General features: G+C 42.0%; 3 protein-coding genes across 5 annotated transcripts; 1 reads left to right on the top strand and 2 right to left on the bottom strand.

Annotated features, from left to right (window-relative positions):
- Positions 1–9,473: 9,473 nt before the first annotated feature.
- glrbb (glycine receptor, beta b) lies at positions 9,474–48,510 on the bottom strand. The gene is made up of 10 exons (XM_080415377.1): positions 48,464–48,510; positions 39,738–39,871; positions 37,353–37,459; positions 34,410–34,477; positions 28,490–28,716; positions 26,290–26,372; positions 25,884–26,024; positions 24,836–24,988; positions 11,723–12,036; positions 9,474–9,787 (listed from the first exon to the last, which is right to left on the bottom strand). Exons 2-10 carry the CDS (start codon positions 39,845–39,847, stop codon positions 9,494–9,496), a joined length of 1,497 nt encoding a protein of 498 aa, XP_080271503.1. The 5' UTR covers positions 39,848–39,871; positions 48,464–48,510; the 3' UTR covers positions 9,474–9,493.
- Positions 17,578–21,207, bottom strand: LOC308075472 (GTPase IMAP family member 7-like). Its single transcript, XM_080415378.1, has 4 exons — positions 20,924–21,207; positions 20,135–20,223; positions 19,118–19,154; positions 17,578–18,487 (listed from the first exon to the last, which is right to left on the bottom strand). The coding sequence occupies exons 3-4, from the start codon at positions 19,137–19,139 to the stop codon at positions 17,712–17,714; spliced, it is 798 nt and encodes a 265-aa protein (XP_080271504.1). The 5' UTR covers positions 19,140–19,154; positions 20,135–20,223; positions 20,924–21,207; the 3' UTR covers positions 17,578–17,711.
- Positions 48,511–57,442: 8,932 nt separating the features above from the next.
- On the top strand, positions 57,443–112,863 carry pdgfc (platelet derived growth factor c). Of its 3 annotated transcripts, XM_080417029.1 has the most exons (7): positions 57,443–57,837; positions 57,945–58,259; positions 90,125–90,317; positions 97,657–97,837; positions 109,514–109,721; positions 110,072–110,292; positions 111,098–112,863. In XM_080417029.1, the coding sequence occupies exons 2-7, from the start codon at positions 58,151–58,153 to the stop codon at positions 111,209–111,211; spliced, it is 1,026 nt and encodes a 341-aa protein (XP_080273155.1). In that variant the 5' UTR covers positions 57,443–57,837; positions 57,945–58,150; the 3' UTR covers positions 111,212–112,863. The 3 variants fall into 3 exon arrangements, with proteins under 3 accessions (XP_080273155.1, XP_080273156.1, XP_080273154.1); XM_080417030.1 differs by having other exon boundaries at positions 57,443–58,259; positions 110,075–110,292; XM_080417028.1 differs by having other exon boundaries at positions 57,443–58,259.
- The last annotated feature ends 31,316 nt before the right edge of the window (positions 112,864–144,179 follow it).

Here is a 144,179-nt window from a genome sequence, read left to right as displayed (position 1 = left end):
CGAGGAGCATGTGGTTGTGGAGTTATCGATCGGAAACTGTATTTTAACACAGCATTATAAACGGGTTTATAAGAAGAGCACAATATTGCTGCGTTCAGGGTAAATGTGTTTATATATCAAAGTAATATTTAGTAACCAAAAAATGCTGATTTTGGTCTGGTTTACAGTTTAATTGGATGATGGCTGTGCGTCACAGATGGTCAAAGGGAGTCAAATTGACACCCATGAGGTGACAGATGATGAATCAATCATCAATCAATCAATCAATAAATCAATGGAGGTGTTCTGGTTAAAACGTAGAGATCATGTTTCAGTAGGCTGTGACATATGCTATCAACTATGTCAGTAGCCTTTGATCGATTGATTGATGTACTTTATTTAGTAAGAACAACAGTACATGGAAGTACAAATTCACAATACAAGGTCTACTAAACTGGAAGACTCATTAAGCACTGAGCTTGGACTCATTAAGCACTGACCCTAGTCTACCATCATGTCATGTGATACAGATAGGCTATCAAGATGTCTTTAAAATAATAATAATAAATAAACCAGCGTACAACTATTTTAGCACAGCACTATATGCCTATTGTAATTAGCCAGTAGCCTACTAATAATACAATCTGCACAATTTGGAGCATGTTTTAAAGCAATGAAACAATAGTTAGTTCTGCCATAGCCTAATTGGCTATGATTCGCCATGCAACACCTTGCAACCATTACCCCCAATGGCAGTTGCTAAGAGTTGCATTGGTGCGTTGACCTTAAAACTGTTTTGTTGCAAGGAGTTGCATTGGTGCGGTTTGGCGAGTTATGGGATTTCATAGTATAGATTGGGGTCCCAGAGATAGCAAATGGTATCAAATGGGGGTCCGTGGCCTATTGCTTATTAAACTGGGGGACCGGGGTCCTTAAAATTAAAAGGTTTGAGACCCACTGGTTTAAACCCTTGTTCCAGCTTGCATAGCAATGCAAAAAAGCGTTTGTATTACTCTAGATTTGGAGTGAAGAGCTCAATTTATGCTCCAATGGGTAAGATTGGTGTCGCTTGCTGACAAGGCAACAAGCACTTGACTTGTTGTCGGCAAGGGCAAGACACATATAGTGCGGCAGAGCATAATCAACCGACACATTTCAGACCCCGGGGGTATAGGGACACATGCTGCATGCATCACATGGACAGAGCAGAGCGAATAGCACATTTCAGCACCATGGACAGCACTAATGTTACATTGTCAGCAGTACAGGCTAATCTCTCCACAGATTGTCTTTGTTTAACAGAATGGTTTCCCAAATTGCATTGTCTGTGAAAATAGCTACAGACAACAACAACACTTAGGTAACATGTCAGTGAATATACCACACTCTAACTCAGCGGTCCCCACATGATTTTGCAGGGGTCCCCAGATGACAGTGAAGTGACAATTAAAGGACTTTAAGACCGTTTTAATACCTAAAAAAGAAAGACAAATGAAAAAGACCATTACTGCATCAAAAGTAATCAAAATTGATTGGTATTAGGTTGCAGACTCCCATTTGAAAATATTTTGTGCCAGCCCCCTTAAAAAATAGCAGATCTACAAGCTCACAATGTGTCATGTTGTGGGATTGTAAAAATAAGTTCTTACATTATTATATATTATTGTCAGAGCAAACTCTTTGACCTTGTCTAGGTTGAAGTGGTGTGTGCACCTGCTGCTGCCAGACTGATGTTATTAGATGTTAATGATCCTTTTAATGATCCTTTTAATTATCCTATCCCATCCCACACTGTGCTAAACTACACTCCTCAAACCAAGAGAACATTTACCTGTCAGCAGTGGTGGACAGTAAGTAATTTACTTTGAGTACTGCACTTAAAGTACATTGTTGGAACATGTTTTCTTTGCAATCACATGACTTTCACTACGCTAGGTTTCAAATAAACATATCGTACTTTTGACTCCACTACATTTCTAGGAAGGGACTCTTGTGACCCAAACATACAAAAATATATTATGAATTGACCACCATTTCAAATATAGTGAAAATAGCCGATCTACAAGCTCACAACGCGTCGCGGTGCAACACTTTGTGAGCTTGAGATATGCTATTGTAATAATCTAAATCTGCAAAGTAAATAGTAACTAAAATAGTTATAGAAATAGAGTAGCGTAGAGTAGATAGAGAATAGAGTAGAATTACTCGAAAAATTGAAGTACTCAAGTAAAGTAAAAGTACCTCCCATGTGGACTGTGATAGTATTGAAATGATGTGTGCAGGGGGATGGGGCCCGTTTTCACAGTGTTCAGATTTAAGGAGAGATCAAGGGATGCATATTCTATGAGGTGCCTGTATTCCAGCCCACCTGGCCATTGGCAGCATCCCCACTGAATCACTGCTGGCACCTCTGATGGCACTCTCCCCAGGAAAATAGTCCCGGCCCTCCGGTTAACTGCTGGGCCATCACGCACACACGCACACACGCACACACGCACACACGCACACGCACACGCACACGCACACACACACGCACACGCACACGCACACGCACACGCACACGCACACGCACACACACACACACACACACACACACACACACACACACACACACACACACACACCTGGGCAGAGGAGTGATTCTGACCTAGAAAATCATACAAAAAAGAGGGCCATCTAATACTGGCACCAGAAGAAATTGAGAAAGAAGAGAGAGAGAGAGAGAAAGAGAAGAGAGTAAGACAGAAAGAGAAAGAAATAGAGGGAGAGACAAAGAGACAGATGGTCAGAGAGACAAAGCAAGTGGATGTGGTTGGTTTGGTCTGGCTCCATGGGGAAATATAAGTCAGCTAAGTGATTCAGCCGCTAAATGACTTTTTCCACTTGGCTGTTGTTTTGTTGTGCTGTTCTCTTCGATCTGCCTTTTGAAACCAGCTTATCCTCCCTGGAGAAACAAGAGACCAGCCTACATGTCCTGTCACAAATGAAAAGGAGATTTGATAAATGCGCAACCGAGCGTGGTAAATAATAAAAGATCAGTCCAGGAGCAAAGCAAAGGAGAAGAGAAGATATATCAATATATTTTTACATGTTGATAAAAATGTCTTGATATTTCGTTTTTGTCCTGGTTTTCTTTTTGTTTTAAACACTGTGTTCCATAAATGATACAAATAATGTATGATTTGATGATATGCATAATCATAATATGATAATATTATCATGATAATGAAGATGATAAACTCAATGATCAAACAGTATTTTAAACACAAGGTTGTAGGTTCTCCACCAGTGTCTACTGATGTTCAAATGACATCAGCAATATATGCTAATATGTTCCACTCTAGGCCTGTAACCAAAATATGACACAGACTGGCACCGAGGAAATCTGAGAAATCAGCGAAAATACAGATTTTCTGCCCTATTTTGAGGAGGCGCGGGTGGTGTCATGATCCCACGGCACAGTGGAAATTGATTAGAGTGTAAAATAAAAGACGCAGTAGAGGCTAATGGTCATGTGTCACCAGGAAGCGGTGGGAACAATTAGTAGAGAAATATTCAACAAGGCCCATTAAAGGGTCCATTTGGTCAATTTGCAGCACAGAGGATTTCCTTCACAACCATCTAGGTTAAGCACATAATAGAACTGTTTCACTGAGTCTAACAAGCAGGGAACATTGCCAAGGTCAGAGAGAGAGAGAGAGAAACAGCTCAGTCTGTCTGATAATTAAACATTAATCATCATTGATGCACCATATGAACTGCTTGAATTTAACCTACAAGTATCCAACCAAAGACTGTGGTTTAAATGGTCAGCTCCCATTGGCCAAAATAGAAGACTGCACGGTAGTTGTACTGGGCAGCTCCCATTGGTCAAAATAGAAGACTGTAGTTGTACTGTCTGTCTGTCTGTCTGTCTGTCTGTCTGTCTGTCTGTCTGTCTGTCTGTCTGTCTGTCTGTCTGTCTGTCTGTCTGTCTGTCTGTCTGTCTGTCTGTCTGTCTGTCTGTCTCATTCCATCTCTCCATCCATCTCTAGTGGAGTGGACGGTGTACATTTCTACAGCTTCTATAACTCTACATTGTGTGTTACATTCTCCCGTTCACACACACACACACACACACACACACACACACACACACACACACACACACACACACACACACACACACACACACACACACACACACACACACACACACACACACACACACACACACACACACACACACACACACACACACAGTGTCTTACTCAAGCTAGCGGAAATGGGTGGGGATGGTGCCGGGAACCTGAGCCACTGAGTAGAGTCTGCATTGTCACGGTGACTCAACAATTTGGTCTATTCCTGAGCCCCCTTTGTCACACCAACTAAAATAAACTCCTCCCTTTGAACTGGTCTTCCGCACCACCGTCAGACAAAGCGTGGAAATGTCCACTTTCAACCCTGGTGAAAGTGGTCTCCTTTGCAACAAACAAACACATACATAGTAAATGCAGATACATATATGCCATATGAACATACATATTTCAGCATTCAAGTCACCTTATTTCAACATAATATTTGAGCGTTCTTAATTAACAGGTTCACCACAAACTGTTTCACAGATGGTGTACAGGGGATTAAATATGAAATAAACACCATGCTATTATGAAGTCAAGTGCGGTAGACCTACAGTAGTGGTACTGACCTGCTGGCAGCCTCCTGCTGACAAATCCTGTTGGATTAGAAACCTGACTGGCTGACATAGGTTACTGAGCTGGCAAACAGTGGGATGCAACACACACACACACACACACACACACACACACACACACACACACACACACACACACACACCCACACCCACACCCACACACACACACACACACACACACACACACACACACACACACACACACACACACCTGCTGAGAAGTGACAGTCCTGCCTCGGCGATCAAAGCAATCATGAGAAGGGTTCCTGTTGTTCTGACCAGGATGTCCTTATGAAGGACCAATTTCCCTATTTGTACTAAAGAATATGCTAGGTGGTTTCCATTTTAAACCCAGAAGAAGACTGATTATTATCTCCACCAGGCTGGACAGCCGAAGGCCAGGGGGTTATGTTTTCGCCCCTGCCCATCCGTGTGTCTGTGTGTGTGTGAGTGTGCGTGTGTGTGCGTGTGTGTGTGTGTGTGTGTGTGTGTGTGTGTGTGTGTGTGTGTGTGTGTGTGTGTGTGTGTGTGTGTGTGTGTGTGTGTGTGTGTGTGTGTGTGTGTGTGTGTGTGTCCATCTGTCTGTGAACAGCTAATCTCCGGCACCACTGGACCAATTGCCATGCATGCAACTTTGCATGCACACTCCCTGTAGGCCAAGGATGACCCGCTACCCCAAAACCTTTTCTTGGCTCATGAGTCATGCCGCAACTCCCCATTATGCCACAGACAGCCCATAATGGCATTATCAAAACATGAGTTTTGCTACTACTCCTACAGATTTGGTCCAAACCTCATACAAATCGGTACACCATATCTCTGTAGTTATGTGAGCAGTTGATATTCCATTCTGATTGGCAGCAATTGGCTTTTAAAGTTTGCAAGAGGGGCCCGTTTGCACAAAATGCCACAAATAATGAACACAACATCAAATCTGTGTGAAACTTAGCACGCACACCCCCAGTAGGCCAAGGAAGAACCACCACCCCAAAGTGTTCAAATAGGCCTCATGGTGGCGCTATAAGAGGTGGTTTCACGTTTTGGCCTAAATAATTCTTGTTTTCATTTTCATTTCATTGAAATTTTGCTCTTGCTTTTGTACTCTTTATAATAATCATGTGTAATGTCTAATGTCTTCCATGTGAGCATCTCACCAAGTCAAATTCCTTCTATGTGGAATACCAGTAGGGTGAGTAGAGTAGGCTTACAGTGACTGTGATTCTAACAGCCTTGACCTGTAGAGGGCAATAAAGAGCACAAACTCTTCATTCAGTATTGAAGATGAGAAGTTAGGATGGATCCATAGGTGCTGGGGCCTCACAGGGGCCCTCAAATAATTATGACACATTTATACATTCTATTGTTTGATGCATTTTAAGTGGGGGCCCCTTATACATGTTTTTGTCATGTGGGTTGAACACATGACTACACACAGGCACACACACACGCACACACACACACACACACACACACACACACACACACACACACACACACACACACACACACACACACACACACACACACACACACACACACATAGCGGAGGGAACCAATGATCAGGTAGTGATTCAGTGTCTTACTCAAGCCAGGAGAAAGAGAGAAAGAGAGAGAGAGAGAGAGAGAGAGAGAGAGAGGGGGGGGGTCGTGTCGTGTCGTGTCGTGTGTGTGTGTGTGTGTGTGTGTGTGCGTGTGCGTGTGCGCGCGCGCGCGTGCGTTTGTGGGTGGGTGCGTGCGTGCGCGTGTGTATGTGAGTGTGTACTGATGGATCTAGCGAAACAGTTGCTGCTGATGACCGTCTGAGACAATAATAGTCTGAGCAAACATCCCCAAACAAGCCCTTATCTCAGCGGTGACATTTGTGTTGTCCTTTAAGCCTTCATCAGACGGGCCGGCTTTCGGCTCTGCTCTGCTCCACCGCGCCCAGTTCAATGTCATGACATCAGGTGGCCATCTATCTCGCCTCATTACGCCACAGACGGCTTTCATGAGAAGTCTCGCAATGGTAGTCAGAGGGCGTATTGCCCCTGTATGTTTGCTATGAATAATTGATATTGGTTTTGGTGGATTAGAGCGGGTCAGACGCTCTGCGGAAGAAACAGCTGTGCTGACGCTTAATATGTGCGTCTCAGCAGGAGATCAATGGGTTTCTTCTCTCTAATTAGTAACTCTCAGGAGGATAGGCTACCTACCTGTATACAGATCGCACAGATTGCTGGGGTGCTGCTGGGAGCACAACACACACTCTAAACCAGGGGTCTTCAACAGGGGGTCCGGGATCCCTAGGGGGTCATCAGAGTTACTACAGGTGGGCGGCCAAATATTTTACATTAACCACTTGAACCCTAGTATCCCTATTCTGAGAAGAACTTTGGCCAGAAATAGCAGATCAACAAGCTCACAACGCCTCTATTTTCGTCGAAGAGATTGGTGTAGACTAAGTGGCTACAGAGTGAAAGGTCAAGTTCACTAAGTATTGACGGTTTAAGTGGTTAAATGTCTGAAAATACACATTAACAGGAATTTTCAGTGCTCCATAGTGATTGGAGGGTAGAGAGGCAGTGGAGATTGAAGGAAAAGTCCAGAGTTCTCTCTAACGCTCTGCCGGCGTGCTGCTCTGCTCATAGACAATGCCCCCCAAATGCCCTGACTGCCCCCCCAAAAAAATTTTTTTTTTTTGTGAAAGCTACATTTATGTCATGATATGAAATGTGAGCTTACCATAATCAAAATAATCCTTAATCATATTCCATCATGTATCATTGCACAATTCAAATAATCCTCTGCCCTGATTTTTCCATGGGCAGTGTTGCCAGATATTGCGAGAGAAAGAAGCCTAGGAAAACAAGCCCAAAAGACCATAGGAAGCAGTATTACACAAACAGCCGGAAAAAACGTTAAATAAAACGTAAAAAAATTCCGAGGAAGCCGCCCCCCCAGCATTTATTAATGCCCCCCCAGTTAATATTTCTGTATCCGGGCCAGGGGTCCTGAGAGGCTTCCCACCCTGGAGAATAGACTTTCAGCACCACAAAACAGCCTTTGTTTTGGTGAGTAGCGAAATTGTTTTGTTTATTTTTTACTAAAGACGGAGACCTCGCACGGCAGTGGAATATTCGGTCTATGAGCAGAGCAGCGCGCCTGGCAGAGCGTTAGAGAGAACTCACTAACGCTCTGGACCAGGGCAACGCAGCACCTTTTTGCCATTCCTCACAGACACCACATGATGAATCCTTAGCCTGAGAGTGCCTGGCTGTTAGAGTGTTTCTTGTTAAGCAGACTGTATCATAAACTGTTTTGTGTGCAAAATAAAGACAAGGGAAGCTCAGGGTATGGATGTGCTGCCATTTATTTTAATTCCCCCCTTTTTTAATCTGATTATGTTCAGATAGGGTAGATACGTTTTTTTGTTTGGTCTGGCATAGTCTTTCTTTTTCAGGTGGGGTTGTGTTTTTGTTTGTTGTTTAGGCTTTGGCCTCCCCAAAGACTTGTGCTTTCCCTTTTTTTGTTACTTTAACAGTCAGTTGCTGTAACCGTAAGTTTGATGTTAGTAATAAATTTACTTTTTTCTTAATCTTTAGATATGTTACTCTTTTTCTATCCTCTTTACTGCATAATATCTTAACACAATGATTCAAATGAGCCATATACTTTGTTGACTGGGGTCCTCCAGAGGTCTGTACTGGGCCCCCTCCTTATTTCCCCCTCTACACCAAATCTCTTCACTGAAACTAGCAGATCTACAAGCTCGTTGTGAGCTTGTAGATGGGCTGTTTTCGGTGAACTGTTTAACTATTAAGACATTCCCAGAATAGGGATACTAGGGTTCATGTGGTTAATACATCTGGTTTCTCTGTAGGCCTATCCTATGTGTTATAAAATAGGTTATTATACAAAATACAAACTGTATTCAATTTGGTTTTATATAAAATAGGTTATTTAAAAAAAAAGCAACACTGTTGATAACCTTCACTGAATAAGAACTCTTCCGACACATTAAGGTTTTTATAACTTTAATAGTTTCCGTGTAAATTTCACAAAATACATGGCCACGCAGTAGTGACCCTTTTATACAAGATATGAGTGGGTTGGACTGGGGATGACGGGATTGAGTGAAAGCTCGTTACCAAACGTTACAATTAACGGCATTAACGAGTGGCAGTGTCACATTAACCATCAGAACAGTTTACAAGGTGTTTCACAGATCCACACAGAGTCTCTGCAAATGCAAATCATAGCAAAACTCTAATAAATAACATTTATATTTATATATAATATATTCATATACATGCAATTTTCAACATGCAAGGAACTCACAATCATATACATCGTACTGAAGGCTAAATAAAAGTTGCAACCTATAGCGAGTTCCCAGGGAATGGCCAGGGGGTATACAGTACTTATTTACAGTGCTCTTTCATAGATCTCTGCAGTAATATTATTTTAAATAAATTATCTATCTTTTTGATTGTGGATTTATTTATAGACCCTTCATCACAAGAATTAATCTTGTGATGCTGTGCCTTTCTCTCTAGTGCCAATATCAATAAAACCAGGGTTTCACTCCAAAACACCATGAATCAATTTTTTACAAAGATAGAAAAACTCTTAGGATACTCTTTGTTCAATATTTAAAAAAATAGAACTGGGTAGGTAGTACAACTATAATGGCACTGGTTGATAAGCATATCGCCTCTGAGCAGCACTGACGTCAACACGGTGGATATCTCTATCATTTTGGAGTGAAGCCCTTAAAATAAAAAGTGAGCAGTAAGGAGCTTGTATAGCGAGGTAGAGGAGGGAGGAGGTGAGGGAGGCCGTTCACAGGTACACGGACCAGTAAACGACGTTGAAGAAGAGGAAGGTGAAGGGGAACAGTGCGCGGGCGTACAGGTCAACGCGTTTGGCGGCAGAGGGGATGACCGGTTTCGGGGGAGGCGGTTTCTTCTGCTTGGTGTGGGACTTGCCGTGACCGGCGCCGAGGTCAATGGGTTTGCCGTAGCAGTCAAAGTTTGACATCTCAAAGTCCCGCGGTAGAGAGCCCACGATGCTGAAGTCGTTGGTACGGAGGTCCGACTTGGACGTGCACACCTTTTTACAACGAGTCTCCCCAACCTGCGGGAGCAGAGAGAAGCGGTAGTTACAGTATATAAAAAAGCCAGAGGTGGAAATGTTTTACTTAAGTAAAAGTACTGCAATGTAGAAATATTCTGTTACAAGTAAAAGTCCGGAATAAAATATTTACTTGAGTAAAAGTACAAAAGTATTGGTATCAAGATGTACTTAAAGTACCAAAAGTAGAAAGTACTCATTATGCAGAATGTCCCATTTCATATGTTTTCAAAAAAATATATAAAATGTATAAAAAAGTGATCTACAAGCTCACAATGCAACGCAATGTGAGCTTGTAGATCGGCTATTTTCAAATGGCCGAAATGTATATAGGGCTGTAGTGGTTACCAAATGTTTTGTAATAATAATCAAATTCTACTAAGTAACTAGCAACTAAAGTTTTCAAATAATTGTAGTGGAGTAAAAGTACAATATTTTAGTAAAGTACTGAAAATTGGAAATACGCCACTAAAGTAAAAAATACCTAAATATTGTACAGTACTTGAGTAAATGTACTTAATTACTTTCCACCGCTGAAAAAAAGCACTGTTTTATATCAGACATCCCAGATGATAAGAAACAAACACCCTACTTCACATGTGCAGACTGTAGCTTTAAATGTGACATACAGTATTCCTCTTTCCAGCAAATGGAAGCCACAGTATCATACATAGCAACAGAGCCAACAGACTCACATTCCTCTCTCTCTCTCTCCTTCTCTCACAACAGATGGCTGAGATCAGCTTTTCTGACCAAGAGCCAGAGAGCGGGGCATCAAGTCCACAGAAAGGCTACTGTCTGTTTCTCCTACACTCTCTCCCTCTCAGTTTTCCTACTGTCTGTTTCTCCTACACTCTCTCCCTCTCAGCTTTCCTACTGTCTGTCTCTCCTACACTGTCTCCCTCTCAGCTTTCCTACTGTCTGTCTCTCCTACACTGTCTCCCTCTCAGCTTTCCTACTGTCTGTCTCTCCTACACTGTCTCCCTCTCAGCTTTCCTTATGTTTGTCTCTCCTACACTGTCTCCCTCTCAGCTTTCCTACTGTGTGTCTCTCCTACACTGTCTCCCTCTCAGCTTTCCTACTGTCTGTCTCTCCTATACTGTCTCCCTCTCAGCTTTCCTACTGTCTGTCTCTCCTACACTGTCTCCCTCTCAGCTTTCCTACTGTCTGTCTCTCCTACACTGTCTCCCTCTCAGCTTTCCTACTGTGTGTCTCTCCTACACTGTCTCCCTCTCAGCTTTCCTATACTGTCTGTCTCTCCTACACTGTCTCCCTCTCAGCTTTCCTACTGTCTGTCTCTCCTACACTGTCTCCCTCTCAGCTTTCCTAATGTTTGTCTCTCCAGTACAGAGTACTGTTGTGCAGGGTACTGATATGACTGTACTGACGTGCAAGGTACCAGTGGTGGAAGAAGTACTGAAATGTTTTACTTAAGTAAAAGTATCACATACCACAATGTAGAAATACTCTGTTACAAGTAAAAGTCTGGTGTTAAAAATTTACATGAGTAAGAGTACAAAAGTATTGACATCAAAATGTACTTAAAGTACCAAAAGTAAAAGTACTCATTACGCAGAAAGTCCCATATCACAAGTTTGTCATGTATACGGTAAAAAAAACAGCAGTTCCACAAGCTTGTAGATTGGCTATTTTCAAATAGCCAAAGTGTATATAGGGCTGAAGGGGTTAATGTATGTTTTGTAATAACATTCAAAATCCTCAAAGTAACTAGTAACTAAAGTTTTCAAATAATTGTAGTGAAGTAAAAAGTACAATATTTGTCTCGGAGATGTAGTGGAGTAGAAGTAAAAGTATTGAATACTGGAAATACTCCGGTAAAGTAAAAACACCTACTTACAGTAAGTACACCACTGCAGGGCACTGATATGCATTGTAATTTGTATTGATACGTGGGATACTGACATGCAGGGTACTGACGTGCACGGTGCTGATGTGCAGGGTGCTGACGTGCAGCGGCGTCGCCTGGGTGCCGTTGACCGCGTTGTTCTTCGCGTTGGCCGGCGGTGTCTTCCCCTCCGCCTTGTCCTTGGCCGCCATCTTGGCCTTCTCCTCCTCTATGCGTTTGGGGCTGTTGAGCATCACCTGGACCACGGCGTACTCCACCAGCGAGGCGAAGCCAAACAGCAGGCAGGCGATCAGCCAGATGTCGATGGCCTTCACGTAGGACACTTTGGGCAACTCGGAGGCCAGAGACGTGCACTCGGAGGACAGAGACAACACCGACAGGATGCCTGGACACAGAGGGAGGGACGGAGGGAGGGAGAGAGAAAGCATGAGAGAGAGAGAAGGAGTCACCTTATAAAGTTAGAATTTTATTGGCTGAAGATCATGTTGCGCTCTAAAACAGCGGTTCTCAACCAGTGGTCCTTGAGGAAGTTCCAGGTGGTCCCCAGCTAAATTGGTAACCAAATGGACCCTTATTAGATCTTTAACTCTTGAGAATGTAAAATGAAACCAAATGGACCCTTACGTACATCAAGCAGTTAAGTGTCTAGAAACATTATTGTTGTCTGTTTAAAAAAAAAGTGTCTATGGAGTACACAGTAGAATTTGGTTTTATTTTATGTTAAATGATGTAAAATGATTGTTAAACATCTGCATTACTTAATCAAAGAATTGTTATTTTGATCAACGTTGGCCTGCTATCTCTCCTATGGTACCAACATCAATACAGCATGGAATTGCGGACAAAATCTTGTCCAACGACAACGACATATTCTAAATCTTGGGTCTGAGAGTCTAAATCTCATCAAACGGTGCTCCGTGGCTCGAATGCAGAATAAATAATGGACCTTGATATGAAAAGGGTTGAAAACCACTGCATTAGAAGGAATACAACAGGCCTTTCAAATGACGTATCCGTCCGTGATGTTCTGCGGGGCTGTAAATGAGCTGCTTTTCTCAGAGCTTATTGAAGGGCAGGTTAATTATAAACAGTCTGTTTTTTTTTTCTGAATGTAGAAGCCCCTCTGTTTTTGCATAACAAAGGAAGAGGAGGCAGAACAGAGCGCTTCGCCTCCCTGGTTCATGTTGATTGTAGTGTGAACTGAAAGATCCAGTTCATTCCCCCTCCACCCGCCAGTCTAACCCAAACTCATGGTGATGTTTAATGCCATGCTTGACATCTGTGAAGGACTGTTTATTGTCTAGTCATTGACTTATGTACTGTAATTTGTTATTGCCCTAACTAGGGGTGTGCCGATATATCGTCCCGCGATATATCGCGATACGTTTTCGTGACGATATGTATAGTTTTTGGGGGAAAAATATCTTTTTTTTTTTTTTTTTTACAATAATAATAATCAGGCATGCAAACAGCCCCGAGGTGAAAAGGGTGACAACATGTTTTTTTTCGGGTCAGGTGTCACACTATTGCCCTATATGGATTAAAAACGGCTATTGTAGCTGAAAAGCTACAAGTTTGCATGTCTGAATAATGCAAAAACAGAATTATTTGTTTGCATTTGCTTTTTTATATATATTATTTGCTTTATATATATTTTCATAATAAAAAAGTGCGTATCGTATCGTATCGAAATCGTATCGAAGTTGTGAGCCCAATATCGTATCGTATCGTTTGGCACGATCGGCACACCCCTAGCCCTAACTAATTCCTATACAGTATGTCCTACATACTGGCAATAAAGTGAGTTTCCATTTGCTGGAAAGAGGAATAGTTCTGAGTTTACACTGTACATGAGTCAAATTTCTTGTACAGTACACGCATCTGGTTATGACAATAAAGGTCTTACTGATTCTGACTCTGAAGGATAATGACTTGATAACTCTTGTGTACACAGAAAGGCCTACAACTACCAATACACACATACATACACACACAGGTACACACTTATATCCTTGTGGGGACCGCGAAAGCAATTCTTTGCTAAAAATGCAATTTTTACTTGTTTGTGTGCCATTTGTAACGCTAACTCTAACATTAACCCCAGTCCTAACCCTAACCCCTAAATGCCTGATCCTAACCCTGGCCCCAACCAGAATCTTGATTGGGGCCAATATTTCTAAGCCATGAAAATGACCCTTTCCCTCAAGGGGGCCTGAAAAATGTACCGACAAGGACAATTTTGAAAATGATTGCTATCCTTGTGTGGATTTGTGGTCCCAACATGGATCGTAATAGTAAAACGAATAAACACACACACGCGCGCACACACGTGCGCACACACACACACACACACACACACACACACACACACACACACACACACACACACACACACACACACACACACACACACACACACACACACACACACACACACACACACACTCCAGCATGACACACAGTGGTCCCAGCTCATTGGGCGGTGACTGACCTGAAATGACTCCACTGTGAGAACGGAGAACGGAGCTCTCAGGACCAGATGGAGGGATGATGATGATGATGATGATGAAGAGAGGGGGAGATAAACAACTGGAGGAGTGGATCGAAGGAGGAGGGTGGTGAGTTGAGAGGTGGAGGAGTGGAATGAGACAACAGTGGATGAATCTGAGCTGTAAGGTCCAGAGGTGTCTTTTAACACCATGATGGTGTTAAAAGATGTGGTTAGCACAGGGCTACTCAACTTAAGATGTCTCAGGGGCCACTCAGCAAAATACCAAAAGTCCAAGGGGCCGCCATAAAAATGACGGTCCTATTTTGGATTTTTCGATTTTGTAACACACAAGAAAATGTACATTTTGACATCATATTCTTTTCACTGTACCAGTTTATTTTGTGTGTATGTCCAGTGGCATCAGTTCAGCAAAAGCTAAGGTATGGCAAGGTTAGGGTTGCCAACTCCCAGAGATTGAAATAAGGGACACCTATCCTGGGCGCGCGGCAATGCCGCGCGGCCGGAAAAATGTGGGGGTCAAACCCCCCAAAAACCCGAAATGCATAGAAAACTATGCATTATACCTGTAACAATTGACGCACCTGTATGTATGTCTGTCTGTTTGTTTTTGAAAAATGTTTTAGCAACCCATATATTTGAACGGAAATGTATATTTTTATCCTGTGCTTACAAATTTAAAAAAACAATCTTCTTTTTTTTTTGACCATGAGGGGGCCGCCAAGACACTGCGTTCGGGCCGCATGCGGCCCGCGGGCCGCGGGTTGAGTAGCACTGGGTTAGCAGATCAACTGGTCTGGACTGGGACATTATCCCTACAGTTAGAGGAAGTAAAGCAGGGTCTTCAACGTGTTATAGGCCAAGGACCTGAGAGAGAGCTGAGAGAGAGATGAAGCAGGGACCCCCACTACATATTGTCTTCATGTTAAATGTGCATTTTCAGAGTTTTAACCACTTGAACCCTCAATACTTGACCGTTGGCTCTGTACTTGGTCAGCTCTTTTTTCCCTCCATGCCAAACCTCTTTGCCGAAAATAGCTTGTAGATCTGCTATTTTTGGCTAATGTTCCCCTCAGAATAGGGATGCTAGGGTTGAAGTGGTGAGTGTAAAAAAAAAAGGTCCCCATCACACAAAGATTTGCCGGCCCCCCTGTAGTGACCCCTAGGGGTCCCGGACCCCCCGTTGAAGACCCCTGAAGTAAAGGAACCATTGGGATGTTTTCCTACAACCAGTTCAACAGTATAAATACAGACGGATGAGTAATTGGGTGTTTCCTGTTCAGGAGAAATGAGAAATGTCTTCTAAATGTCAATGCTCGGCTTTGGCCCGTCTGCAGTGAATGGCGTTCAAATTGAAAAAAAAAAAACTTTTAATAAAATCTGACATTTCCAACATGGAGAACTGATTATCCGGTTGTTGTGGAGAGGACACGATTATACTGTATAATATTTCAGAAACTGCCTGCGAAGTATAGTCTACCATCCAGAGTGTTAACTAACAGAGCAGAGACTCTGTCTGAGGTGAATCTTGTCTCTATCGTCGCATTTCACCAGTCTCCCTTTCAGCCCAAACCTCCAGAGCTTCTGTCGGTCACCCACTTAGGACGAGACAGGTCTTAATGCCCGGTTTTAATGGGTTAAGAGGAACTCAGTTCTCTCTATTCTACATGTCGGTCTGTCGGTATGTATATTGTGGAGTATCACTCTGGGCCCGAACCTCTCAACTCGCCCACCAGGGGGGGAGGCTTGGGCCGAGACATCAGCACCATGGACAGCAGCTCGTAGCCCTGGGTCAGCTGATCGATGTAAATTGCATCGCGATGCACATGTTAAATCAGTGGGAGGGACATAGTTACACCTGGGAGGGCCGATTGGACCACCTGGTGTCCAAACAAGCTACATAAACTGACTGTATCAGAACTCGCTCTCTCCTTGGGGGGGGGGGGGGGGGGGGGGGGGGGATGATGTCGGGCGGGAGCTACACATTCCCCATTGAAATGCCAGGTTGAGACTAAAAATGTCTCTAGTTTGCAGAGACAGCCGCAGGCTCTCTCCTGTGTACTGACATCTTCTCTGTGTTTTTTCCATAGGCAATGTAGCTTGAGAGTAAAACTGGAAATACCCTGATCCGGGACCCCTGCCCACCTTCGTTAAGCTTTCCCCTCAATAGACTGTCGTGACTTGCACCTTAAACATGACTCAGTGTGCCAGTCTGCCAGTCTGTAATCTACACACACACACACACACACACACACACACACACACACACACACACACACACACACACACACACACACACACACACACACACATAGTATGAAGTCATAGTCTGTAATCTAAAACAGTATGGAATGATGGTCTGTAATCTACGGCAATATAGAATGCTAGTCTGTAATCCAAAACACTATAGAACTAGAAAAAGTGCAGGTCTCCGCCAGATCTGGTAGGTTAGGTTATTGTGGCCTCCTGGTAGCGCTATAATAGGCCAATGTGAAAAGGGTGCCATTTGTGTTTAGTGCCTCAATTAGGATGGAATATGGAAAATTGGAAAGATCCGTGTTGATTACAATAGATACTGTGTACCGATTTGCGTGATGTTTGGACAAAATTTGTAGGAGTAATATCATTTGTTTTGTGCAAAAATCGGCCTCCTGGTGGCGCTATAACAGGCCAATTCGAAAAAGGTTGCAATTTGGCATCCAGGGAGTGTGTTTGCTCAGTTTTGCAGAGAACGGGCCTGTTCACAGACACATTTTGTAGTCATTTTCCAAATAAAAATCTAAATGAATTGTTGAAAAAACAATGTATTGAACTTAAAATCTTGCCTATAATTTGACCAATTGATCATTGAAAAGTTACCGTCACATCTGTGTCTAAATTAAATTAACTTTTTTTTTTCCACATTTGCTTTTGTGGCAAAATGTGTTGACATAGGTGCGTGAAGGACGTGTCCCCACTATCTTGAAAATAACTTGAATTGTCCCCTCCATTACACCCTCTGAAATCGAATTTATCACCTGTGTTGTATACAGTATAATTTACTAATCTGCAGTGAGTCAACCCCACGTGAGTCAAAGTATAGATACTCCTGGTCAAATATTACTCAACAACAAGTGAAAGTTTGTTGCTCTGTCAAATTTGCACTTGAGTTTAAAGTACTTACCTTTAAAAATGCTTAGGTATGCAAAAGTACAAATTACAAAGTAAATTTTCCTTTTTCAATATTACAAGACACAAAGTACAGCTGTAGTGGTCAAACCTTTCTTTTTATTTCATTTTATTACACAATAACAAGTTTTTCGAAACACGGTCTTCTCTCCTAAGCCTGACAAATAAAATCTGCTAATTCCCCCCCCCCCTTTTTTTTAAGAATAGAAAAGAAAAAAGAATCAATGAGCCACAACAAGACATGCAACATGTTATATTATCCTATACTAGCCACTCTATAAATGGATGTTAACAGTGGTGTGGATTTCTTGACTTGAATATATATCACAGAAGCTTTGTCATTCATTGGATAGTGCATCTTTGTATCCCAACTACAGTTTTCACTACAAAAAACAACAACAATTCGGGCCCAAAATGGATTTGTGTTTTGTACGGAAGGAGCTTTCAGCTTCAATTCTCTCCTGTCTTAAATATTCTTCAAGTCTCTTCTTTTCATCCTCTTCAATAATCCTTTGCTGCTCTATCTCTGCTTCTTGGAACATCTCAGTGGTGTAGTGGCTTCCTACATTAACCTCCACCATCGACTCGATTTTGGCCAGCAGCTCAGTGACCTGTGAGGGATCCTTGGTTTCGTTGTTGAAGACATGATAGCGACCGCCATATTTGCTGATTACTGCTTGTAGTTTTGGACTCTTTTTCACAAAGTCTTCAACTGGATGACCATTGAGCAGGTCACCACCAGTGAGGAGAATCATGGTGTATTTGTTCGACATGTCACCAAATGCCACCTGAATCATTTCTACAGATGTCTGATCCTCTTCTGTAAATCTTCCCAGTTTGATCACAATCAGGAACACATGGGGACCAGGAGCAGCAAAACAAATACACTGTTTGATATCATTCATATCTTTATCATCTCTAAATCTGGTGTCAAAGATGTCAAAGGTGTCAAAGAATCCTGGTGTGTCAACAACAGAGATGTTTCTACCATCCACTAGACCTCTGGCCTTCTGACAGTCCATTGTCAGAGATACGGATTCAAATGCAAATTCGGATTTAAATGCCTCACAACCCAGGATGGTGTTTCCAGTGGCACTCTTTCCTGCTCCGGACTTTCCAACCATCACGATACGAACTTCTTTATTGTTCGTCTTGAGAGCTGGTGGATTAAAATGATATGGTTATGGATGATACGTATACAGAGCAGTGTCTATCAACCTTTTTTGTGCCAAGGCACACCTGGCATAGCCAAAAAATCCCAGGGCACACCTAGATATACGGTATATATAGAAAAAAAAGCAAATGCAAACAAATATTTCTGTTTTTGCATTATTCAGACATGCAAACTTGTAGCTTTTCAGCTTCCACTAGCCGTTTTTAATCCAAATAGGGCAATAGTGTGACACCTGACCCGAAAAAAACAGCATGTTGTCACCCTTTTCACCTCGGGGCTGTTTGCATGCCTGATTATTATTATTGTTTAAAATATTTTTTTTTCAAAATTATATTTTTTCAAACCCTCTTCAAACGGCGCGGCACACACACCGGACCAAAATTGGGACGTTTGCCAGGGTTGATATACACTGTATTAGAGGTTTCCTAAAAAACATTGTCTAATATATTGTATTATATCAGAGGGTGTGTGCGTGTGTGTGTGTGTGTGTGTGTGTGTGTGTGTGTGTGTGTGTGTGTGTGTGTGTGTGTGTGTGTGTGTGTGTGTGTGTGTGTGTGTGTGTGTGTGTGTGTGTGTGTGTGTGTGTGTGTGTGTGAGAGAGAGCACATACTGTACCTTTTGAACTCATGTCTGCCATGATGTTTGTGTTACTCTGTGTGTGTGTGTGTGTGTGTGTGTGTGTGTGTGAGAGAGAGAGAGAGAGAGAGAGAGAGAGAGAGAGAGAGAGAGAGAGAGAGAGAGAGAGAGAGAGTGAGAGAGAGAGAGAGAGAGAGAGAGAGAGAGAGAGAGAGAGAGAGAGAGAGGTATCATTATAACAGATCTGCATACAGATGATGTTAAACACAATGTATAGCAACCGTTTTTCATCACACAATCAAATGAGTTGTAATAGTCTCTATACTGTAAGCAGGGGAGTTGTACTCTAAGAGAAAGCAGGTTTACATTATCAACACAATGTCAAACCATCAAATAAAACATCATTAACAGAGCGGCCTCTTCACCCATGTCCTAATAATGATTTGTCTTATTTAGCTCATGGGCAATTGTATTTATGTGGTGCACGATTTGACAACTATTGCAAGACATGCAGTGGTGGAAAAAGTACTCAAATGTTTTACTTAAGTAAAAGTATCAATACGGCAATACTGTGTTATAAGTAAAAGTCCGGAATTCAAAATTTACTTGAGTAAAACTACAAAAGTATTAGGTAACACAATGTACATAAAGTACCAAAAGTAAAAGTACTAAAATGTTGGAAAATAGCAGATATAGAAGCTCACAACGCGTCGCGATGCAACACGTTGAGCTTGTAGATCGGCTATTTTCAAATAGCCTAGGTATAAAATGGGGCTAAAGTGGTTAATATATGTTTTATAATGTAGTAATGTATATCTGCAAAGTCACTAGTGAAATAATAATCGTAGTGGAGTAAAAGTACAATATTTGCCCCTGAGATGTAGTGGAGTAGAAGTAAAAGTATAGACAACTGGAAATACTCCAGTAAAGTAAAAGTACCTCAGAATTGTACTTAAGTACAGTACTTGAGTAAATGTACTTAGTTACTTTACACCACTGAGGACAAGTATTGATAAAATGGGTATACGTATACTTGACTGAGATTTCCTCACTCACCTGTAGACAAGAAAAGGAGACCTGATGATGAGACTATCCTCCTGATAGTTTTGGTGGTTCTTTAACTGTGTTTTGAATGCAGGGAGAACCTATCAGTGGATATAAGTGTAATAAGTAAGTAAGTTAGTGAGTAATATTAACTAGTCTCACTTTTAGGTTTCACTGAGGCAGCACCACCTGCTTGGCAGTGGTGGAAGAAGTACTCAGATATTTTACTTAAGTAAAAATAGCAATACCAGAATACAAACATACTCTGTTACAAGTAAAAGGCCTGTGTTCAAAATGTTACTTGAGTAAAAGTACAAAAGTATTGGCATCAGAATATACTTAAAGTACCAAAAGTAAAAGTACTAAAAATGTTTGAAAATAGGCGATCTACAAGCTCACAACGCGTCGCATCGCACCTTTGGTGCATATATTTAATGTTTCTTTACTTTACCTAAAACACCCAATGACCATTAGAGTGACATATAATCACACTATAAGGCATTATAACAATGTATTAGTATAATGCATTGTGAAATTATTATAATGGATTATAGCTATGACAATTATAATACACTATTATCCTGGCCAAAAGAAACAAGTCTGTAAGTGACAAGTAATTATAAAGTGTTATGATATTTGAAATTCTAAGTCTACATGACATTTTTTATAATGTGTTATGATTATTGTTATAAAGCATTATGAGTATTTATGAGTCCTCTTACAATGTTATGAGCAGATTATAATATATTATATCATTTTGTACTGTTTAAGGCATTATATACATGGGTCTCAGTGTCTTACCTGGTTTCAATGTTGAAATCCTGATCTGGAGAGACAGAGGAAGTATAAAGACAGGCTATGAAGCTTCATCAACAGAAACCAGCTCACTGACACATCTCTGGTGTCTCCCTGTCATTTCATATATTTCAGTCTGCAATTCCTTCAATGAGACAGACATCTCTATTGTTTACATGAAGTGAGTGAATCACCTGATTAAGCTCAGTTCAATCTGCGCCACAGAGAGAAGGAAGATAACAGCACAATCAACTATTGACGTAATCAAGGTCCAGTGCTTGTTTAGCATCAGTGTTCAACAAAAGACTACTGCATATATTACTCAGCGGTGGAAAGTAACTAAGTACATGTACTTAAGTACTGTACTTAAGTATCAATACTGCGATGTAGAAATACTCTGTTACAAGTAAAAGTCTGGAATTCAAAATGTACTTGAGTAAAAGTCCCAAAGTATTGTTATCAAAATGTACTTAAAATACCAAAAGTAAAAGTACTCATTATACAGAATGTCCCATTTCACAAGTTTTCAAATGTATAGAAGTCTTTTGAAAATAGCAGAATCTACAAGCTTACAATGCGTCGCATCGCAACACATTGTGAGCTTGTAGATCGGCTATTTTCAAACGCCAAAATTTATATAGGGCTGAAGTGGTTAATGTATGTTTTGTAATAATAATCCAAATCTACAAAGTAATTAGTAACTAAAGTTTTTAAATAATTGTAGTGGAGTAAAAGTACAATATTTGCCTCTGAGATGTAGTGGAGTAGAAGTAAAAGTGCGTAATACGTAACAAGAAAGAATGACATACTGTAGATGTCATGGTGGACAGAGAGTTGGCAGTGGCTGGATATTTGTAGGATGCGGGTTTGTGAGGGTGTGTGATTTCTGCTATGTAGGTGATTGATGTGTTTGGCATTGGTAGTTATAACATAGTATATTATGCATATGTTATATATTATATATACATTTATTATATTGTCGCTGTCCAGCAGGAACCAGCGAACTCCATTTTCAGCGCTATTGAACACCCTTTACGCCTGTGTAAAAAAAATGGACTAATGAATGAACTAATGAAAAGTATTAAAACGTGCCTCTGACAAAAACTCCCTAATTCCTCAAACTGTTTGTCAAAACCATGCAACTCCCCCCCTCTCCTCTTATTGTAATTAAATGTTAGATTATAATTTTAAATATTATAATAATATGTATTATAATGTATATGATATATTATAATATAAAAAATATTGTATTGATGTAATCTATTATATTATTATATATTTTAAAATATTATTATAATGTCATATGTTGTATTATTGTATATATGATATAACATCAATTAGATCATATTCATACTAGAAAATGTGCTCCTCGGAGCACAAGTCTCCGCCAGCAGACCCGTGCTATTTTAATCAAATGAAATCACTTACCCTATCTTTAACCATAGTTTTCTGGGAATGTTCTTCTTTTCCTTTCGATGTTCTTTACAGACTCTTGTACTTTTTCTTCCAGAGATTGTAGCAATCTTTGCTGTGTCATGTTGTCAGCATTTGTGGCTCGTCTTCGTTTTTTGTCATTTAGGGATTCTTTGTCTCTGTTTAGTGTTCTTTGTCTCTGTTTCTTAGCTTTGGCCTTCTGCGCCTTTGCTTCTTCATCAGGTTTCAGACGATGATTTGCTGCTTCTTCAGTTTGCGTAATGGGAGTTAGTTTCATTGTGTGATCTCAGCTGTGATCTCTGTTTGTACTGGATAGTACTGTTCCTGTCTAAGCTATTTATATATTTATATTACATATTGTGATGTCACGTGAAACTTGACCAATGTTAGGTGTTCTCAGAGGGACACACACACACGCACGGACGGGTGATTTGTACTGAAAGGTACTGTTCCAATCAAGACTGATTGATCCTGTCTTACCTCACTTCAGAAAACATAAATAGCTTTTTGAAGTGACACACCTATTTATAGGATTTTATTTCGTCATGCGTCTCGCTAGCCAATCAAAAGCATTGGTGACAACATATTGTCACGTGTCACGTGAAGCTTGACCAATGTTAGCTTGGCTAGGGGGGGGGGACACACAGCGGGACAGAACGAAAACATACTCTCCACCTCTGGCGGAGACAATGATGGTCTGTAGTCTACAGCTGTATAGAATGATAGTCTGTAATCTACAACAGTATCGAATGATAGTCTGTAATCTACAGTGGTACAGAATGATAGTCTGTAATCTAAAACTGTACAGAATGATAGTCTGTAGTCTACAGCTGTATAGAATCATAGTCTGTAAACTAAAGCTGTACAGAATGATATAGCACACATGAAACAACATCAGACATGGCACCACGCTCGTGTGTCCCCCATGTTGTCATAGTGATGGATGATGTCACTGAGGTGGTGATTGGGTCCATGATGTCAGTGACCCTTGGAGAAATACAAGTCTTGTGAAACGACATCTATGTTTGCTACAGCAAAGACCTTTATCTCTGCGTAACTGTGATGGAAAGTCCACACTCTCACACAGACCCCTCTAAACATCCAATCAGGTTTCTGTGGAGGTGCCCAGGCACATTCCACTGAATAAATGTTGAACTTTTGGTCACCAAGAGAAGTAAAAAAAAAACATAAAAATAAGGTTTGGTGTTTTCTCAAAGGGAATTTCTACCAAAGGCCACCGGTGCAAACGGCATAAAGTAGGAGCCAGTTCCCACCAGGCCCTGAGATTTGATAAATGTCAGTGGAATTTGAAGGGATGGATTACGTAATGAGAATCGATGTGATTCAGGACCAAAGGATCCCTGACTCGATTCATAACCTCTAAGGCTGTCAAATAAATAATTGAGCCCTGAATAGTCGTCGACTTTGAGGGGAGTATTCGATTAGTGGGTGTGGCTAACGCTCAATGTTTTATAATATCAATTCAACCAAAGCAGTATGCACTGACGGTCTTTGATACACTGCTCCGCGCAGCCTATGTTGAATCTAAAACACTCCTGTCAGACTGTTGCATGACACAGACAGTGAGGCACAAAGAGTCCAGCTCCAGCTTGCCTCCCAGTGCAACGAATCTGCCAGCTGGAATTGCCGAACCAAGGAAGTGACCTATCCTTCCTCTCCTTCTTTATTTGTTTGGAGATGAGTTCAATCAGGGGATTGGAGGCACCTGGCTAGTCCCCGTCCTATCTTGAGCCATCTGCTGTAGTCTAAAGCCAAGCAGAACTAAAAGGCTGATTTCAAGGTATGTTGTTGAAGACATGCTTCATATATTTACTAGTTTTCATCGTAGTGAGCTACAATAGATGATGCATGATGATGCCGATATAATGCATTATAAAAGTAACAAGTTACTTTTATAATGCATTATAGTGAAGTGCAGTAGGAACAGACAGGAAGCGGGGAGAGAGAGATGGGGAGTGACACGCAGCAAAGGCTGTCGGGATTAGGACTCGAACCCGCGACGTGCTGTGTGTGTGCGTGTCTAGTAAAGTAACTAAATTACCTTTTGAGAGCAGTAACTAATAACTATGACTAGTTACTAATTCAAATGAACCTGCCCAACACTGGCGAGGAAGATAAGGTTGAAAATGGGTGAAGTGGTCCTTTATTTCCTTGCGTGTGCTTCTATTATTTGTTATGGTCCCAGATACAGTCGACAACATTTGGTAAATGTCAGTGGCAGTTAAAGGACTGAACCAATAAATAATTATAATAACTCATTCCTAAAGTGAGTAAGTGAGAAATGAGGTAACGGCAACAACATGCCTGCTCTCATCCAGGTATCCACACAAATCCTGAGTGTTGATTTAACTCTTGTTAACATCTGTACACATCTGATGCATTCATGCTGCATGCGAACACTGCTCACCCTTGTTACAGTAAACAGGACAGGACATAAATCTTAAGAACCAAACAGATCCATACCCAGTGGTACCCGGGCAGCGCTGGCATCGGGGTTGATCCAGAATGACAGCCAGGACAGAACCACGATGAGGAGGGTGGGCGCGTACACACCCATCATGTAGAAGCCCACCTGTCTCCTCAGGGTGAAGATCACCTCCACACAGGTATAGTATCCTGCAGACACAGAATGGGTGTAGTTAAACACAGAAACAAGATAGGAGACGCACGCGCACGCACACGCACACGCACACGCACACACACACACACACACACGCACACGCACACACACACACACACACACACACACACACACACACACACACAGAGTTTAAGTGCTCGTGAACTGAAGGCCAGTGCTCCATTAGCAGTAGTTGGACAAATAGTGCCAGGAAAAGTACACAATATGAGGTGTGCATGGTCTCTCCATCATCCTCTGTGGCGGTGCGTTTGGAGGGTCCTATGGGAGCTAATGTTTAACTAGCCCAAGGTGGCTGTGGCTGAACTCAGTGCAGCGTTATAAGGGATGTCTGTGTGGCAGAGCGGGCTCCAATCAGCCATCGCACAAAGGTGATCTTTGTGTCGGGATGGGTTTCTATGGCAACCCGTTAAAAGGCTGCCCCGATGCCAGCTGTGCCCCACCAACCATCTCACACACACACACACACACACACACACACACACACACACACACACACACACACATTCCTAGAGGCGGGCACGCTGAGATCACACAAGCTCTGTTGTTCATAAATTTAGGTACAACAGGTACTGAACTAGGGCTGCAATCATCGATTATTTTGTCAGTGATTATTCTATCGATAACCTTTTTGATTTGTTTACATTTTCATATATCAAGGAATTGAGACGCAGAAATTATATATTTTTATTTTCAACTAATCGTTTGTAACATTTATAACACGCCATAGGAGAGAGGGACGCGGCATATAGGAGAGACAGACAGTGGGAAAACTGGTACGTAGATGGAGTAGCAGTGACAAACAGTAGGAAAGCTGAGAGGGTAGGAGAGACAGTAGAACTCCCGCAGGATGTTTTTCTCTGAGGATCTCACCTGTTCCAGCGTAGAATTTGGTGCAGTTCCCATAATCAATGTCCTCTTGTTTGATGTCAAACTGGGGCAGAGCGATCTGTTCCATTTGCACCGGGTCTCCAACCTGCCACATAAACTGCAGGTCGTCCGTGGTATATCCAACTGACACACACACACACACACACACACACACACACACACACACACACACACACACACACACACACACACACACACACACACACACACACACACACACACACACACACACACACACACACACACACACACACACACACACACCACACACACACACACACACACACACACAGAATTGTATTTAAAAAAAACTAACTGTAAGCTGTATTTCCTGCTTATTAATATGTGGGCCATGCTGTGACTGGATGTGTTTACTGATGACACTCACAGCTTTCCAACTGCATCTTGCAGCGCTGTGTATCCATGGGGAACAGAGCGAGGTCCAGAGGACAGGACAGAGTGACAGACAACCTGGAGAGAGACAAGATAAGACCAAAGTGTGTTCATGAATGGTAATGGCTAAACAGAGAGAGAGAGAGAGAGAGGGACAGAGAATGCAACAAAAAAAAACTTTGAAAAGAACAGCAAAATTGCTGCCTTCAATCCAAGCTAGAATGACTCACAATACAAATAATGAGTTGCCATAGTTTTTTCCCACACACAAAACTCTCTTCCTATTTATATTTTCAGCATTTCCCCTCACTAGGAGCACTGTGCACCTGCATGCAAACCCCTCCTACTCTGTGCTGTCAGACATTCATTCTTCATGCTGGGCTTTGTAGGTGAGTGAAGTTCTCTACATAACAATTGTGAAGTCATTTCAAACCCAGTCACATGTTTGAGGAAGATTCTAACCTTAAAAAGGAGTATCTTTCACCCCCAAAATAACTTTCTTTAATCAGTTACTCACCCCATGAAGCCTTAAATACATAAATGCAACAAAAATACTTGATGAATTGAAGTTAATGGTGGTGGGTAACAGTCTCCCTCTAATGATGTGTCTTCTAGTAGTGATGACTGCAACATTTAGCATAGTGCACAGCAGCAGCTTCCTGTTGAGTAAGGGAGGAACAGCTGGTACATGCTGTTATTAATATTATCTATTATATTGCAGTATGTTTTCTGTTGTTTTTATCAGTGTCTGCTGGCTTCCTTGTTTACCAGTGGCGGAAAAACAGCAAAAACATTGGCAGGAAATCCAATTTAAAATCTGCTTTTTGTTTCAAATCCGCAGAGCAATCTGGATAATGACACGGCTTCCAGTTCTCGCAGAGGCATGGAGACGTTCGACAGCAAATCTCTATTTGTAAGGACATTACCTGCCAATGTAAACCCTGTTATGGCAGAAAGATCTCTGCCTGATGTAGGTCTGAGGACTCTAATAGATGTTTCAAGTGCAAGTATAGAATTTGAAGGTGTCTCTTCAGTATGCTGTCATCTTCATCTTCTAACAGCAGTGTGTAAGGACATTGCCTTCCAATGCAAACCATACAGCAGCAAAAATCACTGTGACAGTTCTGATAAGTGCAAATTGAAAGAAATGGTCAACGATGAGCCATGGAGCTATGGAAAAATCGTTCAGGAGGCGAATTACCGCGGCAGAGTAACTTTTTCCATAACTGCTCGGAATTGATTAGTGAGGGGCCGTAGCTTAGTGGGCAGAGATGCCGTCGGGTAATCGGAAGGTTCGCCTCCCAGCCCTGGTCTGTGTGTTGAATTGTCCGTACTGCCAGTGTGGAAAAAGTACTACATTTTTTTTACTTACTGCAATGTAGAAGCACTCCGTTACAAGTAAAAGTTCGGAATTAAAAATGTACTTGAGTAAAAGTACAAAAGTATTGGTATCAAAATGTACTTCAAGTACCAGAAGTAGAAAGTACTACAGGATGTCCCATTTCACAAGTTTTCAAATATATAAAATGTCTAAAAATCGTTTGAAAATAGCAGATCTACAAGCTCACAATGCGTCGCACGCACTTGTAGATCGGCTGAAATGGCCGAAATGTATACAGCACTTGAGTAAATGTACTTAGTTACTTTACACCACTGCATACTGCAACCCCCCGAGCACTAAAACCATGTGTCAGGCACTACTGTATATCAGCTGAATTTCCCCCACAGGACAATTAAGGATAGGTCAAGGGGTCACTAAAATAATTACGATTCATCTTCCCGGGAGCAATAATGTGCTCAGCAAGTTTCATGGCAATTGGACCATTCGATTTTCAGATAACTTTGGCCTAATGGTGGTGCTAGAGGAAAGACCATTGGGTCAACAACAGCATGAAGGTGCACAGCAAATTACATGACTCTAGTTGTGTGCAGGTGGAAATCCTGGCCTAATGGTGGCACTAGCAGAAATGAAAGTAGGAGACAAGTCACCATGAAGGTGCACAGAAAATTCAATGGCAATCCAGCCAGGCCGACCAACATCCTTAAGGCCCAAATTCACATTGAATATGAATTTTAAATGTGTGTCTTTAGCTAGCTAGTGGCGGTGATCTATACCGCCACTAGCTAGCTAAAGACACGCGCACGCACACACACACACACACACACACACACACACACACACACACCTGTCTCACCTCATACTGACGAGGACGTCTCCGTTGCGAAAGATGAACAGTAGGATGTTTTCCTGCGTGACATCGTGAAAGTTGGCACTCTTCTCGTTGGCGAAAAAGAGATCTGGCTTCCAGAGACATTTGAACATGGAGGGGTCAACCGTGAGCGAGTCAGACTTGTAGTCCAGCGGCAGCCTCAGCCTGGGGTCGTTCCAGCGCTGTCGTAGGAAGATGTTGACCCTGTAGTCCTGTCAGGTTGGACCAGACAAGAAACAAGAAGAAATCAGTTGAAGATTAGCATGGATGTGCTACAGTATAGCTGTTGTATTCACTGGTTTTGGACAGTAGGTTTTATGGTTTATGTTCTTACTGGGAATTGCCCCTCATGTGGCTTAAGACAGTGGTTGGTTCTCAAACATTTTCATGTCAAGCACCCCCACATGAAAAGATTTTGTGCCAGGTACCCCATAAGATAAGATTTGTCAACATTTTTTCAATATTTTTCAAAAATAGAAGACCTACAGGCTCATAAGATATTGTGATATTACTTGTAGATCAGCTATTTTTCATTAGCCGAAAAATTCAATAAACTGTTCCTTATTTTGCTGGGGCCCCCCTCAAAGACCCCTCTGGGCTACTTTGAGAACAAGTGGTCTGATATGAATGTATGACCGAAAAGAAGATACAAAATACTTTGTATCTTTGACAATAAAATACTTAATATTGAGGACAGGCAGCTTTTGGAGTGGAGGATAAGGATTGTTATGCCATTTAAAAGTCCTGTCTTCTTATACCAACAAAGGTAAAGGGAAAATAAGTCAAAGCTGAACCGTGGCTCTTGCTGACAGCTGTTGATGCAGATGGGAGCATAAAAAAGCTTGTAAAGATGTCCAATATATTGCATAAGGTTTTAACATCCCTACAGAGATTCTGCAGCAGCAGACAAATGCTCCTGATGTTTGTATTTTCGAATGGAATGACAGGCGGGTGAATGTTATGGAAGTTAAATAGATAAAGTCTCATTATAATGCTAGAGCAGCTTTGGGGCTGCTGCTGGTGGGAATAGATCACTCAGCAAGGCTTTAGGCCATTTTGTCGTGCATGTTTTGATGGGATGCGCCAGGCTGTTCTGGGACCAGGTGTTTGGGCTGTTAATGTGCCTGCCTGCCTGCCTGCCTGCCTGCCTGCCTGCCTGCCTGCCTGCCTGCCTGCCTGCCTGCCTGCCTGCCTGCCTGCCTGCCTGCCTGCCTGCCTGCCTGCCTGCCTGAGTGCATGCGTGTGAGTGTGTTTGAGTTTACTGTGTGTCTGTGGATGTGTGTGTGTGTATGTGTGTTTGAAGCGGGTGTTTTCAAAAACTGTCTGATGAGACTATTGTTCCACTGAATCAATGGAATAGGTGCTGACTCAGACCAGAGAAGGTGTGTGTGCATGTGTGCATGTGTGTGTGTGTGTGTGTGTGTGTGTGTGTGTGTGTGTGTGTGTGTGTGTGTGTGTGTGTGTGTGTGTGTGTGTGTGTGTGTGTGTGTGTGTGTGTGTGTGTGTGTGTGCACGCGCACGCGTGTGTGTGTGTGTGTGTGTGTGTGTGTGTGTGTGTGTGTGTGTGTGTGTGTGTGTGTGTGTGTGTGTGTGTGTGTGTGTGGGCGTGTGTGTACTGACAGCATGTTAAGCAGAGGAATGGACTTGAGCATTCTGTCCCCAGTATCAAAACTAATCATGGAGAAGCAGCCTTCAGTTCAGACTAATAATATAATTAGTCTGGAATCTCTGTATGGAACCTGCATTTCCAAGGGGTGGTTAATAAAAATAGGCGCCTCTGTTGATAAACCCGCCCCATATTTGCATACTGGGCCCTGATTGGTGCCCCACAACTTCGGGGGCAGCTAAATCCAATCACAACCGAGCGTGGCCAGACTTATCTTTTTTTTTGCACTGGCAGATTCGTCTGGTTTCCAGGCTTACTACCGTTCAGGTACCACATATCTTGCTGCTGCCTTTTACTGACATTTTTGATTAATTTATTGTGCTGCACTGTTTATTCTCATATTTGCTTCTGTTTTATTTTAGCTTATTCTTATGTTCTATTCTCTCAACTCTTTTATAACTGTTTTTATCCTTCGGAGCCATGAAATGGATATGAACTGTTACTGCTGTACGCTGAACAGAAACAGATATAGAAAGGCAGAATTTGAACATGTTTTCTATCAGCAATAAAGTGTAGGCTAATCATGGAAATAAACTGCATCTAATTTTCTCTCCCACTCTCTCTCCTTACCACTCTCATCTCCGCACAAAGCAGCAAAGAAGCAAAGTAGTGGCAACTTTTCAACTGTTTTCTAAATGTCTCCGCTAGGAGACGGAGGTGATTTGTGTGTGTATTATGTGCAGTGTTGGGACTAAGGCATTACAAAGTAACGCGTTAATGCAACACAACTACCTTTTGTGGTAACTAGTAGTGTAACTAGTTGCTTTTTCAAGTGATGCCGTTACAGTTACTGAAATTTAAACAGGCTCATTACTCATCACTTTGTGAAAATAGACGACGACTTCATAGGATGAAAGGGTTATTATGATGTCACTTCTACTCTCACATTGTAATCCCTGTATCCTACAGATGTCTATAAAAATGTATCGATCGGTTGAAACAACCTGGCCTTTTTGCCAGCCTGCACCGAATTTAACATGTATGCGTGTTTAACATGGCGTGTTTCTGATCAGGGACGCCTCCATGTCGTTGAGCCATCTGCTCCAGTCTAAAACCAGGCAGAACTAAAAGGTCTGATCTCAAGGTATGTTGTACTTGACGACATGCTTCCTATATTTACTAGTTTTCATCATAGTGAGCTAGCCTGGGATCCAGACTGCTTCACTACGGATTTTGTTTCTCACTCGCTATACAGTCTGGAAAGCCTCCTATCTCCGTGCACAAACGAGTTAAAACGACTTGCGGCTTCTGATTGGTCTGTAATTCACGTAGAATGGCACCGAGTGCAGCCTGAATGCAGCCGACAAAACACGAACGGCAGCCATCTTTTCTGTCCGCTATTTTCTCCGCTGTTTTTTCACTTCAAAAAGCTCTCAAACTTCTATTTTGAGGCACGGAATTTACTTATAAGATATCGTTTGGATAGAATTTAGTTGTTTAACTTCATATATGTGGTCAATTAATCATGACAGAGCCTATTTAAAAATGAAAATTTAGAGAACCGGTAGGGGCGGGCATGTATCCGAATAAGGCAACCCATTTTGGGCATGGCCGTCTCAAAAGTCCCGTTGCGTCACATTAGTCTGGTGAACTGCTGATTGGCTGAAGGGGAAAAACGATAATTGGCTGAAGGGGTTGTCAGTCAACGGTATTACTCCCGCCCAACTCCAGCCCACAGCCAATATTGCAGAATGGGCGATCAGGCCAGACTCACTCCTGAAATCAAATGGAAATGAGATTTCCGGAGGGAGGTTTACCAGGCTAGAATCAGGCTGGATCCCAGGCTAATAGTGAGCTACAATGCATGAAAGTTCAGAGTTGTTGTATTAATATTGAAGTGCTTTACTGAGCACAAAAATGATTTACCTTTTTTTGTACCGTGGCTGTCAATAAGTATAATAAATAAAATGGTCAATCATTTAAAATTAGTCTTTAGTTTTTTTAATCATTTAAAAAAAAATCATTTAATCATTCTCATATGGATACGAACACCACCTTGCAATGACCACCTCTCCATTGTAAAGCACTTTTAAGCTAAGGCGGTGCTCTTTTCTCTCTCTCTACAGTTCGACAGCCCATCCATTTCTCAAAACCAGACAATGAAATATACCTTCTCCTTGGCTAGCTATCAAACTGCCATTACGGCAGTCGATTGGCGGGGAGATTTAACGCAGTGAGCGAGCGCTCGCGGTAATCAAACGGCGGCTATTAAACACAGCTTAGATTTAATTCACAGCGCAACGTCAAATTGGTCATCTTTCTGTGCGGCCACGCTCGATAAAGTGCAGTTAGTGACGCGCTAACGGCGGCGGAGCAGGATTGTGCTCAGGCTGTCTGAGGTGTAAATGACCGGCCTGGCTGTTCTGAGATCAGACATCCTGCTGGGTGATGAATTGAAGTGGCAAGGTGGCCAGCTGTCTCTCTATCACTCGTTCCCCCCTCTTTCACACTCTCTCTGTCGCTCGTCAGAGTGAGCGAGTAGAGAGAGGAGGATCTAATCTGAGGCGGTTCATCTTTTTCTATCACCCCCCCCCCTCTCTCTCACTCTCTCTCCATCTCTCTCTCCCTCTCTTTCCCTAGGGAGGAGTTTGTTCCTCTCTTTCATACAGTACATACACATGCACATGCATGCGCACGCACAAACACACGCACACACGCGCACACACACACACACACACACACACACACACACACACACACAGCCCTTTGTCACTTTGTCTCTCTCTCAACCTCCCCTCCTGCTGTCTTCATCTCTCTGTTCTCACACCCTTTCATCCCCCCCTCCATAGACACACACACAAACACACACACACACACACACGCGCGCGCACTCCTATCTTCGTCCCGCTAATTCTGCTTTTCTTTCTCATTAAATAATTATGTTGTTTGTATTGTCATTATTGCTCCACATCTCTCTGGGCAGTCCTGGAGTTAAGTGGACCGCCTGCTGGTATCAGGGATCTACAGCATGGCATGTCTGCTAATCTCAGGTCAGAGAACAGCAGACATCCAGCATCCTCCAGGATCAGGATCTTTGTTGTTGTAAAGCAGCTGCTCTGACTTATTGATCTTCCAAATTGATCTCTTCTATAATGACCACCTTTGTTTTGGATTTGTACGCTAGTTGAACTCCAGCTCCCCCAAACCCCATAGAATATGCATAATAATATATATATGAGAGAGAGAGAGAGAGAGAGAGAGAGAGAGAGAGAGAGAGAGAGAGAGAGAGAGAGAGAGAGAGAGAGAGAGAGAGAGAGAGAGAGATTAACCCATTCAATCCGGGAACGCAACGCATACTGTGTCATTTTAGATATTTTTAGCTATAACCATTATTTTATACTTTGGGCTATTCAGAAATAGATCTACAAGCTCATTGCCGCGCTACGAGCTTGTAGATCTGCTTTTATCTATTTTTTAATTATCGTGAAAATGTGTGCAAAATAAATCTTTCAATATATATGTTTTTTAAAGCGAACATTTTTCACTTAAATCTTTGCTTCTGGGGATTCTACAAATGTCTTCTACATCCTTGAACAGTTGAAAAAAACATATGTTGCTATAATGTCAGTGCATGGTTCTCAAACTTTTTCATGTCAAGGACCACCCAAAATGATATGTATTTGACCGTATTTGACCCCCCCCCATCTCAGAAGCAAAGATTTTAGTTAAAAGTGCATATATATTCAAAGATTTGCACACATTTTCACTATTTATTTTTCAAAAATAGCAGATCTACAAGCTCATAGCGTGGCACTCGGTGCCGCGCTACGAGCTTGTATATCTGCTATTTTTTTATAGCCAAAGAAATCTAAAGTGACACAGATGCGTTCCTGGATTGAATGGGTTAAACAAAATGAGCTTTAGAAAAAAGCAAAACAGTACAGCCTTGGTATAGCTCATTAGCAAGTTTCCAGAACGTTCTCCTTAACGTTCCCATAAGTGAGCCACGGTCGACCCAGTTCTGTCCTTGGGTCTAATCTATTCATTAGCATTCAAACAGCGGCATCTTTATCAGCAATTAGGCCATCTGATAAATGGGGCTTGAAGACCTCCAGTCTTCACATTAATTCACCACTAAATAGTCTCATACTAATACTGAGCGCTAATAACTAGATTACTGCACAAACTCTGCATGAGCGAGTTTTGTCATCGCGCAAACCTCAAACCTTTGGCTGATTAAATTAGTTGAATAAGGGATCATATCAGTACTGAACTAAGTGACATAGGCTGGTGTCTTACCATCGTTGTCTCCTGGATGGAGCCAAAGCTGTTGATAAAAATATTCACTCTGTCTTCTACTGGGATTCCTGGAAAGAAGAAAATAGTATAAGAAAGAGGTTGAACAACCTTAATGGAGCAATTTTGTGCAATATTCTAAAGATTATCATATTAAAATATATCTATATTTGATATTTGAAAAAGTATCAAATTTAATGCAAGTTTAATGCACGCACAGGGAATGACAGTCAAATGTTGAAGTTAGTGTATTCGTGAGAAAGAGGACTAAACAATACGCTACCAATCAAAATAATAAATGAACACCAGTTTAACCATGCTGGCTTGTTTAGATTAGATCAGATTAGGGCTGTCAACTGAACTGAGAAATTACAGTCAAATTTCAGTTCTTAACAATTGGCTGACTCTTGATTATATTCAATTATTATTATTATTATTATTATTATTAGTATTATTATTATTGTTGGCCAATCAGGGAAGCAGATGCATACTATAGAGCGTCGCAGTTCCCGCCCACTTCCTGTTTTTTTTGGTGCCGGAAGAAAAAACTCAATGCATTTTTCCATTGACATTTCCAAAAATATTTATATCTATTAATTTAAGCCTCGAATCAAGCCATCACGAGATGACATGAATCATGACCATAAAACGTTTTTTTCTGTGATTTTTTTTTTATTTTATATTTAATTATATGATATACTATATTTAATAAATACCCTTTGTTTTGCCGTTTTCAACAAAAAAAAAATCACAGAATCAAACGTTTATGGTCATGATTCATGTCATGTCATGATGGCTTGATTCGAGGCTTAAATTAATAGATATAAATATTTTTGGAAATGTCAATGGAAAAATGCATTGAGTTTTTTCTTCCGGCACCAAAAAAAACAGGAAGTGGGCGGGAACTGCGACGCTCTATCTACAATGGGTATTGCATAAACGGATGGGGCATGCATTCTCAATTTACACCGTTCCCAACTTGCACCGTTCCCAAATTGCGTCTTGTGGGAGACGCCCGGCCAGAGCGAATATATAAATACAATAAGCTTCTTAACTTTAAATATATTCAAAGGATATACTATACACCTGAAAGAATCAGTCATAAAAAAGAGTAATTTCCACTCTGCCCTGAATGTAAAATTGAGATAGGTGATTTGATACACATGACCTGGGTGTGCCCAAAACTGGCATCTTGGTGATTGGAAATATAGAGTATTATAGTATAGTATAGTAAATATAGAGTATATAGGAGATTCTTTGTATGGATCTCCATCCATAGCTCTGCTGGGAGATTTCAGTGGTTTGACTTTTACCTCATCAAGAGTTATTTTTGTTCTCTTGTCTGTCTTTTGCCTTTTGTATTGTTTCTATTATTTTTCTGTATCTCACATTGGTCACTCAGATATATAATGTATCAATCCTTAGTTGTCTATAAATAAACGTGGTGGACTGTAGACGCTACTAGCTGATCATCGACTCTAAATGCAAACGGAAAAGGTCAATACAAATAATTGCACAGAAAAATATATATATATTTATTGTGTCCCGGCCTAAACCTAAAGTGGGTTGGGTCGGAACCCAATGAAAGTGATACCGAGAACCATACGACTAACTTTAATGACTGATTCCTGATAACCCATAAGTTACAAAGCACAATCACCATCCATGCAGCACCCCTGGTGTTGCTTTAAAACGTTATCCTGTAAAAGCAGCTCATAGTTTAATGGGCCCCGGGCTCTAGTGATGTCCAAGGAACATCTTTGGATGTAATTTGGGAGATTACAACTGTGATGTTAATGCATGGCAGTGGCTTTCATCTTACCCTGATATGAAGAGCAGATGTTTGGCTGCTGGTACCTAGCAGGGCAGTCAGCCACAAGCTGGTTCTACACAAAACCACATCAAACACCAAATCTTGGACTGGAACCCAGTCTGCTTCCAGAGGATGGAGAAAGTCACAGGGTCTACCTTGCGCTGCTATGACCATCAGACAGGCTTAGTGCCCTGTGTCGAAGGTCTGTTTTAGCTGTAGTCTAGCTGTGCTAAACAGATCCACGTGGGAAACACTGTCACAGCTAGCTACCACTGTTAGGATACTGGAATGTTTAACTTCCTGTTTATTTACTTAAATAATTTTATTGTAATAACATATTATCTTAAATCAATTCCTGTTATATAGATAATATACAATATACAATTCTACATGTGGTTGCCTTTTACCTGTGCTAGATCACATTAACCATTTGTGGCACCCTATTGTTTTAATTGATTTTTACAGATCTACAATGTGCACAATTTGGTGCTCCAATTAACGTCTTGCACTTATTCTGTGATGCTTTTTGTTCTCATATGCAGCAGTTAATAACTGTATCCAACTTTGAAACTCGGGTGGTCCAAATAATGTCCGTCATTTTGCGGGATTTAATTTCAGTCAAGGTAACTATGGGCAGCTAAAGCGCAACGATATTAGGCACATCGGTGTGCACGGCCTCCCCACATTATAACTAATAACTTGTTCTTCAAGTGGGCAAAAGACAGCAGAACTTTTACTGTACCGGTGGTGAGTAGGCCAACCGACCCAATTCCAAGTGTGTAAATAAATGTCGTTCATGAATAGTACTATTTCCCGATTGAAAGAAACGTTTCACAGTTTAAAAAGAGCGTTTAAAAAGAGCGTCAAAAAGTTATTCATGTCCAATAATATGCGTCTCCCCTGACTGGCAAAATAGTGCCACCTACTGCTGATTTCATGAACCATAATAATTGCATAATATTAGTGGATGGAAACTTGCAGAAATTTGTTTTTTCCGGCTTTTCCATAATTTTCAACAGATTAATTTTAATGGAAACCCATCTAGTGAAATATTTATGAATTGATCTGAATTGAATTGACACAGTGACAGAAACAAGAGGCACAGACAGAGGCAGGCGAACAGAGAGACTTGCCTTTGAAGTTGGGTCTGATTCTGGGGTCATAGGTGAGCAGTAACTTATTCAATATGTTACTGGTTGTATTGGCAGGAACGCGAGCCAAATCCTCTGTGGACATCTGTCTGCAGAGAAAGAAACAGAGAGAGAACGTGAGAAAGGAAGATGGAGAGAAAGAAAGAAATATACAGAAAGGGAAAGAGAAAGGAGAGAAAGGGAAAGAGAGTTGAGGAAGAAAGAAAGAAAGACAGAACAGTAGACGTCATTACATTGGCCAGTCACATTCCTGGCAGGTCCCAGAGAAACAGATGTACAGAACCTCCACTTCTCCGCTGTATACTGTGATTAAACTCTTAACCTGAGAGCTGATTGAGTTAGCTCTGAGTCAAGACCACCCTGCCAGTGTTAGCATGCGGAGCATTCACAGATGACACTTATAGATGTTCACAATATCATCATTGAGCTTAACCACTTAGAGCCTCTATTCTTAGTGTATACTGTACTCTTTTTTTAGAGATGTAGATTTTTGACGAATGTTCTACAATAGCAGGGATGCTGGGGTTCAATTGGTAAGGAGTTCCCATAATAGGATAGAAAGAGCACCTCTGAGAGATCTGCCAGCCAGGACAGTTTACCTTGAAGTTTATTCAGGTCTCCTATATAGACAATAATGACAGCTATGGTCGCTGTCACAAACAAAACGGACAAAGAGAACAACACATGATCAAAAGAAACAAACACACACACACACACACACACACACACACACACACACACACACACACACACACACACACACACACACACACACACACACACACACACACACACACACACACACACACACACACACACAAATGTCTAATCTCCAATCAAAAAGCACTAAATGAAACCTGATTAAATTCAACCTGAAACCAACAAACCAACCATTCCTCCAGTCAGAACCACTACACAACACTCCTGCTGAACCAGATAAAAACATTAAACAGCAAAGACTTTCCACTGAACACTAAAGCAACAGCTTCTGTTTTGTGACAGGCTGACTGGTGAAATAATAACAGCATACAGCAGAGAGATAAAGAGAGAGAACAAGAGAGGGGGGGTGTAGGGGGGGGGGCACAGGATTTGGCAGGGAAGACAGGAAAATGGAAGGGCTCTATGTGGGTGGCAGTGAATTCCCCCTCCCAGAGCACTTTTACATTACATACTGTAAACCTACCATGCACCCAGGATGACTTAAGTGCCCAGCAGGAACTCTGTGTGTGTGTGTGTGTGTGTGTGTGTGTGTGTGTGTGTGTGTGTGTGTGTGTGTGTGTGTGTGTGTGTGTGTGTGTGTGTGTGTGTGTGTGTGTGTGTGTGTGTGCGTGTGCGCGTGTGCGTGTGCGTGTGCGCGCGTGCGCGTGCGTGTGCGTGTGTGTGTGGAGTGTGTGTGGCGTATGCGTATGTTTTGCGGTTTCCCTGATCAAAGTGAAAGCCATAACGTTCAGCTAAACCTATTTTTCTTCTTCTTTCAACTGAACATTCTGACAAGCCCTGTAGCTAAACTGGAACCAACTGGTTTTAGTGAATCCTCTCAGACACAGTTTAGTGCCTGATATAGACCATCCATGCGGCTTTGCATTTGCCAGCACTACATGAAAAGGCTTCCCCTGCAGATTGGAAAAGCCTCATTGTCGAGACATTTGTTCCCTTCTAAGGTGTTTAAGTTGCAGGAAGTTAAAAAACAGCATGTCTAATCAGGTTGAGATGAGAGGGAGGATTACAAATGTTGTTGGCGGACCTGATGGACAACTTCAATGTGACCAGCTCTTATCAAATAAGTCACATACAGTATCACTCAAAACTAAGATAATACAAAATAATACGAAGCTATAAACGTCTGTTTCGTCTGCAGCACATAACAGCGCCGCCGTCCGACCTTCCTAGCCCGTGTTATTAAAAAGAAAATTGCCAAAACTCAAACATCGAAAGTGGCCGTTTTCAAGATATTTTGGCCATTATCTTTGGAACGGAAGGTCCAATCTGCGCAGTTCAAAGCTTCTTAGATGTGTGACTTTGAGGACATTAAGCACATAATGCCTCTTTTGGGGGTTTTCAGGTTTTCAGGCCTAATATTATGGTAATTGTTCGGGCGGGCCCTGTTCGGGCCGGCCCAGTTAGGGCCAGGCCTTAATTTTCAGGCCCCCCTGTTGGGTCCTGCTATTTCCTGTTATGTCATGCTACAGTATGTCCTGTTATATCCTGCTATGTCTTGTTATGTACTGCTATGTTGTGTTGTGTTGTGTTATGTACTCTTATGTCCTCTTATGTGCTGCTATTGTATTCCTTGTTATGTACTGTATGTCTGCTATGTCATGTTATGTTCTGTCTTAGGGATAGGGCTGTCAGAGGTCCAGTACTTACGAGGGACAGAAAACAATTTTTCCGCCTTTCACTTTTTTCACTTTGGCGGTGACTCCCTCTAAGCAGCCCAACAAGATCAGGAGAAGGATGGATAGATTCCTCAAGGTCATCTTCACACATGTTGAGACGTTTTCCTGTGGAAGAAAAGGACAAAATAAAAATGAATGTATTGCATTCGTTTGAATAATCGTAAATTAGTCTGGATAAGGGTGTCAGCTAATACTACAGAATAAATCTATAATTGAGCCTAGTGGGAACTGCTGAATAAGCAGCAGGACATTAGATGGATGGATGACTGGATGCATGGACAGACGGACGGACGGATGGGTGGATGGACAGAAGGATGGTGAATTGATGGATGGATGGTACATTTAGATGTGGTTGTTGCTGTTCAGGTTCAGCAATCAATCATGTAGGCTTAAGCCAGGCATCATGGGATTGAGGTTGACTCAGACTTGCCATGCTACTCATCAGCACTACTACAGTGACTAGAGGTGCTCCGATTGATCGGCGACCGATTTAAATCTGCCGATTTTCACTCCAAATAGGAACAGTTTTGACATATAATCATTTTGGAAATATTACAATTGTCCCCTTGCGCAGAAGATCGGTATCGGCCGATCGCGAGAGAAAACAATCGGTGATCGGGATCGGTCCCCAAAAACCTGATCGGAGCAACCCTCAGTCGACCTATAAAGGTCAGGTGGACCAAAAGATTAGACCAGAAAATACACCTCAAACCAGTATAGTGCCTCTGGAACCAGGTGTCTCTGCTGGGACAGCCAGTAAAGAGACTTTCTTTAGAGGTACTGTATGTGTAAATCCATATCTCTGTACATCATTTGACTGGGGCAAAGATTGTTGTGGTGCTGGGAAATCCATCTGTGCCTGAACCGCAAGTACTATAAAACAGGACTTAATACACACCTACGAATGTGTGTTTACCATAAATCTCTCTGTTGGCTGATTCAAGGCTGGGCTAATGGTAACACAGCCATGAGTGCGGTATACACACTTTCTACTCACAGGCTTTGTGTTCGCAGGGTTCCTTGATGGCGGTCATTAATCAGACAGCAGTAGTAGTAGTGTAGTATCTGCCTTGATTCATTCCTCTGAGGGAAGAGGTGCCCTTTACCTCCGCTGGGATGGGGAGACCTACAGGCTGGTGTCTCTGCTGGCAGACTAGATATTAACTCCAGCCGTTTACTGTCTAGACAGTCTCTCTCTCTCTCTCAAATTTCAATTGGCATATGGAAACTATGATTACATTGCCAAAGCAAGTGTGAAATAAAAAACAATCAAAACTGAAGCTTAGCGCACAATACAGGATAATCGGGGAGATTTGGGGTTGGAAACGTCGTTTTCCCCATGGCTGGGGAAGAAGCGGCCTGTAATTGGGGTGAGACGGGGGGAGGGAGTGCTCGTTTTGCTTCACTGGATACTCGGACAGTGCGTTTGTCGACGCGCATGGCCGTCGGCGGCTTGCCTCGGGCACTCGCTCGCCTCATGACTCGCTCAGGGGCATCTCACGAATCTCGAGGCCACACTGTCGGCACACATGCCTTGCTGTCGAGTGCTTTAAGGACGTTGAAGTAGCAAAAACCAGCGCTCCTCTTCCCCAGCCCTCCTGGAGAAAACGACATGGCTCCCTGTTCGAGGCTGATCGGAGGCGATTATCTTATCAGATTGTCCTGTAGTGTGAGGGGTCCTAAGATCAAATCTTATATGTCCCATTCTGCCTACAGTTGATCAGGTCGCCCCGAAAAATTTCTAATATGTTTGATATTAATCTAGATCAGGGGTCCTCATGGGGTCCTCAGAGTTACTACAGGGGGACCGCCAAATCTTTGTGTGATAGGAACTTCTTTTTTTACACTAACCACTTGAACCCTAGCATCCGTATTCTGAGGGGAACATTAACTGAAAATAGCAAATCTACCAGCAGACACCGCCTCGCGCTGCGAAGCGTTGTGAGCTTGCAGATCTGCAATTTTTTTAATGTAGTGGGGGTCCCTGCTTCATCTCTTTCTCATTTAAGGGGTCCTTGGCCTGAAAACGGTGAAGACCCCTGATCTAGATGATTATGTAACTATTGTCCGAGCGAGCCGGCAGGCTGTGGCGTGCGTGAGTCACGGCTGAAAGAGACAGACAAGCCTACAAGGAGACAGGAGTGAATGAGAGGACTTCTGACATGGTGACCAGTCCAAACAGCCCCGCGGTTGCACAGCTAAGGCTTGGCAAGAACACCACTCACTGTCTTCCCAGACATATCACAAGTTCACAACCGTTCGTCGGTTGAAATGAAATCATGTGAGGTGCTGCTTTACTCCAGTCCAGAAGGCACGATCATCTTAAACACTTCAACCCCGGCATCCATATTCTGGGGGGAATCGCAGATCTGCAAGTTCACAACTCATCACAATGGAACGTGTTGTGAGCTTGTAGATCTGCTAATTTTGGCCAGAGATTTTTAGTGTAAAAAGTACATGCCAACTCAGGTCCAGTTTTCAAGTCTAAAGGGTCACATGGTTAAAACAAATCCTGTAATGTGTGATGCATAGATAACATGCATATGATAAGATTATCTTTGTAGTCTCTCTCTCTCTCTCTCTCTCTCTCTCTCTCTCTCTCTCTCTCTCTCTCTCTCTCTCTCTCTCTCTCTCTCTCTTCACATTATTCTGCTCTCATTGTAATGTAAACAATGCACACTTGAGCGGGCGCACACACACACACACACACACACACACACACACACACACACACACACACACACACACACACACACACACACACACACACACACACACACACACACACACACACCCATAGATCAGATAGTCAGCCCCACAGCTGGAATAGAAGTGAAATATCGAACTTGGCACCCGACCAACTGTCTTCACAAACCGTTTCTTATCTGACTTACAATACTCCTGGGCCCACACACACACACACACACACACACACACACACACACACACACACACACACACACCATCTTCCACTCCACTGACTCTCTCTCTCTCTCTCTCTCTCTCTCTCTCTCTCTCTCTCTCTCTCTCTCTCTCTCTCTCTCTCTCTCTCTCTCTCTCTCCCCCCCTTGGATGCAGGCAACAGCTGGGAGTCATGTTACTGCAGAGGTTAACAGTGACGTGTCACTACATAAAGAGATAGTATCTCATACTGAAAATAATACCAGATAGGGGAATTAAACTAAGCTTATTATGGATTATTGGCAGGTTTTGATGGCAGATTTCAAGACGTCCCTTTATGTTTACTGTGCTTTAATGAAACACAGTGAAACCGTTTTAAACACAGAGCTCCCAGAAGACGACCTTTCTTTCTTGACAGTGCCGAGGAGTCAGCCTCACTGTTGGCAATGTTACACGGAGGACACGGCTCCTCATAGTGTGACAGAGATTCTGGCTGCCATGGTGATAACGTATTGCCCATGGGCACAAAGCCAACAAGCAACACTGCTTTGTGGCCTTAAAGTATACTAACCCAGACTCCACTTCCACTGAACTCAGTCCAGTGTATTGCTGCTGTCGAGCAGAAACCTTGTATCTCCTTATTTCAACGTTTAATGTTTTTTCGTTAATTAATGACCTACTTCATTGTAGAAAATGTGTCACACAAAAGTAGTGAAAATAGCAGCTCTATACAAGCTCACAACGCGTCACATCGCGACGCGTTGTGAGCTTTTTTCACTATGATGATAAAAACTGAACGGTTTTGGACATACAAGGTTTCCAACCGACAGCAACGATATGAGAAGACGTCACTGCTGGATGTACATACATCTTCATGTCTTGTTTTGCTTCCCTCTGGTTGCTGATACAGGACTAAAGTACTCCCTTTGCCAAACAAACTCGGGACAATTTCTTCTCACAAGGACAATAAACTAAACCAAATGATGCCCCTGGTGCGAAATATAGCAGTATCAAAATGACAACAGTGCCCTCATAAATATTAAAATGTCTCTTAAATCAGGGGAGGGGGATAAAACTTGCCTACGGTATTTTGGATTTTATGGTGTAATTATTTGAGATTTTCTAGTTCAGGGCAGGTTAATAGCGTGCCATGAAACTATACGCTTCATTAGGGCTCCAGTTAAAATTAATTAAATGAGTAAAAACGATTTTCATAAAACGCCCTAGATTTTATACAGACTGGCCGGATCTGAGACCCACAAATCGGACAAAGTCCCATACAGTACAATTCAAAACAACAAGCAGGCCAGAGTTGCTGTTGTTGTTTTCATACAAATACCATTGAATCAAAACGTCGTTGTTTTCTTTTTGTCAATGCTAATCAATAACAACACACTGGGGCCTGGTCCTATATACATGAAGCAACTGATTAGAACCAGAGGCCCTGATAGAATGTGTTGAGCTATATCATAAGGGCTGCCGCTGCAGCCATGCAAATACAAACAACACAAATGAGCCTATTTAAGGCTCTTGGCCATGCTGGCTTGTGGCTTGTGGACATTTTTGTAAAAATTAAATTTTTGCCACGGACATACAAAATGAGTGGACAATAATTATCAGAAACACAAAGAGCTAGCCCTGAATGACTATAACAGGTCTATAACTCTGAGAGTGTACAAATGGAACCAAATGGACCCTCACAGGTCCATTTGGTTCCATTTGTACACTCTCAGAGTCATGGGGGTCCTTGCAAATAAAACATTTGAGAACAACTAGTACTAGTAGTATGACACTAGACTAGTACAGTGTCATGAAGAAAACCTGGCGACTTGACATTCAGTAATTGGGTCTTAAAATAAGAACATTATAATGGTGTGTTAAAAAAAAATCCAACATTTGCCACGGACAAGGCCAAGTCTATTGCCACAGACAAATGTGTATATGGACACCCCCTGATTGATGACCCCCTGATTTATGTGCCTAGCCCTAGCCGACCTGATCTACAAGCTGTGGACCTGGCCATATATATATATAGGCCTCCTTGGCTTAGAGAGTATGCACCACTACAGTGTATATTTACAGTATGGCTATTATATAATAATCAGTCCCACTCCAGTCCCAACCTGAGAGATGACTCTCTAGTCTCTATCTATCTTTTAACTATGGTGAGCCTGCACGACTAAAGAATTTCACTTGTAATGTGATGTGACAATAAAAGATTGATTCTGATTCTGGACCTGTGGCTGCAGAGGCAGCATCAGGTCCTGTTTGTTTGAACATCAGGGAGGTGAGAGAGCCAGATGTTGACATTCTTTTAGCCTGAAGACGCACAACATCAGGGAGGCTGAAGGTGAACAGAAGACACACAGCAGCAGCGACCACCATGATTCTAGATAGAGCCGTGATGATGACAACATGAACGCTTTCGCTTTCACAGGGACACACAACACCGAACGGACGTAAACATGCACAAAGTCCGTGTTTTTTCCAAGGGGAAAAACAGAACCGCATCACATCAATCACTTACCATTTGCTTTGTGTAAACTGCTTATTTTCCTTACAGAAAACTACAGGGATAAATCAAATCTGACAGCGGCTGAATGAATTATCGCTAGTCGTTATAAATAAATGCCTTCACGACCGGTCGCTGTTTCTCCTCTTTTCCATTCTTTATAATTCTCTCCCTCCGTGTAACGTTAGAAGGTTGCATTAATCAGAAGTTACATGTCGGCAAATTGCCAATTTTTCCTATTTCTTTCCTATATTTGGGGGTATTTTCAGTGGTGAGTATTATTGTGTGTTATTTATATGTCTGCTGTCTTCTGTGTGTCGGGATGGATGTTCAAGATGGAGGATCTGGGCTCGCATCCATGCACCTGTCATACAACATACGTGCACAGTAGCGCCGCTGCTGGCCGCTGATGGAAGCAGTCACAACATCCAGTGGTGGAAAGTAACCAGTGGTGGAAAAAGTACTCACATTGTTTTACTTAAGTAAAAGTATCAATACTGCAATGTAGAAATACTCTTACAAGTAAAAGTCTGGAATTCAACTTAAAAAGTACAAGAGTATTGGTATCAAAATGCACTTAAATTACCAAAAGTAGAAAGTACTCATTATGCACAATATCCAGTTTCACAAGTTTTCAAATGTATAACAATTGTTTGAAAATAGCAGATCTACAAGCTCACAATGCATGCATCGCGACACATTGTGAGCTTGTAGATCTGCTATTTTCAAATGGCCAAAATCTGCGAAATGTATGTAATAATAATAAAAATCTACACTATTTACTATTGCTATGCCTCTGAGATGTAGTGGAGTAGAAGTAAAAGTACTGAAAATTGGAAATACACCAGTCAAGTAAAAATTGTAAATGTACTTACTTTACACAACTGAAAGTAACCAAGTACATGTACTCAAGTATAGGCTACTCAAGTACTGTACTTGTACAGTCACATCCAGTGGTGGAAAAAGTACTACATGTTTTACTTAAGTAAAAGTATCAATACCATCATGTAGAAATACTCTGTTGCAAGTCTGGTATTAAAATGCTCACTTGAGTAAAAGTACAAAAGTATTGGCATTGGAAATGTACTTAAAGTACCAAAAGTAAAAGTGCTCATTATGCAGAACGTTTCACAAGTTATCATTATGTCTAAAATATATTAAAAAATCATTTGAAAATAGCCAAAGTTTAACTAGGGCTGAAGTGGTTAATGTATGTTTTGCAATGATAATCAAAATGGACAAAGTAATTAGTAACTAAAGTTTTCAAATAATTGTAGTGGAGTAAAAGTATAATATTTGTCTCTGAGATGTAGTGGAGTAGAAGTATAAAGTATCGAAAATTGGAAATACTCCAGTGAAGTAAAAGTACTTCAAAATTGGACTTAAGTGCAGTACTTGAGTACATGTACTCAGTTACTTTCCACCACTGGTCACATCAGCATCAGCAGTAGTGCGTGGAGCAGATAAGATAACAAGACATTATTATGTAATGCCATAATGCTATAGATTGCACGTCAAAGGGAGAGAAACCGGCCCACTATTTATGGATGACAGTCTATAATATGAAGACATTTATGAGTCATAACACACATGAATTACGTGTGTTGGGTTTGAATTGTGAAGGCTGTAGAGGCTATATATAATGACTACAGTCACATTAAAGACTCCACGCGCACTCACGCACACGCACACGCACAAGCACACACAGACACACAAGTGTCACACACTAAGCGTTTCTCTCTCAGACTGATTGCTTTGCCCTGTTAAATTGTGGAAGTGGGAGGCGCTCACACACACACACACGCACACGCACACGCACACGCACACGCGCGCACACACACACACACACACACACACACACACACACACACACACACACACACACCTCTCTCTCTCTCTCTCTCGCTCTCTCTCTCTCTCTCTCTCTCTCTCTCTCTCTCTCTCTCTCTCTCTTTACATAATAATATGACAACCGAACCAAATCATATTCCTTGTTATTTATGGGTCAGTGTAGCCTATACTCAACCTGTATTTAATCTGAGATTCTGTAGGGTATAAACGAGACAGTTTGGGGGCTGGATTTGACCTCAGAGCTTTGCAGTAAAAGTTTTGGACAAAATCCCAGCTCTGCCACATCATGCCATCTGTCCCTCTGTACACCGTGCTCTGTTTCTCCACTAAGTGACTAAGAAACAGAAAAACAAAACAAATCTAAAAATAAAAAAATAATAATTAATAGGAGGACTGAGTGAGTCATAGCCCACATTGTCTTTATATGGTCTGTCTTGAGCCTAATTTATACTTCTTCGCCCGACTGTCGCTTGCCGATTTAAATTTGTAATCATGTTTTTTGTTGAGTTGCGGTGTTGTTTGATAATTGATTTTCAACTTAAAAATGTATCACAACAGTTGTAAAACTAGTAGGCTATACATTAAGCTACATTAAGTGTCCTGAAAGACAGGGCTGTCTTTCATGTTACACTGCAGAATTTAGGCTATTGCACTAGTGACCAAACAAGCAGCAGAATAAAGCAGAAAGATCTGAAGTTTATGCAACTAAAATACTGTCTCCTTCATCTACATTAAAATATTGTAATATATCTGCTCTTCAGAAAATAACCTCCATACAATGGAATCATGAACAATGTCAGATATTCAAACACATCTGATGAAATATACCAACTGAGTTCATATCCTGGATCATGACCTATATATAGTTACTGTGTTTAATGTGAAACAGATTTATTTTTTAAATTAATATTTTGATAAAAAATATTAATATTTACCCACGATAAATGTCTGATATGACCACAGCTTAGCCTGGAAACCAGACAAATCTGCCAATTATATTAGTCTGACCATACCAGGCTAACTACAACCTGAAGTCGTTCACATCAAGATCAGTTTTTTAGAAGCCACAATTTAAGACTAAAGCTTAATTTACACTCTATTACACGTGTCGCTTTTGGACAAGAACTGTTTGTCAAGCTACTGTAATCTTGAAAATAAGTACCTTGGTACAACGGAATGGGCCTATCGACGTCTACTGCGTCCAGATTGAAATAGCAGCTGCCCACCTTGCATTGGCACTGGAAGGACAGGTGCAACAGGCATTGATGAGCCTCAGGGCACAGGAAGTATACAGTTCTTACTTGGACTCTGGAGCAATGATTTGGCTTGTGTGCCTTCAAGGATTGTCAACCAGACCGCGAATAAAAAGGAGAGCTTAGGAGCCTATGCCACAAAGCTGAAAAAAAGTTATCCAATTAAGGCAACTATCTCACCTTCCGGCGTCAACAGTTGGCGCTGCAAGCCTTTGTCCAAGGACTCCATCACAATCATCTTCTGCATGTCCAGCCCACAGACATTTCATGCCCTGAAAGAAGCAGATGTGTAGAGCCCATGCTATGTGTTACCAGCATGGCATCGACTGCCCCTGCCATACAGCATATCAGACAAGCAGAGTCAGGTGATGATGACGTGGACAGCAAAGAGCCAGTGCAGCGGGTGTCTCCAGTCTCTCCTAGACAATCACAAGAAAGTGCCAGAAAGACAGAGGAAAGACAAAACGCCTGCACCAACACTATTATTACAGCCCATCAGAGGAGACTCATACCATAGACATGGGAAAGCTCTTTCAGCAGAGAAGCAAGTACTGCTCTCCCACACAAAGCTATCAGCTAGGGACCTACTGGAAGACATCTTTCTTGCCCATGTCAACTGGTTCAGCACAAAATCAACACCGGGGCGGCTCACCAGTCCTAAGTCTCTACCCCATCACATCATTGCTATACATCATGGTGATGGATTATTTCACTAAGAGGCCAGAGGTGTGGTCCCAGAGCACAATTACCATGGCAGAGAAGCTGGTCACAATGATACTCTGTCTGTGCAGGGAGGAGCTACACAGAGACCAGGGTTGCAACTTCATGCCCCGGGTGTTAGAGGAGGTCTGTCGGCGGCTCGCAGTAAAGAAGACTAGGACGAGGACCACTCTCCTACACCCCCATTAACCACACCATGGCTACCCAGCTCATCATCCCCTCTGACTGCCAGCAGAAAGAACATAGGACCTCCACATACCCCTGGTCCTGTGGTCATACTGGACCGCAGTTCAAGAGTACCCCAGCGACGGGAGAGAGCAATACAAACCCATGTGGACCTCGTGTTTGGGCCACAGCCTGAGCTGGAACCCTAAGTGGTAGACTGCATGATTACTTCATGCAGCTGAGAGAGAGACTGCAAAGGGCAAGTTAACTGACAGGAATTCATTTAAGTTGGGGCTCACCAGAAATGGGCCTATGATTTGTGATGCTGAACGAGGTGTAGGCTATCTCTCAGCATTCTGGGACTTTGTGTTGAGTGCGTGGGTCGCTGAGGACAGCAAGGCCCCTGAGCTGGAGGCAGTGTAGTGTCCCATGGGTGTGCATTGGACACGAGAGGGACTTCCCAGCATGCCTCGGGGTGCACACACTTTGTGTATTGTTTTATTGTTGTGTTATTCTGTAAATGTTTGCTATGGGAATGCATGGGGGGGGGGGGGGGTATGTTTATTGTACTTGGGTTATGTACAGCAGCCATTTATTTTATGTGTGTAATTGTGGGTGACCGTGGTACAGACACAGGGTAACTGCTGTGAGCACCCTCTCCCATTTCCCTGTCAAGTTGGTTTTGGGTGTTTGGTGAGCCATTTGCCACAATAAAGAAGTATTCCTATGAAAAGTCGTTGTCATGACAACTCCTTTGGAACAGAAACCCACCGGTCATTACAGTATTAAAGAGAACACTTTGTACCACACGCGCATAAGCAGGGGGTCCATATTTACTCTGTCAAAAAAAGAAGACAGACTCTGTTCAAGAACACACTGCACTGTGATTTATCCCAGGAATCTGATCCATATCTCACTCCTTCACAGTGAAATCCTTAGTTTTAATTTAACTCCAAGGAGTGTACAAATGGAACCAAATGGACCCGGTCCATTTTGATCCATTTGTGCAGTCTTCAGAGTTAAATCAACACTAAGGATTTCACTGTGCTGCCTCACATCAGACAACGTGGGCAGCCACTCACGTTAATCCCCACAATATAATTTAGACTGACATGGCATGTCATTTGCATAATATACAAATGAATCTGCTCAACATGCACAAAGATTAATGATTTATAACCCTGTGCATGACGGCTGGAATCACAATGAATGAAGCCTCAAAACGACGGCACACAAGGAGCCTTTGTGTTGTCTATAGCAACTCTGATCTGTACCTGGCGAGGAGCCAGGTGTGTGATGGACAACCTTCCGCCATTCCAGAAACCTGTCAGGTTTGGTCTGAGCTGATCTGCTTGTGGTGTTATGCCTGGCATCCGCTGCACATTTCTGCTATCGGTGAAGGGAAAGAACCCTGCAATGACACGTTTCCCTGCTTGAATGAAAATAAAGCCCCCAATGGGGGTTTGAAGAACCACTTTACTCTACTGATGTTTACCACCGGTATTTAACTTTTTTTCAGAGGGGAATTTCAGGGCAGTCCCTGAGTTGGATGAAGACAGGCTGCACAGAAAAGCGGCTTTAGGGATTGGGCAGAGATATGATAAATAGCCTGGGCGGACAGGAGTAGCCTACTCACCACCACTCCTGGTGGAAAACTGCCAACGTGAAGGACACCCTGATGCGTACAGACCTGTAAACAGATACAGATATATACTGTATGTAGGACAGACAATAATGGTCTTCAGCTAATGATGAATTCAGTCAGTACTATCAGTAACTGTAATATACAATCTGTCTCCACTGAATATATGCCTGAATAATATACAGCTATTGCCTATGAATGGATACTATGCACAGACCATCAGCAGTGAATATGAGAAGTGTCAACTGGCCTACAACAGTGACAGTATCCGGATAATATTATGTACAGATATGTTCAATATAAGAATATTTACAGTGTTTGTTTGATTGATTGAATGGCGTTTTTAATGACAAAAATGCATACACGAATGAACTGTTAATATGATGAAACACTTTCATGAGCTTATTTCCATCGACCATGAAATAGTTAATAACAACAGTTACCCTTAACAGGCATCTGTCATGCTTACAATCAGAACTCCAAAAAAAATTGAACTATTTCCTCAAAAGGCATTATGGAACGTGTAGAGTAACAGAGTAAAGTGCTCCCTGGTCCAGAGTGTCTCTTCACAGCAGCCATTGACAGTTTAACAAACTGAGGTGTTGGGTTTCTCTGGCTGCTGACTTCTGCTTTTAGTTATTGATCTCATTCTCCTCTCTTCACTGTGCTCCTCACATCTCCACTGTTAGTAGGCAGTTTCTTTCTTTTTATTCTTGTTTAGACTGCACAGTGCAGAGCACTGTTTCTCAATCTTTTTTTCAATTTCAAGGACCCCCGGTTTGATACTCATTAGTGCATATATAGGCCCCTTTTTGATAAGATTTTTCTGTTTTATCTCTGGGACCCCAATCTACACTGTAAAATCCTGTGTGCAAATAGTTATGGGTCCTTTTGAACAGTACAGACCCATAAGGGTTCATTTATTTCCCATCAGTCATTTTGCTGGGGACCCCCTGGAAGCCCCACAAGGACACCTGGGTGTCCCCGGACCCCACACTGAGAACCAGGGGTGTAGAGCAGTGTTTCTCAACCTGTGGGCCGGGACCCCCAGAGCAGTCCCCAGATGACAGTGAAGTGACAATTTAAGGACTTTTAAGACCTTTTCAATACCTCAAAAAGAAAGAAAATAAAAAGACCATTACTGCATCGAAGATAATCAATAAACTATACTATAAAAACTGGTCAAACATTTGCCAAATTGTCAAATAATATAATTTTGATAATAGCCGATCTACAAGCTCACAACGCCTGGCAAAGCGAGGCGTTGTGAGGTTGTAGATCTGCTATTTTCACAATATTTATCTGTGGAACCGAAAAATGAATGCCTCAACTTTTACATTCCAAGTGCTTATCAGGGTGGGGGGGGGGGGGGTCCCCAGTTCAAATATGATTCTTTTGGGGGGTCACAGCCTGAAAAGGTTGACCACTGGTGTAGAGACAGGAACTTGATTGAGGGCAGAGAGGGTCAAAGACATGCGTTGCAACCCAGGTCTCCCGACAGAATCAAACCCTCATGGGGTCATGTGGTTGACACACCGTCCGGTCATCCACGGGCATGCCCCACGTCTCCACTATAAACAGAAATCAATACACATGTGTGTGCAAATGTACACCATTCTGTAAACACCCTGGAATGGCAGTGTGTTGCTGCAGGAAAATAATACCCTGACTCACACATACTGTATCCATACCACAGCACATGTATACCATACATACAACCACCCAACCACACACCTACACACATGTGTGCTGTACATGTATGGTATAGGCACACACACACAGGATTATATATATGGTATATGGATTAACCACTTAAACTCTATAAACTAAATTGATCGAAGTCCCCCAGGGCTCTACCCTAGGTCTGCTAGTATTTCCCTCTAGAAGTGAATCTATTACAAATAGCCGATCTTCAAGCTCACAACGCGTCACATGTTGTGAGCTTGTAGGTCTGCTATTTTTGATGAATTTTCGCCCCCAGAATAGGGATGCTAGGGTTCATGTGGTTTTGAAGTCTGGTTTGAATCCTGGGTAAATTGTCGGCCATACCAGCCCTGACAAAAATGGATAGTCATTTTGTATTTTAAAACAAAATGACAGACGCCAGAGGGTTAATGAGTCTGTTCTCACAACGGAGATGGCCTCTTCCTTCCATGCCAGCAGCAACAACCCCAACCAACATTATGATAAAATACTTTGTTCCAAAGCTGTTATGGTGACCAGTTCTCATTGTGCCCGCACTATGGTCTGCTTTCTGGTCTGGCATGAAGAGTTATGGTTTTCTGGAAGAAAAAAAAATTAAAACCAAAATTGAGACATCCATCATTTGAAATAAAAAGTCATTACTAACAGTATCCTAAAACAAGATGATTGTGGCATGAGACATAAACTCACTGTGGATTTGTGTTGGAGTTCTTATATGAATACAGACATGATATAATGATGATATAATTTTTGTTTTGCCCAAAATGGCTTCTGGGGTGTTTGCACACCAAGTTGAGTAGAATGATAGAATCTCATTTTATAACCACATACAGTATCCCATCATTATTATTCAAGGTAAACTATAATCTGTAGCAGCCAGGTGTATTTGTGGTTCTTTAGAAACCCCTCAGCCCTCAACACTTGGCTCTTGACTGACTAGACTGTATATCTAAAGATGATTCGTTACGGGGTGAGAATTAAGTCATGTGATTCCATGGGACACTGGCTAACAGGAGCCCTCGAAATGCTGTGGTAGGCTATATAGACTTTATAGTCTTGAATAATAATTGGGCTACAGTGTGAAACTATTTGCATGTTGGCATTATTCCTCTGACTTTGAGCCAGTTTCTATGACAACAACTCACACCTGGCACTGTACGTTTGGTATTTCTCATTCAGATATTCATGATTAGTATGATTTTCATTCCAGTTTGATGGGTATTTTAATTGTGGAAATCTAATTATATTTGGTCTGATCTAATCTCTGATCCTCTAGAAAGGTAGGTGGCATGGAAACATGTTAACTGGAAGGTAATGATTGATGTCCCTTATTGCGTCATGAAATGGGTTTTCATGAAACAGATGATATCAAAGGTTTTCTCTATGATTTGTTGGAGCTGTGTTTGATGCTGAGAACTGCCCAGTGTTCTGTTAAATTTACGCTCTGTCATATGACAGTGTCGCGTGCCAACAGATCTCAACACAGCCGTATGACGAAGCATAAATCAGGCTTTAGCCAGCCCGAAGCAACAAATCCATATGAACTAAACCAATGGGTCATGTTGACCCAGAGGCCTTCATCAGAACTAGTACCAACCAGAGTTGAGAACCATTGTATTGGACCAATACTAAACAGTAGTTTCATGGGGCACCACCAGGGGGCTCCAGTCTCAAAGCCAAACTTTGTCATTACAAGAAGGTCAATGGGGCAATTAGCCGCTGTGAGGCATTGACAGATCAGCTCTGAGGATAAACCCACTGGCTGTTCTACCTGGGGTTGTTACTTATGTATAACAATAAGATAAGTCTTAGTCTTTAGTCTTTCTAATGATAAATTAGCTCTGGTTGAATTATCCATTCATCTCATGTTGGTGTATTGTTTTAATTAAGGAAAATGCACAAGTTTTGCAAGAGACATAACTCAAATACAGACATACTCTTGTACCAGTGTCTGCAATGATAAGCACTCAGATGTAGTGATGTCTTTGATCCTTGTTCTCCTTACAATTGTTTAAATGTGATGTCGCTGATCTTGGATGTTGCTGATGTAGGATCTGATACTTTGATGATTGTAATATTGCTTATCTAAGAGCAGAACATTATTCTGCTGATGAACAAATAAATCACACCCGGATGGATTGTATTAGTTTATCGTGTCTGAAATGCTAAATGTAAATGTTCTGAAATCTCAGAGGAGAAAGTCTAATTTAGTTCAGAACTTCTTTGATCGGCAAGGAAGACGGTGAACTTATACAGGAGCACACAGCCATGTGTTCTGCCACAGGATGTGTGTTACATTATAAATGAAGTCATCTACAGAGCCCAGTCGCCCCTTTCTTCACAAGGTGCAATAATCAACTGTGATGTCAATACAGCAAACATGTCCGCTCACTCCTGTTTCACAGCAATTCATCTGGGATCAAGCCGGATCGTTTCCCAGACACTGTGATGAATGCGTGTTGTAATACAGGCAGACATTTGTTTGTTTGACACTGTGTGTGTCCACAAAAAGGCATGCAGGTCTAATGGGATTTTAGCCGGAGAAACGGCGACTGTGAATTTTCTATTGTATACATTTCCATCTGAAGCTGCTCAATGCCCAGAAAGAGAGTCATCTCTCCCTGCTGGCTGACTGACTGACTGACTGACTGACTGACTGACTGACTGACTGACTGACTGAATTACTGAATAACTGGTTGATTTACTGGCTAACCTAATGACTGACTGACTGACTGACTGAAGGCTGGATTGGCTGACTGACTGACGGATGGATTGGCTGACTGACTGATGGAGGGATTGGCTGGCTGGCTGGCTGGCTGGCTGGCTGGCTGGCTGGCTGGCTGGCTGGCTGGCTGGCTGGCTGGCTGACTGATTGGCTGGCTGGTTGGCTGGCTGGCATGTCGGTATGTTATCCGTGACCTAAAAGGTCTGCGTTGTTTCTAATTTCCTCTGTTTATTATATGTCGTTGTATCAGTCTGTGTGTTTCACTGGACCACCGTGGAAGCAGCAATCAAACGTGGACAACGAGACAAAATACCCAGCTTTAACAGACAAAACCTCCAGGGGTGAACGAGTGTGTGTGAGTAAGAGAGAGACAGTGAGAGAGAAGGATGGAGAAAAAGGAAGAGGGTGAGGGAGGGAGGGAGTGAGAGAGAGAGAGAGAGAGAGACAGAGAGAGAGAGAAAGGGAGGGAGTGAGAGAGAGGGGGGGGAGAGAGAGAGAGAGAGAGAGAGAGAGAGAGAGAGAGAGGGCGAGGGAGAGATTCCACTGTGTGAAGTGCTGACATCTGCTGCAGGCCTTTGCAGGGCTGGAATGTGATACCCTCCTTTACACAAAGGGCCCTGGCCCTCGCTGCAGACACAAGAGTACCTCTATACCCCCTCACTGCTGGGGCAGCGGCACACATGGAACAACTGTATCACTGCCTGCCATGCCTTCCTTCTCCCATGCAGTCATTAACTTTGATTAAAAACATAAAGCCCCGCTCTCTCATTCTCATACCTCTGTGCGGCAGGCATCTCTGGTCTCAGAGTCTCTCTCTCTCTCTCTCTCTCTCTCTCTCTCTCTCTCTCTCTCTGCAGTGATGTGAGATCAGGGGGGTGGGGGGTAAATTGCTCGGCCATTGCATCATGTGTCTGGCTCAATGGATTCAATATGTGTGCAGCGCTCCTTTGATTGTTGTGTCTGTGAGATGTTGTAGACTTACCATGCAAGTATGTGTGTGTGTGTGTGTGTGTGTGTGTGTGTGTGTGTGTGTGTGTGTGTGTGTGTGTGTGTGTGTGTGTGTGTGTGGTTGTGTGGTGTAGGGTGGGGTGGGGTATACACCAGTGGATTTCCCCAACAATAGGAGGAGGAAGACCCACATGAAAGACTAAGACTTGCAGAAGAGGTAGTACAACGTGGTGTCCTCCTGGGAGGGAGGGCCGTGGGAGGGGGCGGGGGGCTTAATTGAGAACAGGAGGGTTTTTGTTCCAGCCAATGTCTCTGCTTTGATAATAACAAATTGAAAAGCTGTTGAACGTTTCCTTGCTGAGAGACACTGAAGTGCAACAGAAACAAACACTTTATGTCCCAATATGAGCTGTCCATTTCTATTCCCCATCTCTCTGTGAATAAGGGGAAACGAATAGGTGTGTGTGTGTGTGTGTGTGTGTGTGTGTGTGTGTGTGTGTGTGTGTGTGTGTGTGTGTGTGTTGTGTGTGTGTGTAACGTGCATAAATACACACAAATACATCTAAACTAACTATATTAAACATATCGTTAGCCTCATAGCATAATTGTCTAAGTCACATTTTGAAGATTTTCAGAAAAGAAGAAATATATATTTTGACTTAGGCAAAACAAAAAACACTCATGTTTATCTGCCTTCATTTATATTTGCATAACACTACTCTCCTAACACTGCTGATTCATTCTGCAGAATCAGAATGCTTGTTACATTCAAAATCATTTCTGCCTAAAGTCAAAAAGTTAGCCTCATAGCATGGCCTAAGTCATTTTTTGACCATAACAAGTATTCTGAAGAAGGCAGCAGTGTTAGGAGAGAGTTATGCAGAAATGTCAATTTGACCAAAAATATATTGTTAATTATGCTATGAGGCTATAACGATATAGCATGTGTACTATATGCACTATCATGTTTTTTGTGGATGCACTATCTATGCATATAAGAAAACAAATCTTTGTGTGTGTGTGTGTGTGTGTGTGTGTGTGTGTGTGTGTGTGTGTGTGCGTGTGTGCGTGTGTGTGTGTGTGTGTGTGTGTGTGTGTGTGTGTGTGTGTGCGTGCGTGCGCGCGTGCATGCGTGTTCCCCACAGGAGCAGGAGGAGGACACAGCAGTGGAACGGTTAATAACTTCTCTGGGAGTTTTCCCTGCGCCGGTACGAAGTTTGACTTTATGTCCAGCACCTGTTGGAGCAGTCAGTCAGTCAGTTTCTCACACAGACAGCTTACAGCTCAGACAACAGGAGGACTTATTATATCTGGTGCACTGCAGCACATTATTTCTCCCTATCGTGTTTCTGCTTTTATTAAGGTTCTATTAAGGTTTCAATGTACAGTCTGAACTGAAGTTCTGCAGGGATTTGTGTCTCAGACGAAGGATTCGAGGACGCGCTTATAATATACCGTGGACGCATACTTTTTAGCCAAAGTGCGCGCGCGCGCGCGTGCGTGTGTGTGTGTTCAGATGATTTCGTATCACACACATAGTGGGTATGACTGCACTTCACGGGACAAGTTTGCGATTTAAACGCGGATTGGTTGCGTAAAAAAAACTCCCACCAACTGTTTTGAACGTGACTTCTCCAATCAAGCCAACAGGTGCGCATCTGGAGTCCTGCTTCTCAGAGCGTAAAGTGAACACAAGTTTTCTGGGGGACTCGGAAGACACTAATTGAAACATTTTTCCCTTTTCTTTTTTGACAAAGGACTAAAGGCTTCTGGTGTTAAGATTATGTGGGTTCTACTTTACGTTTACCGCCTACAAATGTGTCCAAACGAGCAGCCTCGGAGTCTTCTGACCGGCGGCGTGTGCGCTTGGTGATCCCCCATCTGATCCATCCCTGTCTCTGCAGCCCTGTGTGATCTAGTGTGATCTCCACTAAATCCACTGTGTGATCTGCACTGAATCCAAATGATCCTGCCGCTATTACTCCTCGTTGCGTCGCTTCTTCTCCAACAGTATGAGGCGGAATCGAGTCACATGAGCAAGTTTCACCTTCCGAGTATAAAGGAGCAGAACGGTGAGTTCAAGATGGTTTTCATTAATTATGAGCCAAAGATGCAGGGGGGGGGGAGCAAACTTTATAGAAGCCTAAAGAATGTATCAGTGTATGTCTATACTGTAGCTCACTGTTTCCCAAACAGTGGGTCGAGACCCATTTGTGGGTCGTGGACACATTTTTATGGGTCACTTAAAAATAAATAAAAAATCCCCCTAAATTTTTTTTTTATTAATTAAAAAAGAAAATGATTTTCCTCAGACTGCTTGTAGATCTGCTATTTTCACTAGTTTGGGTACAAACATCTAATTTCTCTTTTGGGTCTTGAGCTAAAACGTTTGGGAACCAATGCTGTAGCTCAAATAGCCTTAAAACAATACAAAGGGACAAAAACTATTAGAACAATAGAACTGAGGACACAGGACAGATCAAACTAAAACAAGTGATCATCATCTAATCTGTCACATCTGCTTATTCCTCCAGAGGCATAGAGACCCTCTACTCTAAATAATAAAAGCACATCTTGCTTGAGTTATAAACAGGGGAATGAATGGAGGCGTTTTATTCTGCTCAAACAGCATTATCCAGACTAGGAAGTGGAAATTACCTTTTTTTTTTCCTTGTTTTTTTTGGTACCTTTCATGTGTACCCTATATATGTTTTAAGGGGGGGAAACCCTCTGAAATTTCAGGTCTCCCAAGAGGAGAAGTTTCCTCACTCGTCATAAAAAGGTTCCATTCATACAGCATGGCGCTCCCAGTAGGGCCATGTCATTTGCATTACCCTCTGAACTGCTATCGAATTGTTTTAAAAAGTCCCTTTAAGGTCAGTGTTCAGTGACAAAGTGTCTGTTGCTGGAAAGATGACATTGTGTCTCCAACATAACTAGCAAGTAATTCATAATTACACCCTTAAACGGTTCCTTGCCATCAAGGGCAATTTTGCAATGAGACTGTTTGTTTATCTAAGCCGCGTGTGTTCGTGAGCGCCTGCGCGTATGGTTTTTATAGCGTGTGTGTGTGTGTGTGTGTGCTGCGCGTGTGTGGCACAAGTTGTACAATACATTATGTGTGCGACATTGTTTACATGAATAAGCAGAGCAGCATTATATCTGTGGCTGTGCACATTAAAGTCTAGAGACTGTAGTCTGTAATTCAGGGTGCATCAATGTTTTTTTTTGTTGAAATTTGTATTATTAATAATAATAACTCTAAAGAATATAGCTATGACCAGCAGAAGATATGGTTTTAACTACAGCTGCAAAGACCAAGAGCCAGCTGTTGATATTCTATCATTTCATGTTGTATATTATTAACATAATATGAACAGTGACCTCTCACCTCTGACACCATTGAGTTGGGAACTCTGTTCTAACTGACCTGGTATGATTGAAAAACATCTTCATTGTTAAACCCAAATGTCCACAAGAATCTGCAGTTCCTGTCCTGATGGCCTTTAACAAGACCTCTGAGACTCAAGGTGTATGCATGTTAACCCAAGACCTGAGGCTGATTCTGTAAATGTCTTCTAAATCCTAACAGTTTTCTGGAGAACGTATGTTGCTATATCAGTGGTGCTCAAACTTTTTCATGTCAAGAACCACCAAAAGTATATGTATTTGGCCGCCAAACCCCATCTCCAAATATTTTGTTCCAGGGTCCCCCAGAAGCAAAGATTTGAGTTAAAAAATATTTGTTTAAAAAAATATAGATAACAAGCTCAAGCTTGTATATCTCCTTTTTTTTAAATAGCCAAAGTATAAAAGAATAGTTAAAGTGGTTAAAATCAAACAAATATTCCCATCTGAGGCACCGCTTGGACTACAGTGTTCCTCTTTAAGTCGTAATACACATAATACACATGTAGAGTGCAACCTACTGTACATACACAGTATTGCAAATACATAGAAGCAAAGAACTTCACCTTGATGATGGCTCTGGTGGCTGGTGCACAGACATTCGACAACTTTAACAGAGTCAAATCCTCAGTGTTAATTTAACACATCTATGTTAGTGGAGTGTAAAATGGATCCAAAATGGGTCAATTTGGGTCACTTTTTACACTGAGTTAAGCAGTGTATGGACAGTAGACTATACAAAGCACTCAGAAGATTGTACATACACATACACAATTGTTGCTTTGGGGCAGAAACCGGCTTGTATCTCCATATTTCTTCATAATATTAATGCCCTACTTCGTCACACATGAGTGTCACACAAAAGTAGTGAAAATAGCTATATCGCTATAGCGATCTACAAGCTCACTTGTAGATCGGCTATTTTTACTATTAAATATATATTTTTTATAATAAAAAAGTAAAAGTTTTGGACATAGTATGGTGTCCACCCAACAGCGACGATAATACTCTTCTGTACATTGAGGTGAGTATTGCGTAGGCTCCGGCCGTGTGTCTGGCTCTGTGAGGAGACATGCAGCACTGACTTCACCCCAGGAACCACAGAGGAACCGGACGACTTCACAGCTTCCCTTCTGGAAGTCCAGCTTCAGTGAGGAAGCAAAGCAACATGAGCAGTGAGCCAGGCTGGGATGGAAGGGATGGAGGTGGGGTGGGTTGAAGTTCAGTCAAAGTGCCAGGGGCGCAATTTGGGGTCCCAGAGGATGGCAGCTGCCACCACCTGGCGTTCACATTTAACCCCGAATTGAGTTATTTTAATGCATATTTTACCTCAGATGTTTTGCAGATTAATCTGATTTCAGATCGGTGCTGCACTGCTGAATGCATCTCAATCTCAATCCATGTCCGGCCATCTACATGTGACATGTAGGCAAACAAAATGAAACAAAAAGAAAATAGCAGATCTACAGGCTCATAACATGACATGTTGAACTTGTAGATATGTTATTTTTTTGCTACTTTCGAAATAGGGCTTAAGTGATGACAATTTTATTTATTTTCTGAGATGACACCTCTGCAGAGAGCTCTTTAAAGTGGCCATACATACTGTACGTGCGATGAGAGCAACTGAGCTAGCAGCCGTGGTGGTCGGCTGTAACCTTCTAGTTGTGTCTCACACTCAAATGCTGATGCCCTTAGATGATGGGGGAGAAGGGGAGAGAGAGCTGTCTGGCAGGCACGCTCGCTTAGCAGTGGTTGCTTGGAGAGTTATGGTCCCTGGTTGTATTAAACTTGGCAGGAGGTGTCTGATGACTCTATAGAGCTGGCTGTGTGTGTGTGGGTGTATGGGGACTTGTCCGCTGCTGTTCCGTGTGTGTGTGTGAGAGAGAGTGTGGGTGGGGGGGAGACTTGTCTGCTGCTGTGCCCTGTGTGTGATGCGTCTCTCACAATCCTCTGATGTTGTAAGTGATCTTGGAGGACCATGCCACATACATGCAAACATTTTACAACGCTTTAATTGCTGTGAAACCCAGTACGCATGCAGGAGACGCAGTGATTTGATTTGCTCAGGTCCAGATCTGCCAGATCCGTCGACGTCATGTGTTTGATGTGAGCTTAACGTAGCAGTGCTTCCATCATCAGTGTATTTAATCAGTGTAATCAATACGCCCTGCACAGTGACAGTCCTCAGACATACGAGATTACAGGTAAATTAGCACACTTGATCTAGTTGCTTCTCATACATTAGTCTCTAGGCATGCTTGTGTCACTGCACTGGGATAACACAAGCTGCAATGTTTAGTGTCCTTTTCCATTAGGCTGTGAGTCACAATAACACCCAATCTACCACTGAATACAACTTTGTTCCACAATCAAACAGAGCATCTCACAGGGCAACACTTTAAATCACTTCTGAGTGAGAGGAGATTGCCCTGATTCTCTCTGCCATAGAAGGTCATGTTCTCAGCAGCGCCTTGGCCCACCCAACCAGCCCGGGCCTCCAGGCTCTATTAAAGCTATCTGTCTGTAGATATTTGCAGAAGATACAGATTACCTGTGGATATTCCCACGCAGCAGCCGTGCAGGAAGGCATGGAACGCAGTGAACCTGCCAGTGATCACAGAACGCCGTTCAGACAAGGATTAGGAGATTAGGGGAGAGAGGATAGAGTTGATGGGGCTCACAGGCCATCAGGGAGATGTGCAGTTATTCATGCACACTGTACAGTACATACATGGAGGTATGGATGTACTGAGCTGAACTGTGCATTCATGAGGTGACGTGCGGAAAAAGATAATATTGTCAGCTTAAACCGTTGCAGCTGGGTGGACACTGGAGCCTGTGGGAGCTCTCTAATGTACACTCATGCATGTACAGTAAATCACACATTCACATGACACGTGACCGTCAGGGCACACTTCAGTCATTCACATAATGCATAACTGTAAAACATCAGTTATTATATCAAACTACTATTTTCCTTCAAGCTATGCACTGTACTGACTAACTACATAATATATACTGTGCTGTGTGTGTGTGTGTGTGTGTGTGTATGTGTGTGTATATATATATATATACAGTACACACACACACACACACACACACACACACACACACACACACACACACACACACACACACACACACACACACACACTCTTTCCCCACCTGAAGGTCCAGTGGCCCACATCCTTCCACTGTTGGAAACTGTCAACATGCTTTCATGTTTTACTCTGCTGAGGAATCATCGTCTCCACTTCTGGTCCAGTTTATTACTCAGTCTCTCCTGCCCGATGGTTTATGCCTCTGCCAGCCCCTGCAGTTGGCAGCCGCCAGGCCAGCCAGCTGGCATTCACATCACCACTTATGTTGTGTTAAGTGGTTTCCATAGTAGTTAACTTTATGTTTTTTAATTTGAATTTACGTTGCGACCGTAAAACCGGTGGAACCCAAAACCAGCAGGGTTTTGGAATCTGGATTCATTCTTTAATATGGCTCCGATACCCTCCCCACCCTGGCCCACTAGCGCCTGGTTCCTGGGAAAGACTGATCCCAGTGTAGGAGACATTGCACTATGATGGATGTGTTTGAAAATGAATACGGCACAACTGCAGTTGATCAGTGTAAGCAGGCAGGGCAGTAGTGACCACTATGCGGTGCTGATTGTAAGCCCATCAAAGCAAATGGATGAGTTGAGTGCAGAAGGAAAGTCACTGCTGTCAAAAGAGCATAACCTCTTATCTGCAAGGACTGGAGTCAATTGTTCAGGGGAGGGGAGGGGTGACAAAAAGAGCTTTATCATCACATCTGTGGCTGTGTATTTGAGATAGATTTGAGTTGCAACATGTTTCAAGTGCTATGAAACTCACTCAACACATAACGGAAAGGGGGGGAAAAAAGGAACATTGTGGTTACGTGGCTCTTCGATGGTGGCAGAAATGTGAACCTTCCAGCGAAGTTCACCCTCACCTCACCTGAACACAGGCCGCTCTATGAGTCCTGGCACGGCCTAGTGTTTGCCTCTCACCATCTCTCTCTCTGCAGAGCTTGGGAGACCCCTGGATAACAGTGTCTAGCAGTGTCTATGTGTTGGCTGTCAGCGCCATGTGAACGCGGAGTGCTGTATTTGGCAAGCAGAGCATGCCACCGCCTGCCTGCCTGCTGCTCGTCATGTCGGCCAGCGAGTGTTGGTTCATTCTCCCCGAAGCAGGGAGTTTCTCCAGCGATCTGGGTCACAAGTTTATGCTCCACTGAAGGAGAAACAACTCTGTTCACAGACACAGTGTCGTGCCCTTCATAACCCTTCCACCATAACCAGTATCACTAGAGTTCTAATGACGGACTTTCCTCTAGTCTCTTCTCTCTGCTGATCTGTATCTCTCCTCTCTTGCCATAGCAATTCTTTCTTGCAAGGTCATTCTAAATTATGATCACTATATTAACTTGGACCAGAGCACTGCCCTCCTTATTGTTGTTTGCTTATCAAGCTGGTGATTAATCAATGTACTGAGACTTTTGGGCTTATGTTATACTAATTGTGGATCATTCTGGATGATGACCTCAGGTTAAAGGATTTTTTTCGACCATATATATGAAACAGAAATGGACTAATGTACCCTAAAGTTGAGCGAAAACAGGCGTGAGACAATTTGCAATTTAAACATTTAGCTGTGAAGTTGGAGACCATACCATGAAGGGTTTGTTAGCAAACAACCGACTAAGTGGTTGAGGAATTAAAGTACAAAAAAAAAACAATTATGGGCTACAAAGTAACTAACTAACTGTAAACATACTACTGTACATAGCATTTATCTACAGTAAATGGCATAACTATTTAAATAATCAACACGCAGGAAGTGCGTAGACAACTATACAGTAAATAATGACCAAACAGCATTATCTTTAATGACCATAACACTCAAATTCAATCCCTAGACCAAATACTGAACTGAAAAATGCAATATGCCCCCATCTCTGAGCACTCCGTCCTGAGGAGCCATTGAGCAAGGCACTTAATAACTACTTAAAGGACGACTTCACCCATTCTTCATATAATATGTCCACACTAATGCTCATGAGAAAATTGTGTCATTTTTTTCTACTCGGTCTGTCTCTCATAGGAGGGCTGTGGACACTTCAGAAACCCGCCTACCAGTGACATCATCGTTAGGGATGCTTTTTTAAAATTGTTTTGTAAGATTTCAATTTGTTTTAAATTTATTTTTATTAACTTGAGAACAATGACTTCAATTTTTCACTTTTTCAATGACATGCCCTGATGCCCAAAATATAGGGAAGCTAAGTTGAAGGTGATTAACCCAAAGCTGCCCAGTGGCCAAGAGCAGCTTGCTGTGGCTGCTCTGGGCAGCCTGGCATAGCCTACAGTATGCAAGGGATAATGCATGGGGAGGTAGTCATTATTGAAATTTAAAGCCCGACAGGGTGATAATGCACCGAGGCGGAGCCGAGGTGCATTATCATCCTGAAGGGCTTTAAATTTCAATAATGACTACCTCCCCATGCATTATCCCGCTTATTACACGGCTACTTAAATACATAAATAAATAAATGGACTCAAAAGTAACAACAAAACGAAGTATTTCCTTGCTTACGGCAATGAAAGTATTCCATAAGTATTGGGCTGGGCGGACAAGTTCGCCTCGAAAAAAAAAAAAAAAAAAAAAAAACTCGCCCCAAAACACACTCGCCCCCCATTCTATATACCGCCGATTTGCCTGTAATACCGCCGGATTTGCCCCGGGGCGACTGTGTTTTGGGGCGAGCGTTTTGGTATTCCCCCGTCGATGCGCCACGATAAACAAGGAAGTGCAGTGGATCAAATAGAATCACTTTTCGGTTATTGCATCGTCTATTTCTCACTTCAAATGTTTTCAAAAACATTCTTGAGAGCAACGTTTAGTTGTAAATGACATTGGTTGTTTGTTTACATGGCTGTCATGTTGGATAAAGTATAAAACCAAGCAGCGCAGGTTGGCACAGGCAGGTGTTCTGAGTCTCTGATTACACAGCGGTCCGTTATAGAGCTCATCGGTCATTATCAAGAAATAATGACCGATGACTGACCAATCGGAATCGAGCATTCAACCAAGCCGTGTAATAAATATATATATATATATATATATATATATATATATATATATATATATATATATATATATATATGTATATGTATGTGTATATGTGCGAAAGTGAAGCAGGGTATCGTTGAAGAAAGGGTATGTGCGCTCAGGAAACGTCTCCAGGATAAACAAATGTAAAAAAAAAGACAGCATCCATCTTGGTTCACATGTTGTTTATTTCTCTTTATTCCGTTTCCCATCAGTTCAGCCTCTCCGGCGGTTAGAGTGTCCTGCCTCCCTCTGCTGTTCTCCTCCAATGACAAACCCACTTCCTGAACTATTTCTAGATTGTGGATGAGAAATGTCATCGAGTTGCAGCGTTGCGATAATATTTTGAATGGCAACGGCAGGGTTGGTGTCAGGCTTTCTCTCTGTCAACCTTCCATTATATATAAACGTCGTCCCGTTTGAAGAGCTGTTATTGCATCATGAGATCTTAAAGATTTTATATGAACGCTTTCCATTCAAAACAAAATGCATGCCAATTAAAACCCAATGTGTCATTTCGTTCAGCATTGTTTCCTTATCTGGAGGGCAAAATTACTCTTCTATTGAAGCTGTTCAGCGGAAGAGAGGATTGAGTGTTATCAGCAGCACAATAACTGACTCCCTGGCAGGGAACACAGAGCCCAGCTCCATATGAAGTAGGCCTTTGAAAAACAAAAAGAAAATAAACTGAGCCATTTTGAGCCCTAGCTTGTAGCCAGGTCTATAATATTCCTACATAAATGTATAGTCTCGTAAACACAGACCTGTAAACAGCCCTTGTGGAGAAATGGACTTTGACGGAGTAAAGAGAGTGTCTGCATGATGCAGTCTAGACAACATGGGTGGGGTACGTCTGCACATCTGCCTAGAAGTAGTCGAGATTACCTGTCGGGACAAATACTACCTGTCATTCACTAGGACGTACACTTAGCATCATTTCCTCTGCTCCCCTCTGTAACCTCCTCCACTTAACATGATTCTCACATTCATATGTCACCTCTGTTTGGCAGACAATCTTGTAGAGTAAGTAAGAGTAAGAATTGAGGAATGTTTATTGTTTAGTTTCCACATATATTAGAAATTACACAACTTATCAAGAGTTCCTTTTTCTCCCAATGATCTAGGACAAAAAAGAAAAAATAATAATTATATATATATATATATATATATATATATATATATATATATATATATATATATATATATATATATATATATATATATATATATATATATATATATATAGCAGAGCTTCTCTCTTCTAATGTGTCTCTCTTACCCTCATATTTTATAGTTGATTTAGATTACAACCTTCACTGAGGATGGTAGGTACTTTATTCATCCCAGAGGGGAAATAAAGGTGTTAAAGCAGCCCTCATAATCAGAAACGGACAAGAAAGAGAGACATCATTAAAACCATTATAATAAAAACATCTAACATTATAGTCGACCTACAATATTGAAAGACAGACCAAACACTACTAAGAGTCCTGTGGCTTGAATTCAAACATCCCCCATCCTAATCAGTCTGATCAAGCCAACCAGAGGAGGAGTTATAAAGTCTTATTGCTGCAGGCAGAAAAGATCTCCTATAGCTCCCCTTCTTGCAACGTAGGTGTAACAGGCTTAAGGAGCTTCGCTGCCCTGCCGCAGTTTCATGTAGGGTGTGAGAGGGATTGTCCATGATGGCCAGGAGGAGAGCATCAAAGCTGGCTTTTTAAGTCAAAAGGTCATTTTCGTGGCATGCGTGTCAAGGCAAGCAAAGACCCCTTTTAAGCTTTTGAACTGTGAACAGAAATACTAAGAGTTCTGAAAACTGAAGTAGATATAAAAATATTAATGTTGCTGCTGGGTCAAATCATGGGAAGATTATATTTCTTGAGGCTACAAATCACTCTCAAAGTGATACACTACCAAGCTGAATAATATATTGGGATCAAGTGTGCCTCTGGCATATTATAACATTCTCAGCATTCACAGCAATCTGCTTTGTATCTGAGTTTGAAGTGAATGACAAGCCCCCCAACAACTATATGTACTTTTGAGCAAGGCAACTAACCCCAAACTGCTGTGGGTTGGTGGAGCTGCCCAGTGTCCAACTGTGGAGGCCTGTGGTCATACTGGGCAGCTCCCATGTACAAAGTGAGTAACTACAAAGTGTGTAACTTTACGAAAGACAGGCTATATGGATGGATAAATATGAAAAGATGTTCAATGGGTGTTTAAGGCAAAAGGAATTCCTTTGGACTTAAACGTTTGGGAGTATGATGAGTTGACCTTGGTAACGCCCCTAGAGGGCATGTCTGCATAGTTTGGCAGATGTCATCGCTCCCTGTCAGACAAGTATTTCAGAGTGTCCTGTAACAGCTCTCCTATCGCTTCACCCGGCAGTTGACTGACAAGCAACTTGACCCAGAACCAGAAATGAAGAGTCAGTGCAGCTGTGACTTCTCTGATAGAGACACCTTCTACCCTGACCACAGTGGATCCTGAGTAGATCAGTTAGAGTGGAAATGGGGGTTTGATTCCCACTCTGGCATCTTCTGAATGTACTGTACCTCTGGAAAGCAAGTCTGAGATGAAAAGTTGAAAATAGGCCACAGTCATGGCATGCGGTCCAAACGCCTCACTGAGCTCACTCCAGAACTCCACTCCTCTCTGTCATGATTTACAGCTTCACTGACGTGTGAAACAGAGCAGCACGGTGGCTTGATGCACCGGAGCCGTTTCACAGTTATTAGGCACATTCATTAGCCGTGCCAGTTTAGAAAACCAATGATGGGAGTTACTGATCCATCGTCTGCCTGATAGGAGTTGAATTCAGGGAGGTTTTACTGTAGGTGTGACTCTCAGCTTTCAACAGATGGAAATTGAACATCGGTATCACAATCACTTTGGTAGCTATTGACTTAAAATCTGTGTTTATTCACAACAAACAGGGTTTTAAACAGTGGCTTAGCAGTGTGGATCCATTGGGTAACAGACTGTACTGGGAAGTCTGTATATCCGTATTGTACTGTTAGCCATACAGTGTGTAGCTTTGCTATGTGTTGTGAACTTGTAGATTGACTATGTTCAGCGAATAGATTGGTATAGAGAGAAAACAGGAGGGGGCCCAGTATAGACCCCTGGTGGTGGAGGATTCTGGTCAACGAAGTACAGCATATAGGGTTTAAGTGGTTAATATTCTGTCCTGACATATTCAGCTCCAAGTGTGAAATTAACTGACAAACTTTGATCTAAATTACTACAGTTTCTGTGTGGTTTTAGATATAAAACTTACGTTTTTTTGCTGATACTGCAAATGTACTACAGTCACTTTGAGGTACATTGACCTAAAACATCACCATTTATACTGTAGAAGAATGGTTTGAGCCAGTGTACCATGGAACATTACTGCTCTGTGGAGCAAACACAGCTGAGCCTTTGGCCAAGCCTTATTCCAGTCATTCCTGGATTTATTTGAGACAGTTAAACAGTAAGTAATGTTGGCATGTCATTTTTGTTTCTGCATTTATGCCAAACTGTACTGTAGCACTGAAACATCAGAGGAAGAGGAACTCGACTAAACACTCTCTTCACATGGCTGCACTGGAAAACAAATCATTTAGCATCATCACTTAAATATTATGTTCCTTCAAAGGAGTTAAAAGAAAAGTCAGTGGATAGTTTTGCTAATTTCTAGTTCAAAGGAACTTGTTTCCGGAACGTTCTTGAATCAGCACGTCAACTTGATACCCAGAAAATTATCTGCCTCATTTGAAGTTGTTACCATTACTTTTTTTTTAATGATAAATAACACATTTTCAAGTTCAACCTCATGTGTTTTGGTGGTACTTCTCAACTAGTTTCACATAGGATTCGGAACCTACTTTTTTTGCATTGGCCATGAAGCCAGGACTCAAATCTATTAAATAACACAATTTTCCTCCATTAAAGTGATTCTTTGTCCATGACCCTGCATCTCACGGTCCACTTTTGAGTCATTCTCTCTCACACACACACACACACACACACCCCCACACCCCCCCCCCCACACACACACACACACACACACACACACACACGCACACACAGCTCACACAAATGGTCAAACATTCACACAGTGACATTCTTACTCAGCCGACTGAAGTCATAATTCATGTGTGGAAATCAGACCCCCACTGTGTCGGCCGTATGTGCCATCTGAGCCCAGTGAGAAAACACCCAGAAATTATTAGATGGAGATGTGAAATATCCCTGCTCTAATGCATTTAACCCATTTAGACCGGGAAAGAATTTGTGTCTTTTTAAAATTTCTTTGGCTATTCAAAAATGGCACGAGTGCCGCGCCATGAGCTTGTAGATCTGCTATTTTAGAAAAATCGTGAAAATTTGAGCAAATCGTTTGAATATATATATATATTTTTTAAAGCAATTTTTTTTAACTCAAATCTTTGCTTCTGGGGATTCTACAAATGTCTTATAAACCTAGTTTTAAAAAAATGTTGCTATAATCAGTGGTTCTCAAACTTTTTCATGTCAAGGACCCCCAAAATGATATGAATTTTGGCCGCGGACCCCCATCTCAAAATATTTTGTTCCAGGGACCCCCCAGAAGTTGTAACAGAGTTAGAAATGTGCGCTACAGAAAAAAAGATATTCAAAGATTTGCACACATTTTCACGATTTTTCCCAAAATAGCAGATCTACAAGCTCGTAGCGCTTGTATATCTGCTATTTTTATATAGCCAAATAAATCTTAAAATGACACAGATGCGGTCCCGGTCTTAAAGGGTTAAGAGGGCAGTAATGGGAATAAAACGCCCACCTGTCTCACTAATCAGTGGCACTGCTCCGTCCCATGCTAGCTGGATTATGTCACCTCGCTGATATACAACGCTATGCCCCTGGCACGCTGGAACCGTAACCCAATCACATTGACTATTTTGAGAATGTACGGCTTTTCCCAATGCACAAGCAGGCTTTGGGGTGCAGCGTAGCCTGCGTCCGCTGAGTGTTTTACGCTCAACTCCCCCTGGGACGGATCCATTACTACAACCCCAGATGGAATGAAAATGCACATGAGCTGTTAGGACTTATGACGGACTAGAATGACTCCAGCAACTGTGTGTGTGTGTGTGTGTGTGTGTGTGTGTGTGTGTGTGTGTGTGTGTGTGTGTGTGTGTGTGTGTGTGTGTGTGTGTGTGTGTGTGTGTGTGTGTGTGTGTGTGTGTGTGTGTGTGTGTGTGTGTGTGTGTGTGTGTGTGTGTGTGTGTGTGTGTGTGTGTTCTTGAAATAGGACACATTTTGGGCATCAAACCAGTTGATTAGGGACACATGTCTAATTGGGGGGAAAAATGGTGTCCCCCGTTTGATTTCAAAGCTGTTTCATAAGGTTAGGGTAGGCATGCATCTGTTAGGGTAAGGGGATATGGAATGAATGTAAAGTCTCCAAAAGCTCTGCATCAAACTCTGTGAACAAAATGGATTTCCCTAGTTCTAATTAATTACTACACTTTGCACAGGTCAATCACAGATCGTTTTAGGACACAGGAATATTGATTACTTCTGTTAGCCTGGGTGATGAATTCTGCTCTCCTTAATAGTTGATTTTTGGGTTGGTGATTTCTAAAGCTGCACTTATTATTGTAAGTTAAGTGAGAGTAATAGCTCAGTGTCTGACAATTAAAAAAAATTTTTTTGAACTGCTCACAGACACACATACGGACCGACAGGAGTGAAAACATAGTCTCCGGCCTTCAGCTGTCCGGCCTGCAGGAGACAACTAGATAGATTGCATTCAGTATTGTCAAGAATGCATTCCTCCCTGAATTATGACTAATTATGTATTTTCAACTTGGTCTTGATTGTGACTTTGACCTTTGACCTTCTCAACCCAAAAGTGTATCATCTTTTTTGGGTCAGCCCACTTATCATTCCCACCAAGTTTGATGAAAATCCGGCCATCCGTTCTCGAGTTATTTTGCTAAAGAGACAGATCTTGTCATTGATGCGACCTTGACCCTTGACCTTTTCACCCCAAAGTTAATCATCTCTTGGGGGCAGCCTACTGATCATTCCCACCAAGTTTCATGAAAATCCAGCCATCTGTTCTTGAGTTATTTAGCTATCATGCGGGATGAAGTGGAAAAATAACACCCATCCATCTCTGTGGGTGGAGGTAATAAGGGTACAATGTTAGTTTGAGTAATGCATAATGTCAGGAGGTCACTGGTAGGTTAAGAATACATTTGTCTTTTATTCCAGATAATTACATTATTGGACCCGTCATGTTGAATATGTATCAATTGTGCATGGATACAGTGTATTCTGGGGAATGGGTCTCGCAATTGTCAGTGCATGTGGTGCAACTATGTTTTTTGTTAGATTACCTGATAACCCTTTTGCGGTTCCTGACCCACATACAGTATTACTTAGTTGACCAGGTCACAATGCTTTAATGCGTTGTGAGCTTGTACATCTGCTATGTTTACCCCCAGAATAGGGATGCTGGGGTTCATGGGGAAACCTTGATGTTTGGATATAGCATGGGAACCAGACGAATCTGCAAGCTCATGTTTTATTTGCTCTGGCAGATGCATCAGGTTTCCCCTCCCATTCAGACAGATTCCAGCAGACCTGAGGACTGTACGAAGCAACAAGCAAGTTCAACATACCCAGGATGTAATTTAGTTATCTGGCTTCACTAAACCTAACAACGGCAATCACTCAGGCCAAGGACCCCCTAGCTGAGAGAGAGATGAAGCAGGGACCCCCCCCCAACTACATATTGTATAACATTATGTTGCAGATTAAACCTTTTCATGGATTCCATAGATGGCTTCATAGACTTGTTTGACAGCACTGTCATCAGTGTTATGTAAATTAATGTCTTTTTTTATTTGTATTTTTTTAAACCTTTAAGTAAACTAAACTTGACCTTGTGGCTCCTTTTTCTCTCTAAACCTTTTTGCCAAAAATAGCTGATCTACAAGCTCACAATGCCTCGCGCTGTCTTTTAGATCAGCTATTTTTGGCAAATGTTCCCCTCAGAATAGGGATGCTAGGGTTCAAGTGGTTAATGAAAAAAATCTTATCACACAAAGATTTGGCAGCCCTCCTGTAGTAACTCTGAGGACCCCCTAGGGGTTGAAGACCCTTGCTCTAAGTGGTCAAATGTCGGGTGGTTATCAACTTGATGAAGTCGACCCAGGTCTTCCCAATCTAGCTGTTCACATAAAAGAGGTGGCGTTTGCAGCATATTACCAATCACAACCAATGGATTATTCTACTGCCAGCAGCCAGATTATCATATTTCACAAACAAAAGTATAATAGAAAACGATATTTGTCTATATAGATATTAGACAAATACTAACAATTCAAAACATAATCCAGGCTAAAAACAACACAGTTGCAGCTGCCAAATGCCGGAAGGACAGCTGGTATAAAAATAGCGGACTATGTTACTGCGTAAATGAATAGGCTCATAATATCACTAGTAGATCTCGAAATAATTAACTGTTAGTGTATTCAATTCAATGAATGTGTTAATACAGTAAATGTATTGTTGTTGCATGGTATATTACATTAAATGTATGTGTTGCTTAGGTGTATTGTTATTGTGTGTATGACAATTTGAGCCTTATTCTTTCAGCTGCCTCGTGGTGTAAAACGTACTTGGCAGCAAATAATAAATACATAAATATAAAAGCAGTAAGTAGGCTTACTTTAGTAATGTCAAGTACAACAAGTAGCCTACAAGGATTTAATGCTACAAATAGTCTCTGTTGTAGCTTAAAAGAATTGATTAAAATAATTGAGCCAAAATAATTGATTGGTCATTGGGCAGTGCATTTATGTGTAGATCTATTATCTTGAAGTTACCATGCTGATGTCAGCTACCCCAGTAAGAGGCAAACTATCGTTGTTACCCTGGAATCCTCTGAAGTTACCTCGCTAAACCACAAGGCCTTTGCAGAGGCCTCTCTCGCCCAGGTTGGGCCAGTCACAACTGTTTATCTAATATGAGGTGGGTTTGATATGATGACTTTATAGAGGAACGCTGTTGAGGCATTTTCATAAACAATGAAGATGGCCGCTGCCGATACAGAACGGTGTTGAATCCGCTATTATGAAAAAAAGTGTTAAATGGTGGTACATTTTCTCTAGAATGAGATCAACCATTGATTGATTGAATACTTTATTTAGAAGGTTGCAGAGAAAAGGCACATGGAAGTACAGTTTACAATACAAGGTCAACTAAAATGGATCGCCCATGAAAGCCGCGATGGCTTGTTTCAAATGAGATCCTCACGTACTCAATTCATGGAAACAGACAGATAAACACTACTATGCTGAACATCATATAAACCAACTGCACTTAACCCATTAAGACCTGAGGTACCGATTCTACAAAATATTCAGAAAGAAAATATATATATATATATTCAAAGATTTGCATGAATTTTCCAAAAATAGCAGATCTACAAGCTCATAGCGCGGCACTCGGTGCCGCGCTATGAGCTTGTAGAGCTGCTATTTTTGGATAGCCAAAGAAATCTAAAATGACCTAGATGCGTTACCGGATAGAATGGGTTAAACTAAAGCTTTTGTTGATAAGAAAGATGTGTTTGCTGTGCTTCCAACAGGATTTGGTAAAGGTTTAATTTGCCAACCAGGCCGCAGTGTTTACCAAAAGGATGAGGCACGATGAAAACCCATTTGCTGTTGTTAATCTGTTGGCCGCTCACATGCAGGAAAAGAAGTGACCAAACTGGGAATCGAGTCGACGTTTGATAAAGTGTCTGTGTTTTTCAGAGCTCTTGGCATCTTTGAAAATAGTACGCTCCCGATTCCGTTTATCTGCTGGTGTTGATGCTGACGCGTCTTCATTCAAATTGGCTCGTTTTTCTTCCTCTTCCCATCTTCTAAAAACTGATAAATCACGTTTGATTCTTTCAAGTCGGTTGATACACGATTGCATTGATTTTTCTGGATGAAAATATGTTTTTGGCCTTTCATTTATTCTATTTCCCCCCAAATATTTTAGCAGAGTGACTAGTAACACCTTGTATTTTCACATTCTTACAGCACACATTCACAGACTGTTGCTGCAACACCATCACAGCTGATGTCTGCATATTGCTGTCTGTTAAATATTTTCCATCACTCAGCACTGCATCACACGTTACATTGCTCTGACTGGTTGTAGGTTTATCCAATTGCATTTAATTACATTTTGGTCTGTGCCTGTTGATAACTGAGAGGCTCCAGAATAATTCCTATTTGTGAATTGGTCTGCAGATGCCATGCTATAGTTTGGATGATAAGTGAGCAGAGAGTGCGCTTTTTTTATGCAAAGTGAGTGCATGATGGAGAAACCCTTCTTTGGCATGGGAAACGGGATACTGACACGATCGAAAGACGTGATTTACCTCACATGGATGAAAAAGACCGGACCAGATTGTGGAAAACCCTCAGCGAATGAATCACACCTCTGGTATGTCTCTGCAGGACGCCTTCAAATCTTTCGTGCCCTCACGGAGAAGCATTAGTGATGACAGCACTCGATGGGAGGCTTTGTGAATGTAGACTCCCTAACAGGGGTGTGTGTGTGTGTGTGTGTGTGTGTGCGTGCGGGACACAGGTCAACTGGTAAGAAACAAAGGTGTCGAGGCCCCTTCCTTCCTCTTCGACCCTCCCTCCTCTGCAGCTAACATCTGTCGGACTGTTTTTAATTAGCCCTAGTACAGATGACAGCAGTAGAAGCACCTGGGAACCTCGCCAGGCTAACGAGACGCCATCGTTGAGGCAGATCCATCGCACGCCTCTCCGTCTGTCAGGCCGTCTTTCACTTTCCATCCCTGGCAGGCCAAAGTTTTTTCTATACTTTATCTCCCTCCTTACCTGTTGACAGGCCTTCATCCGGCGTTCCAGCTCTAGTTCTCTTGAGTGTGCGTGTTCTTGGCGTATGTCGCCGGCGATGACGGACCTTGTCCCATGTGACAAACAGTATGGAGACGGTTGTATGAACACTTCTGATGTGAGGAATCACTCAGCAAACTACTGGTGCCAACTTTTCCATTATATGGAGTTAATGTGATCCCTCGCTTTGCCAGTGCAACGCATTTGTATTTACTGACGTTTTAAATGTTTTCCATTTTTATGAGATTAAGATTTAAACTAGTTTAATCCAGCTGCAAATATGTAAAAAAAACAAAATAGAGGTTTGACTTGTCAGTACTATTCAAGAAGAAGCTTTGAGGCTTAATTATTATGAAACACTTAATTCCTAAAACAAGCAAATATTGACTAAATGTATTTCCCTATAAATCACAAAGTTTTACGTGTTGTATGATAAATTAGGTCCCACATCACTAAAAACAATGATGGATTTGAATTCTAAGAAATATTGATTTATGAACTTGAGGGACTGGAGGTACTCCGACCTGTAAGAATAACCACTTTTACACAGCTTGGCTCATCTCTTCCATATTAAAAGGTGTCTACTTCCAGTGTTCCGGTGTGTCATCAGGCGTGCAACACAACCTTTTTACAATTGACAAGGTCTGTGAAAAAAGATCATTACAGCTGAGATGTTCTGACCCCTCCTATTGAAAAGTTCATATTGTAAACACATTTACATTTTGATATTTTGCCCTGAGGGTGGCATTAAAGGATAGATAATGGGCCTCATAATTAGGGTTCATCTTCCTGGGATCATGAATGTGCTTAAGACTTTTCATGGAAATCTGCCTATTAGATTTTGAGATCAATTGTGTGCAAGTGGAAGGTTTTGGCCTTGCGTGTGGTATTAGAGGAATGGCTATTTGGTCACCAGAATCGGTAGGATTAATCCTTGCTTGGCACAAAATGTATCATGGCAATCTGCCATACTGTGGTGTATGCTAGAGGAGAGAGGCCATTGGGTCAGCAATATTCAGTAGTTCCATCAATTTGGGAGCATTGGAGGTGCACTGCAAATTCCAAGGCAATCAGTCCAGTAGCTTTTGAGATATGTTGTTTGGGAGTAAAGTGGTGCACGGATGGACACAGCCATCGTTAGAGTTCAAAAGTAATTTGAACAAGCCTGGCAGAAAATATTAGAGCAGCAACTTCAAATCAGACGCGAAGTGCGTATTTGGCTTTAAAAAAACTAAATGGAATTAAGATGCCAATGCTGTTTGCAAGCTTTGTCTTGTTTCAGTGTCAGGTTTCCCTCACCTTGAAAACGGAAAAGGTAATTTGCTTAAAAACTGGAACTGTTTTAGAGGGGGGGACGAGACGGTGTAGGAGAGACTGACAATTGGAAAGCTGATAGTGATACAGCGTGGGGGAGAGGCAAGAGATAATCTACAGACATGATCTTTCTCGTGTCCCTATTATGCACTATTATCCATCTCTTCATTTGAGGAGGGGTCACTCGGGATCAGGGTCCTCATTTACCTCTCAACAAATAATTGCAGCTTTCACCCACTCACACGCCATCATCCACTTCCTGAGTGCCGCAATTTCATAACCGTTCATCTTGGGACATAATTAGACATCTATTGTTCCTTTAACCCACTAAGACCGGGAACGCATCTTGTGTCATTTTTAGATTTCTTTGGCTATATAAAATATAGCAGATCTACAAGCTCATAGCGCGGATACGAGCTTATAGATCTGCTATTTTCTTTTAAAAAATCGAGAAAATTTATGTTTTTTAAAGCGATTTTTTAAAAGTCAGATCTTTGCCTCTGGGGATTCTACAAATGTCTTCTAAATCCTAACAGTCTTTTTTTGGAAAAAACGTATGTTTGAGTGGTTCTCAAACTTTTTCCATGTGAAGGACCCCCAAAATTATATGTAATTGTCCACGGAGCCCCCCGGTCCCGTCCCCCCGTCTCAAAATATTTTGTTCCGAGGACCCCCAGAAGCAAAGATTTGAGTTAAAAATAAAAAAAGATTTGCACAAACTTTCCAACATTTTTCAAAAATAACAGATCTACAAGCTCGTAGTGCGGCACTCTGTGCCGCGCTATGAGCTTGTAGATCTATTTTTGAATAGCCCAATGAAATTAAAAAAATGACACAGATGCGTTCCTGGATTGAATGGGTTAAGTGCAGCCTCATGAATATTCACGTTTGCCAAAGATCATATCGGAGCTTTTAGCAGCTGGCAGGGACACTTCTACATGCTAAATGATACAATTGTTTTCCACTGATATTGTTTGCCTCCAGCAGTAGGAGGGATGTTTGGAGGGGAACAAACAGATGATGGAAGAGCTGTTTTATGAGCAAGTGAGAGGAGAGGAGGAGAGGAGAGGAAGTGGAGGTCTGGGACTGGGAGACCTTTAGACAAATGAGAGATGGATAGAAACTTAATGACCTGTGGAGCCAGTTTTCTTTATGTTGCAGTGTTTGGTGTTTATTCTCTTGTTCTCCAAACAAGCAGAAATAGCATTCAGTCAGTTGGGTGGCATCCATCCATAGCAAGACTTCAGTTTATGATGAATAATGTGCATATCGTCGCTGTTGGGCAGAAACATTCATCTCCATATTGCATATATATATATATATATTTTTATTTTTTTTCCTGCCGCGCAAAAGTAGTGAATATGGTCAATCTACAAGCTCACAATGCGATGCATTTTGTGAGCTTTGTTTGTGCAGATGGATTGTGTGTCCCACAATGCTAAAAATAATAATTTCAATTTAGCACCAGATCAGCTGTTTACACGTGTAAATTATAATCACTGTGTGATGTTTTAAGCAGTTTGCATCCTGTGGGTGTCATGCAGCTCTTGGATTCAAGATAAATCATTCTGACCACTTTATCGTTGTTTTATTCTAAGGTCACCTGTGAAATAGGCAGAGATGTTATGGCATCACACAGAAGTCACATGCAGTTGGGGTGTGTGTGTGTGTGTGTGCGTGTGCGTGTGCGTGTGCGTGTGCGTGCGTGCGTGCGCGCGCACGCACGCACGCACGCAGCCTACGTGCGTGCGTGCGTGCGTGCTTATATTGATATGATTGATCATCGGCAAGAATGAAGCCCTGAAGAGAAGCTGCACTAACATCAGAATTTAGACAATACAAGCTCCTCATATTGAATTAACCTTCAGACAGTATGGCACTGCCCCCGCCCTCACATGTTCACTGTCAAAAACATTAATTTAGCAATTTTTCAAATTCACAAATTACCATTTGTGTCAGTTATGCAGAGCCAGGTACAAACCTGCTTGGTTTACCAAAGTCAAGCCTGTGGCGAGTTGTTGCAATGGTGTGTGCAGTCAGGAGGCTTTGGGTTTAGCATCCAAGAAGGAATGTGGTGAACACATTTTGTTTGGAGGCACAGGTTTGTCTGATAGACAAACAAGCCCAGGTGGCCTCAGGGAGGTGGCAGGTCCAAATCCCACCTGGTCTCACCTTAAAGCCAACAGAATGTGATGTTTGTCTAGGCCTGAAAGCAATACATAAATATTTGAAGTAAAACATTTTCTAATTTTGACATCTGCAGCTGACATCTCATGTCAAACTCGTCAGTATTTTGTGTTTATCGAAAGCCAGAAATATGTCATATATGGACACACAGCCCGCATTTATATGGCCAATATGGACAATCCCTGACATTGGTGCAAATTGGCAATGTTATGCAACGGTTTCTGTTGTCTGTAATATCCGTCTGGACCAGCATCTTTTAATTAACTTAAACCCAACCCTAACCGTAACCAAAAAATAACATAACAGTGATGACTTAACATCAAAATTACATTTTAACTTCAAATATTGACGTGTTTGCCATAAGACAATGTTGTGGAGGAGAGACTACCCTCTCTGGACATCTAGTATCAATGTGCCCTTGAGCGGGGCAGGAAACGTATGTTACAAATGGTGGAGGTCTCAGGTATGACCGTCTTTTAAACATGCATGAGCCTGAAGGGGCGGCATTGCTGCAAAGGAGCACAGATGCTCAGCAAATGATCCCTGAGTAAATTAAGGTTGAAGGAAAAAAAGAGAGAATTTCATTATGGAGGGGTCTGTAAGGCCAACGCTGCTCCCCATGCATCCCTAGACAGTCGGGTCAGGAGGTCAGGGAAGGGCTTGGCAGGGCAACTGGTAATTAAAGAAGCTTAAAGCCCTGCCTTCTCTTAAAGAAATCGATCAGTATCTCTTAGAGAATCTCTGAAGAAGGAGCCACTGTATATTATTCTTAAAATGATACGATTAAAACGTACAACCATACTTGTCTCCTCCTTTAATGCCTCAGATTAATCATTCACTTTAACTGCAGCTGAGAATCCCATTAAACCTTTTAAAGTTCGGCCCAGGTTCACATGCTTAGCTCCAAGAATCAAGGGCAGCTGAGAATTCCCATTTTGTTAAGGTTAATTTAACAAAATCTGCTAAAAGTGTACGTATTTCTATTTATAGTTGATGCTCCTGATATGCTGCACATGCCATTTAATTAATAGCTATAATTTTAGCTATAATTGTCCACTCGTTGCCAAAAGGTCTCCTACCCTTATCTTGTCATCATTTAAGTTGTGATTACAGTTAATAATTAGCCTAATGTAAAAATGGGAGGAGTTAAGTTGTGGGATTGTGGCCATTACCTCATTTACAACCAAGCATTCACTGGGATGCCAACATGCATTCATGCCATTCCAGATCTAGTTTAGTTAAAGGGTACAGTATAAGGAGTAGAATGTTCCTTTATTTATTTTTTATATTAATGTATAAACTCATACAAAAGTAATCCCACTCAGTCATCACTTATGACCCACTAGATGTGTGTGGTGGTGTCTGTATCTGAACAGACCCTTCCCTCTGCCGGTTTTGTTTTCTTTTACTTTGGGACATTTCTGGACATCAACCCTTGGGTAGTAGTTGTGTGCTATTGTTGTCGTCGAGCCGGGGAAGCGGGGCCAACTTTGAATGTTGTCTTTGCAAACCACAACCGACAAATCCTGCTCGTTAAAAGACCTTAACTATGGCTTTCCCAAACTGTTCATCTAGACCTCGAGGCATCTACAAATTCGTCTGCAATCGCCAATCAAGTCGACTAACTGGGATTTCCATGCAACGAACCTTTATCTCTAATCAGCCTTAATTGCTGAGTCCGGGAAAGGCAATGCTGTCTTCCACTCTGGCTCTCTCCAGATCAAACTGTACAGTAATTTGCTCCAAAACCTCCAGCTGTCCACCTCACAGATGGGACTACAAAGGGAGTCGTGGAGCCTGCCATCCACAGCTGTGGACAGAGGAGTTTATTTTTTTAAGGCGTGGTTTTGTCTGTCAGTGTTTGATGGCAGTCATGTCGCAGAGGTCAGGCCAGTCTCGCTGCTGTTTGTAAGAAAAGTCTCCCAACCCCTTTATTTTTCTGCCAACCTAATGAACCTATTGGGAAGGCTTTTATTTAGATAATTTTTTTGACATTTGAGGTGTAAATGGTAGCGATTGGCCAGCTGACCGCAACATTGACAGAGCAAAACCTTGCTATGTGATCTGTTCTGGTTCCACACAGGGTCTGTTTGCTGTTTTGGGGCGACGTAGTGACTGGTAGCTCAAATATGGGTTCAACTCTGTGCAACACAAATAGAAATAGCCTTTCTTCCCGCCTTCAGACTGGTGCATTCAGTCCAGGCTCCAGGAGGAGACATGACGTCCCAGAGGGTCAACACGTTCTACCCAAACACAAATAGACTTCCATAGTGAAAGGCTCGGCCGTGGGCCAACAGAACAAAACGGACACACAATCTTCCCTTTTCAGGATGCCAAACACCAGCACAGGCACTAATTAGAGGCTGAGGCTAAAGCGCTGAGGGACGAAGGAAGCATTGTAACCCGAGGACGGCCTCTACTGCTGCGATGACAAGACTTAGTCGGTGGAAAGAACGGCCAAAAAGCCCAAGTGTCGAAAGAGTTCAATTTAATTTTGTCACATATGTTTTTTTTTGTCCACTGCAGCACATGCACCGGCTCTATTGGGCTGGCGGGTGCTAACAGACGTCTGGGATGCTTTTTTAGAAAACACTGTCCAGTTTTTGTCTGGTACCGGTTATTCAGACCATTTCTGGGCTTTGTGTTAGCACCTAATTCAGTGCAGAGGTCTTCCAGTCCGTATGTATTCATTGTAAAATGAGCAGGATTTGAACATTTTTTTTGCTTTTAATTGAATGTCACAAAACCAGAACCCAAGCGTATCAAATAACACAGTATTGCTCCGATAAAGTTGTTGTTTATTTGTGACCCAGAACATGTCATGACCCACTTCTGTTGTTCTGACTGAGAAACATAAACTGAAGTAAGTCTCACGGTTTCTCCTCTCACTTTCACTCCTCACACAGGCATGTGCACGCACACCACATAAGCCACAAGCATATGCACACGCACACACACACACATACATGCACTCATTACATCTCCTCCTCGCTGTGGTGTTGTGGTGTCAAGTTGGGTCATCTGATCCGAGCTGCAGATGTTTGGCGGAGCGTTCGCAGGATAAGCTAGCAGACAGCCCCTCCTGTCACTGTGTTGGTTTAGTTGGGAGTCTGGAGAGACGACGGGCCCCTTTAGTGCCTGTTCTGAGGTTACGACTCCCTCTGACCTCTGGCCCCATTAGTTAAAGGTTATTTAAGGGGTTGTGATCAGCCACCTGTTGCTGAGAGGGACTGGAGCTCAGGTGTTCTGAGCGCTGATGATGTCATCAGGACATCAGCAGCTATCAGTGGTTTTGTAAACTTCTCTGTTCTCTCGGTTTCTTTGCGGCGTGGCGCACAAGGGGCGAGCCGTGTGTGTGTGTGTGTGTGTGTGTGTGTGTGTGTGTGTGTGTGTGTGTGTGTGTGTGTGTGTGTGTGTGTGTGTGTGTGTGTGTGTGTGTGTGTGTGTGTGTGTGTGTGTGTGTGTGTGTGTGTGTGTGTGTGTGTGTGTGTGTGTGTGTGTGTGTGTGTGTGTGTGTGTGTGTGTGTCCCACATTTTGTGTCTGTCCATGGCTAATCTTGCAAACCACCGATCAGTGCCAAATTTCTTGTGCAAGCTGCCAGCCGGGCCAAAGAACTAAATCTCTGAATGTTTTGTGTGAATTTATAATCTCAGACCCACCGCCCCTCCAGGCTATGGCTAATTCGGCAACTTGGAGGCCAGTATGAATGTTTTAATTTGAAGGTTTAACGGGATGTTCAATGTGTTTTTGTGAGTTAAGATAACTGACCGGCGTGCTCCATGCCGTTGTGTTGTGTTAAGTTACACAAGTGACATTGTTTGGGCGGAAACAGTGCTCTCTGATTTTCACAACAAAATGTTACCCACCCGCGTTTAGTTCAGTCCTGCCCGTCCCCGTACCGTGAACTTATAAAAGTATATTTTTCACCCGTTTTCACCTGTCAAACGTGGGTACCCGTCGGGTATGCACGGGTACCCGGCCCGTTGCAGGACTCTGCTATGATACTAGTACAAGGGTTGAGTACTTTGTCCACCACTGCTTGTTATCCCATAGCTTCACATTTCACAGGGAAGCCACAACATTATTAGACCCTGCCTTTTTTCTCCTTCTCACACACTCCCAATCTTTATCTATCTCTTTCACCCCTTGTGTCTCTCTGTGTCAAAGTTAAATATCTCCTCCAGGCTGGACCGGGGCCGGGGGTGCCCCTGTCCGTGTGACTGTGAGCAGCTAATCTCTGGCCTCATGGTGGCGCTATAATAGGCTGCTTCACCTTTTGGCCCACAACTTCTGAACTGCAGTTCCATTACCATCATTTCCGTCTCACTAGATTTTCCTGCATTTTGTGTTTTCTTCATCAAAACACATACTATTCCTACAGATTGTGTCCAAAACTCACACAAATTGGTACACATTATCTCTGCGACCAAGATGTATCAGTCAGATTTTTCAGATTCCATTCCAATTGGCTACGACTGGGTTCCAAAGTTTGCGGGAAGGGCCCATTTAGCAAAAAGTGCCCTTCTAAATAACCCAAACGCAAAAGTGATATCAATTACACCAATTGGGGGCACCACAAATGCAATACAAATGTCACTGTTGCCAAAATACAAATGGTCTTGTGAGTCATGTGACAATGATCGTTAAACAGGGGTTTTGATACTTGTCTTACCAAAAAAAAGCATCCACGGCTGCACCCCACGACAGCCCTGGGTAGGCAACCAGGCCTCGCAGAGACCTGTACTTAGAGGAGTGCATGACGATTGTGTGAGGAGATACTATACCCTGGGGAAAAATACCCTGTGTCTTACATGTAGACATACAGTATGTGTATTGCGAAATGTGGAACGCCTATGATGTCAAATATGTTTTCCACGTCATTGGGTGCATACAAATGGAACCAAATGGATCCTTACAGACAATAATGTCACTCACCGAAAAAAGTTGCTGATGTACAAGCTGACTATGTGTCTTCAATGCAACACGCTGTGAGCCTGTTGATTGTCTATTTTTAGAAAGCGTTACAGTTATACGACAGAGTAAGCTCTAACCACTTAAACCCCAGCATCCTTATTGTGGGGAAGGCTTTCGCAGAAAATAGCAGATCGACAAGCTCACAGCAGAAACAGAAAAAACACTAGCATCAAGCCCTGAGGGACTCCGCTCAACCATATGGAGTTTGAGTGATTAATCACGCCTATGCATGTCGTTACATCGTTACCACAGCAACCAGTGCAGATATGTCAACAGTTTCTGAATACACGTATCTTGCAAATCACTGATCACTTGCAAATAACCGTGTGCCAGTCGGTCCTAAAGATCACATTTGAGAAACAAATCGGTTGGTTTGACTGCAGTCTGAGCAAAGCCCATGTGGGCTGGCCGCCTAAATAAAACCATTACGCGGGGAATCCTGATTAATCCTTTCTTGACAGAAATCGGGGCCATGGGGGATATGATTCGATCTGCCAATCAAACTGTCTTTGATATTAAATTGGCCTTCATTTAATATCTTTAATATTAGCCCTCCGGTCTTTTATTGTCTAACATTTCCAAGGTTTTAAGGGAGAACACTGCCTTGTCTTAAGAAAACCTGGCTAAGCAGCGTTGCTCAGGTTACAACCGATAGGCATGCTGTGTGCAGTACACAGTATCCACACTGCTTAAGCCATTAAGACCGGGAATGCGTCGTGTCATTTTAGATTTTAGCTACTGTATAATAAACATTATTTTATACTTTGGCTATTCAAAAATAGCAGATCTACAAGCTTCATAGCAGAGCACAGAGTGCCACGGTACAAGCTTGTAGATCTGCTTTATTTATTTTTTATAACTTTTTAACTCAAATCTTTGCTTCTGGAGGAGGGGGGGAGGAACAACATATTTTGATGGGTAAAACCATCATTCCCCAAATAATGTTTTTGGCCGCCGACCCCATCTCAAAATATTTTGTTCCAGGGACCCCAAGAAGCAAAGACTCGAGTTAAAAATGTTGTTTAAAAAGAAATATATATTGAAAGATTTGCACAAATATTCACACTTTTTTTTTTGCAGATCTACAAGCTACTATTTTTGAATAGCCAAAGTATAAAATAATGGTTATAGCTAAAAATATAAAATTACACGGATGCGTTGCCGGATTGAATGGGTTAATAAATGAACAGCCAATTTGTCTTGGTGGCAGACTATACATTAGACACAACACTCATTGAAGACAGTAGATTATATTGGACAGCAGATTTTTTTTTAAGCTTTAATGCGCGTGTCAGACTCATCACATCTTGTTTGGTACCGGATAACATGTCTGGCAGACTGAACCACTAAGGAACTGCCCCCAGTGGTCTCGTGAAGCTAAATTATTATTTTTTAATGGCATGAAAGATTCCCGTGGTGAGTTTCAGACCTCACTTTTTTCTTTTGTAACCCACATCGACTGTAAAAAGCCCAACGGCAGTAAATATCCTAAGCAGGGCCGGGAATTTACTGCACCTGTACTCACGCTGCACACAGCCTAACAAGCCACAGATGTGATCACATCCCATCTTAAGGTCTGGGGGAAAAAAAGGAACTCATTGTTGGGTCTTAGTTTCATCAACTGACAGGAGCCTGGTGTAGCTCTGCCCCTCCGGGGCTTCCGAAAGCCTCCGTCCTGCTCTGATCATGACAAAATTAAAAACAATTTGGTTTTAGTGTCACTGTCACAGCAGCCGGGCTGCCGTTTACAGGAGAGGAAATATCTGTCATGACTGGTTACAGATGATATATGACGTGTTTATTAGGTCAACGGTGTGGCGCTGAGATCCGTTTTTAGACCCTAATGTGTGAAAAATAATAATTGACCCCCTAAAGAAAACCCGACACATACGCCTCATGGTAGGAACTCTGAGGCATGGCATGGTAACTTTAGAGTGACTTACCTTGAAGTCAGGGTTGATGTGGAGAATACAGGCCGACTCTCCCCTTCGAGCATTTGATGTGAGCTCATGTTTAAAGCAGCTAGACCTTTGCTCAGAGAACTGCTGTGGCCGGTATTTAAATGATCCTGAAGCCAAAGTTATGTCTGCTCTATCACAGAATATGAGTACCAGATAAACCAGCAGACCCCAAGCTTGGTTGTAATGGGACAAGGTCATGATTTAATGTGAATAAAACAGTTGAGGTTATTGTAGTTCTCCTCCTGACACAATGCTGGACAAGACTCTCTGCTCTTAGATGAGAAACATGCAGAATGTAATTTGCTGCTTTTACTCAGTTGTCTTTGTGTGTGTGTGTGTGTGTGTGTGTGTGTGTGTGTGTGTGTGTGTGTGTGTCTGTGTGTGTGTGTGTGTGTGTGTGTGTGTGTAGCCTGTGCAATCCTTTACAATTATACACTTACATTATCTTTAGCTTTGTTAAGAACGGTGTAATACTGATATTCTTAACCACTTAAAACTCCCTATTTTGGGCACATCATTATTGGTGAAAATGTTCACAATATTTCAAAATAGTTAAACAATTTCTTTGAAAATGTTGCCACCTTGTGACATATTGTGAGTGTTTAGATCTGCTATTTTCGACCCAGCTAAAGTATAAAATAGGGCTTAAGTGGTTAAATGTAATATTCTTATTAGTCCCAGGAGGAGTGTGCAGACATATTGTAGCAGAAGTCTTTGTGTGTGCTCCTACTGTGTGTGCATCTCTCTCTCTCTCTCTTTTTCTCTCTCTCTCTCTAGAGACCCCTGCGTGCACACTGTTCTCTGTTCTCAGTTGTGGGGAAGTTAATGTTTAACAGCATGAATGGTTCACCCACCAACGTGTGAACAAAGCACAATGGCAGCTCTGTACAGCTCTGCCTCCTATTTATTCAGACTCACTTCCTCTCCTAATAGCCGGCTCTACTTTCCTCACAGGAAAAAAAAAAGTAGGTCAAGGAGAAGTCATGTTTGAGGTGATTCAGCGTGGAGGGAGCGCTGTCTGATCACAGAACAACACTGGTTAACCCTGAGAGTGAGGTCATTTTCAAGTTGGACTTTCAAGGCCTGGAATTGGATCCGACTGTTGGAGTGTGTGTTAGTACAGCGGCGGAACATGAGGTTTTATATTAACGGAGAGAAAGTTAAAAAGGAAACACACAAAAAAAAACGAAACAAAAAAACAGTAGCAGTTCAATAGGAGGGTGTGTGTGCATGTGTGAGTGACCGTGTGTGTGTGTGTGTGTGTGTGGGGTTTGCGGCCTCGTGGGTCTTGTGTTGATCACAAACGGGTATTCAGGGAGAGGTATTTTCCTTAAGTGTGTAAACGGTCGCCGCTCGGAAAACAAAAGAAACCACAGAATCACTCAGCTCATTCTTGTCCTACATGGAGTTCTGTTCTGCAGAGGAATGCGGTGACATTGTTCACCCACCTCTTGCAATTACACTTGATGAGTGCTTCAGGATTAAACAGGATATTCCCAGACTTTTAGGATTAAGTATGATTTCATGCAGGTCTGTGGACTATACCTTTTCATCGGAGTCTAACTTTCTTTTCATTCATCTCTGGGTTTTTTTTCTCTCTCTCTCTCTTCTCTTTTTCACCACAGCAGCAAACCTCAGATTTTCCTTTCACATTTCTCCCCCTTTAATTACAACCTTAATAACAAAGCATTCCATTCAACGTTTAACTGATTTTTTCCCAAGGCAGTATGCTCAGGAGCGGGTCCCCAAAAACCATGTGTCTATGTAGAATTGCCCCGGTATGTTGGGGGGATTTTCTTTCCTGTTGGAACGCTTACATTAAAACCATATGTTATACTTACTGTTCCACTCACTGTACAGTACATCTGGGGTCATATATTCAACCATCGCATATATTTTTTACATTAATCATTATGTACTTTATGGGGCCTGTATGTTGGAGCCCCCTGTAATAGGGATGTAATTAAAAACATGTTGTGATGGAAGGCCAGACCCTAATAATATAAAAGCTATCAGCTTGTTGCCTCCTGAGCAAGAAAACAGAAGTGAGAGGAACCCGCAGTCAATCAAACGGTGCTCTGTAGCTACTTGCAGCTCCGATTAAAGGGCAATAAAACCATTTTTTCTTTCTTTCAATCAATTCTGCAAAGACATCAAAAGAACGTTTGGCTGCAGAGAGAGAAGCCTGGTGGATGACTATGAATGGGATCACGGAGGGTTTTGTCTTGTCAAATACCGGATCCTGAGGCGCACTCTGGCCACGGAAACCCCTCGCGTCTTTGTCAGTACCGCACAAAACATCCATTCGCTACCTGTGAGGAGTGCAAGAAAGAATGGCTTTGCAAAAGTTTGCTTTGCCCAAACAAGGTGTGTATTATTTGAGGAAGGCACAGTTTGTTTTGGGTGCCAGAGCTCCTGGCTGTTGTGAAAGAGTCTGTTCATTGAGAAGTCTTGCCTGGGTTTTGTTTTTCTTTACGTCGGCTCTTCTGTCAATCAGACTGGCCCTGCCTGGCGTGGGGCCCAGCTCTAAATGAAAACATCAAAGTAATGCTTGCAATCTGATGTAATCAGAAAAACGTGTCATGTCTGTTTTATACCTTTTTTAATATTTCTGATAGGCGGCATTGGAGTCCATGCCAGGTGAAGAGAATGAGCTTTCATCAAGTTGGATCTTGATATGAAAGCTGGTGTAAAGGGAGGATTAGTAAGGAGCTGGATCGTGGCCTATAGCTATCCAACATTGATAAGTATGAACAACTTCAGTCAGCGCTGACTTTTAAGACCTCTCAAAATTAAAACAAAGCTGCAAAATGTCAGACATAAAGTACCAAAAGTAAAAGTACTAAAAACATTTTTAAAAGGTCAAACTTCTTTGAATATACTAGTTACATGCTCAACGTGTCACTGTGTGAAATGTTGTCAGCTTAATTGGATAATGTATGCTTTGTAATAAACTATCTGCAAAGTAACTAGTAACTAAAGATGCCAAATAATTGTAGCGGAGTAAAACAATGCAATATTTGACGTAGTGGAGTAGAATTACACGGTACAGTTTAAATACCCAATTAGAGTAGAAGTACCTCAGAATTGTACAGTACTTGAGTAGATGTACTTAGTTACAGTACTTTACACCACTGGACAGACCACTTCCCAGGTCAGAAATATTGTCCTTGGAAGCATCCAGAGTTTCAGTGTTGGCTCTGAACCTGGTTCCTCTGATCCTGTCCAGGCTCTGCACTCAGAGCCAACTTGAACCTGCCAGTGTTTTCCTTTCTGTCGCAAGCTGAATGAAGTCAACATGAATCATGCTGCTGGTGTTTCCTCACTGAAAATGCACGGCAAAAAATGAAACCGCAATTAAGCATTTCAAATGCATATTTCTCCATGCAGAGCGTGCCGGGGAATGGTTAGTCATCTGTTTGAGCCACTAACAAACTTCCAACAGTGTTTCTGCCTTGTGCCCCTGCTGCTTCCTCTCTGACAGACACACACAAACTAGTCTTCAGAACTAGAATAACACATTTACAAAAATGAAATAAATTATTAACCCTTTAAGACCGGGAACGCATCTGTGTCATTTTAGATTTCTTTGGCTATTCAAAAATAGCGAGTGCCGCGCTATGAGCTTGTAGATCTTTTATTTTTATTTTTATCATACATTTTTGCAAATCTTTATTTTAAAGCGAACATTTTTAACTCAAATCTTTGCTTCTGGGATTCTACAAATATCTTCTAAATCCTAACAGTTTTTTGAAAAAACTTATGTTCAGTGGTTCCAAGGTCCCCCAAAATGATATGTATTAAATTTGGCCATGTTTTGTTCCAGGGACCCCCCCAAAAGCAAAGATTTGAGTTACAAATGTAACAAATGTAATAAAAAATATATATTATTCAAAGATTTTCACAACGATGAACGATTAAACGATTAAAAAAAAATAGCCAAAGAAACCTAAAATGACACGTATGCGTTCCTGGATTGAATGGGTTAATGTACATTAATTAATTAATGATTACAGAGTCTTCCCGGGTGGATCCTAACTGTTGTTTCTCTGCCAGGCGTTCAGGACTCCCATCAGGAGAAGATCATAACGGTGTCTGGAGAGGGCATGGTGCAGAGTCCAGATTACCCACACACCTACCCCAGGAACACTGCGCTGGTCTGGAGGCTGGTAGCCAACAACAACATGAGGATACAACTGGCCTTCGATGAGCGATTTGGACTGGAGGACCCCGAGGATGGAATCTGCAAGTATGTTGATGGATTGAAATACTTTATTAACGGTTTGCAAAGACAAGCACAGGGAAGTACAGCTCAATACAAGGACTGTTGAGAGGATTTTAAACCCAAGGAAGCACTATGGCTTGGTTCCATTGGGGTCCTTTGTACTCTATTCATCGAAACATTTAACGACAGACAAATATACAATACTATGCAAAAACATCATATAAAGAGTAGAAATCTAAGTTTGTTTTTACGGGGGGGGGGGGTGGGGGGGGGCTTTGACTTTTTTTCAGGGGCCAGTTCTGAATTTCAGCAACCTGTAAGTGCTCTTTTAGAGTGGTTTTGAAGGAGAGTAAGGATTCACACTTTTGTATGACTGTTGGAAGGGCATTCCACATTTTGGTGGCATACAGTAGCAGTAGAACAAATTTAACCCCTTGTTTGAGCCAAATCTGGGTCGAACGTGATTTGTGGAGCTCCCTCTGGTGTTGTGTTTGTGGACATCTTTAACGTTTTTGAAGTAGTTTGTCAGGTACATGGGTGTCTTTGTGGTGTAGCGTATCTTGTAGACAGTTGCAAATTGCTGTACTCTGTCCTCTACCCGGAGCCATCCCACCAAGTTAACATACACCATGTACCATATACAGTAGGATGGATGGAAAGATAGGTTGATACTTAGACAGATGGATGAGGGTAGATGGATGGACTGACATGCATACAGACACAGAGAGAGAGAGACAGATGGAAAGAAAGACAGACCAGTGGACTGATGGGTAGAGAGATCCATATAATAAGCAGGCCGATATAGAGAGATACTTGCTTCTAAGCTCAGGGGGCTTCCCCAGTTGTCATGCTGCGAGCGTGTTCTGTGTGATCTCAAAGACGTATGCCCTGCTGTGTTGTAGTCCATTTTCAAAGATTTAGAGTGGGAGCGAGGCCATTTGTGAGATTGCCCGGCCGGGGCCATAGCAGCTGGTTAATATTGGAACCCTCAGCAGCCCTGTGATTTGTTTGGCGACTATAGGCGAAGCAGCACAGCATTTATTTGACGTAGTCGATATTTTTTAGACGTGGCCATGTGATTTCTCCAAAGTCCCGCAGGTTTTCCTAGCTGAACGTCTACACACGCGCACACACAAATGCACGCACGCACTCACTCACACACTCACGCACACACTCCCAGCATGACACAAAGTGGTCCCAGCATAAAATGGATGTTGAGTGCATAATGGACTCATGCAACAGACACATACCGTACTTGTGCACACACATAAGCACTGAGTACATAAAGACACACGTCACACGCACTCGGACACACACACACACACACACACAAGCACACGCACACGCCCCACATCAGCTTTATTTCTTTATTTAGACCCGGCCCCTGCAGGCTGTGTGTCTGTTGCCATTTAGTTGAAATAGGAATCCAATGATCGATTCAGCCTCCCTGAACCCTTAAACCCTACAGCTCTGCTGTCAATACATCAACACTGACCAGCGACAAGAGCAGAGGAGAAGAGTTGAAGTGGGAGGTGGAGGAGGTGGTGGAGGCGAGAGGCGTTCGAGTTGCACACAGTGTGTGAGGTTAGCCATTCCTGCAGAGCCCCCTATTGGCTGTCTAGATGGAAAGCAAGCCGTGTGTCCCCAGAGACCTGACAGGGTGTCGATGGACGTCATGACCTCACCGCTGCTCCTAAATCAACAATCACTCTGACAGGTTGACACGGTTTAAGCTGTTGTAGTAGGTGACAGGTCCAGGACCAGGCCGTGTGCCGTTATAGCTACTACCGTACCTGCGTTACTACGTTTAGTTGTCTCTCGAGTTCCAGCACATTTCTTATGTTTTTATTATGCACATAAGACTGGGCTCAAGCCAAGCTTCTATCTGCAGCATCTGCCTCGTAGGAATACATTTTGGAATGAATAGTTTTGCATAACTTTTCATAAGATATCACACAAACCGTTATCTGAGGATGCGTCGATTGCTGATCTGTACCAGGCCTTCATTTCTATAGTCGCTGCATGTGGTCGGGTTCTAGAACTTGTTTCTCAACACGTGGGTTGGGACTAAACCACAGTCGCCAGATGTTCTGACTGGGTCATACAGAAAGAACTTTAATAGAGGAATACTTACAACTTCCTGTTTCCAGGGTCACAGGAGTCCTTGCCACGTCTACCACTCCAGAAACCACATTTTTACTGTTTTCTTTTTTTTTTCTTGGTCCGAGGCTCAGCGTTTTGAACAGGTCCCAAAACACACAGCTGGCAGTGCAACGTGCGCACACATGTCTTAACTACAGTATCGACATCTCCACTATTTGTCTCTCTCTCTCTGTCTCTTCCTCTCTTTTCTTACCCCCCCCCTCTCTCTTCGTGTGTGTGTGTGTGTGTGTGTGTGTGTGTCTCACACACACACACACACACACACACACACACACACACACACACACACACACACACACACACACACACACACACACACACACACACATGCACGCACACAATCTTCATTCTGTCTAGAAGTCGCATTGGATAAGGGTGTCTGCTGAATGCCTGAATTGTAAAAGTAATCTCAGAGTCTTTATCTCTCACTTCAGTTTCATTCTTCTCCCGTCTCTCTCACTTAACTTCCATTCTTCTCCTGTCTCAGTCTCTCACTTCATGATTTCAGTCTCTCTCTCTTCTCTCTCACACACACACACACACACACACACACACACACACACACACACACACACACACACACACTCTTTCTCTCCATTCACACATATTCTTATCTGCTCTTCTGGCCTCTGTCACAGTACATTGTACTTTATATTTCAGTCCATTCACGTTAGAGCACACAATTCCCACAGTGTATTCCCACTGGTCTCCCCTAGCTCACAGTGTTACTGCCTCTACAAAACTATCTGTTATCAAAACTAATTCAACAACATATTCAGCGGTCAACAAACTCAACGACCATTATGTTGTTGTTGAGTTGTTTTTTGTACATGCTGTGGTCAGTAGAGAACCACTCTCTGACCTACTGTCCCCGAGTGAGTGACACAGACAACCCACAGCCGAACTCATCATGCATCATGGGAAAACGGAGCACGATATCTGTGCTGCGACCAGCTCTCGGTTTATTGTACTTGAACATTTTGGTCCGACTGACTGACCGACAGAGTGACTTTTAGTGGATGAATGGTCGCAGCTAAAAACGTTCTGTATGAAACGTTGAAACATTCTGTATACAAAGAACCATATAATATGGTTCCACACTGAATATTTTCAGGGTCCACTCATGAAGTGAGCTTTTGAAGTAGAACCTTTATTTTTCCGTTTGAATAGACACGTACATATTTGGTGGGACACAGCTGTTCACTGCTGCTGGAGTGTACAGCATTCTGTATGCACGCGCACGCGCACACACACACACACACACACACACACACACACACACACACACACACACACACACACACACACACACACACACACACACACACACACACACACACACACACACACACACTGTCAACCACAGACACTCTTACATCTCAGCTGTATGCGTGGGATGGGCAGAGATTTTGTCTGTCTGCTGGTTGGCATGGCAGCAACAGGAGAGTTTTGGCATGTACAGCTAAGACTGTTCTCAGTTCAGATGTGACTGTCTACTGTCTACAATACAATACAATGTGGACATGAAAACGTTTGGAATAGTAAGTTGCAATAGTACACAGTGTTCATCAAATACAACAGGTGTCTGTCTGTCTGTCTTTCCATCAGTCTTTCTCTGCCACCATCCCTCATTTTCTTTCTTTTCATCTCTATATACCTCACCCTATCTCATTCTGTCTAGCTGGCTCACTCTGCCCCCCCCCCCCCCCCTTTCTCTCCCCGCCTGTCTCTCTCTCCATCTGATTCTGTTCTCCAGGTAGCTGTATATATTCCAGGACAAATTTTGTAAACATGCGGTACGACACTGAGGATCTGAGACACATGTCTGTGTGTGACAATGTGTCCCTCCTCCATTATTAATGGAACATCTGTCAGGATGTGTCTGGAAGCTGATCACAGAGACACACTGCTGCTGTCTCCTTCTGAAGTGTAGCAGCAGCAACCAAAGACTCAACTAATATGTAATCCATTTTTACATTGTTAACGAGCAGTTCCAGCCAAGCATTTTGATTGGTCGAAATAGGCTCTCCAGGCATGGTCAAAATGACAAAGCACACCTAGCCACGAATGAAATGAAAAATATAGCATCACGACTCAATATTACTATTAGAAATATAGCATCTGTTCAGCCTTGATGTTATTAGAGGCCGACTCTGGTATCCTCCTTCAGCTGTGCCAGCTGTGGGATTCTTTTTTGTTTGTTTTTGTTTTACCCATTAAGACCAGAGGCCGATTCTACAAATGCCTTCTAAATCAGTAGTTCTCACACTTTCAAGATTTTCTTTCTATTTCTCCTATTTTTGAATAGCCAACGCAAAAATCTATGCTTTCCCGGTTTTAATGGGTTAAGCCAATATCTTAGTTATAACAAGTTTGAGTTAGCATGGCAGTTCTGTGTTTATACAGTATGTGTCGTATTTATTCAGTTTGGGAAATCACAATCTCTGGAAAGCAGTGCTCTCTGTCAAACCCCATGTATTTCCAAGGAAATGTAGATTAGACTAGCAAAACCTTTTTTTCTTTTTTAGAGCGAATACATTCTGATTATGTTGTATTAAATACACTCGTTTTTATTGGCACGGCTGTTCCTATGCCGCAGCACAACCATGTCAATACCCATGATAATTCACAACCTCTCATTGCTTAAATAGTCAATAATTTTTGCCATATTTATGAAAACCAACCTTCCCAGTTGTATTTTGCATTCTATACCTGCATGTTTAACCCATTGAGACCTGAAGCCGATTCTACATGTCTCCTAAATCTCAACAGTTTTCTGAAAAACGTATGTTTCTATATCAGTGGTTCTCAAACTTTTTCATGTCAAGGACCCCCAAAATGATATGTATTTGGCCGCGGACCCCCATCAAAATATTTTGTTCCAGGGACCCCCCAGAAGCAAAGATTTGAGTTAAAAATGTTCGCTTTAAAAATATATATTTTCAAAGATTTTCACAAATTTTCACAAATTTTCAAAAATAGCAGATCTACAAGCTCGTAGCGCGGCACTCTGTGCCGCGCTATGAGCTTGTATATCTGCTATTTTTGAATAGCCCAAAGTGTAAAATAATGCTTTTTAGCTCAAATCTAAAAATGAGACAGTTCCAGGTCTCAATGGGTTAAAAAAAATAAAAATACCTAGTAGTGAAGTTTGAGAACAATTTAGTGCTTCAAAGAAACTAGGATACCAGGTAAACCTCAAACTTAGAATCTGTCTGAACAGCATGCTATTTAAATAACATTATTCTTTTAATTAATTTGCTCTGCTCAAAGTCAAAGTGATGCACATCCATTCACTATCCACTGATCAGGAAATTCCAGGCAAATGATTGGCTTTTATTTAAAAGTTTCAATCCAACTGTGTAAAAATGTATGAATAAATAATGTTTGTAGTGCACTTGAAGACCTAACCTAATTATGAATGTAGTGAAACCTTTAGTTGTGGGAAGTACTCCTTCATGTCTGATTTGTGATCTGTATAGTTTAATCAAAGTCCATAAAAAAGCAATTTGCACCACAATTGTACAATTCTGGGGAGAAAAATGAACAGTAATACCCAATGATCATTATCAAAGACTAAATAGGCCTGTGGTAATGTGTCTTTAAATGGTTTGGATAAGAGCACTCTTCATTTTCTGAATGTTTATTTGAAAGGAAACGTCTTTTTTTTTAAAATCTCTGTAGCCTTAGCCTACACAGAACAGTGTGGACATTTGCCCTCTCTCCTAAAAGTTTGTTTTGTTCGTCGTAGTGACTCCCTGCGTAACCTTTTCCAAATCAAAGGCAACCATGTCAGGAAGTCCCAACCCCACCCAGTTTATTTAACATCACAGCAGCTGCAGTCTGTGCTGCACTTGTGCTGCTTTCATCTGGAAACCAGTCTGAACCAATTTAGTGAAATGTAAACAAAGCCACATATCATGAGTTGGATGAATGGGAGGCTGAATGACGGGGCTGTGTGACAGTCTGAATGAGAGGGTGAATGATGGATGGGGAGAATGAGAGAACTAATGAGGAGCTGAATAAGAGGATGAATGAGAGGATGACCTAGAGCAGTGCTTCCCAAAATGTTGGGGGGTCCCCAGATGATTAGCTTAATGTGCAGCATTGTTTTCTCAGTAAACAAACCAACATACAGTATAATTGTATACAGGGTATCTACACATTTCTAAAGTGACAATTTAAGGACTTTTAAGACCTTTTGTTTTTATTATTATTTTGGGGCTTTTTTATGCCTTTATTGATAGGATAGTAGGTTGAGAGATGGGGAGTGATATGCAGCAAAGGCTGTCGGATCGGGACTCGAACCCGCGACGCGCTGATATGCTATTTTCACAATATTTATCTGTGCAACCGAGTCAAACTAAATGCAATACCTAGAATTCCAAGTGTTTGTCAGGGTGGGGGGTCCCCAGTTCAAATAATATTCCGAAAATATCATTATTTTGGAGGGTCACGGCCTGAAAAGTTTGGGAACCCTTGACTTAGAGGTGAATGAGAGGATGAATGAGATGTGAATGCCAGACTGAGTGAAAGGCTGAATGAAAAGGCTGGTGTTTGAACATCTGTTCTCCAGCAGCTAGTATACTCAATGAAGTAAGCTAATAGCTTTGTGGTGAGGAGAGAAGGCTTGTCAGGGTTTAACTGGGACAAAACTGACCTCATCATTATGAGCCAAGCTTTGGGAACTTTCACCATCAACATGATGTCATGCCACATATGGTTATGTGTGACAAAAACACACCTTGGGAAATGTCATCTACTTTAATTAGCAGGATGTTGTGTTACGGATCCACACAACACATGTTGTGTTACGGATCTAATGACTAAATAGTTAGTCATTAGATAAATGACTAACTATGTAAAAACCTGGATGTAAGCATGTTATCTTGAACTCTCTAGTGACAGACAGACAGACAGACAGACAGACAGACAGACAGACAGACAGACAGACAGACAGACAGACAGGCACGCAAGCACATCGAACCACATAATTAAGATTTTCTTTTAATTTATCCCTTTACAGAAATCTTCCTTGCATGTGAGTGCATTGAGTCAGACATCTACAGACATTTAATTTAAATAAATTTCATGTCATATCAACACAACAGGAATGTACTGTAACATCAATGTTTAGTGTTCTCCTCTATCTCTCCTCATTCTCTCTGTGTGTGTGTGTCTCTCTCTCTCTCTCTACCAGGTATGACTTTGTGGAGATTGAGGACCCGACTGAGAACACCATCCTGGGTCGTTGGTGTGGATCCCAGTCCGCTCCAGCGGGTCACACGTCTAAAGGCAGTCAGATCAGGATCCGCTTCATCTCGGACGAGTATTTCCCGTCAGAACCTGGCTTCTGTATTCGCTACTCACTTCTCCCTGTGGTGAGTGCTGCTCCCATGCATGCTTGTACAGGGTAGTTTGCTGGGGGCACGAGGGGGGGGGGGGCATGCCTCTGCTTTTGATATCCCCCCCACCACCCTGGTCTTTCATTTTGATCACAGGTGGTGATATGTTTTATCTCTGCTTCTGGTCAGACTGAATTAACCCATTAAGACCTGGAACGCATCCGTGTCATTTTTAGATTTGAGCTAAAAAGCACTATTTTACACTTTGGCTATTCAAAAATAGCAGATATACAAGCTCATAGCGCGGCTTGTTGATCTGCTATTTTTTGGGCGGTGCAACCGCCCCTATATGTGAGGTTTGGACATCGACATTCGCTGCACTGTGATTGGCCACCATTGTACCCCCCTACACCCCTAACCCCTACACATTCAATGCAAATCACTGGCCACCATTGTACCCCCCTAACCCTGCACCGTGATTGGCCACCATTGTACACCCCTAACCCCTACACATTCAATGCTAGCTGTAATATGATTGGCTGACTTTATTGGCTGACTCTATTCAGGACTGTGATTGGCTAGTGAAACACATGACACATGTGCATAGCCCTATAAATAGGACCATGCACATTTTAAGTGAATCACCCATTGTGGACCAACCATTGTTTATTTATTGTTTATTGTTAATAAATAGCACCACCCACTTCAGAAATATTACTTTTCTTTAAGTGAACTTCCATCACTGTGATGACCACTGTGACCACACCGCCCACTTCACACTGGGTGTGATTTTTTAAATTCACGTGAATTTGCTCAAATCTTTGAATATAGGTTTTTTAAAGGGAACATTTGTAACTAAAATCTTTGCTTCTGGGGGGTCCCTGAAACAAAATATTTTGAGATGCTGGTCTGTGACCAAATACATACAAATAGCATAACTTAACCTCTGTGAGGCAACCACACTACTAATCTACGGTAATCTAATAATTTCACTACAGTATTGAACCGCTGGGAAGTTCATCAGATGGTGGGGGGGGGGGGACGTCGGTTCCTCTCTATGAACTGTGTAAAGCATTCTGGCAAACATGTTAACATTATTGAAACATGAGCACATACATTTCATTTCAATATATACAGTGCTTGTGTTGACTTTTGGATCTCATTCAGGACAGTGTAGAGTTTATACGTCCCATAGGCTGAGGGGACGTGAACGACCCTTGACTGCATTTCAGTTCAGGGAGTGGGGTACGCAGGCGGAGCTCTGGCCACGCCCTGAACGAACTGGTGAACAAATCAGTTGAACCAAACTGATTGTTTGGTTCAACTGTTCAATTATTCTCAGAGTCCTGTAAAGAGAGAGTGTGGAGAAAACACAAGTCGAAATGCTTGATCATCATGTGATTCACATAGACCTCCAGTTCCGGTTACATGTTAACACATTGGGTGCCAGAATTTTATAATAACAGAATACGTTCGGTGCCGGGAATCTCACCGTTAAGCTCCATTGTGCTGTTTAAAGCTGTAGACTCCATGACGAGCAATCCATGAAAAAGAAAGCATGCCTCCATTTTACCCGATGGTCCTGGCTAACGGCTGGAACGACAACATCTCTCACGCGAGTAACAATGGCGAAAAAAGTTTCGGAGTTATAGGCGTTTTAGAGAAGGAAATAGACCGGAAGAATCGCCTAAGTGATCCCAGAGCTGCTCTAGCCCCTCCCGCATGGAAATAAACGAGAAAAAAAAAGTATATATACGTTTTTTAGGAAAGTTGGCACTCCACGGGTGTATTTGCAAAACCGTATTAATACGGTTTTGGCTCTCAATGTGTTAAATTGATTCATAATGGTGATAATCTACAGTCTAAAGGCGGTTACACACCGGCGAATATGCGAATATACGCAAAATTCGGACTCGTTCCGAATAATTAAAAGATGCTTTTTTCGCTCCGCGAAACTGGTGTGGAAGCTTGCATTGACTTTATAAGGTTTTAAAAAAAAACGTATTATTCGCATGAAAAAAATTGGTGTGTAAGGACCTTAAGTCTTTGAATGTTTTACCTTTTTTTAAAATGCATCACAAATGGTCTATTCTGCTGCATCTGTACTATGCTGCTAGTGTAACTAACCTCCGGGAACTATTGAGAGCCTCCACAATCTGGTTAAAAATTGGTGCCTTGGAGTGAACGTAGTTGTTTGCCACTCTCTCCTCACACCACTCTTGAGAATACTGAATATTAATAATAATTCCCATCACTAGTCTGAACAAGTGACCTAGACCTGCATTCTCTACTAATGGCCAGCAGGGGGAGACCCCAGTGGTTGCAAAAAGAAGTCCTAGCTTCGAGCCTTCTTCGATACACAACATGATGTTCATTTAGTAAATCATGGTCCCATTTAGAGTAATGACAGAGTAGAGTGATGATCATCAAGTCTCTACCCAGGCAACCAGGTTAGGCATTGCAATGCCGATCACCAGCTCCACCTTCTCGTCCAAATACTTTCCCTTCTGGTGACAAAGAATGAATAATGGCGTTCATATCCAAGATGGTGACGGGCAAAATGGGAACACACAAACCAATGGCTGATGTCATGGTCACTATTATTATTTATATTCTATGCCAGTGGTTCTCAACCTTTTCAGGCTCAACCCTTTGCGAGGCGCTGTGAGCTTGTAGATCGGCTATTTTCACAATTGTTTGCCTCTTTCTTATATTATTGGACAATTTAGCGAATGTATGACCAGTTTTTATAGTACAGTTTGTTGATTACTTTTGCTGCAGTAATGGTCTTTTTCATTTTTTTTAGGTATTAAAAAGGTCTTAAATTGTCACTTCACTGTTATCTGGGACTCTCCCCCCCAAAATCATGTGGGGACTCCCCTGGGGTTCCTGACCCACAGGTTGAGAACCACTGGTCTATGCTGAGACTAGACTTTGACTGGCACAGAAATGCATTCAAACTTTGATGAAGGTGTGATGTGCAATAGCTTTTTTCTGGTTTTATTTACCCAAGTTAGAAATGTGTTGATGCTTTTATCGTGGCTGAGTGTAACAGTACAAGAAACAATAATTCCGTAACAAACAACCCATAGTAAATAGTACAATGATCAGAGTGCCAAAACTCCTTGGTGGTAGTTAACAAATGAGCATATTTAATAGACTTAATGCTACACAAAGAAATAAGAGCCAGTTTATCCATCTGCCCTTGTCCTCACCCTTCCTTAATCTCATCTCTCCTTCTCCTCATCTTTCTTGCCTCTCTTTTCATCATTCTTAAGACCCCACACACACACACACACACACACACACGCACACACGCGCGCACACACACACACAGAGCTCTCTGTCCTGCTGCGCTCCCTGACAAAAGCCCAGAGATAAACCAAAGTGACGAGTGCCATGTTTTAACCTGTCATGTTACACTTCTGTTGGCAGGCTCTCAGTAAACAACCGGGCCCCTCAGTTATCTGTGGGCTCCTGGCTCTGTCAAGGTGGCCTTGAGCGATGGACAGTAACAAAGTACATTTACTTGAGTACTGCTACTTAAGTAATTTTTTTGAGTATCTGTACTTTACTTGAGTATTTGTATTTTTGGATACTTTTGCTGTCTAAATTTCAATACAGCTGTGCACTGAAATAAAAATAAAATGTACTTGTAATTTGTACTTTTGAATACTCAAGTATTTTTAAATGCAAGAACTCAAGTACAAATTTGACTGAGCAACTTTCACTTTGTTGAGTAACATTTGACCAGGAGTATCTATATTTGACATGAAACTATTTAACCAAGCAAGAAGTATAAAAAGATAATTCCCGTCATAGTGTGAACAATACCAGTACCAGATTAGCACTGTTACTGTACATATCCTGAACACATCAGACCATTGTGAGGAAGCCATGTGAAATTCTGATATCACACTGATATACTGTAACCCAATGCTCATGCTGGAAAATCACCGCCAGCCTACGAAAGACTCGTAGTTTTTTTTAGGCTAGTGATGATTTTCCAGCACAAGCTCTAGATGCAGAATGACAGAATGATAGAATTCCTGTAAAATGTTGTACCACTTAGGTCCAGTGGTGGAAAGTAACAAAGTACATTTACTTAGTAGGCTACTGTAGCCTACTTACTGTAAGTACAATTTTGAGGTATTTGTACTTTACTTGAGTATTTCCAATTTCCAATACTTTTACTTCTACTCCACTACATCTCAGAGTTAAATATTGTACTTTTACTCCACTACAATTATTTGAAAACTTTAGTTACTTTGCAGATATAAATTATTATATTATGAAACATACATACAGTACAACATTAACCACTTCAGCCCTATTTTATACCTAGGCTATTTGAAAATAGCCGATCTACAAGCTCACAACGCGTCGCGTTGTGAGCTTGTAGATCTGCTATTTTCTAATATTTTAGTACTTTTACTTTTGGTACTTTAAGTATATTTTGATGCCAATACGTTTGTACTTTTACTCAAGTCAATTTTGAATTCTGGACTTACTTGTGACAGAGTATTTCTATATTGCAGTATTGGTACTTTTACTTAAGTAAAACATTTGAGTACTTGAGTACTATCCACCACTGTGTACCACACATTATATCAGTCATCAGCCCTGCTCCACTAACAGTCATAAGGTCATGAAAATAACAGACGGTAAAGGAATAAAAGGGTTTATTTTAAGACGGTCCTGTTTTAGAGCCGGTAGAGGAGTAAGATTATAAAACAAGGGGGACGTGATTTAAGGAAGGACAAGAAAGGAGGCGAGAGGGGGGAGGAATGTGTTATACTTTTTCTACAGGATATCACAGAGCTCTGCCTCAACCCAAACAACCTTCCAGTTTAAGAGATCTGAGCAGCTAGCATGGCTCAGTAAGAATGAGCGCTCATGCTTTCATTGTCAACAAACTCACAGCAAGTCATGGCAGAACCTTACTGACGGAGTTCTCAGCTCAAGAAGATGTATGTTTTCAATAAGGCAGTGAGTGTTTCAACAAGTTCCTAGATACAGTATGTATAGCCCTGAGGTATCATGGAAGCCTGAATGTGGTCTCTGCTCACTTGTTAAAAGCTTTATTCTTATTTAAACCCATTAAGGCCTGAGGCCGAATCAAAAATGTTTTTCTAAATCCTAACAGTTTTTTGAAAAAAATTATAAAAAAAAACACGATTTTTCAAAAATAGCAGATCTACAAGCTCACAGCGCGGCACTCGGTGCCACGCTATGAGCTTGTAGATCTGCTATTTTTTTAATAGCCAAAGAAATCTAAAATGACAGATGCGTTCCCGGTCTTAATGGGTTAATCTGTTGCAATCTGGAACTTATTTTAATTAATAAAACCGTATTTCAGCCAATCTGTATGGTAGAGTATGTTAATGCATAACTAGCACATCTGAAGTGGTTGGAGGGTGATCTTTCTACACTTCCATTGAGAATTTTAGACCCTGGTGTTGCGTAGGACACTTACTGGTAGGTGGCAGTAAGTAGTACTGCCTGAATGTCATAGTGAATCTCCCCTGATCAAGAAATGTGGTCTCATGAGGGAGGGCTGGGTTTGAATCCATCCTGGGTGGGACATGAAAGTTACAGACGGCAGCTTTTAAAATAACGCTGTCTCTTTTCTTTGTCATTTTTGTATGACCACAGTATTTATATTGTAACATTGTGAGAGGCAGCATCTTCGGCCTCAGCACTCAGTTTTTGCTTTATTTTCGATAAGAGATGAGACAGGAAATCGAGAGAGAGGTGGAAGGAAATGCAAGACAGATATCCAGCCGGAATCACTTGTTCTTGTCACACTTTGACTTCTCAGACACGGTCAGAGATATTTGGTCAAAACAACAAGAAACCAATTCAACTCTGAAGTACCCAACCTTTGGCCATCGACAGTACACATGGGGGGAGAGAGAGAGAGAGAGACACCATTACACAGATAGAGAGAGAGAGACACACAGAGAGAGATAAATGAGGAAAAGGTTAGATTATGGGGGCATAAAGGGAGTCTTTGGCCACTCTGGGTTCAGGCTGGCTTCTGCTTGTACATTCCTGGTCTTACGGTACTGGAGCATGCTACACTACGCTAGCGGTTAGCACAGCGTGGACAACCAGCAGTGACTGCAGGCCCATGCCATGCAGGGGTTTAAATATAAACCCTACAATAATTCCTCCTCTTCACCACTTCCATTGAAACTGGGCCAATAGGGAGTGGGGGCTTTGTGTGTGTGTGTGGGGGGGGGGGGGGGGGTGTAAGAGCTGGTCTGTAATTCACAGCAAAGAGATTTTGAAAGGAAAAGGCTACAGTAAACAGCTGAAGCAAAGAGGTTGTTAAAACACTCGGCGAGAAGAGATGAGGTCTGTCGGAATGGGGACTGTGGGCACAACACAAGCTGAACAAATGTCACTGTCTCTGGCAGCTGACCCCAGTAATCCCCCCCCTGAACACACACACACACACACACACACACACACACACACACACACACACACACACACACACACACACACACACACACACACACACACACACACACACACACACACACACACTCTACCAGCTCTGCTCTCTGTGTTCATTTTATTCAAGTTGCTTATTGTAACTGGCTTCTGTGACATTTTGACTCTTTGAGGGTGTTTTTTCTAGAGCAGTTTGTTCTTTATTTAGACCAGCTAACTGAGGGCCAGTGTTAGGCAAGGACATGTAACACAGGTCTCCCGCCTGAACTGACCCCCGGGACGTCTGGTCAGCTCTACTGGCATACCCCAAATCTGTCAAATTCAGTCAAAGTCACTCATCATAGGCAATCAGCTTCAATGTCTTAAATGTGAAGTGAGCAGAGAGGATGTGATGCAGCCTGTTAGTCAGGGCAATGAAGGAAGGGGGAGAGCAGATGGCAGCACCCGGCAGAGCCTCGCAGCGCCCCTAACGAGTCTCAAAGCTGGCATGGTGAAACGAAGGCCTGTTTTTATACATCGACCTCAATTACAGTGTGTGGGTTTTGTGAACAAAAAGGGCTTTTCACGCACAGCGGACCTCGTCGCTTCCTTGAGGTTTTTCTGGTGCAGGGAAGTGGTTTTGAGCTCCGTGTGAAGCAGTGGATATTGTTTTGCGAAAAGGCTCCCAGCACGCTATTTTGGAGTTGTCATCTCAACACAGTCAGATGAACCTTCCATTTTGGTCCCCGTAAATAAATCCGTGTGGTCGCGCCTTGAGAGAATAAAGGCAATGGACAACGAGCTAATCACAGCTTGTAAACTAGGTCCTTAGGATGGGGGTGGAAGGTGGGGAGTTGATGGTGATCTAACCCAATCTTTTCCTTGATTGGTAGCATTCTCCAGGCCCTCTGGCCTGTGGGGAATAAATAAGCAGTTTACAATTTCTCTTTGGGTACTCTTCTTTAATCAACACCAATACAGCAAGACATTGAACTTCACTCCTTCCCTTGCTCTACTGTAGCACGTCACCCGGCCTAGTGCTGTTACACTCATACCTAGAGAGATTAGAACGGAGAGTTCTAATCTCTCCGTTCTACGTAGAAACCAACGTGAACGTAACAATTTATAGTAATATAAAGGATAATGACCTAGTAAACTCAAGTAATTAAAATAACCCCACAAATGTAATGTGTAGAACTAAGTTACACTTAGGTTAAAACATTCTGTTGATAGGAAATAATTACAATATTACAGAAACTCTGCCTACTGTAACTGGAAATGTGATTATCCTGCTGTACGTACACATTGCCAACCCTACTGTACCTACCCTACTTATACCCTAATGTACCTGCTCTCTGTCCTTGTCAATGGTTATTCCTCATAACATTTTTACTTTGCAATCCTGTGAAACATTAATGTATTATGCATGCTCATAACGTGGTATTTTTCACTACTGCACAAAGTGGCTGACTAAAATCTGTACACCCTTTCAAACTTTATTTTACGGCCTTGAGGACTGTAATGAAAACCTCTTTACATCTGTATATGGTAACCAGCAACAAAGGTAGAAACAAAAGGCTACTCATTTCTGATAGCAAATACCTCAGTTGCATATTGTGCAGACCCTTCAATTACTCCTGAGTAGAAACACCTCTTGGTTTTGCTTTGATAACAGCGGTGAGCCTGTTTGGAAAACTTTCTACCAACTGTAGTACATCTGGATTTAGGAGTTTGCTCCCATTCTTATTTGCCTCAAGAGTTCATGCTCAATTTCACTGGAACCTCAGATGCACCTTCCTGTCTAGGTCAATCCACAGATTTTCTACTGGACTGTTGTCTGGGCTCTAACCGGGCCATTCCAGGACTCTCATCTGAGCACTGAATGTCTCACCACTACGGTCTCCTGGCTACGCTTTCCTCTTTTTCCTAATAAAAGACCCACACAGCCTGCATCCAATTGGAAATACCTTTTAGCGATGGTCCGGGGAATAGAACAAAGTCTGTTTTTGTTTCCAAGGGGTTAAAGATGAGATGAATGTCCACTCAGTGAAAGTTATAGAGATAAAGTCTATTGAAGATAGCGAAGTTGCAATGTAAAAATACTAACTTCATTTCAGTCAGGACATCTCACGTGTCTATAGTACTATGTTTATGTATTGTAATGTCATGGGTTTGGCAGATCTGCTTTTATCAATTGTTGCTTCACGTGCATTGTCATACTGTAGTGTAGATCAGAACCGCAGTGTTTTGCTCGACACTGAACCACTTCTGATTACCAAGAAAATTCCTAGTGTAACAAATGAGGTGGTCGGATAGGCGGTTGTCCAGAACCGCCGATCCGACCGTTATGCCCATAGAGATCTGCTTGTCCAGAACTGATATGCCCATTTGACCCATATATATATATATATATATATATATATATATATATATATATATATATATATATATATATATATATATATATATATATATATATATATATATATATATATATATATATATATATATATTGATGACATCAGGGAGCTCCATATTATGAGCATATAAGGGGACACAGCAGACGGGCGGATACATAGTGAACTCCATATATGGGCATAATAGTGGCACAGACAGAGGGTACAAAATAATATCAATTAAACCGCAAGACCCCATATATGAAGTGCCCTGATGTGTTTAATATCACGTCATAGTAGTGGTGTCATAGGCTGGCCTGGCCATGAATGACACCGAACTGCATATATGGGCATAAAAAGGACACATACAGGTACGGGTACTCTGACAACGTGTAATGGGTATTGCATAACTGGGTGGGGTATGCATTTCCAACTTGAATCGTTCCCGACTTGCATCGTGTTGAGTAGTCCAGTGCCCAATGGTACTTGACTTCATTCACTACAATCAATTATAAAATACTAGTACTACCTAAACAATGAGCACACGTACACTACGAGAGGTGCGTCGGAGAAGACCGGGGCCGAACTATATAAACGTTATCACGGCGTTTGAAGAACGTGTCTTTCTTCTACGTCAATCTGTACTTCAAACAATTTATTAACAGGCCTACGCAATTATATATAGAGAGAGACACATGGAAACTGTTTTCTTGACATTAAGAGTTAAATGAGACAACTCAAGCCATTTAGAAATGTACAGTAATGGCCTCGTCAGGATCACAGCTGCCATGCTGGGTGTTTTAGCGGACACATGGTTACGAGCCTGATGAACATCTGCAGCTTAATGCCCCCTGTTGAAACTCTGACTCCCCTCTACTGGCTTTGCTGACAAAGTAATCTGATGGATTAAAAGTCTTTATTCAGACAGATTAGAAAAAAAGAAAAATAGCTTCGAACCCATCACTGATCTCCAGTTGTCTTTCTTTTCCATAGTTATGTGTTGTGTCCATCATCTCTCTGTCAAACCTTACAATTTCACTGACTCCAGGCCAGTGGTTAGACACGGTGGTCCAATTTTTTAAGTGCATTGTTCCTAAATAGCTTATGTGGGAGCTCCCATCTCCTACTTACAGCGTTATGGACAGCATTTTGATCTGTCTCCAAATGGCCGCTTGGCTGCTGCATCTGAAGCTCTGAAACCAGGCCTGCAGTGCTGTCCCGTCAACGTTTTCAAGCTGTTAACGGTCTCCAGGCCTCTCTGTCGGTCTCTGCCAAGACTTTCGTCTAATAGGAATCACAGTGCGCTACTCACAGCTCTGCCCCTGGAGGAGATCCTGTAACGTCTTCTCAGCTTTATTTCTGAACTTCTGATTTATAACTGATCATAGTGTACAGTGAGATTGGCAATATTTTCTATTAATATTGCGATATCAAGCAATTTGGGGCTTTTCATGTCAGTAGATGGCGTGCAAAATAAGCCATAACACATGCAAAGTGGTTTGCATGTGGCAGCAGCATCATCAGAGTTGGTCAGAGATCTTCGTTCCAACATGCTTGCTGTCACGAACTGCTGTCGTTTTCCGGCCCGTGGTGTAGCAGGGACTGTTCTCCTCTTTCTTATTATTCAGTGCCAGCTCTGAGGTGAGGTTTGGAGTGGGAAGGAGTGCTGACTGTAATTTCCGAATGTAGCCCATTGCACGGAATTATGTTGTCACAGAGTGTGAATGTTAGTTCCTGTTTGGTAGCTATTATTTGCAGTGACAATGCCAGTTCACAGGAACATGATCACTCTGATAACTTAACCCCATCTGTCCCTCCCCTGAGTCAGATTGAGCTGAAATATCTTGTGGTTTTCCATTTGCTTTCTCCGTGTTCTCTGCTGCGTGGCTCAAAGTGCTCTGGTCATTTCTTCTCCATGGTCATCCTCCTTGTAAAAATAAACATCCGTCCTGACTGAGTGACACCCAACCCACCGGAGTTCCATCATCCCCAAAGTGACTCAATACCTGCTTTAACGGAGCGTATTAATGATTTGAACATCAATGTATGCGTTCCAGGTGTAACATTCTGTAGGTGGACCCAGAGAGAATCAAATGGCTAAAGTTATAGCAGTAATAGTTACATGCTCTACATATTGAGCTACACAGGGAATGGAACCCCAAACTCTTAACAATGGTAATGCCTTGCTCTACACATGTTTGTTATTTGTTATTCCTCTTTTACTTTTGGTTGATGTTGAATTTAGTTGTAATAGTTTCCTAGACATACTGTAATCTTCCAGGAATCTGTTTCTCTTCTATGCAATTGTATTTGTTCCTCTAAAAGGCTTCCGGGCTCAGCTGAAGTGCGTCATATTTTCGATGATCAAACAACCTGCCTTCCCTCTGCTCATGCTCCCATGACGCCTTGTACCTGTCAATCAAAGGGTATTATTTCTATCAAAGAAAAGAGTCACTCGGCCAATTTAGCAACATTTACTCATGCAAACAACCCTGACTGAGGGTTTGACATGGAGTGTGTCCTCCTCAGTGAAAAGAATGGATGGATTATTTCTGTCTCTCCCTAAAGGTGACCGGGAGAGATGGAGACATGTTGACATCTGGGACTCACTGGGCATCACCCAGCTGAAAGGTGCAACAGATTAGGTCTTTTAAATCCCCTGTTATTACAGTAATTCCCCCAGGTGTCGAGGTAGTCCGTGACAGCCTGCTGTGGCCTGAAAGGTCAGCTTGTACAACCGAACAGAGAAACCTCACAGGGGACGTTGCTCGCTCTCTTAACGCAAGTCTCTCTGGGTGAGAGCGTCTGCAAATTGTTACGTTCAACATTTATATACATGGACATTCTCCTCTTTCTCTCTCTGGTTGTCGTGCAGAGTATGTCGGAGCCAGAGGTACCAGCGGTGCTCCCTTCATCCCCCCAGAATGTGGAGGATCTGTCAGAGGCTGTGGCAGGTTTAGGCACGGTGGAAGAGGTCCTCAAGTACCTGGAGCCAGAGCGATGGCAGTTGGACATGGAGGAGCTGTACAAGCCCAGCTGGCACGTCCTGGGGAAGTCCTTCATCCATAACAAGAAAGCCAAAGGTAGGACATATATACCTGATGGTTGACAGATTGCATACGCCCATACAGAATGGAAACATATATTTTAAAATATAAACAAAATGTACAGAAATGTATGTTTGAGTGGCCAAAATATATCTGGAATATATGAGAATATATTTACAGGGTCAGAAATCTATTACAAATTGGCAATTCTTTTTTATTTCTTCTTTTTTTTCAAGATAGTTACCTTTTTCCTGTGCAGGTGGTGGATTTCATTCATTATTTAAGAAAAGTAAGATACAACTACAGTAATTATGATGGATAGATTGTGAATTCTGTGGATAAGATTCCCGTGATTTCAATGATTTCTTTCTCCTGGTGTATTTGAGGAGGAGCTGATCTCAACTTATTGAGAGAGGAGGTGCGTCTCTACAGCTGCACTCCGCGCAACTTCTCCGTCGCCCTGCGCGAGGAGCTCAAAAGGACTGACGTCATCTTCTGGCCGAGCTGTCTCCTGGTGAAACGCTGTGGGGGCAACTGTGCCTGCTGCGCCCATCGCTGCTTTGACTGCCAGTGTGTCCCCAAGAGGGTCACCAAGAAATACCACGAGGTAGGAGCAACAAGAGGCTGTTCTCCATTCTGCAGTCCTTGAAAAGGAGATGACATCAGCTCTTATGAAGTGATTGCTCACATGAACATTGAATTTCTTTGAAAAAAGCATTTAGTTGTGAGCATTTCTTTGAAGACTTTTGACTAGAGCTGTCATCTCCCATAAGCTTAATGCTTGAGGATTATTTTTGATGTTTGACGTTGACATTTTGTTGTCTATTTTCTTCAATGTGTTTGACTGCAAACCAGATTTCCCAATTTGGACAGAATAAGAATACGGCAAGTGAAGTAATGCTTAATTACGTGAGGTCGGTCAGGTAAAATAGCCGATCGGTTGTTTTCGGCACACCATGCTTTAATTGATTGATTGATTGAATACTTTATTTGAAGTTTGCAGAAAAAAGCACATGAAAGTACAGTTCAATACAAGGTCCGCTAATAGGAATAAAAAAAAAACAGAAAGCCATTGCCTTGTTTCCATTGGGGTCCTTTGTACTCAATTCATAGTGACATTAAAGGACAGACAGATATACACTACTATGCAGAACATCATAAAAACAGTTTAGAAATAAGAAATACTAAAAGAATGTACAGTAAACAGTTCGAGGGGGGGCTTAGGTTTTGACTTTTACAGGGGCCAGTTTCGAATTGCAGCCACCTGTAGGTACTATTTTAGGTCCGTTTTGAAGGAGAGTAGGGTTTTAGTCTCCTTAACGGCTTTTGGGAGGGCATTCCACATTTTTGTGGCATAGCAAAATAGCGACTAAGTAGACTCAAACTTTGACTGTTGCCTCTGTTTCTGACAGGTTCTGCTGCTGAAACACAGAAGTGGGGCACGAGGCCTGCAGAAGACCATGACTGACGTGGCCTTGGAGCACCACGAGGAGTGTGACTGTGTCTGCAAAGACGACTGGGACTGATCTCAAAACCGTGTAAGCCGGTTCCAACCGGAATCCCAGGGGACAGTGAGAAACGAAGCTCAGCATCCACCCCCCACCGCCAACCCCAACCACCCCCCAGCTGTTTCCTGTCCGGTTCCATCGGGAATTAATGAGATCAGGCTGAGCTTCCTGTTGTCCTTTCACTAATTGGATGATAGAAAAACAGAAGTGAATAAATCTTCCTTCTGGATCGGGCTGCTGTGGGTTTACCTGTAGTCCACTCTGAGTGCCTTCAACAGACAGACATAAGGCCCCTGGAGTGACTAAAACAGTGTTATCTAAGAACTCTCTTCAGCCTTGCATAGGCAATTCTTCGATCCCATCCTCTGAGAGGTCAGGTGCCACGCGGGCTAAGAGTATCTGGAAAAAAACGTGTCCGTTTCATTCAAGGACCTTTTTTGGATGAACGGACCAGTCCTATTCATGGGATGTGTTGCTGGCTGATTAAATGACTGACTGACTGACTGACAGATTGAATCTGTCAATGAGTGAAGTTACAGCATTGGCCGGTCGGTTGGCCTAATAACGGTCGCAGAGCAATTATCCCTCCAGGCTATGGCATATAGTCTGTCCTTGGTGGACCTGACAAACTAGCCAATTGCAGATCAATCATCCCTCCAAGACTATGGGACCAAAAAAGCTTGTGCTGAAAGAATATGGCGGATTGTCTAGAAATAATCGCTATTTCACAGTCCAACAAAAAACATTGTCTGATTGAATTGTAGCTGAGAAATGGGCCATGTTGCTCAGTCTTGATTAATTTCATATATACAATGGCTGGTTTAATAATATTTGGGAGGGAAACGGTTGCTACTGTATGTGGTTGCTACTCTAACATTAAACAATCTGATTGGCCACTTCCTGTATTGGCCATTTCAAATTAAAAGCTCTCCAGCATTTCAGATATGGTTTTGTATTTTTATATGATTTTTTATTACACACACACACACACACACACACACACACACACACACACACACACACACACACACACACACACACACACACACACACACACACACACACACACACACGCGTCATACATTGCAACAAATACATATTCATTGAAAGTGAGGATAACACTAACTTATTTCCATTAGTCAACCAGTTTTGTTCCTGGCCCTTCTCCTCAAGAGGAGGAAAGCCTATTTTATTACTCGTTCTAACTCCTGTTCTCCCCAATGTATGGATCTGTGGAGTAAAACATTCACAGTACACCGCTGAACTGCGTGGTTAACGTTATTGTATGATGTGTAAATATTTTAATTTAGTTTATTTTCTTCCTGTAGTTGTACTTCTTTCTACCAAAGATTCTTGTGAAGAGATGAAACCTGCAGGCAAACATCAGTTGGACTCTGTGTTCATGGGGTCTTCAACACCTGTGTCCAATCAACCACCTAACCCAAAGTACTTCCAAGCACATTGGACATTGTGGATAACCTTTTGGATATTTATTTTGTTTAATGAAAGGGAAAAAAATGTCCAAAGATGTGTCCGTTGTACAGTAGTTTTAGTTTTGCATTTTCATTGTTTTCATTTTATGTTGCCATCATGTGATGTTTTGTTTAGTTTTTTATTTCAATTTTTATTTCAATTTTCTGTATACCAAAGTTATTTAACTTTACCTTTGTGACAACCTTTTATGTGTTTCTTAAAATAAAAAATAAAGAAATAGCTGTTTTTAATTGGGCATTTGTAACTGCAAGTAAAGAGACACTCTGTACAAAATATTGCACCAAAACACAGAATTAATTTCGGCAGAAGAACCCACTGATATTGGCTCTGTTCAGGGATGAGATTGAACCATTGAAATAATAATGAGCATCAAAAACTAGCTTCATGTACCTGAATACATGATGAATCTCCATGGAACAGAGTGTGTTGGGGGAGGCGTAGTACTATTAATTCATAAAATCTGTGTTTTGCATGTTGGAAAATGTGAAATGGAGTTATTTTGAAGTAGCTTTGGAGGAGTTTGAAAGGATTATATTAAATCTGAGATAGAGTCCACTTCAAATATGATTTTAATTTGATTCCCTTATCCCCATATTAGATTTTTTGATTATTTTTGTATTCCCATATCAGGGATTCTTTGGGAATTGTCCTTTAGGAAGAAACATGGTGTTTGTGAAGCTGGTTGTTGGTGGAGAGATGGCATTAGTGGTAGTTCTCTTTACCTACCAGGATAACCGCCAGAGGACCTGGTTGTGTCTCCAGGTCTAGCGGCATTAGTGCGGCATTAGCGGCACTTAACATCATTTAAATCATATGGCTCTGATAATGAAGCTATAAGTTTGCCTCCTTCAATTTTCCAAAGATCCCTCCAGGAGAGTTTTCAGTGCTCCAGGTAGTATAGTCACGTTAAAGTATAGTTCTTGTGTGTCTCAGATATTGCACTGCTTGGTCAGGAACCTTTGACATCAGAATTAGCAAGGATTCAATTTGCATACCATGTTCATGACGACAGAATGATAATGACTGATTCCCACCGACAGTTGTGGGCTCTCGCTCAACTGACGTCTTGCTTTTTGGCACGCCTCATGGGGCTCAAGCCTGCTTCAGACGGAGCACCTGCCTTGTTGTCAATATATTGAACTTGTTTTCAATGTTTTTAATGGTAACATTGCCTTGTTCTCAATGTTTAGTCAATGTTGAGTCTACCTAGTCCGCATTCTGTCATTGTCCCTTATACCCGTCATTTGGCCGCTTTTTCAGTTACCCATCACTGCAGTGAAAATGTGCAGGCACTTCATCTGTCTGTTTCATAATGCTGTCCTGCAGTGTTGCGACAGTTATTCTGATGTAATGTCCACCCTGCCAGGCATCCATGGAGATGCCAGATGCTCCTGTAAGAAAGCAGGTCCCTCCTGCTGTGGTTTTATAATATTAAACACAGAGTTCTTCAGCAGAGGAAACTTCATTAAGCTAACGCACAAAAGCATTGTGTGTGTGTGTGTGTGTGTGTGTGTGTGTGTGTGTGTGTGTGTGTGTGTGTGTGTGAGAGACTAAGGTCCAGTGACACCCCCTGCTTACTGTCCAGATGTCCAGAGGATCTGTGATTCATTGATTAATTTTCTGTCATGTAAAATAGAAGACGTCATTGTACACATGAATGAAATCCGCTTCTCCTGTAGCACAATGAGTTCCACCCACCTTGTTTGTTAACTGTCTGCAAAGACACATGTCAGACTAAAGACTTTGTTGTATAGTATGAACCTTTCGCTTGAAACAAATTGAAAATATGCCATTTTCCCCAAGCGACAGAGTCGTGCAATGAAGTAAATGAAGGCCAACAGTGGGCAACAATTTCGCCTCTTCTCTAAATAATTATCCATTGCTTTCCCTGCAGAGGGAAGGCATTGTTAGCTCTATTATCTTTACACTGAACTCCCACTCAGCACATCACCTGCCGTGCTGACGAAGGCTTGTCATGAGGGATGGGGAGAGTCAGAAAACTAGGTTTAAAGGAATTAAAGTTCCTGCTACTTTCCAAATAGTAAAATCCAGAGTGTTCATTTAACCACTTTCAACCCGGCGTACCTATTTTGGCCATGTAATTTATAAAAATATATATATTTTTTAAATTGAACTTTTTTTTCTTTCAAAACATTTAAGATAAATTCTAAATCTTCATCTTGCGAGTGTATAGATGGGCAGCTTTTGCTATTCTTCGTGACAAAGTAGGACTGTAGGACACTCAATTTATTAGATGATCGATTGTCGATTAATTTAATAATAGATTAAGTTGATTAGTTCAATTATCTGTTGCACCCAAAATCTAGGTGTGATCAGGAGAATGAACCAGAAGGGGCAGAGAGATGGTGTTTCCCTGTAAGCCAGTCTAGTATTTACAACAAGGAACCCCGAAGATTCACTGCAACCATCCCATCAGCCCTTGCAGCAGCACCAGTCCATCTTCCCTAAGTGGCAAATAACTATAAATTTCAACATGCATGCCGGCAGGAGAATCGATTCCAATTCCCGGGTCGTTTATAACCGCGGTGGAGGAAATACAGCAGGCTTCTCCAGATGACATCTCCAGCATCAGTCTAATTGGTGCGGGGTTATGGAAGGAAAGGCCAAATTGTTTGGGGCCCATGTTATGTTTTGATAATTACAGGGTAGTAGAGATGCGGTCTGAGAGCGGGCCCAGCTGTGTCGCTGGGAACGAACGGTACGAGCTGATTTGGGTTTGGTATTAATCATACTGTAGGTTCGGGGAAACGTTTCAGCCGTGCGGTTCGGCCGAGGGCCTCATACTAAGTACAGGTTAAAGCGTTTGACAGATGTGTCCCATTCAGCTTGGATGATGGCTTCTCGTTCCTCTCACCTCCTCATTACGTGCAACGTTAAACCACTTCATTTAACCACACAGAGATGAAAGGTCTGCACGTCCCCTATGAACTTTAGAATATGCAGGAAAGGACCAAACATAAATCACATAAATAAACACACAATCATATCAACCTCCATCCAGAAGCTGACATTTATTTAAATCACCTTCTGGGCTTTTGTGTTGAATTGTTGACCTATAACAAACGAGGTGCATGCTATAGTGGGAGGACACTTTTCCCCATTTGAAAATCATCATTTATTATCTCTTAACTAACAAAGGTTCAATTTAGAAAGGTGCTAATATATATGCTGTCCAGTATAAATATATGTATATATATATATATGTATGTATATATATATATATATATATATATATATATATATATATATATATATATATATATATATGTGTGTGTGTGCGTGCGTGCGTGTACACACACACATGTATATATATATATATATATATATATATATATATATATATATATATATATATATATATATATATGTATATATGTATATATACACACACATTTCTGGAAAATTCAGTTTCTTAATATCCTTTCCAAACCATACCATATTAGTCATCATAGCATAAATGTTGGAATTCATACTTGTTTTTGTTGTTGCTATCATTCATTTTCCCAGACAGCTGCTCTACCTCCTGAGCCACTAGCCACCCTACCCTATGAACGTGTCACTTTGACGAGAAGAACGGTTTCTTATTTTTTGTTTAGAAATCATCAAAACTCTCCATCCCTAGCGTTAGCCACAGAAGACAGGTTGCTGCCACTACAGTCTGGTACAAAATGCACCCCCCACCGTCCCATGGACCTCCAGGATATGCTCCCTCCCTCCACCAGACGACGAACCACCCGCCTATGCACAGCCACACACCATGCAGCCTTCTAGGTTCCAAAACAGAACAGAACAGAACCTTTCTCCACACTGCTGTCCGGGTGTGGAACAGCCTACCACAGCATGTAGTTGGTTCCATCACAGACAATGGTCTTCAAGCCTTTAAACGCAGAGTTCATAGGCCTCCTTTACCACCACTCACACTGACTGTTGAGCTGCAGTGAACCGTATGATTGGTCAATTGATACATTATCTGCCTTGGCTATTATTCACAATTGCATCTAATAAAACAATAAAATGTGTCATTTCAGTCAGCGAGAAGAATATTGTATACTGCCCGGACGGCTGGCGTAGCGGTCCGGGCACCTAGGCTGCTAATGCAGCCTGACAGCGTGTTCGAATCCCGATCCTGATGACCTTTGCTGCGTGTCACTCCCCATCTCTCTCCCCCCATTTCCTGTCAGTCTACTGTATACTATCAATAAAGGCAGAAAAAGCCCCCCCAAAAAAAATGCTGTATACTGAGAGTTAGCAGTTAGTCCCCATAATCCGAGCAGGCTGCTGATGGCACTTTGTGGGCTCTGAATGTCACTGGCAGTGTACTGTCCATGATACAAACACACCACAGAAAGCTGATGAGATCTGACAGAGAGCGCTCACAGAGCTGATGCTCTGTGTCACATAAACAACACACACACACACACACACACACACTCACACACACACACACACACACACACACACACACACACACACACACACACACACACACACACACACACACACACACATTTTAACATAATGTCCACTGTCCACATAAAGGAGAGCATGCAAGGACAAAAATATTGAAGGTGCAGTTAAAGTTACAGTACATTCACAAAATCATGGCATACTGTATGTCTTCATGATACAATAAGCATATCACTCAGTACTCTGTGGTATAAGTAACAGCGTCTCCGTCATACAGTATATGGCAGCTGCCAATTACAGCAGAGACAGCACAATACTTTGGCAACCTTTTTGCCTCCATTTTGAGCATTCCAAGTTGTTGAAACCCTCTAACAAACAGTCTGTGGGTATGTCCTAGGCTGGCAAATAATGCCCCCACCCTTTCCTCTAGCCATGAGAGGAAAACATCATTAATGAAGAAGTAAGGTCAGAGGTCATTTGCTCATAGTCATTTACTGTTTGATCCAGTTGCCATGGAACTCAATGTTTCCCACAAATGTGCAAGCAAGCACACACGCACGCATGGGGCACACACACACACACACACACACACACACACACACACACACACACACACACACACACACACACACACACACACACACACACACACACACACACACACACACACACACACACACACACACACACACACACACACAGAGCTGTTGACATCCATGTGAAGTTCATTGCTCTCTGTCTGTCTCTATAGTGGAACCAAAGGCCAGGTTCCTTCCTGCCCCGGTGACGTACATGGACCTCCGACTTTAAACTTAAAACTTTTAAAGCCCAAAACAAACACAACCAGGGTGATTTCCTTGTTTTCATCACCCAATTAGGACACGAGGCTCAGAGCGGGCCGGCTGTGCTCCACACTTCATTCAGAGCTTCGCACAGAGGCTCTCTGTCACATGCTAGACAGAGACTAATGGCCTCTAATGCCATTTGTTATTCTTTCCAAAGGAAAACTCCCCCTGAACCGTATTTAAACTAGACTTTTCTATAGTACGTAGTGTTATTTCAGTAGCAAGGGAAAAAGAAGCCTCACTATTTCAAGATGCTTTCCCCACGCTACAGAGGTCACGGCTTTACAGGAGGAAGTTGAGTGGGAGTTTGGGGGGAAATATTGGTGAAAATGATCAAAGAACATTGCTGTCCTTCTCTGTGTGGCCCGACTTTTGGGATTTTTTCAGGATTGGAATGGTTTCTTTGTAAAAGAAAAAAAGAAAAGAAAAAGAAAAACCATAAGAAAATTACACGGCTCCTTAAAATGTTAAACGTTTTATTCCAACACTTCCTTTCTGAGTAGTATGAGCGAAAAATAGAATTTCATGTTTCTGTTATCTACAAAGCTGTCAAGAAATGTGCAGAATGCCCTGCAGTCCAAACTGTATCACTGGGAATTACTAGAAATTAACAGAATGAGGTTCATAAGCACCAGAAAGGAGAATTTGAAAGATTGTTGAATACCGGTATGCATTTTACACACAGCTGGTTCCAGTGGAAATATTTGAAGTTGTATGTTTTGTGTTAATTCGCAGAGCAGGTTACAGTACAAAGCTGGCTTTGCATTTCAAAGAGGGAATGTTATGAATAAACATGATGCTTTAGATGTAAACCGTCAGGTAAGTTATTTTTGGTAACGTGTTACTTATGACACCAGCCTTATTCCAGGATATTTACCTGTCTAGTGAGGAAGTGTAACATAATAGCTAATGTGTACAGAGTGTTTCAGATAAATCCACTTCATACTGATTTCACACCTACTTAACAATGTGCAACATATTGTGAGAATAAAATATTAACTTTGTGTTGGTTAAAACAACATTTCTTTTGTTAAAAGGTAAAAAGCTCTATATTCTGATAGTAATCATTGCTATTGTGTGTTTCTTCAGTAACCAGGGTTTCCCCGTTTCTCCAGCTGTTTAATAAAGAGAAAATACATTTTCAGGTGGGTTGCCAATTTCAGTCAATCAGGAGAGAGTACCCATGTATCAGCTTTAATTTGGTAGTGTTCCAGTTCAATTTCTTTCGTTCCAATTTCACTTGTTTATCCTGTATTTTGTATGAATTCTGTCTCCTGATTGGATAGAATTTACTAAGAGCTGGAGAGATGGGGAGACCACTGTTACTGAACAAACACTCTATAGCAATCAGAATACAGAGCAATTGAACACTTATTTTAACCCCAAAAAATCACTTGGCTACCCTACCTTTAAATTATGTATTTGCATGCTTTACTTGGACGTGCATATACGACTACAGAGATAGCCATAATCAAGTATTTTTGTATCCTTTGTTCACAGTAAGATGTCTTCCCAGGTCAACACACCGGTCAATGTGCTGCAATGAGGCCATTGTAAAAGCCCTGTTTTTTCACCTACATGTCTGGGCTTGCCCACCGCTCTGCAAAACACAAAACGCCTCACTTTCAGTCACGCGCACACCGGCCCAAGTCAAACGGTTTACACGTCCTGTTTTCTTTTCAGCCCCTGTTTGAAACCAGGGTCAGAGACCACATGTAAGACCAACACAGATCCTAGTCAGCACTTCAGTAAAGGTCCCCATTCATGTTGGGGCACTGCAGGGCCAGTCCTTAAAGCCTACTTCACTGATGTGGTCAGTGACACACACACACACACACACACACACACACACACACACACACACACACACACACACACACACACACACACACACACACACACACACACACACACACACACACACACACACACACACACACAGCTGGGGTCAGTTTACACTCTGCCAGCGGAGGTGCACAGATTTAGGAAAACCAAACCAACTCTGTGTTGATGAAACGAAGGGGGCAGCTTCATCTCTCCTCCATGGGCTCTGACTTTTTCCAGTCATTTTCAAAATCAGCTTCTGGAAAACGTCAACAAAACGTCCCTCATAATTATGCGGACTGCAGTGAAACACCCGTCTTTGGTAGCCACTGATAGCATCGTCACCACGGTAATCGGAAGCAAATGTCTGTTTATGTTGGCATGAAATCTGTCCCCCACATCAAACAAACTAGGATTTAAAGACTAAACCCTAAAATATCCTCTTTGTTTTCAGATGACAAACGCACCAAAGCAGAGGTCCGGACACTGATAAATTCAACTCCTTTCCTATGTGTCTTTCCCCTGTTCACAAAGAGGACAAGTATTTCAACTTATGCCCCAAGGGATAGGCGAAAATAAACTCTTACCATCACATAACCTGATGAAGAACTCAGACCAGCCAAAGGCCCTTTCTCTTTGAAAAGCGGAGAGCTAATGTTTGTTTGAGCATACCAGCGTCTATGAAACATGATGGTGGTGGGCAATGGGAAGTTTTGAAGGGAGGCCAAAGAAAACACGGACGCCAAGCGTTTGTCCTCACCGCCAATGTCTTTAATCGACTCAGCGCCTTTCCATGCCCGCACATAAATATGTCTTTTACTTTTCTTTTTTCCTCTTTTCCTCTTTTCTATTTTGGCATTCAGATGATGCTTGGTGGTTTCTCTGCACAGAGAGGCCTGTCTGCTGTGTTTACTTTGATGTGCGTCAACCAACAGCTGGGTTCCTCTCAGGGGAGAGAGGAGCTTCCAGAACCATGTGGGTCTGAGGTGTTGGCTCTGTGAGAGATGAGATTGAGATGGAGAAAGACTGACAGAGTGTTTCTGTTGTTAATTCTCTCCCCGCTCTAGCATTTCTAAATGATATTTGTCAGTGTGTTGGTTGTCTTGGACAACATTGGTTCTCAATGTGGGGTCCAGGCACCCCCAGGGGTCCTTCGGGGGGTTCCAGGGGGTTCCAGGGTGTCCGCAGCTACATGATTGATAGTTAGTTAGGATCCAAATGGACCCTTATGGGTCTGTAACTCCGACCGGGGGTGTACAAATGGATTATGGAACCAAATGGTACACTCTCAGTGTCAAATTAACACAGAGAATTTTACAGTGGGTCCCACAGATGAAAATGGTGGGTCAAATCGGGGTCTGTTTTGTAATGCACATCAAATTGGAGATCCTTGAAATTAAAAAGCTTGCGAATCACTGGTCTAGGATAAGATTATCGTAGCACAGCCAACGTCAGTGTCTAAATTGGTCAAAAAAAAATATAAGGAGAGGCTTATTGTCGGTGAGATGGATTGCTAAGGTGGAGCGCAACACCTACCATCAGCTCCCAGAACTTACCGCACGACTTGCGGCACCAAAGCTGTGCTACTCATGCGCTGAGTTGGCGGTGCATGGGATCAAACCCATGACCTTGTGGTCCAAAGGCGGGTGCTATACCGACTGAACTTCCTGGACATCAAAAATACGGACGTAGCCTAAATGTGTGGAAAAGTGAATAAAGTGCGATGCCTTGCTCTGCTCTATTAGAGCTGCGCTTGTGGCAATCACATTACCATGTGATTGTTGCATCAGATTGATGGTAGAGATGAACCTATCTGTGCATGGTAATTAAATTGTTCCAGGCACTCTGCTCCTCTCCTGATGAAATGCTTTCTCATTCAACCTGCTCCCACATTTTCATTCTACATTGTAATAGAACAACCTTTGATCTTCAAAATCTTCCAAACACATCGGTCCATATAAAAAATGCAGCACGAGTTTTCCACTTTCTTTCCCTCCCGAATCATAGCGGTGTTTCGTGGAATGGGTGGGTTTTATTGCGTATCAGCCTGATGTGGTCTTCCTCATAAAACCTGTTCTTTGAAGTCTGGCTCACATCATACACATCAAAAGTCCAATATAAAACTGTTATGGATTCACCAAATATGAAGCGTATCAGATACTTTACCCAGTCCCTCAGCAAAGCCTCAAAGCCCCGACCTTGTGTGTGTGTGTGTGTGTGTGTGTGTGTGTGTGTGTGTGTGTGTGTGTGTGTGTGTGTGTGTGTGTGTGTGTGTGTGTTCTGGATCAGTGCAGTATGATTGCTGTCAGATGAAAGCCACGCATCAACAGAGACTTCAGCTCCTCTGGAATGAAGAACGGCATGTTTATCTACGTCAAGCAAATCAACAGGGTTTTAGATAAGAAATTAATAGAAATTCTGTCGTTTCAGGAGACAACAGTAGATAAAGTAAGAGAAAAAAGGTATATAACATAATAGATGATTAAAATAAAGGCAAATGAGAGTGGCACATGAGCAGTACAGGTACAACAGCGCACGTCCTGTCACCAGCACAGGAGATGGGGGGTGCTCCTTCCATTCCGACATCTCACCACTCCGACTAGTGGCTTCCGCGTGCGGTTATGGTTAGGGTTAGGGTTAGGTATAGGGTTCGTCAACGTCGGAAAGGCGACATGTCGGAAAGGAGAAATGCACCCAGGAGATGGTACATTTCAGAGTAAGTGAAAGAGTGTTGTGTTTTTTTGTGCGTCACAGCAGCAGCGTGTCCAGCCTGACCCAGCTGTCCACTGAGACATTCTGCAGAGGATTATATTGTCAGCAGGTCCTGGATCAGCGCATGGCAAATGAAAAATGAATCATTGTGCCAGTTTGTGGTTTGTGAGGGGTCATGCTTCTCTGGCAGCTGCTCTGCATTTTGACTTTCACTGACTAACTAACTGTTCTGCCCAAATATGTTTTGGAGCTTGGAAATATATTGCCAGAAAATATTTCAGAAAACCTATTGTTCTCTAGAATACACTTTTCTTTTGCCTGCTTTTGTATATTCTGAAACATGTGATATATGGAGAGAAGCAAAGGTTAAACCCTGAGCACTACAGGTGTTTTCTGTTACTCTGATTATACTTCTCAGGGCTGTGTGGGCCTGCACAAACTAGGTTTGAGTGACAGCTCCTTTGTTGCACCTCTAAGGGCAGGCCAATTTACCTTGTTATCATTCTTTTTGGCACACAGGTTTTGTGACATCATGAAATTGTTAGCATAGCGACACCCAGCTTCAACCTGACTAGTCTAGAGGTGTAATCAGCAAGAGTAACTGAAAACACCTGTATGTGTGTTCAGGGCCTTTGAAGGTTGATTGGGAGGTTTAATCAAGTGCTGCTGGTTATGTGGGTGTGGCTGTGTATGTGAGGGGGTCATTAGTAGCGATGGATTCGTGGGGGCCAGCACGGCGGCCTATGGTCATGAGCTCAGGGATACAACAGAGCGTCTCTTGTGATGAGTCTGCTTGGAAGCACCACTGTTGTTGTTGTTGTTGTTGTCGTGGAGTCATGCGGGATGTGCCAGTCATATTCCTGGGCTTTCCTTGCCAGGGCGAGGGTAGCAGCCTCCAGCCAGAGGCCGTCCGGGGAAATTCCTGCTAGGACTGGCAGGTGTAACACAGGTGGGCTTCAGGCAGCCAGCCGGCTATGATCCAGAGGCAGAAGCTAGGAGCAGTGGCCAGGTCTTCTGTGCCTGTCACGGCGGTCAACCTCAGAACCTGCTGGTGGACACCGGCAGTGAAAAAAGCCTGAAGAAAGGGTCTTCTGAAATGAGAGCAGATTATGCACTTGACCATCCAGTCTACATGTGCTTTGTGGACGTTGGAGTTACTGCGGGTGGTATAGGGATAGGGTACTGGGGCCATTGCTACCAGCCATCCAGTCCTCTTATAACCAAAGTGAGAGCTGTGTCCATATTCTCAAGTCAAGCATATTTTCAGTGGGGGTTGGACTCTGTCAAGGTTGCTCCTTATCACCGATCCTGTCCGTGATATTTATGGACATGATCTCAAGGCCCAGCCAAGGGGAGGAGAGTGTCAAGTTTGAGGATTTTATTCTATGAATTTTTTATTTTGAAATTTAACTAGAGGATAAACCCCATGAGATGCAGCATCTTGTTTTCAAAGCGGCCCTCAGATGAAGTGGTTGTGTTGGCTTCATCAGACTGTGACCTCCAGCATGCACTGCGGTGGTTTGCGGTTCGAGTATGAAGCGGACAGGATGAGTGTCAGCACCTTAAAGTCTTGAGGCCATGGTTCTGCAAATGCTAGATTGCTCCCTTTCGGGTTGGGATTAAGTTGCTGCTCCAAGTGAAGGAGTTCAATTATCTTCGGGTAAAATGGAGCGTGGTAAAATGGAGCGTGAGATGGACAACTGGATTGGTGCGGTGTCCACAGTAATGCAGGCATTGTACCAGACCGTTGTGGGGAACACTGAAGAGGGCTGAGCTGGAAGGCAAGCTTTTGATTTACCTGGATGGATGGATTGATGGAACTGGGAAACAGATAAGTTACTCATGCCCTATCTAGAAGAGACTGTGGTGTGCCACACACAGACACACACACACACACACACTACAAAATAGATCCCACTGTCCTCGGAGGGCATTAGATTCATCTGAAGGTGATGAGGTGAGGTACTTGCGGCTAATTACAGTTTAAATAAGCCTGTTTTTTATTGGGCTCTTAATGTTTTGGCTCCAGTGAGTTTTAGTGAGCTGTTTGGCCCCTGAGGTCCTGGCTCTGCTTTCAATTCACCAATAAAAGGAGGCGGTTTGTAATTATTTTTACAGCCATACAATTATTTTCATTCCATCTAATTGATAAAGCTCACCTCCGTGTGGATCTGAGGTTTTTGCATCAGCGTATGACGTATGAGAATGACTGCAACGCTCGACTCAACAACACTGCGGTAAAGGTTATGGGTCTTTTACTATTTACAAGGTTAAGTTGATTCCAGGTCTGTGGGCTACAGTAGCTGCAATTTCCTTTTTTTCCCCTCAACTCCCTCAATGCCATTTTCATTAGAAAATGGCATTGAGAGAGAAAAATGTTATAAGCCATTACTTTCATGCACCAACTACATGAAATAGTTCATTTATACGTTCAGTCTCATTGGCACTGATTTGAGATAACACAGGACAAAATACAAGAAAGAGTGGGAAAAAACTGATTAGCTCTGTGTTACAGATCATTAAGGCTACTTGCCATAGCCACATTCACCCTGGCATCCCTGTTTTGGGCACGTCATTATAGGCGGAAATGTTCAAAAATGTTTTCACTTTTGTGTTTTTTGAAAGCTAAAATATTGAGTTATGCTTAGTATCTTCACAATTTCTTGTACGACAAAGTATAGGGCTGAACCGCCCCTATAACCGGTTCTGGACACATCAAATCTCTATTTTTGGCTAATGTTCCCCCAAAGAATGTGGATGCTGTGGTTCGAGTGGTTAAGGGCAATGTGTCATTGTAGCACTTGTGTAGCTCATTTACTCAACAGCTAGGTGAATCATTGAGTCGTCTCATCTTGTACATGAACTCTGATTCCGTTACAGATCTGGACCGTGGCAGGAAGCATGCGGTGTGCTGCTGGACCAGAGTCAGACACTGTTGGCAACCGGGTCGCTGCTGATTTCCACCTAGAGAGAGACCGCCAAACCGGTCACCGTGGCGATGCCAAGGCAGAGAGAGATGGATCAAGGCAGCGTGCCATGGCATTCCCTCCCGCATCTCTGATCGACAGAAGGTACGCACCGCAGGGGGCGCTGGGAAAATCCTGTTGGTGGGGACAGGTCCTGATTCTTTCTCTCCACTGTCTCTGTCTCTGTCTCTGTCTATGTCTATGTCTATGTCTATGTCTATGTCTATGTCTATGTCTATGTCTATGTCTATGTCTATGTCTATGTCTATGTCTATGTCTGTGTCTCTGTCTCTGTCTCTGTCTCTGTCTCTGTCTCTGTCTCTGTCTGTCTCAGTCTGTCTATGTCTATGTCTATGTCTATGTCTATGTCTATGTCTATAACTGTGTCTGTGTCTGTGTCTGTGTCTGTGTCTATGTCTTTCTCTCTGTCTGTCTCTCTCTCACCCTTTCTCTGTCTGTCTGTCTGTCTGTCTGTCTGTCTGTCTGTCTGTCTGTCTGTCTGTCTGTCTGTCTGTCTGTCTGTCTGTCTGTCTGTCTGTCTGTCTGTCTGTCTGTCTCTCTCTGTCTCGTTCTGTCTCTGTCTCTTTCTGTCTCTGTCTCTTTCTATCTCTCTCTCTCACTCTTTCTGTTTCTGTTTCTTTGTCTCTTTGTGTGTGTGTGTGTGTGTGTGTGTGTGTGTGTGTGTGTGTGTGTGTGTGTGTGTGTGTGTGTGTGTGTGTGTGTGTGTGTGTGTGTGTGTGTGTGTGTGTGTGTGTGTGTGTGTGTGTGTGTGTGTGTGTGTGTGTGTGTGTGTGTGTGTGTGTGTGTGTGTGTGTGTGTGTCTCTGTCTCTGTCTCTGTCTCTGTCTCTGTCTCTGTCTCTGTCTCTGTCTCTGTCTCTGTCTCGCTCTGTCTCGCTCTGTCTCCTTTTCTCTCTTACTTGTGTTCTGTCTGTCTGTCTGTCTGTCTGTCTGTCTGTCTGTCTGTGAGTAGGCCTACAGCTGAAAGGAGTCTCATGGTGAGATCTTGGATGAGGTGTAATGTAATGGTCATTCATGATGACATATAGGAATGTGTTATTTGTAAAGCCTTTATGCTTTTGATTGATAGATTTTGATACCAGAGAGTGACAGCAGAGAGAGATTTGAGTGACAGTTTTATGGAGAGCTTTCCATGCAACACAGCTATGATGTCATGTACCATAGGTCTCTCTGTATGTCTGATATATGTGATATATGTATACTCTAGCTATAGCTGCCTGAGCCTCCGGTGTTTTCATTTAGATCAAAAGGACCCAACCCCTGGTTCTGAGCGTGCGAACGCACAGTGAGCCATCTGCTGTTGGACCCCTGATATTTCCTCAGAGGGAATTCCAGAGTGGAGATATTAAAACAAAACTCCTTCCACGCCCCCGACCGCTGAGAGCTTCAAGCATTCAAGGTCCACAGAACGGCTATATCTGTTGTTTTTCCAAAAGAAAAAGCAGCCAAATATGGGTTTTCTCCCTCCTGAGAAATTCACCATCAACATTTTAGGCAGTGTGTGTATTCTAAATCTTACTTTATTAACTGCTGTTTTTCAGCCTATAGCCTACTACTTTTTGAATAGAAACAGCAGTAGCATGAAGATGAGAGGGAGACTGTAGGAAAGACAGTAGAAAGCTGAGAGGTAGACAGTGTAGGAGAGACAGACAGTATGAAAGCTACGAGGGGGACAGTGTAGGAGAGACAGATACTGGGAGAGCTGAGAGTGAGACAGTGTGGGAGAGACAGATACTAGGAAAGCTGACAGAGAGACAGTGTACCTGTAGGAGAGACACAGGAGGATGTCTAGTGGGATCTGATCCTAAACCAGCAGGGCTACATGTGGTTCTGATATGGAGGGGGGGGGGGGGGGGGGGGTTCTTATTCACAACACTCATTGGAAATAATACAACAGTGTTGTGTTTAAATATATATCACCACAAATGTATATTGAGACCAAAATCTACCTAAAATATAATAGTCAATTTTTTTTTTAACACACCTCTGTGAAATATATTTTTTCACTGTGGGATTTACTGGGAAAAGCAAGAGGTTAGTCTCTACTGCCCCCTGCTGTACATTGAAGGCTGTGCATACAGTTCAGAGTAGATGGCCGTGTCACAGACCTAAAAATCACATTATGAGGTTCAGGTTACTATATACCTATACTCATTATTACAGCTCTTAGAATGTACAGCCAGACACTGCCTGCATCGTGGGTTCAACTCAAATGGACAGGGACCAGGGGTGCAACAGTTAATCGAACTAATCAATTTAATAAATGATCATTTTGGGCATGTCGTTATAGGAGAAAAGTAAAAAGAAAATGTTATGTTAAAAAAAAAAAAAAAATATATATATATATATATATATATATATATATATATATATATATATATATATATATATATATATATATATATATATATAAAACTGATCTACAGTACAATGTGCTACTTTTACTATTTTTACATGACACCGTTGTACAGCAAAGTATAAAATAACGCTTAAGTGGTTACTCGATTCGTTGATATATAAAATATATAACATTATGAAAAAAAAGTAATCAATAGGATAACCACTGAGAACATAATTGATAGTTGCAGCCCTAACGGGGACCAGGGCAGCCTCTCTTATCTTTTTAAGCGAATCCATGGGAGAGACTGTGAATTTGAGTGTTATTTCACCATATAATAGCACAGTGGTTCTCAAAAAAATTCATAAGGACCCCCAAATTAATGCATTTGGCCACAGACCCCCATACAAGATTTATGTTGTTAAAATGTTTCAAAAGTGGTTGATAGGGACCCCCTGGAACGCCCTCAAGGAGACCTTGGGGTCCCTGGGCCCCATTTTGAGAACCACTGTTATGGCTTTGCGTGGTGCTGTCGACGGTGTTGATATTGCGTCTGTTTCAGACAACGTTTATGATAAAAGTGGTTTCCATGCCTTTAGGATCAAACAGCGGCAGTGGAGAGCCTCGCCGTTCTTGTGTTCAAAGACACACTCCAGCAGCCTCTGAGATACGGTTGCTATGGAAATAAGCATGGCGGGGGAGAGGCTATGCAAACATCTTCCTCTGGCTAACACACACTCTCACAACACACACACACGCACTCACGCACCCATGCGCACACACACACACACACACACACACACACACACACACACACACACACACACACACACACACACACACACACACACACACACACACCCTGATTTAACACAAAATAGTGTTTTCTAATTTGAACAGGTTGCAGTGTAATAATCGTCAAGTAGAGGACCAACACACCTGTCAGCATCTCACATGAACACTCAACTAGTTCAGAATATGACTGCAGTTGCTGGGCAACAACACTGTGAGAGCTACTGGAGTGTAAGGTAACACAAGTTACACAACACAACACAACACAACACAACACAACACAATACAGTACAACACAATTACAACAAAACAAAACAAAACACAAGACACAGAGCAATACTAAAGAACACGCATGTAAAATGCAATAAAACAAACAAAACACAAGACGCAGTACAACACAACACTAAGCACAGTACAACACAACATCACAGCAACACGGCATAAGAACGCAATATAGCACAGCACAGCACAGCACAATACAACACTATCTTGAAGAAAACGCAAAATGCCGGAAAATCTTGTAAATCTTGGAAATAGAGGTGGCCTATATGACCAAAACCCCATCCAGCTTGGCACACCAGTTACATAAGTCTTCTCTCTCTTCTGAACGGTGATTTTAGTTGCATGCCTGCATTATATTTGCTTTGTTCAGGACCCCAGGAAGACTAGAGGCTCATTCATGTGTCTCTAATGGGGACTCCTTTAATAAACATAAACAAGAAATCCAGTGGGGAACAATTTTTTTATTGTAGTTATAGGCCAAAACGTGAAGTGCCCTGTTATAACGCCACCATGAGGCCGATTCAATACATTTGGGGTGGAGGTTCTTCCTTTGCCTTCTGGCAGTGTGCATGCAAAGATTCACACCAATCGGTTCCGGAGATTAGCTGCTCACAGACACACGGATGGACAGGAGCAATAACATGGTGTCCGGCCTTCGGCCGTCCAGCCTGGCAGAGACAGTAAAGGCATACAGGACTAGATACTGTTCTGTGCACACCTACATTATTTATAGAGCGTTCCAATCTTCTGCTTCTATCTCTCATCACATTCCTATTATCGCCTTTTCCAGATCCCAGACAGTGATTGACCCTTTCTGTGACATCTACACAGGATGTGAGGTAACTGTCCACACTAAGCTATTACTAGATACTAGGGTCAATACCTTTGGAGGAACCTGGCTGATTGTCAGAAAAATGATATGTGAGTGAATATGTCACTGGGTTCTATCATTGTAAAGGTTTCCTTCAAAAGAGTTACTTCATCTTAAAAAGCGCTTATATTCATTCCTTATTAAAACGATGCTTATATTCATTCCTTATTAAAACGTTACACCCCTAATAACCAGAAAACTGCAAAGTCGGGAAGAGCGTGTGTGTGTGTGTGTGGGGGGGGGGGCAACAACACACAGCTGCCTTCTCATATGGTGGCATGTTGCAAATCTAATTACCCCCCCAAAAAATGGAAATCAATCAGGGATGTTTTGATATTTCAGAATTTGAATAATGAAAAATCTCATTAACAGCAGTTACAGTCAGCCACAGAGAGATCACTAGTTCCTCTGGACACATTTATATTAATACTACTGAGAACTGCCTCCTGTCAGGATGCTCAGACTCTTATTATCACCCTGTCCAGCTCCCAGGCCTGTGCTTGACCCTTCCCAGTGATGTATGGATCTAATCAATTATTCCATTTGCACCGAGAAAATATGTGCTAACGCTAATGCACTTTTTTTTATTATGTACCTCCTCCATGCTCCTGTTTGACAAATGGTAATGCTCCCTACATGCAGCCAGCTGACAAACAGCAGAATGGATCCCACTGTTGGAATAATAGAATAGAAATAGAAATGAATGAGTGCTTGAATAATTCTGATGGCCGACCGTATCAAGAAACTCTAGCAGGGAGTTATTTGCTGTTTATAGCTAGGGGGTTTATAGCAGTCAAAATGATAAAACTGTATCATACTTTCTTATGAGAAAAGACAGAGGTCTCTCAAAATGCAATGGTTTTTGGACTGAAGCAAATCCCTCGTGGTCATTCTAGATGCATCATAGTTTTATGTTTTCCTATTTTTCCAGTTCAGATTTTCAGCCATGGTAGAGCTTCAGGGTCAGACGTAAAATATCCCTGTAATGAATTTCAAATGACTTTCTGGTTGAGGAGAAGTATGAGGTATACATTTTTGATTGCAGTACCAAAGAAACACATCTGTTCTGCATATCTTACAGCTTCAAACTGTTCTTTGTCAGGGAATGGTCGCGCCAAACAGTCGTTCATCTTAACGTTTTACGGTGACGGACGACCCCGGCTGACTTCAGACCTGGCACAGACTCTGCCTCACATTTTTCCTCTAAATCCATCAGGGTTTTTTTCTATGATGATATTAGACAATATCGCAGAGATAATGACAGTTTCTGATGTGAGAATGATTGTTGCATTACAGTGTTGTGCCTGAGGAGACTTGAAGAATGTGCCCAGTAAAATCTGGAAATAAATCTGGAGATATTCCCACAAAGTCTGTCTGAATACCCACCACCCCTCTCTCTGTCTCTCACTCTCGTCATTCTCTTTCTCTGTTTCTTTTTTGATTGATTGAATACTTTATTAGTCAGAAATGTAAACAGCACGTGGTACAATAAGACATTAAGGCTAAAAGGACTTTTTTCCATGCGGACTTCCATGCGGACTTGTTTCCATTGTGGTGCTTTGTATTCAATTCATCTCTCTCTCTGTCTTTCTCTGTGTCCAGGTAGCCCACTCAGTAGAGCACTGCTTGCCTTTGAATTAACAAAGTTCTGGGTTCAAATTCTAAATACCAAATATCTATGAATCTACTTTGTCCTAAACCCTCCCACATGCAGAGATATCAGAGATTTAGGTATTTATTCACGACTTTGTAAGTCCTACTCCTAAATCACTGGTATCGTCTCCGTGTATCAAATAGAATTGGTGGTATTGGGTCACAATGCTGGCAGCACATAGAGACAGCTAAACTGTGCTTCTCATACAAATATGCAAAGTTGGCGGTGCCTGGGATCAAACCCAGAACCTTGCGATTCAGACTCTAGTCTGATCCCTTGACTCACCCCTGGCACAAAAAACAGACCTGAGCACTTCACCTTCTGCAGCCAAAGTGGTACACACACACACACACACACACACACACACACACACACACACACACACACACACACACACACACACACACACACACACACACACACACACACACACACACACACACACACACACACACACACATGCGCGCGCACTCGCGTACACACACACAAACACAAGAGAGTGAATTGAAGTATGAGGCGATGAAACTAAGGAAGCCCTTACGCGAACTTCAAGCACTGTCTGACGTGCAAGGATAAAGATTAAAAAGCCTTTATGTCTCAGGGCATATACAAATTTAAAAACAATAGTAAGATGTGGTATCTAGTTACTTTCTGAAAATAACAAGTGAATAAAGCATTGAATGGCCTGCTTTTATGCCAAACTTGACATCAGTTCACGCATGGGCAAAACCAACTGTATAGATGGATATCATGTTGTTTAGATAGATGCTAGGTTCATTGATTAACTGGTATCAGTTGCACGCACGCACGCACGCACGCACGCACGCACGCACGCACGCACGCACGCACGCACGCACGCACGCACGCACGCACGCACGCACACACACACACACACACACACACACACACACACACACACACACACACACACACACACACACACACACACACACACACACACACACACACACACACACACACACACACACATCCCCTGCCAGCATATCATTTACATCTAATCAACATTTTCAATCAAAATGTATGAATGGTCAACCCCAGATCCTTTCAGGATATAAGTTATATTTTCCATATAGACAGGAGGACATTTCTTTTAACCATTGCTTTAACCATTTCTCCTTATATTTTTCCAAATGAGGGCAATTAAACATTCTGCCTGTAAAAGACACATGTTGAGAAGACTTTCACTCTTTTGTATGTGTACTGTAGATTGTCCGGATATATAAAAAAAATAAAAAGCTTTGATCAAGGTAACGGTTTAATTTAAAGTCTTGCAGATCAGATTTTTAACCTCTCCCCAAAACTCCTTTATCTTGACACATTCCCAAACCAAAATATTTAATAATTATTTAACTGTATATTGGGGGGACAGACTGCTATTCTCTCAGTATTGTGGTCACCCTGCAGTGTTACGCCCATGTTACTGTAAAAGGCCATTCCCACTGAGAGAAACCACAAGTGGTCAAATAGAACAGCATCTAACTTGTGTTACAGAACCTGATAGAGATTTGGGCCTGTGGAGGTTCCATCAAACAGCAGTGGCGTAAGACTGTTGTCTTCTTTGTCGATGACTGGACTTGACTCATCAGTTTTGGGATACAACTTGTAGAGCCTGCAGCAGCGAACGCAGATCATCAAATAGAATATTGAAAATAAAATGTATCAAAGGATTAGTGATGGAGATGTATAGTATCACTATCTACAGAGCAAGATTACGACGATCTTGCATCAGGTGGGGAAGGAGAATGTAAAAGAGTAAAAAGTGTAAATGAGAGTATAAAATTAGCGAGTGAGAACGTGAGAAAGTGGAGGAGGATGAAGTGCAGTTTCATTTGAATAAGTAAAGAGAGAGGGGGGGGTTATAGTGAGGGAAGGCAGCAAGAGGAATGGAGAGAGGGAGGCAGAAGGAGTATGAGAGAGGGAGAGAGAGGAAGAATAAAAGTAGAAGGTCGGTAACATATGAACTGATTATTTCTCAGGTCAGTGTTGACGTTCATGTTAGAGATGCATGATGGGTATTATAAGACCGCTGGCGTCATTCATCACGTCAAACTCTCATCCTGAAGGACACCGTTCGCCACACGCAACCAAGCACACACACACACGCCACACACGCACGCAATGTAGCCTTTTTAATAAGCTGTGTGTTTTGAAACTTTTTCAAGCATTTCTTTTTAGTTTGGGTCACATTCTACAAAACACAAATAAATACTGGTCAAAATTACACCAGATTTTCCCCACAGGGATGAAAAAAGGCATTTATTATCTTATCTTATCAAAATGAAAGAGACAGCTGGGACACTTGGAGCTCCAAATGCTCCTTCGAAATATTCCGATTTCCTTTGCAGGATTGGTTTTGAAATACGTAATTCACAGAGGGCATTAAAGGTCAGGGGCAAGTGCTTCAATGAGTCATCACTCAAATGGGACATCAAATCGTACTTCATAAAACTGAGTCGTATTGGTCAGAGGGAATTGATGGCCAATCCACAATCTGTGAAACCGCCTTATGTTTAATATTATATTTACATACAGTGTGCCGTTGGAAGATTAGTGAGGATTTAAGGGGTTGTTGCGATGGGTGGAACGGTATGGCGGTGGTGGTATTATATTTTGAAATAACTATGGATGGACTCTGGGGAAATCATACTGTGGGAAAAAATATTTAGTTGAGACCATTCTTAGCTATCCTGCTGAATTAACATTTACAAGCCAAGTCAGTTGTTTGTGAAACTACTTAATCAGCAAGCAGACACTGCAGAATTGTCTTTGCTCAAGGTTTTGTTTCCCCCCATCATTTATGTCTACAAGGCAAACAACATCCCTGTGTCTCCTAGCTAACAATTTGTCTGCTGATAATTGCGACGGCACTATATGCCTCTGTCAGGGTTTGTGTGCCTTGCTAATCTTCATGTCTTTCAGTGTGCTGGAGCCCTATGGCTGGGACCTGGTTGGAGAGTGGTGGCAATCAAGGATTGGAGGCAGCTGGCCAGGGCCTCCAATCACCAACCACCTGGGCCACACCCGAGCATGGCCAAACAGAGCATTGTTTGTTTCATTCAGTAAATCCATGTTGATGGATATTTACAGCTGCAAGTTGATATTTGTATCTGTGGCTATGATGGTATGTGCCATCATGTCATATAACCACCAGGACTCATACTTAACCACTGTATCCTCTGAAACCTTATTGAGGGCAGCTGTCAAGAAGGCTACATCAGTGTTCATCATCATTTGCATTACATTGCATTTGACCAAATCAATCTGACAACTTGAATTATTTAGGGTGTAATGGATGTTAGATGGCACTCGTCCCCTGACTATTTAAGTATTTCCGCTTAACAAGAGACTATGTTTCAGAACATGTTTTAAATTCAGGAGGCTCTGCTGCTCTCGCACTGTTGACAGCTGTGGTCTGACTTCCTCTGGGAAGGTGCATCTCGAACCGTGAAGTAAATACTGCCACCTACAGGAGACATGGGTGAATATCTAGCTGTTTCCTTGCAGCCATTTTGTCCTGTATCTCTTATTACATGACATCAGCGTGTATCAGCTGTCATAGCTTACTGTGGAAACCGCTCTGGGACATATGTGTACAGTAAATTTGTGGTTATACATGCAAGGACATAATCTATATTGCATGTAGCTATTAGCTACTAGACCTACTGTACATGCAACATAGCACATTGTGTGTAGAGAGACTAGTTTGTGCGTGCGTGCGTGCATGCATGCGTACATCTGTGCATGCGTGTGTAGGTGTGTGCATGTTTTAGTTTATTTATTTTAATTTTAGAACAATAGGTCAAAAGATAAGGCCCAACAGAGTGCTTTAAGACTTATTTCTAGGTAACTGTTTTTTTTTCTTCAGGAACAGAATGTTTGCAGGCTTCACTTCCAGGGTAACAGATACAGTCTTTAAAATGCGACCTTGCTGCTGCCGCATGTGCTTTTGAAATCCCAGTTGCATAGCAACGCATCTCCGAGTGCGGTTCTACCACCTCTACTCAGAAACAACTGTCATTTTATTCAGCTTCACAACTCCTCCTCAACTTCTCCCGTCATGAAGGCCAGTGTTCCGCATGCAGGGAGCCTATTGGATGTCACTCACATTCATGATGTCACTATATTCCTGCAGTCAGTGCACTGTGTACAAAATGCTCTCCCTACTCACCATTAGCCTGGTAGTCCATCCCGGTCGTGGCATTCACATGTGAATTCTGCGACCGGGATGGTCTACCAGGCCAACTCACTATTATGCTATTACACGTGATTTTGTAGTCTTTTTTTATGTGTGCCCCAGTTTGTTGGTTACTTTTGACGTAGTATGACTTATTAGTTGTTTTTTTTTGTTTTTATTTTAGAGGTATTAAAAAGTCCTTAAATTGTCAATTTAGAAACGTGAAAATACCCTGTAAACACTTAAACTGTATCTTGGTTTGTTTACTGTTTCGTAAGAAAACAATGTTGCACTCTAAGCTAATCATCTAGGGACCCCCCAAAATAATTGGGAACCCCCCAAGGGGTCGCGACCCTCAGTTTGGGAACTACTGCTCTTAGCAGACTTATTTATGTATTTATTTATTTTCCTGACTTCTGGATATTTTATGTATATGGATGAAGATGTAACATTTTGACTACCTCCACCTTGCAATGTTTGCGTCCCTAACCCCAGGATGGGAACCAATAGTATCGCGGACTATTGGCGTGTACAGTATAATATACAGTAGCCTACTACTACAGTACACTGGATGTATTCTAGTGGAGTGTGTACAGTATAGTATTACTGTATACTAGGTTAATATAGTTACAATACAGTAAAGTATACTATTATAGTAGGATGGTGTAGTGGAGTGTATGGTATACTATTATACTAAGATAGTATAGTAGAGTGTAGACAGAGTATACTAGGATAATATAGTAAAGTGTACAGTGTATAGTATACTATTATACTAACACAGTGTAGTGGAGTGTACTGGGAGAGTGTGCAGTGATGAGTAACGGGGTCTGTCGGTGATACCAGCTCAGCAGCAGTCTGCGGTCGTATGATGTCTCCCATGGGGCCTGTGGCTCTATATCAGATATCTTCCCTGGCTGTTACAGTGTCACAATAAACAGATGCTCAGCTGGGTTATGGGGTCTGGGGATACACTGTAAACAACTTAAAGAGTAGTGAAGGAATGAGGAGGACAACTCATTCCTTGGCCTTCGGAGAGGCCATTTTGACAGGTAAAAAAACAGCTGACGTTGGCTGGCACCCACACAAACACATAAATGAAACACTCATGAATTAATGTTATTACCCTCAGCTGTGTTTACCGGAAAATGGCGGCTGTGAAAAGGATCCACTGAGTTGAGAGAATGACTGACAGAACGAAAGACACTAGGGGATGTATTCATCACACATTTCACGTTTCAGTTGAGTAATCAATAAAGTATTATTATTTAATTGATATCCAGGTAGTTATTATTGTCTATTGTCTGTCTGTCACTTTGAACTATAACCAAAGACATTCCATGAGACAAATGATGTCTCATGGAACACGACGTAGTTCGTATCACATCATTCTCTATTATCACTATTACTATCTTGTTAGTATATGTATTGTTGTTAGCACAGTTGTGTGGAACATGCTACAACTAACATTTCGCTGCTTCTATACCTGTTTGAGTGAGTGACAAATAAACCCTTTTGAATCTTGAATCTACAGTTAATGGTAGAGCATTGTTTTATTTTATGCCAGTCATACAACTGTGGACCTTCCTTCATGTTTCCTTCCCCAAGATCTCAACACCAACTGTAATTTCACCCATTTTTTCTCTTCCTCTCCCAATGCATGTTCGCTATTTGGAAATGGGAAGTCTCTTGTTGCTGCCGGTGTGAGTACAGCAGGGTTAGAGGCTGTTCCTATTGCGGAGAGTTCTCTGTTTGAAAACCGCAACCTGGCCATCTCGTGAAACTAAGTAATTGCAGTAATAGTTGTGCTGGTATAAAGCTTAGTACCATACATTTTTATTAGCACCACGCTGAATTCACACTAGCAGCATCGTTTCGTTTCCACGTTCTGAGAATGCTGGCGAGGTTCAATGCAAAGTGGAGAGGAGTGACCACTGCTTTCTCCAACGTGTCGGGAGCCAGAAAAAGCGAAGCATTAAAGCTCAACTTTGATGATTCGCTACAGAACGATTCCAATCAGACAATGTGCTCTGAAGTAGGTGTGGAGTATACACTCGACACCACATAAAAAGACTACTGTATGGCAGTAGTAAATATTGATAACGGTTTTAAACTAGCAGTTATAGCTGTGAAATTAATCGACATTGAGCAACTATAAGGCCCATTTCTTACCTGAAATGTCTAACTCCTTTACAAACAAGCTGCCAGAGACAAGCATCAAGTGTCTTCTTCTCCGCCTCCCTGTCTGTGAGCTCCCCAGCTGGGCACAGCTGCTCACTTTGAACCGTTCAGACCAAAGGAGTTCTCACTGGAGCACAACCCGCTTATTTATGTCACTCATAACCTCGGACGTGGCCAGTTTTGCTATGTGCCGACCGTTGGTCCGATCGAATTGCCATTCAACGGGTTACGCCTCCGGGTCATATGAGACACACGGCAGGTTTGAGACTGTTTGGTCCGATGCTTTCCGAGTTACGCCTGTGACAGACAGGCAGACAGACAGAGGTTCCGTGAATTAATAGTAGTCACTGTAGTAGTGATGTAGTGGATACTAATCATACTATATATTGAATCCACATCTTGAAGATTAATCAGTTGACGTTGTATGCTTGCTGGTTGTTTGTCAGCTCCGCTGCAACATACTTCTAATACCAATCTTAAGTTGTAACTCTGGGTGTGATTGCTGTTTTCAGGTATTGACTTAAGGCCTATTACTAGGAAATGGCTCCGCTTCTGCACTAAAAATTTGGTAGGAAATAATTATATTTTGTGCAGCAAACAGTCACAGTGTTATGACAGTCGTAGGTATGTTCAGTTCAAAATGGCGCCAACAATGGGCCACTGCAGCACTATCTAGTTGCGGTTGACACACCATGTGAGGAGTTGGCATCTCTTGGCATCAAGTCTCTTTGCTATAAATGCATGATCTGAAGACCATTTCAGATGTGGCAGCACTAGCATTAACAGCTACTCGACACTGATTTTTGTTGGCTCTCTCCCTGACAACTTACCAACTGTGTCAAACGTAGATGGAGGGAGCCCAAAGGCAGACTCCCTGACACTGACACCACTCATTGACGTCACGAGCTCACAGGGCTGGGACCATGGTGTGAAGGCCTGTGGTTGCACTGGTCAGTTCCCACCAACAGTAAAATCCTGTTGTTTTCTAGTCAGAAAACCAGGATCTTAAAGATAAAACACACACACACACACACACACACACACACACACACACACACACACACACACACACACACACACACACACACACACACACACACACACACACACACACACACACACACACAGAGAGAGTTGTGTTTGCATACATAAATGAGCTAGAAGCCACAAAAAGGGAATGTGTCTCAGCTGGTTTAACTGTTTCCACCTGATGGCTCCATGTGCTTCTCTTGACACTTTTACAACCATCTCTCATCTGTTTGCTGTTCTCGCATGGATGCTCATCTGGGCTCCTGAATACTCCTGTGGCTGCAGGATATTTCCAGCAAACTCTACCTTTAAGCTGACAGTCTGTATGTGTTATTCATGTTCTATTATTGCCCCTTCTAAACATGGCCAAGCCTCATTCCTGGTTGCAGTTGTTAAGTGATATTGCCCAGTAGAGCTGTGTCCTCATTAATGACTGAGAAGAAGCCGCTAAGAAGAAATGAAATACATTATTATCCACATTAACATGCCGAGAAATTATATGAATAAGTGTGTGTGTGTGTGTGTGTGTGTGTGTGTGTGTGTGTGTGTGTGTGTGTGTGTGTGTGTGTGTGTGTGTGTGTGTGTGTGTGTGTGTGTGTGTGTGTGTGTGTGTGTGTGTGTGTGTGTGTGTGTGTGTGTGTGTGTGTGTGTGTGTGTGTGTGTGTGGAGTTGTTTGAGAATGGTGTCACAGCGCCCTCAAGTGGACGTTAGCAATACAGTTTTATTTCCAACTTCCAATTGGAGCAGATTTATGATGATGAACCCATTGTAGTAGGAGGATGCACCTGATGCTGATGTTGTCTTTACCTTTTAGCAGTGGTGTAAAGTAAGTAAGTACATGTACTCAAGTACTGTACTTAAGTACAGTTTTGAGGTATTTGCACTTTACTTGAGTATTTCCAATTTCCAATACTTTTGCTTCTACTCTACATAGATCCAAATATTGTACTTTTACTCCACTAGGTTTATTTGAAAACTTTAGTTACTAGTTACTTTGTAGATTTTGATTAATATTACGAACATACATTAACCACTTTAGCCCTATATACAATTCGGCCATTTGAAAATAGCCGATCTACAAGTTCACAATGCGTTGCGATGCAATTTATTGTGAACTTGTAGATCTGCTATTTTAAAAAGATGTGAAAATTTGAAACGGGACATTCTGCATAATGAGTACTTTTACTTTTGGTACTTTAAGTACATTTTGATGCCAATACTTTTGTACTTTTACTCGAGTACATTTTGAATTCCGGACTTTCACTTAACAGAGTATTTATATCTTGCAATATTGATACATTTACTTAAGTCACTCTTTGCTGTAAAGTGACACGATGGCGAGTGGAGCTCCAAAAGACTCCTGCCGAAATTGATTTTCTTTTCTTGTAATTTACAATTTAAGTGCTTTTTTTTCTATAAAGCACTTTGTAAACAACCAGTGGTGGGAGAAGTACTCAGATATTTTACTTAAGTAAAAGTAGCAATACCACAATATAAAAATACTCTGTTACAAGTAAAAGGCCTGTGTTCAAAATGTTACTTGAGTAAAAGTACAAAAGTATTGACATCAATGTATACTTAAAGTACCAAAAGTGAATTTTTTTTTTGGATGTAGCAGATCTACAAGCTCACAACGCGTCGCAATGTGACGCGTTGTGAGCTTGTAGATCGGCTATTTTTATATAGCCTATGTATAAAATAGGGCTAAAGTGGATATAATATAATTTATATCTGCAACGTAACTAGTAACTAAAGTTTTCAAATAATTGTAGTGGATATAATATTTGCCTCTGAGATGTAGTGTTGTAGTAAAAGTATTGAAAATGGAAAATGTTCCAGTAAAGTAAGAATACCTCAAAATTGGACCTACAGTACTTGAGTAAATGTACTTAGTTACTTAATACCACTGTAAACAAGATAATAATAATTATTATTATTATCATTATTACTACAAGTTACAGGTGTTAAATTAACTGTGAAGTAGCCTCGATCTCCAGGCTTTTATTGTTAGTGAAGAGACATATGCTACAATGTAATTTGGGTGCATGTTTTTGGATATTACACAATTGCCAATAAATTCTACAGTGACTGACTACAGTGTTTAGTAACATATTCAACAGGTTAGACCTATTTAATGATTTTATGTTTCCTCTGTCCTCAAATGATACTCAAGTACATTTTAGATAGTATTTATAATGTAAATAAGTAATGTTCTGCACTTTCCTGTTTCACTGTGAAGGTCTTGATGTCCAGTCCATGTATTTAATTAGCAGTACTTTTATCATTGTTTTAATGTTGGGTGTTGCAGAGATGCAACACATAATTATAGCGTGAACCTTATACATACAGTAGACTACAATGTGTCTGGTTATCTGATACTGGAATCAAGCCACTGTTAAGTAATGTGCTGTATATCCCTTTACCAATTTGTTTGTTGTATATCAGTGGTTCTCAAACATTTTCATGTCAAGGACCCGTTTTCTCCGTTCCCCCATCAGAAAATATTTTGTGCCAGGGAAATCTTGTTTATATTTTTTGAAAATAGCAGAATTAAGCTGACAGCATGTCACTTAGTTGGCTTCAGTGGTGGAAAAAGTACTCAATTCGTTTTTTTTACTTAAGTAAAAGTATCAATACTGCAATTCAATTCAATCTTTATTTCAGACTCAGGGTCCATATAGCAAAACATGACAATCACACAGTAAAAGCAATAAAATAATAAAAAGAAATAAAAAAAAAACACATAAAAACAGTCCAACTACAGCTTTTCAAAGTCCGTAGAGGCTGTTACGCCAATGTCTCCATATCGTGGAAGAGTACCGAGTAGAACTTTTGACAGGGTTAATTAAAATCTTAATAACATGATTGTCAGACTTTTCAAGACGACATATGAATTTGTACATTAAATTTCTTAACAGGGCTTGACAGGTAGGTACCCCCAGGTTTACAAACAGCTGGCTGGCACTGTGCCATCTTGGTACCCTCACCAGCAACCGTAGAGCATCATTATATGCTACTTTTAGTTTTCGCATGCTGCTAGCTTTGTAGTTACTCCATAAGTGAGCCGTATACAATGGTGTACAGAATGCTTTAAAGAGTGATACCTTGACATGTACAGAGCATTTGTGAAATTTCCGCATTAGTATGTTTGCCTGGGCATACAGTTTGCATCTTTGTCTATGGATGTCTTTGTCATCAGAGAGATCATCGGATATACAGTGTCCTAGGTACTTAATCTCACTGCACACAAGTAGTATGTTGCTACTGAGAATAAAATTAGGAAATACTGCCTTTTTATCATCTTTACTTCGCACAATCATGATGCTACTCTTCTTGGCATTATATTTAATATTAAAATCAATGCCATACTGGGAGCAAACCCTGAGAAGCTGTTGTAAGCCTGCACTGTACGGGGAAAAGATAATCAAATCATCTGCATACATAAGGTGGTTGACTACAGAGTCACCTATGACACATCCAGTTTTACACTGGTTCAGTTTCCTAGACAGCCCATCCATGTATAAATTAAATAATAGAGGAGATAAAATCCCCCCTTGCTTAACACCATTACCAACATAGAAATGTTCGGACACAGTATTTCCCCACTTCACCTGCATAGTCTGATGTGCATACCAAAAGGCTAGTATCCTTATAATGTACTTGGGTACCCCTCTTTGGCACATTTTGTCAAATAACTTGAAATGATTCAACCGGTCAAATGCCCTAGAAGCATCAATAAAACACAGAAACATGGTGGAATTCTGGCTTCTATATTTTGCAATAATGTCCTTTAAAGCAAAAATACACATATCAGTGCCATGTTTCCTTTTAAATCCAAACTGGTTGTCAGCTGTGGTAATATACCTATCCAGTCTGTCCAACAGGATTTTCTCCAATACTTTGGAGAGTATACTAGCTAAAGCAATGGGTCTGTAATTATCAATGCTATTTATTTTCCCAGCTTTGTCCTTAATAACTGGCACAAGTAGTACCGCTAACATGGAATCTGGTAAGATACCATGGTTAAGGAAACCAGTAATACATAGAGCAAGCATAGGAGCAATGTAGAAACACTCTGTTACAAGTAAAAGTCATTATGCAGAATGTCCCATTTCACAAGTTTTCAAATGTAGATATTTTCAAATAGACAAAATTTAGGGCTGAAGTTGTTAATGTATGTTTTGTAATAATAATCTAAACCTACAAAGTAACTAGTAACTAAAGTTTTCAAATAATTGTAGTGGAGTAAAAGTACAATATTTGTCTCTGAGATGTAGTGAAGTAAAAGTAAAAGTATCGAAAAATGTATATACTCCAGTAAAGTAAAAAATACCTCAAAATTGTACAGTACTTGAGTAAATGTACTTAGTTACTTTACACCACTGGAGAACCCCCAGAAACCACTTTGAGAACCACTGTATACCATAGCTCTCCTATGGGAAGTAGCCTTAGATGTCCAGCAGGGAGAAGTGTTGTACAAGATGTTAGAGGCAACTTTAACAGAGAAAGCCTGCAAGAGAAAATTGTGTTAGAGCTTTAAATGTTGATTTAACAGAACTGAGAGCAGCTGGTGTTCACGGTTTAACTTTTGTATACTTTACTTTTTAGCAGCAGCACAGTTTGCAATAATGTCTTGTTTAATTGGTTGAAGGAGACATCATGCTTGATGGATGATGATGTACGAATCAGTTAAATTCTGCTGAACTAAGCACAGGTGGTGGTTGATAAAACAGTCTTTTCATTATTGATGTAGATCGAAGTTTGTCCCAGACTGACTGTCACAACCCAGCTTGTCCAACAGTGTGATAATCTAATATGTGGACAGTAGCTATACAGTGGCAGGGAGAGGCAGCCTGTTTTCACTGGTGGAAAGTAACTAAGTACATGTACTCACTACTGTATTTAAGTACAAATTTGAGGATTTTTTACTTCACTGGATTATTTTCAATTTTCAGTACTTTCACTTCTACTCCACTACATCTCAGAGGCAAATATTGTACTTTTTACTCCACTACAATTATTTGAAAACTTTAGTTACTAGTTACTTTGTAATTTTTTATTATTATTACAAAACACGCATTAACCACTTTATCCCAATTGGCTATTTGAAAATAGCAGATCTACAAGCTCACAACGCATCGCAAAGCGATGCGTTGTGAGCTTGTAGATCTGCTATTTTCAAAAGATTTGTATACATTTTGAACACTTGTGAAATGGAACATTCTGCATATGACTACTTTTACGTTTGGTACTTTAAGTTCATTTTGATGCCTTACTTTGATTTTACTTAAGTAAAAAATGTGAGTACTTTTTTTTCTGGGTTGGAGATCTTCAAAGAGGTAGAGATATTAACTCCAAC

This window comes from Gymnoscopelus braueri, assembly GCF_963280865.1.
Source record: "Gymnoscopelus braueri genome assembly, chromosome: 20".
Taxonomy (NCBI): domain Eukaryota; kingdom Metazoa; phylum Chordata; class Actinopteri; order Myctophiformes; family Myctophidae; genus Gymnoscopelus; species Gymnoscopelus braueri.
This window is presented reverse-complemented; position numbering and strand designations above follow the sequence as displayed.

Excerpts from the sequence above, each read along its gene's own strand:
- LOC308075472 (XM_080415378.1), bottom strand. The coding sequence starts at position 19,139 with ATGGCAGACATGAGTTCAAAAG. Across the intron at positions 18,488-19,117 it reads GGCAGACATGAGTTCAAAAG|CTCTCAAGACGAACAATAAA; the intron begins GTACAGTATGTG and ends TTAATCCACCAG.
- glrbb (XM_080415377.1), bottom strand. The coding sequence starts at position 39,847 with ATGACCTTGAGGAATCTATCCATCCTTCTCCTGATCTTGTTGGGCTGC. Across the intron at positions 24,989-25,883 it reads CAAATTCTACGCTGGAACAG|GATACTATACCTGTGTGGAG; the intron begins GTGAGATCCTCA and ends CTGTGTCTGCAG. Across the intron at positions 12,037-24,835 it reads CGCTGCCCGGGTACCACTGG|GCATCCTGTCGGTGTTGTCT; the intron begins GTATGGATCTGT and ends CTCTGTGTCCAG.
- pdgfc (XM_080417029.1), top strand. The coding sequence starts at position 58,151 with ATGATCCTGCCGCTATTACTCCTCGTTGCGTCGCTTCTTCTCCAACAG. Across the intron at positions 97,838-109,513 it reads GCTACTCACTTCTCCCTGTG|AGTATGTCGGAGCCAGAGGT; the intron begins GTGAGTGCTGCT and ends GTTGTCGTGCAG. Across the intron at positions 110,293-111,097 it reads TCACCAAGAAATACCACGAG|GTTCTGCTGCTGAAACACAG; the intron begins GTAGGAGCAACA and ends TGTTTCTGACAG.